The following is a 144,179-nucleotide window of genomic DNA, read 5'->3' as shown; positions in this document are numbered from 1 at the left end:
ATATTTTTGGGAAACCACCTTGTTGGTTCAAATGTTTAGAATCTTTTATTAAATTACAAACCACCAATGGGCTTCCCTGGTGGCGCAGTGGTTGAGAATCTGCCTGCTAATGCAGGGGACACGGGTTCAAGCCCTCGTCTGGGAAGATCCCACATGCCGCGGAGCAACTAGGCCCATGAGCCACAACTACTGAGCCTGCGCGTCTGGAGCCTGTGCTCCGCAACGAGAGGCCGCGATAGTGAGAGGCCCACGCACCGCGATGAAGAGTGGCCCCCGCTTGCCACAACTAGAGAAAGCCCTCGCACAGAAACTAAGACCCAACACAGCAAACATAAATAAATAAATTAATAAATTCCTACCCCCAACAGCTAAAAAGAGAAAACCACCAATAAGTACTAAAAAATGGTAACGAACAAGTTCATGCAACATGTGGATTCCAGAAGACACTTCATGATGATCAGTCATTGTTTTCTTTACTTGGAAACAGTCTTGGGAGCTTATATACAGTCTATATTTAATTATTCCAAGTTTTTAAGGACACTTTCTTTTAAAAATAATCTCCGCAAGTGTTCAATGTCTTTGTCAAAATGTCATCAGCTTGATTATTTTACTGTCAGATTTTTTGCAGGGATGGATTCAGGATTTGGGATATTTCCATAATTTTTGGAGAACATTTTAAGAAAAAGAATGCAAGCATTAGAAATACTATGTATATATAATATTTGTTCAATGTTTTTAGAATTAGAAATCACACAGTTATTTTAAAAAGCTGAAAACCTCAGAAATGTAACAAAATTCTGAAATAAATATATTTAATAAATAACTCACACCTCAACAATCCTTTCTCTTCCAGTTGCATTCAACATGAAAATTCTGAAAATTTTTCATTTCACCCCTTTCAAAATAAATGTGCATTTATGAGAAATTAATGGTAACCTTATTATCCAACTGATGAACAGAATAGGTTTGAGTGGCTTCCAGGTCTATAGGTTTCCTGTAATGTTTCCCTCCACCACCCACATGTTTCTGGTCCCGAGACCATAGGACAGATGTAAACCACAAGGTGACCTTTGGCTTAAGACCTCCAACTCATGACCCAAGGGGGTCAGCAAGGGGGACTTAGGAGGGGGACATCAGACAGGAACTGTGTGCACACGGGGCCGTATCATTTTCCTCTCAGCTCCAAAATCACCGTTCATTGCTGTTCTGTCAAAATTGATCTAAACCTTTTTTTAACTGAAGTATAGTTGCTGTACAATATTACATAAGTTACAGGTGTACAATGTAGTGGTTCACAATTTTTAAAGTTTATGCTCCATTTGTAGTTATTATAAAATATTGGCTATATTCCCTGTGTTGTACAATGTATCCTTGTAGCTTATTTTAGATGTAATATTTTGCATCTAAACCTTTTAAATATGATTTTTGCCAGCTGGCACAATGTTAAGCTATTTAAGTAGAGGGTCCAAGCAAGACATTAAAAAGGGGAAGGTGTTTAATTTCCTGATTTCAGCTGCTATGCTTTTGCCTTTTTCCCCCTTTCTTTCCTGCATGCTTGGGCCTGGTGGCTAATGGTCCACAGCCTTTCCAGCAAGAGCACCACAAGCTCCAGGCCTTTGACACATTCCTGACCCCTGAACACACACCCACCAGCTGACACCTGAAGGGATCCCTTCCTGCCTACCTGGTGCTGCAAACTGACTCTGCATGAGACACCCAGAGAAATTCTCCACATCCTGTGAGCTGCAACCACACTTCCTCCAGAAATATCCAAACTCAACTCGAGGACTCTCCCTCAGCCCTGGGACACTGCTGGGTTTCCATGAATATTTTCATATTGACTCTCCTAGTTTATAACTTAAAATGTCTTTATAATAAATTTCCCCCTTTAAACTGCAGGGTGGAATCTGTCTCCTGACTGCACTCAGACTGAGACAGAGGAATTACTGAAAACCATATAAACATATCCCATTAAGTCCATACTCATTTCTCCTTAGCTTGGACCCAAAAATGTCATAGCATTTGTCCTAGGTGGCCATTGAAACACCAGCCAATGTTATGAGATGGTGATGTCAACTCATAGTTGAAAGAGACACTTTTAATCAGTACATTTAATTCTCTCTTATCTATAAGGGTGGGAGGGAGAGGAGGAAGGGAAGAGACACACACACACACACACATGGCCATAAGAATTAACTTAATGAAAAATTCTCCTCAGCCCTGGGAAGTCTAGTTTCTGTCTGGACAGTCATTTCCCAATGAAAACTCTATCCCAGGATTGGCAAACTACTGCAAGCAGGACAAATCCAGTTTGCATGTGCTTTTGTAAATAAAGTTTTATTAAAACACAATAGGTCTTTATTAAAACACAATTTAAGAATTGCCTATACTATGCTATAATTTCATGCTCTACTAGCGTCATTGAGTAGTTGCAACAGAGATACTATGGCTCACAAAACCTCAAGCATTTGCTACTTGGTCCTTTACAGATAAATCAGCTGATGGCTGCTCCGTACTACTGAGTGACACTGGAAGTTTTAGGAGGCTGCTGGTCATTTAGGTCACATACACACAAGGAGACGTGAGTCCTCTGAAGTCAGCCGTGAGTTTCTTATCTAAGAACCAAGAACAGCTCTATGTGTTTCTACGCCAAGTCAAGAGGTTAATGGCCACTATTTCCTTACCACTCAGAAACCTTTAAATTTTACATTCAGTTCCTCTACTATGCTATGAAATAGTGTTAATGTCAGAAGTGTGAGCACTAGAATATATGTTACCTTTTAAAAGTGCTTTTAAAAGACCAATATATTTAAAGAATTCTGTAGTGGAAGCAAAGAGAAATGGACTTGAGAACCACTGCAGATAAAAAAAGAAAGCTATTATCAAAGCACAAAGGGCAGGATTTGGGGAAGCATATTGGAAAAGTGAGTAGAAATTTAAGATGAGACTGGAAAAGTGGATTAACCAGGCACTTTTAAGACTTCAGTCTACAGTGTCTCTCTTTTTAAATGACTAGCATATATAAATGATAGTATTAAGGAAGGTTTATATAAGAATTGGAACATAATAGAAAGGTCACTTATTTAGTGAGATCTGGTAGAATATCTTCCCTTCGAAGACTATAACATCCAGCTAAGCAATAAGATGGTTCCAAAAATAAATGAGAAGCTTAGTAAAATGGAAATGAAGGCAGGGGCTGGAATCAAATTTAGTCTTACTTTGTTTCAAAAACAATATGGGAGAAATAAATCTGAGATGCCAGATGCTTCCTAAATAGAGAAGAAGAAAAATGTGAAAAAGACACATCTTTCTCAAATAATGAAAATTAGAATAAAAGATGCTAATTATTTGTCATCCTTCTTTCTGTTCCTAAATATGTCTTGGAGAAATATTTAAATACATAATATATATAAATATTTAGGCTCAATCCTTTCTTTATCCATTAATTTGAATATAATCAGATTTAAAAGCAAATTTCCTTACTGCGGCTGCCTAGAGGAAAACAGATGTACTTAATTTAACAGTGAAATGTCTTTAACTGTGGGGTGTGATCACAGAAGCAGCTAGTTTTCATGCTGCATTATTTTATCCACACACTGATTTATACACTGAATCTGTTTGCCATAAAGCATGACTCACTACATCAGGAAAGAAGAGTGGCCTAAGCCGATGAGTGTTTGAAATGTCACAGGAGGATAACAAATGCCTGATACTTAGAATAAAAAAGTTAACTCACTTATAGTGTAGCAGGCATTGCATCTGGTGTGAATAACCTTTCTTCCAAGTTTGTATTTAGATGCAAAACAGATGGTGAAAGTTTGTTTTAAGTCATCTGTCCATTAAAGTACTTAATCCAAGCAGTTCTGTTACTCCTCAATACACAGAAGTTTTGTTCATCACAGATTTATTTCACTACTAATATATAAGTAACCATGATAACATTAGTATCTCAGAATTATCATAGGTCTCACAATAAGACATACTGGGAATCAACTTATTCATATGTGCATTTATCATAACCCCTATTACTATGGTGTCAGTCTACTGCTTTTCTAAAGGAGGAAACAGCTCAAGGAAGAAAGTTAGTGATAGACTCCAAGAGATGCATTTCCTTGGTGAGGTTCTCTAAAGCCAGGATATAACCTGACTCTATAGGTTAAGAAACTTATTTTTGTCAGTTTAGGCCCACCATAATAAGATATAGGAAAAAAAAAAAAAGAGAGAGAACGCTAACTAATTAATGATAAAATGAAACTCTATCATTTGTTGGTGAACAAACTCAAGTCTCTCTTTTACGACCCCTCTTCTTAGTGTCAAGGCACCCAAAAAAACACAGAAGAATCACACGACATTTACTTAGCATGCGAAATGCACAAAGAAAACAATATTCCTTACAGGTTCTCCGTCTCATAAGAGAATATACTCTTTTAGGGACTGGGGTTCTCTTCCTCGCTATCCTTCAGACAGCGCTAAACGCTGACCAATTCTAATATGTTTTCTTTTTCCTTTTTCTCCACGTTCAGCCCACCACTCTCCTGCTGAGACACACTACGTTCACATGGCTTCAAGGAAGAGAACGTTTTTCATCTTTCTTTGGTTCTATTTCATACATAAGTCCTTTCCATTTCAAATAACTACCATGATTTAGCATTGATTTTGGTCATAGCCATTCATCTCATTCACGGGGCTTTAGTTTATGGTCTTTTGCCTCAGAGAAGTTAAATTCAGTGTCTGCTCCAGCAGGAGGAAGAAGAGAATCACGTGGAGGCTTGCAAAAGCATCCCTGTGGAGAAATTGTTCGCAAAACCCAACAACTAAGAGTCCCAAGTCAGCACAGTCAGGGCACAGCCCGAGTTGGAAAGTTAGAGAATGTTTTCTTAGTATAGTGGTATATAGACTTTCTATGAAAATACTTTTCAATAATATCGCCCTTTTGCTTGTTAGTTTATCAGTAAACTTGCAGTGCAGGCCTGCTCTGTGCAAGGATGGTTCCAGGCACTGAGAACACGTAGGTGGACGAGAAAGTAAGGAGGCTACTCTTAGGGAATTTGCCTCATTGTCAGGAAGGGGTCAACTGTAAGTCATTCTTATCCACTTTCCAGCTGAAGAAGAACAACCTTGCAGACTGCTAGGATCTGTGGGTAACTCTTTTTATATTCTCCTTTACCAATAAAGTTAGAAGCATGTGACACCATAGAAAAATGAGTCCCCTGCTTTGGAGGTAGGACCATTAAGAGTCAGTCAATCAGTAGAAACTTCTATTTTGATTACATATTTATGAGAACTTTGTAATTTCTTTAAGGTTGCTAGGAATTAAACAACAACAACAACAAAACCTACCTGAAATTTTCCACCTGTTGAGATCAGTCACACCTTTTCACATTGTTTTGGGAACTGTTAGCATCCTGCCTTCAAGTACAGGTCTCAGCAAGCTTGCTCTGTAAAGGACCAGACAGTAAATATTTTGGGCTTTGGAGGCCCAGAGACAAAACTGAAGATATTATGTAGGTAATCATATCACTGAAGAAAAATAACTACTCAAATTTTAATTGAGGAAATGAAAACTATAATAATGGAGCACATTTTTTGTAATACAGGTCTACTTAGGAGAAGAGAATTTTGGAGGGAGGGTAATATTTCACTTAGTTGGGGTTCCTTCCCTTTCATCAAAATATGTTGCAAATGATCGTTGGTTAATGCTAATTTGTAACGATATTTACATACAACATCTTTGAAAATGACTTCTCACGTAGATCCACCCAAATACCGCCAGTCCACAGGCAAACGCTCTTAATGGAGCGAACCCAGGTTTCAGAAGGTGCTTATACGATTCTGTTAGGCTCTGTTCCCGATATTCTCCTTCAGCCCATCATCACACTGCAGACCACCACTTCCAGCTGAAAACCAGGTGGAACTCCTCAATTACATAATTATATGGACCTTGAAATATGAAAATTTCCTTTGCGCTTCATTGGGCTTTGAAATACACTGCTGGAGGTGTCACCTGAGTTTGGAAAATCTATGAGGTGCAACTTCGTGAGTGAGTAAGGATCCTGCTTCATGTTTTAACTTTTGATACAACACGAAACATATAAAGTAGCTTGACTGGACCTGTGATTCCAATGACGGTCGTTATCACCAAAATGGCTTAACCAGAGTAAATTTAACATCTATACTATTTCGCCTTCTAATTTTAGGCTGAACTCATCAGGAAACATTATGAAATGCAGCAGAAGCTAATTCAATGCTATTTCGTGTCTGACAATAGTGGTTGAAGGCAATTCTTCCCTTCTGGAAAATTTCAGTATCAACTCTGAGTTCAAAATATCCTAACGGCAGTTTACCGATGCTCAGTTACCGAGGTGCTGCGAGGCGGGGCAAATCAGGATATTCAGCCTCTATTTCAGACAAAAATTCATGGAACTGAGCATGCTGGGTCCACAAAAGGGAGTGGGGTTCACAGCTGACACTACTGATTCAGTCAAACGTGAGAGAGTCAAGTATTTTCCTCAAAGTACCTGCTGGTGAATTTATGGAAAATCATAGGCTTTAAACAACTCACACTTTCGTAAGTCCTGCAAATTTGCCCAAATAAGCATTTTCCTGCTCGGCACACACAGAGCCCGCAACAAACTGTGCTGAATTAGGGCTTTCTCCACGTCTTTAAAGACACCCTTACCTCTCCGTCCCAGGCACCTTTTCATAGAAGTTCACTCTTCATCGGTTAGAACTCGACGTCGACACCTCAAATCAACTGAGGGGTGTCAGCAACACCCATCGACTCACCGAGCACAAAGAGAAACAGCTGGGAGGCGTTTGCCTTGCAAATAAGAAGCCAGTTTGTTTCCTGAGGCTGCTTCCAAGGGCCTCGCACTTCACGCAGCCCCTCCTGCTGAAGGAGACCAGCTAAACAAGCTCCTTTCCTGAAAGCGCGCCTCTTCAGCTGCTGCAATCAAGTATGATTGAACGAACCCAGCACTGGTGAAAGGCTTTTCTCGCTGGGCTAATAAATGAGACAACTGGAAATTTATTTCGGTGGGAGCCTCATTTCAATTTTTATTTTTGTGAAGACATTCTGCTGTGATGAGGTACGCTGTTTTAAAGTTTCTAGTGTTTCCGAACATGGCTGGGCTGTGAGCAGGGCCACGCGATGAGTGCTTACTCATGTCAACACATATCCTTCAGCACAGGTCATTGCATGATAAACGACGATTTGCTGTCTAATTTGGGACGCAATAATGCACACTCCACTATGCCTGAAGAATGCAACATCTGAGCCTCGGTAAATTTAAGAAAATTGAAATCATATCAAGCATCTCTTCCGACCGCAACACTATGAGGCTAGAAATCAACTACAAGAAAAATGCTGTAAAAAAACCCACAAACACGTGGAGGCTAAACAATATGCTACTAAACAACCAATGGTTCACTGAAGAAATCAAAACTTACCTAGAGACAAATGACAATGAAAACACGACGACCCAAAACCTATGGGATTCAGCAAAAGCGGTTCTAACAGGGAAGTTTATAGCAATACAATCCTACCTCAGGAAACAAAAAAACTCTCAAATAAACCACCTAGCCTCACACTTAAAGCAACTAGAGAAAGGAGAACAAACAAAACCCATAGTTAGTAGAAGGAAAGAAATCATAAAGGTCAGAGCAGAAATAAATGAAACAGAAACAAAGAAAACAATAGCAAAGATCAATAAAACTAAAAGCTTGTTCTTTCAAAAGATAAACAAAATTGACAGACCTTTAGCCAGACTCCTCAAGAAAAAAAAAGGGAGGGCTCAAATCAATAAAATTAGAAATGAAAAAGGAGAAGTTACAACAGAAATGCAAAGGACCATAAGAGACTACTACATGCAACTCTATGCCAGTAAAATGGACAACCTGGAAGAAATGGACAAATTCTTAGGAAGGTGCAACCTTCCAAGACTGAACCAGGAATAGAAAATATGAACACACCAATCACAGCATTTGATGTCCACTCTGCTTTTTCTGTTTTAACATTATGAGTGTGCCCTGGTATAAAACAGTAAATAAAATGTGTTAAGGTGACACGTGGTATTTGGAACGCTGCCCACTATAGCTGTGTCCCCACAATGTGTAAGTGCCGAGAAGCAGGATGGAAAACAGAGAGTCACAAGGCACATGCTCTCCACACCTACAGGAGGTTCCTGTACTCCTGCTGCAAAGCAGCCGGATGGCCCGAGATGACCGAGTGTGGCTGCCTTCCAACAACACGTATTCGTGGTTTCATATAATTTTCATGTGTCATAAAATGTTATTCTTTTGATATTTTCAACCATTAAAATATGTAAAGCCGGGCTTCCCTGGTGGCGCAGTGGTTGAGAATCTGCCTGCTAATGCAGGGGACACGGGTTCGAGCCCTGGTCTGGGAGGATCCCACATGCCACGGAGCAACTGGGCCCGTGAGCCACAACTACTGAGCCTGCGCATCTGGAGCCTGTGCTCTGCAGCAAGAGAGGCCTCCATAGTGAGAGGCCCGCGCACCATGATGAAGAGTGGCCCCCGCTTGCCACAACTGGAGAAAGCCCTCGCACAGAAACGAAGACACAACACAGCAAAAATAAGTAAATTAATTAATAAACTCCTACCCCCAACATCTTCTTAAAAAAAAAAAAAAAAAAAATGTAAAGCCATCCAAGGCTCACAGGCCACAAGAAATAGGTGATGGGCCATGTGTGGTCCACAGGCTGTAATGGTAATTTGCCAAAGTATTGCTTGCGATTTAGAAAACAAAGTACAGGTGTTTGATGTTTATAAGACAATTAAAACCTAATAGTGAAAGGTGTAAAGTATAAGAGAAGTCAATCACCAATCAATAACCAAAGAAAGCTGGTAGCAGTATGTTGTTAGTTTTCCACTATTTGATGTGTCGTTTTTAGATTATCCTCAATGGGGTTTTTGAAGCTTCTAGAGTCAGTAGTTTGATATCTTTCTTCGGTTTTGGAAAATTCTCAGGCATCGGCTCTTTTTTCTTTCTTTCCTTTTGTGACCACAATAAGAGGTATTGTGTAATATCGTTATGTGTATTATTACTTGATGTCAAATAATCACACCCAGTGTATTTTTATTTATGATATTTCATTTTTCATTTCTAACATTTCCATTTGGTCACTTTTCTCATGTTCATATATGTGTTGAAATTCCCCATGTGTTCATGCATACTTTCATGTTTTATTTAATAGGATATTATAGTTATTTTAAAGTCCTTGTCTGATTATTCCAATATCTGGGAGATATCTGGACTTGCTTCCCTTGTTGAATATGGGTCTCATTGTTTCCTCATGTGTCTTTTAATTTTTGGTTTTATGTTGGACCAGTATAAAGAAAAATAGAGACTGAATAAAATAATATTTAAACCCAGGAAAAAGCATAGTAATTCTATTGCTGCATTACTAGTGTAGGGGATTGAGTCAATCTAATCTGTAATTTAGCTGAGCAGGGATCTGTGGAAGTGTTAGACTCAGTTCATCATGTGTTTCTAGTATTTCGAGGGTAGAGTTAGAATCAACTTTTCATTGAGTCTTCGGCTCTGAGCTCTGGTGAGAAGGAGGTGTGCTCACTGCGTTTAAAGCCAAGTCAGCAGCTTTTTAAATCTTGGGATCTCTGTCTCTGTCTCTGTCTCCCTTTCCTCTCCACCCCATTCCTCCTCCCCCTCCTCGCTCTTTAAAGCACATCTGTCAGTTTTTCAGGTTTCACAGAGCTCTCTTCATCACCTTGTGCCCAGATTTCTGAGCATCTCTGCATTGTTACCCAACTTCTAGCCTTTGCCCCTGATGAAAGCTTGCGGTACCCAGAAAAGATTTCTCTCAGCCCTCTGCCCTCCTTAACTTTTTAATAGCCTGCTATGCACTCCACTCCTAATCTCAGAAGAAGTTCTCTGAATTCTCTTGCCCTGGCCCCAGCCTTTGGAACACTACCGCCGGCCGACACTCAGCGGAAGGCTGCTAGGAGGTGCAGGTGTGTTTTATTGCTGGGACTTCTTTGGATTCTAATCAGTCCTGCCAGCCTACACGTGGCAGTTAAATGTTTGTCAGACATTCAGCTGGTTTGTCCTTACTTCTGTCTACAATAAAGTGATCCTTGTCCTATTGTTCTATTCAACATAAGAGCAACTATGGACCTCTTTTTGGATCTTTGGATCTCCTCTCTTTGGATCTCTTCAGGAAAGGCTTGTTACTTTCTGGAATTTAGTTCATTGTGATTTCCTCCTGATGCCAGCTCTGATGGATTTTTAAGAGGAAACCACAATTTTTTGTTTATCCAGCTTGTCCTCACTGTTAAGGTGTATTACTTGAAATAAGTGAATGTTGCAAAAAGTCTTCCTTCGCCATAGTTCCTACCCTCACTAAGTTCATGCCTTCCTTAATCACTTATGTATCTATGTGTATTTTATAGGCTCTCATAGAATGCCAGTATATTTATTGACTATTTATGCTGCAAACATTGATGTTATCTGTGTATTGTCTCTTTTTCTCATCACAATAACCCCAAGAGCAAAGTACTCTTACTGTTCTCATTTTGTGGATGAGGAAATACAGCTACCGGGATGTCAAGTCATACAAACAAGGTTATTATGTTAAGAGTTGGTGGAGGTCATATTTGAACCACAAACTGTGATTACAGAACCCATTTTATTAAGCACTACACCACACCACTAAACAAATATTTGTAAAGCAAATGGTAAATATAATCCAAATGCATCAGAAGTTTTTAAAAACTCCTCCTTTGGTCTAACACATTGTACTGAATTCTGCAGTTATCCATAATTAATTGTATGACTCCACTGGCATCATTATTGAAAGAATTCCTCACTTTAGCTTGCTCTCTGGAACTGTGAGATGAATTGATGCTGAACTAATACAGTATTGTTTGTACAGCTTCTCACCTTTGTCTTGTTTCTACTTTGCCTTACGAATTCTGTTGGAAAGTTATTCCTGTTCTCATTCATATTTTTAAATTCTTACTATCAAAATCTAGTGATACAAAAAATCTGAAAACTGTTTTGTATTATTCTGTTGACTGCCCATATATAGTCTTTATTTTCTTTCCACTTCATGAATTTTCAGAATAGAAACTTCTGAAATTTTTATTTTACCATAAGATGAAATAGTAGTGAATATTAATGGGATGTGTTTTATGGTGACTCATGTATTAACTATATATGAATGAGGTGATTCTGGAGTCTAGAAATTATAGTGCGTGAGTGAGACATTTATTTATATTTAACCTAACAGTACTCATTAGGAAACAATTATTTTACCACTGTAAAATCATTCCCTATATACCAGGTTGTGAAGCAAATTCTAACTTTTATCCAAATTCATTCCATCTCAGGCATCTGTAGCTAGAATCACAAACTAGAAGCCAGAGAGCTGGTGTTCTAATACTTATACTTCCAGGGAAATTCTTCCAAGTCAACAGAGTGTGAGAAGCCCGGAAGATAAACTTACATAAAAAGATCATGGATCATTTTACCAAGAGACTCCTAGATTAAATACTAACAAAAAAACTCGTAAAAAGTGAGATGTTTTACCTGATTATACAAAGGATATGCTACAGAGTATTAAATATATTTATTAAAGATCTGAAGCTAAAAATGTAAAAACTTCTGCTAGTTTCCTATTTTTATACTAAATTTCTACCTTAAATTGACTCGTGATACAGACAAATTTACATGTATCTGGCATGCAGAGGTGGCTTATATAGTGAATTCTCTAACCATTGTTAAACACAGAAATCTTAGCATCACTAATAATGCAATATTTTATAACATGAATGTTGAAAAGAATCACCTTGAATTTCACATGTACTTTTTTTTCCTAGTTGACGTCAATAAATTTTATGTTAACATCATCGGAGTATAATTGCTTTACAATGGTGTGTTAGTTTCTGCTTTGTAACAAAGTGAATCAGCTATACATATACATATATCCCCATATCTCCTCCCTCTTGCGTCTCCCTCCCACCCTCCCTATCCCACCCCTCTAGGTGGTCACAAAACACCGAGTTGATCTCCCTGGGCTATGCGGCTGCTTCCCACTAGCTATCTCTTTTACGTTTGGTAGTGTATATATGTCCATGCCACTCTCTCACTTCGTCCCAGCTTACCCTTCCCCCTCCCTGTGTCCTTAAGTCCATTCTCTACATCTGCATCTTTAATCCCGTCCTGCCCCTAGGTTCTTCAGAACCTTTTTGTTTTTTTATATTCCTCATATATGTGTTAGCATACGGTATTTGTTTTTCTCTTTCTGACTTACTTCACTCTGTATGACAGTCTCTAGGTCCATCCACCTCACTACAAATAACTCAATTTCGTTTCTTTTTATGGCTGAGTAATATTCCATTGTATACATGTGCCATATCTTTATCCATTCAACTGTCGATGGACACATAGTTTGCTTCCCTGTCCTGGATATTGTAAATAGAGCTTCAGTGAACATTGTGGTACATGACTCTTTTTGGATTATGGTTTTCTCTGGGTATATGCCCAGTAGTGGGATTGCTGACAGCTGAGAACAGTTAAAATATGAAAATTTGACTGTATGCAGTTGTATTTATTTAGTAAAACAGTTAGCATGTATAATTTAAAAACATTAATCTACAGATTGCTATTATCTGAAACACCAAGATCAACTCAAAGGGAGCACCCTTTCAGTTCTGACACCATACGCTGTGGTACAGGTGGACATCAGAACACAGCTTGCTTTGCTCAGCCCAGAGCAGGATACGGTTGTGCGCAGCAATTACTCTTGCTGTCGGTAGGAGCAAAATTTACCACTAGAGGAAAATCTGAAGAGTCAAAGGTACTGTCGTGTAGAAATCAAAGAGCCCCCTGAGTTCTTCCTCAGATTCCTAACAAAGGCTAGCAGCCACCGCCACAGCTTGCAGTTTAATCATCGTGGGAGAAAACAGGCCCAGGTAGCAGGTTTTGTATGGACACAGAGTGTGTTATTCTTTTTTTTTTTGTTTTTTTTTTTTTGTTTTTTTTTTTTGCTGTACGCGGGCCTCTCACTGCTGTGGCCTCTCCCATTGCGGGGCACAGGCTCCGGACACACAGGCTCCACGGCCATGGCTCGCGGGCCCAGCCGCTCCGCGGCATGTGGGATCCTCCGGGATCGGGGCACGAACCCGTGTCCCCTGCATCGGCAGGCGGACTCCCAACCACTGCGCCACCAGGGAAGCCCAAGTGTGTTATTCTTTATCAAAATCTAAGATGAGGGACCTGCAAAGAGTCATCTTCCCCTGAGTTTAAGAATGGTTATCCTGCCAGGGTATCTACCCCCCTTTCACACACATTTTGAGAAGAGACTTGGCATCCTACTTGATTCCTGTATGCTATATCTGTCCATATGAATGTCATGCACACATATATATGCCCTATATAGTGTACCTATCCATATAGATGCCATCCATACACGTATATGTCCTATATTCCATGTCTGTCTATACAGATGCCATCCGTGCATATACTGGGTTGGCCAAAATGTCTGCTCGGGTTTTTGCGTAAAATGTTACAGAAAAACCCAAGTGAACTTTTTGGCCAATCCTATATATGCCATCTGTCTATCTAAAGATGATGCCTTCAATGTTCTGTGGCTGCAGTCTGGGAAGTCCCAAGCCAGGCTCACAGAGGGACCAGTCAAGTGCCTGCTATGATCACAGTCCGCGGGGTTAGAGATGCACAGATGCGCTGAGCTCTCCAGTTTCCGGCAGGAAAACACTCTGCCACCATCAGCGTCCCTGACCAGAGCAGGACATGCACAACAAGTAGCTGAGTCTTGGCGCCTGGAGCACCTGGGCTGCCTTCCTGAACTGATGTACATAGAATATCAAAGAGGCGGGGACAGGACAAACTATAACAATTACACAGCCTCCCGCCCCAAAGGAATCTGTGTTCTGACAACACACACACACACACACACTCTCTCTCTCTCTCTCTCTCTCTCTGAACCTCACCCCTGTATCCTCCCTCTTGAGCTGCTCTCGGGGCCACCGGGCTGGACCATCTCCAGGTTCCCACCTGAGCCAGGCTCTCTGTCCCTGTTCCTTCCTCTGCCTGAACTTCCCCTTCTCCCAACTGTTCCCAGCTAATCCCTGCTGCTCCTCCATTTTTCGATCTTAATTCCTCCAGAATCTTTTCATGACCCCTTTAGTCAAGATAAGATGTGCATCTCCCTCACCTCCAGCCACCACCCAGATGCTCACCTGGGTCCTGCCCCTGCGGTGATGCCTCTGATAATTCCACCTCCACGAGTCCCCCTCTGTACACCTGGTGGCCGCGGGGACCAAGTGAATCTTGCTCAGGATATATCTTAGGACACAGGTTTGTACCCAGCACATAACGGGAATTCAGTCAACAATCTGCCTAAATGGATTACACTGCTGTAAGGAGCTAAAAATGGCTTAAATATAAGATTTTTTCTGATTTGAGTAATGGCATCAGGGGACCATTTTCCAAAGTCTAGAAAAGTCTGAGGAGTCTCCCTGGTTATCACAAGCGAGGGAGGGGCTATGACACCCACAAACGGAATCAGGTGCTTGTGGGTCCCGCCTGGTCTCCTCCCAGGACTCCTGCACCACCAGCCAGTTGTTCCTGCCCATCTGCTCTGATGCCCCAGCTCTTGCACCCACACACCTGACCTCCATTCTGTAGACAGAGCCGTCTTCCTCAGACGGACACCTGGACACACCACTCTATGCCCAAGAGCCTTCCCTGGCCACCCACTCACGTCTATGTCCCATGTCCGTGGGACATTTCCAGCTGCTACACACAGCACGCAGCCTGTGTCACTGTCCCCTGCTCACCTCATGTCACCTATCCTGCCTCAAAATCCACACTCCCGCAAGACCAAACCACCTGTTTCCATCACTGTCACCTTCTTATAAATTAATAAATAAGTAATAAAATAACAGAGGTGATGTTGAGCCACTCACATATCTACTTGACTATAAATTCCACCAGCAAAGCAAAGAGTATCCAAAAATCAGACACTTCCTTCCACATCTTCTCAGTGTTTGGGCATTCGTACATGGACCTCTTTCTCCTTTTTAAGGCTGTTTGATGTTCACTTTACACTGATCTCATCCATGTAGCACCTTTAAAAACATTTCACCTGTGCACAATGATTAGTAAGGAAGGAGATCAGTGTTCAAGTGCTATGGTCTCCAACACACTGGAGTTGCCCTAATTAAAGAGACAACAAACCCACAATATGGTTACACACGACGTGCTGAGTTAGTTGCATGGCCAGAATGTGGCAGGACTTTCTCCTTCTGATGCCCCTGACACTCGCAGCCCCCAGGTGTGATAGAGTCCAGATCCTCTTTCTACCGCGATAACCCTACCTTCAGCTGTGAACACAAGGAAGAGCATCATTGTAGGGCAGTTGCTATGTAATCAAAACTACATTGAAATATAATATGATATTTTTCTGTCTGACTTACTTCACTCAGTAAGATGATCTCTAGGTCCATCCATGTTGCTGCAAATGGCATTATCTCACTCTTTTTAATGGCTGAGTAGTATTCCATCGTGTGTGTATATATATATATATATATATATATATATATATATATATATCTCACATCTTCTTTATCCATTTATCTGTCAATGGACATTTAGGTTGCTTCCATGTCTTGGCAATTGTGAATAGTGCTGCTGTGAACACTGTGGTACATGACTCTTTTTGAATTATACTTTTCTGTGGATATATGCCCGGAGTGAAATTGCTGGATTATATGGTAACTCTACTTTTAGTTTTTTAAGGAACCTCCATACTGTTCTCCATGGTGGCTGTATCAATTTACATTCACAGACCCACAGATCTCGAAAGCAAACTTATGGTTACCAAAGGGGAAATGCAGGGTGGAAGGATAAATTAGGAGCTTGGGACTGACATATACACACTATTATGTATAAAATAGATAATCAACAAGGACCTACTATATAGCACAGGGAACTCTAGTCAATATCTTGTAATAACCTATAAGGGAAAAGAATCTGAAAAAGAATACATACATACATATATATACATATGCATGTTTGTATATATGTATGTGTATCTGAGTCGCTTTGCTGTACACCAGAAACTAACACAACAGTGTAAATCAGCTATACTCCAGTAAAATTTTTAAAAAAGAAAAAGAAAAAAACCTACATTGAACTAAAAACCTACCCAGAATCAGCACCTCTCAATGCACATTTAGGGAATTGCACACATTTTGTGGAATGATGCACCATGGAAGGACTGGCCCATGGAGAGGCACGTGTGAAGCAGAGACCAGCACTATATATAAGCACATAAATCTTAGCCACTGAGCATCACTGGGGTAGCACAGACGAGCCCCAGCTGTACTGCTGGAGGGCTCCATCCCCTTCCACACAAAAGCTATTTATTTAAGGATGTCTTACTTAGGCTGCAGTTATGGTGACAATACCAAATGTATCTTATTAACCGAGACCTTTATATTATTTTAGTTTGAATTTGGCCATCACATTTTAAAGCACTCTAACTTATTAACAATTCTAAGAAAAGTATTCATTTCCCCCTTGGCGTGCTGTCTTCCACTTAACATGCTCAAATATCCCTTTTTAAGAGGGTGCGGAGTATGTTAGAACTTGTCTCAGACCCTTGTCAACAAATGAATATAAAATGCAGATCCCTATGCAAGACGTCACAAAGGGCAATGATTTCCACGAGTTCATATTTCAAGATTGTTTTTCTATCATTTTCATAAGACAAGCTCACATGTCAGCACTTCAGCATACCATGTGCTTTCCATTGAGCTGCTTGCCCTGTGTTCACAAAATCAGTTACTTTTCAGTCAGATTCTTACTTGATCTGATTCTGCAGCTCTGAGTTTCCTTCCTGCTGCTTTTTGCTTTGCTTGCTTAAAAAAACTCTGCCATTTTTGGGTGATGTATCAGCAGGTTTTATCCTCACCACGGGTGAAACAAACATTTATCTGAGAAATGAATAGCAGCCTTGCTTCACACTTTGATTCTAGGGAATATGAGATGTTCTTGCGTAGTTGTTTTCATGCCAAGGATAAGCTTTAGTTTATGACAGATGTGAAACCCAATTACGCAATTTACAGTTTATTTTCATCAAGTACCTGATTCTGGACTTTCTTATAGATTAAGACTTCATAACCTTCAAACTCACCCCTTTTCCCCACTTGACATCCTATTTGTGTACTTATTATATTCACAAAATGCTTACATATAAAAATCATCCTTTCTCCTATTTTCCAAGAAAGTGTATGGAGGTCACTGCTTCCATTCAAAAGTGACTTTTGCCTGTGCTGTTTGCCACTGGTCACAAGCGAATGTGAGAGACAAGAAGACAGAAATAGAAGAACTGAAGGCACATCTACAACAACAACTCACCAGTGCCTGAGTTGCCCCACAGTTATGTCCACGTATCAGCCAGCCATCCCCAGAGAAGCAGAACCAAATTCCTTCTTGAGAGCAGATTTAGTATAGGATTTGGCTCAGGTGATTACGAAGGCTGAGATGTCCCCCAGTCTGCCGTCTGCAAGCTGCATGCCCTGGAAAGTGATGGGGGGCGTGTAAGTCAGTCTGAGTCTGAAATTCTGAGAACCAGGAACCCCAGTGTCTGAGGGCAAGAGAAGATGCGCGTCCCAGCCCAAGCAGCTTTACCCCTCCTCTGCCTTTGCGCTCTTCAGGCCCTGGAATGGCTGATACTCACCTGCCTACACAAAAGCTCATCCCTTCCAGAAACGCCACACAAACATCCTCAGAGGTAATGTTTCCCCAGCTAGCTGGGCGCCCCTTTGCCCAGACAAGTTGACGCCTAAAATTAAGCATCACTGTCTAACTCTTGAGGTCTCTCCTACAGTAGAGGCTATTACTATTTCAGAAAATGCAAAAGAAGATCTTCAAACAAATGAATGCCCGTGAGAGATGAAGAGACGGGAGAGCATCCACTCTAACCCACCTCCTCATCTTCCTGGAACAAGAGCCACGTGTGTTGGGCCACCCTTTGGCCTCAGCAATGCATTCTGTGGTCAAGAAATAAAGAGAGAACTAGGAGTGAAGCTCTCCTTGCTTTTAGATGAAGATCAAGTCTGTAGTGCCCTCTGGGGCAGTCTGTGTTCAAGCCCAGTGTGCTTTCACCTTGTATTGCTCTTTCTGTGAAGTAGTGAACAGGATTTCGGAGCCAGGATATCAGCCTGTTGGCCTAAAACGGCAACCAACATCACGGTTAATCATTCACACTTAGGGTAACCCTTTCAGAAAATTACTTCAACTGATTTTCTTAACAGCCTTGTAAGAGATTACAATACTATTTCACAACTGTGGAAATGGGATCACAAAGGTTAAAAAACCCACAAGTTTATAACAGTCACATGATAAGCTGGTGGCATCATGACAGAAACTCGGGCCACCGGATTCCAACCACACAAGCATCCTCTCTCCACCGCTGTCCCCACTGCAAGTGATGATGCCACTTCCTTTGAGAGGCGGTCCTGCCCTTTCCTTGTCTGGTTCTTCTAAGACACCTTGTACTTGTCATCATATCCATTAGAAATAGCAGTGGATTCTTTTTTTTTTTTTTAGACTTTAACTGGCTTTAATTATTGTAGCAAACCTATCAGGTAATTTTTTTATTTATTTAATTTTTTTTTCTGATCCATGAGTTCTTACATTTCAGAGCCTCAGTGATTACTTATTCCTATGCCTGACACCACCAGGCCACCCAGACGTTCTGAATCCAGAGCTCTCCCTCCAATTTAATAAGGGCGGTGAGGGCTTCCCTGGTGGCGCAGTGGTTGAGAGTCTGCCTGCCGATGCAGGGGACATGGGTTCGTGCCCCGGTCCGGGAAGATCCCACATGCCGCGGAGCGGCTGGGCCCGTGAGCCATGGCCGCTGAGCCTGTGTGTCCGGAGCCTGTGCTCCTCAACGGGAGAGGCCACAACAGTGAGAGGCCCGCGTACAGAGAAAAAAATAAAAAAATAAATAAATAAATAAAAATAAGGGAGGGTGGTGATCGCAGGTGGGACATTGTAAGGATGGGAGGATCCTTATCTTCTTGATAACTTCAAGGGGTTATAGCCCTTGGGGAAATGTTACGTAATTAAGCTCCCTTCCGCTTTAGGAAACATTTTTTGAGATGTCTTTGATAACTGGCTGATTATTTGCCTGTGGGTCCTAGAGTTATATTTATAGAGGTAGGAGCAGGATCCTGTTTTGGAGTTCCGCACACTTTTCGTAGAGGAACAGGGCGGTCCTGCGAGCAGACGCGGGTGATGCTCACAGCCAGTGGGGCTGCTTGACGCCCGAGTCCACAGTCTACGCTAGGACGCACCGTCCTTCCCAGCGTCCGCAGTGGTACAAGGCAGGGCCCCGCGGCTGAGGCTGGAGACGGAGCTGGCAGGGTGGAGCTACGACCCGACGGGGCCCCTGGTTCTCCCCACAATCTCACGCTGGTTTGTGGGCCTCGCACCAAACCTCACCTGGTGACTTCTTTATCTAATATCTTTTGTTATTAAAAATGTCTCTTGCCCTCGTTCAATTCGATGATAAACAGTGTGACACGGGTGGCCCTGGTAAACTGCAGTAATGACTCAATTTAGGAAGCCCTTTCACCGCCCAGTCCTGCTCCCCGACAGGCACACGTTTCCCCACGCTGTGCTTTAGCCCTGGGACCTGTTTCAGCCAAAAGGATGTGAGCAGATGTAACGTGAGCAGAAATTTGAAAAACTCTGGCTCGATCTGGCTTCCATCTCTGGCACCACTGCCATCCCCACAAGAATGTGTTCACTGACCACGGGAGATGAGAGACAGGTAGGGGACCCCTGCATCACCCCCTGAGCCCAAACTAGATCAGCCAGACTCCAGACAACCCTCAGATTGATGACTAAAAGATGATTTTTGTCTGAAGCCACTGAGTTTGGGGTTGGTTTTCTTTTCTTTTTTAAAATAAATTTATATATTTATTTTTTTGGCTGCATCGGGTCTTCGTTGCTGCATGCGGGCTTTCTCTAGTTGTGGCAAGCAGGGGCTACTCTTAGTTGTGGAGCACAGGCTCTAGGTGCATGGGATTCAGTAACTGTGGCTCGTGGACTCTAGAGTGCAGCCTTCAGTAGTTGTGGCACACAGGCTCAGTAGTTGTGGCACACGGGCTCAGTAGTTGTGGCTCACGGGCTCTAGAGCACAGGCTCAGTAGTTGTGGCACATGGGTTTAGTTGCTCCGCGGCATGTGGGATCTTCCTGGACCAGGGCTCGAACCCGGGGGCCCTGCACTGGCAGGCGGATTCCCAAGCACTGTGCCACCAGGGAAGCCCTAGGGCTGGTTTTCTACGAAACATTTTTTTGTGGTGTTGGCTAAATGGCACACAAGGTATTTAATTTCCTACTATTTTGTCACAGTTAAAAAGATGAATTTACCACCATTACCAAGAAAAATGTTGGATACGTTAGTTTTATACTAAGGTATAATATAGCACATTATGTAGCACCCACTCTAGTGCTGAGTGAATTATCTTGATTTTACTGATGAGGAAACTGAGACTCAGGAGGCTGCCACTCTTTCCAAAGCTAGAACGAGGATGAGATGGAACCATGACCAAGGCCTTTGGCAACACGGTATTTGTCTCTGGTACTGAAGGTGATTTGCCAACATTTAGGATTCTTGCCAGCCAAATGGTCCATCATAAAGAACATCATAAAATGTATAATTGTAATAAATCCATTTGAGCATTAGTCACACCCTTCAGGGCTCACACCTGTGATTATGACATAACCAGTCATTAAGTGTGCATGGTTTCCACTGTGATAATGGACATAGGGCTTTAGAAAAGTCACCGGGGTGTCCTGTCAACACTCCACACACACACCCTCCTGGCTGGGCCACCTTCAGGTGAAGCACGTGGGAGAAGAGGATGCTCACTGCTGCTGCTCTCAGCAGGCTACCTGCACCAGGCCCGTCCTCCAGACCAGGGCCTTCGAGTTCATGGATCCAGGGGCCCATGGAGGCTTTACAGTGGGGGGTCTCTGCCTGTGACCCCCTAACCTTGTATGTGGCATTATATTTGGGATAAATTACATATTTAGATGGAGAACGCAGACAGGGAAATGGTACATGCTTTGCTTGATACAAAACAGACAAGAACCCCCCAAATAATTTCCCAGGTAAATATAATATAAAGATTAAAAAATATCTCTTGTACTTTCAAGGAATCTATCCTTATAGACAAAGTTTTACTTCAAACTCCTGTGAACTTAAGAGAGTCAAAAATCTCTCAAATACCACGGTGGATCTTTCAACTACATCTATTCTACCAGCTCCAAACATCAAACAGAAGTATATCTCCACAGGAGGCCTGCAATGGAATCTACAATTAACCTACTTACAAGATCATTAATGTCATGCTAGGGTGAAATATTTGAGCATATTATAGCTATTTTTTTTAAGTTTCTAAAATCTTGCTGTTGATACAGAAAGAGAAGTAATTGAAATTCAGTTAGCTTCTACTTTTAGAAGTCTTTTAATTATCAGGTTGAAAACATGCACTGATTGAATCCTGTTCATTAGGGGCATGAATTTTCAGGACTCTCCTAAATTTAACAGGCACATAAAAAACCTTCAGGAAATACCATTCACAAATGGAAAATAACTGGGCAATATAAGTAGGCAGCGTATAACTGCAGCAGTTTTAACACCGACACTGTGCCCACTCACCCTTCAGTTCTGGGATATCACTTGGTCCCATCACCTACACTGTCACAGGTTCTGGCTCTCAGGATCGGCTGTCTAGTCTGACAGAAGGAATGGGCGACCAGTCACTGCAGGCAACACTGCTTCACACGTGGCCTGAGCCTTCGTGGATACAGACCATGAAGCGAAACATTTTCCATCTGACTCACAGCTTCTTTCTTTCACCAAGTTTCTCTTTCAAACAGAATCTCAAAAAAGACTATTTCCAAAATATCTAAGGAAACCCTAGGAATCAATTTTTAAAAGACAAGCAACCCAGTTTAAGAAGGTGAGCAAAAGATTGGACCAGGTGCTTCACAGATTTTATCAAAATGTGCAGTAAGAAAATATAGAAAAGAAAGTCATCACTAGTCATCAGCAGATGCAGATGCAAACCACAGGTGCACTCCACTGCCCTCTCACCCAAAAAGAAATATCTGGAAAGGATGGGAGCAGCTACACTTCTCATGCGATACAGGTTAACACAACCATGTGAAAACTCTCCTTAATAGCTTCTAATAAAGCTGGGTGTAACGGGTACCCCCTACCACCCAGCCATGGGTGTATATGACCGGATTAGGCCTGATCTCCCTATTTCAAGGTCAGATGATTAGAATGCTAATTAAACCTGCAAAGCCCCCTTTACCCTGGGACATCATCATCTCACGGGGACAACACCAGGGTTCGAAGGTATGGGGGCCGACGGGCTGCCTATTACAGGGTTTTAGAAATAAAGAACTGAACGACTGGACAGTGACACGTGTAGGCTGGAGAGTTTACGAGACTTAAAACTCTAGGTGCTATGCAGTTGTGGCAGTGGTCAGTTATTAGTTAACTTTAAACTCGATTACCTGCAGTATTAAATATATGGAATGAGATTTCAAAGGTAAACAATAAAAGCAGTAAAAAAGAGGGAAAAGAACCAAACAAAAATCAAGTCTACCTTTTAAAAAGTAAAAAGAGAGCAAAAAAATGAGGGCATTTGTAAAGCACAAAATAAGATTTTAGAAATAGGTCACAATCGCAGACTCACCAATTAAAAGAAACTGTCGGGTGAATAAAAAGGACAATGTGGATATATATTATTTTCAAGAGATAAGCCTAAGACCTAAGGATACAGAAAATTTGAAAGTAAAAGACAGAAAAAGAAATTTCAGGCTAAACTAAAATCGTCTTTTGGGATAATGATAAAAGCCTCATTCACCAGGACAAGGCAGCAATTATAAATGTATATATACTAACAACATAATCTCATATTTTACAAAGGAAAAAAAGTGTTAAATCAAGGGAGAAACTGACAGATCTAACAGTAAAAGACTTCAAGACAACTTTCTTAGTAAGTGATAGTTAAAACACATAAAAAGTAATAAATATAAGGCTTGAAGTGAGAAGCAGATCCCTGAACCAAATAATTTTGAAACTAAACACTGTTCTTGAGAGCACATTTATAAAAACTGCACATGTATAGGGTCATAAAGCAAGGTTAAACAAATATCAAAAAGTCAAAGCAAAATATATTTTATGCAATTAAGATATTAAATAATCATTTAAAATATCATTAATCTGCAAATCTGAAAACACACCTTTGAATAAATCAAAAGTTGAATATATGACAGTAGAAATGAATATGAATATCAATCTCAAATATTCTCAGAAACTTCTGCAAATTTCAGAAAATTACAGACTGTGGGGTATCATTTTTATGAAACTCAGACCCAAGAACACGAAATAACATACTGTGTAAAAAGCATAAAGCTGTGAAAGCAGAGGAAAGATAACCACAATGTACAGAAGAGTGTTTTCCTCTGTGGAGGAAGCAGGGTCAGCGGTGCTGGGAGCTCTACAGTCGGCCGTAACCTCCGTAACCTCAAGAAGGTTTTATTAGGATGTTTCTTTCACAACTTAAGCATTCATGTTAAATATTTCTGTATTAAATAATAAGTTAAAATGACCAAAAATAGGGCTTCCCTGGTGGCACTGCGGTGAAGAATCCGCCTGCCAATGCAGGGGACACGGATTCGAGCCCTGGTCCGGAAGATCGCACATGCCATGGAGCAACTAAGCCCGTGCGCCACAACTACTGAGCCTGCATGCCACAGCTACTGAATCCCATGCACCTAGAGCCCGTGCTCCGCAACAAGAGAAGCCACCGCAATGAGAATCCCGCGCACCACAATGAAGAGTAGCCCCCGCTCGCCGCACCTAGAGAAAGCCTGCACGCAGCAGCGAAGACCCAATGCAGTCAGAAATGAATAAATTAAAAAAATAAAACTTTTTAAAAAATGACCAAAAATATAAGAATATTATTACCCAACAGAAATCATGAAGTTAAATAGATATTGCCATATGTGCTTTTAACGGAATTTGAAAAGCAAAAACGCGCCACAGAAACAGATGATGACAGGAGCTGCTTTAGAACACTGTGCTCTGAGGGGTTCCCCTCCTGCAGAAACAGACCCCAGTCCTTCCACGGCCCGTGTGGACAAGTGACAGCGAGTTTTCCATCCCATGACCTTGCTGCTCAGAAGAAAATGGACAGTGCCACACCCCGTGGTTATTCCAGGTCCTGGGGTTCCCATCCATACCTCCCAGTGGGGCGTGGGCTCTGTCAGGGAATCTAATGCATTTCCCCTGGGACTCCTGGTTTTTTCCTGTCCCCTGAAAGCTTCCTGCTTGCACCGCACCTCAGAGCAACGTCAGGGCACACAGGATCTTTCATGTTCAGGTGATTAAGCTCCATTTGTTGTTTGGCTTGTGTTTGCTTTCTGGAATGATGCCAGGTGCTGTTTTCTTCCCGTCTGTGGCTTTCTTGGGAGCGCTATGTGGCTTGTATCAGAGCGGCTGGCCCGACCCCTGGTGTCCTGGGTGTCCTTTCTCTGCCCGCCCCCGGTTCTGGCAGAGTCATCAGCATGGAGGTGGGTGACACTCACAAGTGGTCACCCGAGATCAAAGTCACCCCAGCACGAAGCAGGGTTCCCTCCTATGCTGGGGTCTGTCGGGCCCTTGATTAAAATGCTCTCTTGAAAGGAGGAGAAAGGAAAACCGGTTTGGGTGAAGCACAGACACACATACACGTCGGCTCACAGTCACACGGAAAAGTTTCCTAAAACACACAGGCCTTAGTTTCCTGTTTTTATGTGACAAACCACCACAATTTCAGTGGTTTAAGATGACGTGCATTTATCGCCTCACAGTTTCTGTCCAAGTCCAGGCCAGGGCCTCGCAAGGCTGTGCTTTCATCTGGAGGCCCAGCTGGGGGACCCAGTTCCATGCTCATGTACACAGTCGCCATAATTCACACCCTCACAGCTGACAGGCGAGGGCCTCAGCCTTCAGGTCTTAGAGGTCACCCTCGGGCGCCTGCCTCGCGGCCTCCCTGTGGGCACTCCCCCACACGGCCTTGCAGCTCCAAGGCCAGCAGCAGTCTCTTGGCTGAGATGGAATTTCACGTTATCACAGGAGTGACCCCCCCAGATCTCTGTCCTGTAACGTAACTAATCACCAAGTGACTTCTCATCCCCTTGCTGAACTCCACTGGTAAGAGCCAGTCTCAGGTTCCACTGCACTCAAGGTATGGATTACACACCAGGGGGTGGATTATACACCAGGAGGATGGGTCCTCTGGGGAGACTTGCCCTAGGATCTGTCTGCCACTCCACAGATATTTAGTAAAACACTGCCTAACACCTAGGAGGTATGCTATGTGTTTAAAAAAAAATTTTTTTTAAAGGATGACCTATTCTAAGTCATCTAAGTGCAAATCAGAAGAGTGCTATTCTACTGAAATCACAATATGTGAGATTATTGTGCTTCCTTAAATTGCTGATTTCTCCCTTTATCTCCTTTGGAAGAATGTGACTATGATTTTTGTTATTTTCTTCACCCCACAAAAGGTTAATTACAGCAAATGTTTTATGTATCTTATTTAAAACACAGCCTTCACAAACTCATATCCTTGAAGGTATATACCGAATTTTAAGTATCCCACTTTTATAAAATATTGAAAGAGCATTTCCAATAAATAAAATCTAATGAACAGACAATAATACTCCAGATGCTTTGGCCCTCTTCTGACTCTTTCAACATCCCTGGAGGTGTTCCATCGTGCGTCTGCTAAGATCTCATTTCCAAAAGGGTGACCCCAGGGCTCACCCAGACGTGAATCCACCACGTGCATCCCGGGTCCAGGGGACCTTTACATCTTCCTCATCCTTCTTACGTGGTCCAGGTCTCCATGACAGTCCTGATCCGAGTGTGATTCTATTGTCAAAACAAAGACCACTGGACGATGCTGAATGTACCTCTATTTTCTATATGAGTCTCCGAGGGAGCGTGTTTGCCTCCTGGGCAAGCTGTGGCAATGCCAAGGTCAGGACTGACCCCTGCCCATCAATCAGCATTTCAGAAACGATACGTGTACACGGTAGATGTGAGTTGTGGCTCAGATGCTAATTCCAGGGGTTTTACAGATAAACAGTTTGTTAAAGCAGACTTCCTGCGGAGAAGAGTCGCTCTGTTGAAGCAGCTCATTTCACTGTGAGGCCACTCCTCTTTCTCGTTCCCTCGTTGAAGCCTATTTCTTCACCCTGCTCAGATCCCAGAAAAGAAGGCTGTGAGCTGATATTAGAGTACCAGCGTAGGCAGAGGGGTAACTTTTTTCCAGTTGTTGCTGGTTTTGAGTATGTCACCTGGGAATAATAGTCAGGCTTCTTTGTGGGGTAGCTGCAAGGATTAAAGAAGTGTCACTACATAGAAAGAGGTGAGAATCCTGTTATAAAGTAAGCACTCAATAAATAATATCATTGTAAATCATGAATTTGGGAGTGCAAGTATTTTAAATATCACAACATTCCAATTACAGAATCATAAGGAAAGGAACTCAAGTGAAAATACATTTAAGTTGGTAGACGTGTTCCAGCAACACAAAAGGATTCCATTCTACCCCCATTGCTCGATTTTATTTTACTAGTGTCTCCATGTGGATGACTAGTGGTAAAAACAACCCAGGATCATTTCAAGAAGGAAAATATGCCCCAGGCTGTGCTCACAAATGGTTGCAACAGGGTTTTGGTCAATACACTTGTCAGTGGAAAGTGAGCTTCCCTCAACGCCTGGTGTGCCGTCGGGTGAAAGCTCCCCCATCCCGGACAGATGAAGTTCCTCTGTCTTTCCCGGGGCTGCTCAAGGTGACAAGAAAGTGACTTCCAGCAGGTGCACTCAGATCCCCAGAGAACGAGGGTCAGATTCAAGATCCAAGCAGTAGGGCTTCCCTGGTGGCGCAGTGGTTGAGAGTCCGCCTGCCGATGCAGGGGACACGGGTTCGTGCCCCGGTCTGGGAAGATCCCACATGCCGCAGAGCGGCTGGGCCCGTGAGCCATGGCCACTGAGCCTGTGCTCCGGAGCCTGTGCTCCGCAAGGGGAGAGGCCACAACAGTGAGAGGCCCGCCTACCGCAAAAAAAAAAAAAAAAAAAAAAAAAGATCCAAGCAGTAAAAGAACGCTGTAGGAAAGTGAGGGCGGGCCTGGTACGTGGACACAGCCTCTGAGGGATGGAGGAGAGAATAAAGCCACCCAAGTCCTATTGGACTGCCTGCAGGGGTCTGGATTCTACTGTCCGTGGCAGAGCCCTGGGGTGCTGGCTCTCACATCAAGGTGGTAAATGACTTTGATGCCGGGCCACTGTGGGTCTCCAGCTGCCAACCTATGGAGTTAAACTGCTGGGAGTAAAAGCCTTCACTGCATCGTGTGTGTGTGTGTGTGTGTGTGTGTGTGTGTGTGTGTGTGTGTGTGTGTGTGTGTGTGTGTGTGTGTGTGTGTGTGTGTGTGTGTGTGTGTGTGTGTGTGTGTGTGTGTGTGTGTGTGTGTGTGTGTGTGTGTGTGTGTGTGTGTGCAAACTTTGACTCCTGAGAGGCAGCTTCCAATGAGAAGACAAATGTTTTCACTTCAAAGGGAGTTCATTTCCTGTGTAGATTTTTATTACTATTATTATTTAAGCAGTACAAATTAAACTGAGGAGAAAAACACTCACATTTCTTTTATTGTGGGAATTACTGTGATTTTATGTATATGTGTGTATTTCCAAGCTTATTTGGTCCTTTAGTATCTTTTCTCTTCACCACTAAAGGTCTTTTTTTGGAGGCAGGGGGAATCCAAACTGTGTACAGGCTGCATCATATTCATTTATAAAAGCTGACTTTCTGGAAAATTCCATAAACCATTTCTACAGATGATTATCACGTGGAGATCAATGACAGTGCCCTTCTCATGACATAATGCCTGACACCACACTGTTCCAGAGGAGAAACCGTAGTTCCAGGTTGATGGGAGACTGCACTCCAGCCCAGCTTTACCACACAGATCTGCTTCTACAGTGACTGAAAGTCCCCAATGAGCCGTAGAGTGGAGCAAACTGTACCAGTAAAGGCGAACATCTCGTTAGTCCCTTGTTCAACTGCATCGACCTTGATCATGGATCTACTGTAAACATCTCCCTGTAGTGAAAGCTCAGCTTGCAGCTGCTCTCATGTCTGTTTCAAGGAAGTGCTTCAGGGCAGACACAGCTCATCCTAGAAACAGTGTGCATTGCCATAAATTTTTCCTGACACACTGGCATTTCTTTCATCAATTACAGCTTCCGTGTTCTCAGTTTATATGCTCTCTTTATACAATGAAGTACACAAGAAGAATTTTCCTGCATGTGTTTAAGCACAAATGAAATGATCAAAGGAAATGATGCTTTATGACAGGACAAGTTTAAATAATTAGAAAACACCATAATAAAGCATATTATCACCAAATGCTTGACATATATGCTCTCTGAATTCATTTTTCACACATATATTTTGTTAATTGAAAATAACAATGCAACTTGTACATTGTCCTAAATAGTCTGCTTTTGTTTTACCCTAGACTTTTTATTGCCTGGCTCTGTTCCTACACTTAGAAGCTGAATAGGCTTTAAGACAATATTGATAATAAAACCCACCTCAATGAATTCACTTTCTATGGTGTTTATGAGTCTCCTTTTTTCACTTTAAACACCTTCCTGCCGTTCCTTCCTTCTCCAGTGTCCTATCACAATTCCACTTGTCATGCTTAAGGCTTCATGTAATGTCTTTCATTTGAAACCTGTCATTGACAAAGCATAGCTCGGGTGCCATCTGCCTTATGTGACAAATTTGAACCAAACAGCTTCACTAAGGTATCACCTACCCCTGAACACTTATTATTTTCACCAGGTGACCTTGAAAGTGTCCCAGGTGGCGTCTACACATTTCCACTAGCTATCCAAGTTGTGTGAATGAGTCTCCTCTTATGCTAAACCATCTCACACTAAACACAGGTGATAAATTGAATGAAAACACACTGCACCCCAAATAGCTTCATTCTCCATCGTATTCCCTAACCCTTTTGTGTGGGTAGGGTCTTGGGATGAGTCTGTCCAAAGGTCTGGCAGTAAAGCAGACAGGTGAAGCTTTTGGGCAGAGATATAAAAGCATCTCCCCAGCTATGTTGGCCCCTAAGTGGTTTCACTTTGAGATGGTGAAAGCTCCACCATCCTGGAGCCCTGAGTGTCTGCTTGGAGTCAGGCCCCACCTGCCATATGGGCACGAGTGAGAAATAAATGTCTATTCTTTCAAACAAAATAAAAACAGGTTATTAAGATTAACAAATACACTGTCAGTTAGTAATTCTCTGTTTCTTTGCATATATCTTTGGTAGGCATGTGGAGTGTGTATATATATGTAGGGGTGTGTGTGTGTGTGTGTGTGTGTGTGTGTGTGTGTGTGTGTGTGTGTGTGTGTGATCTGGTAAGTAGGAGCTACTTACTTCTTGTACGGAAGAAGTTTAAGTATTTGAGCTTTATCACTTTATTCCCGAACTGAAGCAAAGGTCCTTTACTGCCATAAACAATATCAATAAAGAAAAAATAATCGAAGATTACTGTATTTAAATTCCAACTTTTTTCATTCAGTAAACGTTTATCAAGTGACCATCAGCAATGCACTGTCTAGAATACAGAGAGATACAGAAAGAACGAGAGAGAGGACAGTCTCCAGCTATAAGAACATATATCAAATACAAAATATATAAGCTACCACGTAGAAATAAACGCCTCTCATAATCACCGGGAAACCGTAACTATAGAAGCAACACTTCTTAACAACTTTCTTCTCTAGACTAATTTAGTAAGAATATTTTCCACTAATTCTGTCTACACATGGAAATGGAGATGGAAACAGCAACAGAAGTAATCATGTTATATTAGAGAATTATTTTCTAGTTCTGACATGAGGCCCCAAATTCATTCCTATTTCTTTTTTTTTTTTTTTTTTGCAGTACACGGGCCTCTCACTGCTGTGGCCTCTCCCGTTGCGGAGCACAGGCTCCAGACGCGCAGGCCCAGTGGCCATGGCTCACGGGCTCAGCCGCTCCGCGGCATGTGGGATCTTCCCGGACCGGGGCACGAACCCGTGTCCCCTGCATCGGCAGGCGGACTCTCAACCACTGCACCACCAGGGAAGCCCCACTCCTATTTCTAACTGTACCGAAAGTTATAATCGTGAAGAACCCCTATTAAATGGCACACAAAAGTGGGATAAAGTTAAAATTTGTTGGAGGAAAAAGCACCACGGCGAAGATAACAATGTGTGTGAAATTTTCCATTTTGACCAACCATCATTTGTAGAGAGGACACACTGAATCATTTCTCCCTTGACTATGAACCCCAAAACATTAATTTTTGGAAGCTGGGTACAGACAGACATAGACATCTACAGTAAATGTTGGGAATATTGCAAACTGGACAGTTTCTTCAACACTCACAGGGATACTCCACAAGGGACTATATTTAGTTGTCTTTTTCAGTAATTATGTAATAATAGTATTTAAAAAATAGTCTCCCAGATGAATGGGATATTAAGCATATGGGTAAATGTAGAGGCTTATCATTTATTCCTCCATATTTAATATTAACTAAAGGTCTATATCTACCTTCCTCTTCCTGTAAAAGTAGTATAATGCCAAGTACTTCACTGGGACTTTTTAAAAGTTCCTTGGAATAAATAAAAAATAATAGTAAATCAAAGTATTTAGAGTTTGATATTTTAGAGGAAATATTTCTCCAAAGGACTGAAGTATTCTTCAGTGGGCATTATGCTTCTAAAAACTATGAAATGGGACTTTCTGATTTATGTAAATATTGGGGAAATACATAATTTGGAATAAATGTCCATTCTGCTAGACAAATCTGGAAAAATCAATATATTTACAATTTATATTTCTACTTTTTAAAGCTAAAATATGAGATTCCCGTTCTACTTTTAAGAAAACTAACTTGACCACATAAACTGGGACGTATGGGAAAAGGAAAGCTATGGGTGGAGGATTAAACTATTCTAGGAAACAGACTCAGTCAGGGTGTGAGAAGAAGACTCGGATGGAGGGAGCACGACAGGCACAAATAAGAGGACTGAGTGTCAAGTGGACCCGGGAATGGATCCAGAAGAGGAAGCAAAGGAAGATGATACAGCCGAGGTTTCTGATAATTGAGGGACTAGAGGAAAACAGAGGTACCGAGTTTTTTAAAAGGAGATACAAAGGAAAAACTCGTTTATGGTGAAGATTAAAAAAATGATTTTTTAAATGAAAAATGACAAGTAAATTCCTCAAGTTCAAACAGTCAGCACGCCTTGAGAAATGTGGGACCAGAAGTTAGGATTCACTGCTAGAGGTGTGATATCCAGAGAACGGAGGGTTAATGACCAGAGATGGTGAGATTTTCCCAAAGATACTGGGGGGGCAGGGGGGAGGGGGGAGGATGGGGGAGGGGACAGGGGAGGGTATGGCAGTGCTCACATTGTGCCCTGCAAATAGTGTGAGAGAAGGGACCCAAAACAGAAAAGGGTCCAGGAAGAATCCTCAGAAGTAGGGAGCAAATATGGGGCCATTTTGATCCTGACAAGGCATTGGAAGACCTATCAATGCAGAAGGGCTGGTGAAGCTGAATGAAGAAGGTAAAAATAAGACTGACAAAAGGATCCAAAAAGTAGGAAAATATTTACAGCTGTTAAAAATGCAGTTTGGGGGACTTCCCTGGTGGCACAGTGGTTGAGAGTCTGCCTGCCCATGCAGGGGACACGGGTTCATGCCCCGGTCCGGGAAGATCCCACGTGCCGCGGAGCGGCTGGGCCCGTGAGCCATGGCCGCTGAGCCTGAGCGTCCGGAGCCTGTGCTCTGCAGCGGGAGAGGCCACAACAGTGAGAGGCCCGCGTACCGCAAAAAAAAAAAAAGTGCAGTTTGGGGAGATGGGCTAAGATTAAAAAAGAAAAGGCAAGGTGTCAGGAGTGAATAAAAGACAAATGATATAGAATATAGAGTATCTTTTTGAGAAATTTCATAATAAAGAGAAGGAAATAATTAGAAAAGTATCTATAAAACTCAGTAGAATTATAGGAAAACTTCATTTTGGAAGAAGTTTTACATATTTTTACAGACAGAAATAAAAGATAAAAATTAAAAGTATCAATAATTGATGGCATAAGATCCAGGGGAACCCCCAAATTAACCTTTCCCTGGAGGACAAAAAATGGACAGGCTAGAATGGTTTACTGTGTATTGCCTGACTCTCCATCGTGAAACACTGGAATAACTGAGAGAGTAATTGGTAGAAAGCAAGGACTAAAGTTTGCGACTTTGCGTTTAGCACTGTCACTGAGAATTTAAATCATACAAACAAGCTGTGACTCCAGATAATTAATACCCTCCATTAAACATTTCTCTTAAAACAAAGAATAAATTATATCAGAATTTCTACTCAACTTTCATATATGACCCTTCTAGGAAAATCAGGGCTGATGAAAATACAATTTCTCTGATGTCGCACATTGTTATTTTTAAAGACAATGGTTGAGAAACTGTGTCCCTCCTGTCACAGCCACCTCCACACTGAAAGAAGCTTTCAAACACGACACTGAAATCCCTAGATTGAGTTTTTACTAAATTGGTAAGAACTGATGATTGTCTGGGGTTAACTGGCAATTACCACGGGCTATAAACTTACTCAGGAAATCATCAAAAGCAAGAAATTGCCTTGAGAATCGATCATTATTGTTTGGACATTGAAAAATCGTTTCTAGGTTAATGATCTTCGATATTTTTTAAAGCCTGAGAGAAAAGGCAGTGAAGGTTAGGGAAAATACTTGGCAGATGGGCAATATCTGCCCCTGACCCAGAAGCAGAGATGCCAACCACACACAATTCCTGCAGCGGATACTGCAGCTCACTGGCCCTGGTTTTACCTCGCAGAGGAAAGCTGAGGGACAGGAAACGAGGGGACCACTGGCTTGAGGGGCTGACCCCACGGGAAATAAGAACAGCAAGAGGAGAAAACGCAGCAGAGACCCAGAGGGACTTCACACTTCGGTTCTGATTTCCTACTGGTGGAAGCATCTACTAGGTCATTTTTTTCCAATGCAGTTAAAGCTCTTATCAATTAATTCTGCATTTGCGCACCAGTAAAGTACATGTGAAAATGACAGACTTTATCCTGGAGCACCCTTGGTACCAGAAAATAGAAACTTATCTTTCCTAGATAGTAAAAAGAGCAAGATAAAGGAGGTTCTGTATCACCTAAGGTGCTGCAAAGCACATTTAAAGTAAGTTTCTCAACAGAACTGTTTTCCCTGAAAGAAATCCATGTCTTGAGCTTCAACTAACCATCGTTGAGTGATGATAACCCAGTACAAAAGTATTTTTTTAATTTTTATTACCGCCTGAGTAATTAGCTGTTACTTTGTAAGGTGACAATAACGTAATATCTTACAGTGTACATTAAGGAGGGGGTTCCAGTGCATTATAAGTTAGGCAAGCAAATTATGTTTACTATTGCACAATCCAAAATATTCTGAAGTATCTCATAAGTACAAATATTTCTTTATCCAAGGCAACTAAATTATCAGATATATTTCTACATGTAACTGAACAGAAGAAACTAATTATAATTTTCTGCTTACATGAAATATGTAAAATAATCAACTAGAAATTTGAGATTAGATGTCCACTTTAGTACTTGAATTATTTAATGTAATAAACTGAATGGAGGACCAAAGAGAAAATCTCTCTCCAGTTCAATTAGACGTTTCAGGTTGCTTTCTATGACCAAAATATCATTATGCACCATGTGAGGTGTATAGAAATAAGTAAACTGCTGTAACCTGCTGAACAAGGGCTCACTTATGTGCTAGAGAGACATGCGTACATCAAGAAAGGCAGTGAAAAATATGGTTAAGAGAACGAGCTCTGAACCATGCTTCCTGGGTTCAAATACGGGCACAAAGCAGGTTCCAACGAATGTTCCTTAAATGAATGAATTACCTGAACTGTTGGAACGGAAAGGAGCATATGTAACAGTTACTGGCTAGTACGTAGACATCAGTAAATATATATAATTTTGACATAAAGTTTGATTCACTGTTTTACCTGAGACATCTTGAGTCTGCCCCCGTTAACCAGTAGGTCCTTTTTTCCAACATCTTATACAAGACCAAAGAGTTCGATTTCCTCTTATTTGCTTCTCACTGACCTTTCTTTTACACTTTTGATCCTTGAGAGATGAGGAAAGATAATGAAAGTGAGACCGATGACCTTGTATTTAAGCATATGCTACAGAGCGGTATGGGGAATAGAAGAAAAAGAAATGAGCTTAACCTTAAAAAGATGAATCATCCCAGAATCCAGGGAGGACACTTTTGTCTGGACCCATCATCCAATCCTGGAAGTAATAAAAGTCTGCAGGCTGTGGGGTCAGAGCGAGACTGGGAAGATTTGAGCAAATAAACTGTTACTCATGAGAGTTATTTGCAGAGGAGATTTCCACTTCGGTCTGTAAACTACATTTTAGAAGTACCGGATGGTGTCCCATTTCATGTTATCAAGTCTTTCTCGTTCCATTAATGCCATTATTTTGTGGATTATTTTTTAGTTACTTCTATGGGATGTTCACCAAAATAGGTACAGAAACTGCTAGAGTGTTGTCTTCTCAATATACACCGATGGCATGCAAACATTTTACTATTAATGTTTATTTTTTACCCAAGATTTACCCTGGCTCCTGGGGATAATTAACAAATACGTTTTACCTCGTCAGGACAAGGATCATTTACCAGCATGAAATGTCAAAAAAATCTATAATGTTCCAGAAAGAGGGAAAAGAGAAGAGAACTCTTCAGCACCAGTAATCAGACCATCACACATCTGGCAGCCAGGTAAACATGCTTCCAGGGGGAGGGGCAGCACTGATGAACCACCTTCACTGAGCAGAGACTTTGTGTCTGTCATTCCACCGAGTAATTTCATGGATTACCCATTTTAAACATGACAACAGCCCTGTGAGGGAATTTGTACCAAATTTCCCATTTAAAGGAGAAAATATTTGCAAGTGACACAACAGACAAGGGAGTAATCTCCAAAATATACAAACAGCTCATACAACTCAACAACAACAAAAATAAACAAACAACCCAGCTGAAAAATGGGCAGAAGGCCTGAATAGACATTTCTCCAAAGAAGACATACAGATGGCCAGCAGGCACATGAAAAGATGCTCAACATCGGTAATTATCAGAGAAATGCAAGTCAAAACCTCAATGAGGTGTCACCTCACACCAGTCAAAATGGCCATCACCAAAAAAATCCACAAACAATAAGTGCTAGAGAGGGTGTGGAGAAAAGGGAACCCTCCTACACTGTTGGTGGGAATGTAAGTTGGTGCAGCCACTATGTAAAACAGTATGGAGGTTCCTTAAAAGCTAAAAACAGAATTACCAGATGATCCAGCAATCCCACTCCTGGGCATATACCCGGAAAAAACTATAATTCAAAAAGATACATGCACCCCAATGTTCACTGCAGCACTATTTACAATAGCCAAAACATGGAAACAACCTAAGTGTCCATCAACAGAGGAATGGATAAAGAAGATGTGGTACATATATACAATGGAATACTACTCAGCCATAAAATAGAATGAAATAATGCCATTTGCAGCAACAAGGATGCAGCTAGAGATTATCATACTAAGTGAAGTCAGAAAGAGAAAGACAAATACCATATGATATCACTTATATGTGGAATCTAAAATATGGCACAAATGAACCTATCTACAAGACAGAAGCAGACTCACAGACATAGAGATCAGACTTGTGGTTCCAAGGGCGGGAGGGGGCGGGGGCGGAGAGAGGGATGGAGTGGGAGTTCGGGGTTGGTAGATGCAAACTATTACATTTAGAATGGATATAAACAACAAGGTCCTACTGCAGAGCACAGGGAACCTATTCATTACCCTGGGATAAACCATAATGGAAAAGAATATTAAAAAGAATGTACATATATGTATAACTGAGTCACTTTGTTGTACAGCAGAAATTAACACATTGTAAATCAACTATACCCCAATAAAGAAAAATTTCCCACTTTACATCTGAAGAATCAGAGGTTCTGACATGGTAACTGATTTGCTAAAGGTCTCACATTCTGCAAGTAACAAAGACTAATATCTGTTATTAAAAATAAAAGCAATAACAATGGCAATGCTGTTAGTAGTTGCAGGAATGTCCCCAATGTAGAGTTTTCTATGAGACCAGGATGTGCCACGTCTTCACACACATTGTCTATTTAATCCTAAAATGACAGTGGGAAACAGTGATTTAAATATATAAACAAAGCATTAGATACATAAGCAGGGACTTACTGTGATCCCTGGAGCTGACAACTAATGGCAAATACTTCCATATATCGGCCAACTGGATTGATCTTCCCTTCAAAAATGGTTCTCAAATGAATACTGGGAGAAATTGGTCCACATCATCCAGTATAGTTAGAAAAACATGGTCAGTAAAGCCAGGCAGAGTGGTCTAAAATCCCAGATACACCAATTACCAATTTTTAAATTCTGAGGAAATAAGTTAAATTTTCAGCACCAATTTCACACCTTTTTGAAACAGAGATATTATCTCTTAAATTCTCAGTTATTTATTTAGGTTAAATAACTAAATTTGTAATATATCCTGATATAGCACCTGTGATACACAACAGTAAATGGTAGCCTTTAGTGTCACCAAGCTGCCTGAAACAGCAAAGGCATTCATCCCTCTGGGTTCCCATTTGGAGGGGAGGGGAAAGAGTGAGTACAAAACACTAAATACACTTCACTGGGAAGCAGGGTCAGAAGGGTTCACTGAAGCCAAATGTATATGGGTATATAGATTATGCCCAGTTAAAAACATTAAGTAAATGCAGGGTATTAAAAGCTTTTAATTATATTTAATTATGTAAAACCTCACACACCTCACACCAGTCAGAATGGCCATCATCAAAAAATCTACAAACAATAAATCCTGGAGAGGGTGTGGAGAAAAGGGAACCCTCCTACAGTGTTGGTGGGAATGTAAACTGGTGCAGCCACTATGCAGAACAATATGAAGCTGCCTTAAAAAACTAACAATAGGGCTTCCCTTGTGGCGCAGTGGTTGCGAGTCCGCCTGCCGATGCAGGGGACAGGGGTTCGTGCCCCGGTCCGGGAGGATCCCACGTGCCGCGGAGCGGCTAGGCCCGTGAGCCATGGCTGCTGAGCCTGCGCGTCCGGAGCCTGTGTTCCGCAACGGGAGAGACCACAGCAGTGAGAGGCCTGCGTACCGCGCAAAGAAAAAAAAAAAAAAAAAAAACGGAATAAGCTATCGACCCCCACCCCTCCAAAACAGGGGCTACTCTTCATTGCAGTGCAGGGGCTTCTCATTGCGGTGGCTTCTCTTGTAGCGGAGCACGGGCTCTAGGCGCACGGGCTCAGTAGTTGTGACTCGTGGGCTCTAGAGCGCAGGCTCAGTAGCTGTGGCGCACGGGCTTAGTTGCTCTGTGGCACGTGGGATCTTCCCGGACCAGGGCTCGAACCCATGTCCCCTGCATTGGCAGGCAGATTCTTAACCACTGCGCCACCAGGGAAGTCCCTACAATATAAATGGTATTTTAAATCTCCGTGAAAGGACCTGGGAGGGCCCCGGTGCCATGGTCCCCTCTGAGAGATCAAAGGCGCATCAGTATATTAAACACTGGAAAGACCTGAAGGGAAGAAACATGTTTGAGTCCCATGTTCCCTGGCTTTTTATCATTGAATTCCACTTTCTACCAATTATATCTATCAACAAGCTGCACGGCACATTTTAGGAGAGGCTGGACTGGACGTCTTAAGGTCCCCTTAAACTGCCTTCCAAAGAGCGTCTCCCCTGTGTGCATCTAAACCCACTCAAGCAAAGGAAAATTATCACCCGGGCTCTCCACTCCCCAGACTACGCTCACGACGGAACCCGCAGCTGTCTTCCTCACCACCCTCCTTTGAAAGAAGGACTGGAATCAGCACTGACCCTCCTATGCTGAATGAGAAAGCCACCTTCTAGCTTCAGTGACCGGTTTCTCCTCCCGTGCTCTAGCCCTTTGTTTGCCCTGATTTTCCTCCCAGCTCCGGGGCAGCTCTTTCTCCGCATCCTTTACCAACCCTCCTGTACTCAGCCTTTGACTGTTGAAAATACTCAGAGCTTTGTGATAAGCTCCCTTACCCTCACCATCTCACTGTATCCTTCCACGTAAGTCATCTTGCACACGTTCATAGCTTTTCTTACAATAGCTCTGCCCGCAGCATCCAAATACCCCCTCCAGGCCCCTCAAACCCAATACGTGCAAAGAAATTCTAATGAACTTCACCTCTACACGTGGTTCTTCTCCAGGGACGACTCCTTCAGCAAATGCTCCCACCGTTTCTCGAGTTGCATAAGTGAAACCCAGAACACTGGGGGTCGTGCTCCATACCTCCCCCCGTGGCCCTGTCCAGGGCTCTGTGCTTCTTGCTCACCCTCCCACCCACTGCTCCTGTGAAGCCCCTCCCCTGTCACCCTAACCCCAGGGAACGCCCCCATTTTTCTCTGGCTTTTACGCCGTAGTAGCTTCCTAACAGGTCTTTAGGAATTCTAACCCCAACCTTCACACTTCACAAACTAGTCTTTTAAAAACATACACTTGAACAAATAAACTCTCTCTTTAAAACATGCATCCTGTACTTTTTCTCAGACTTGCTAATGACTCATTTATGATTATCTGATTAATGTTTCTTTTCACCATTACATTAGAATCCATCCAAAAAGGGTACATATAGCATTTGATGTGTTTACCTTGCTTAAAGCAGAGTTGCCCGGCTCCCAGTATGTTTGCAGTTAATATCCAATGAATTAATTAATAAAAATATACTCTTTAAATTCAGTACATATGTGTGTACCTATCAACTTGAGAAATAAGACTGGTTTCAAAAGGGCCCACCAATGTGTAGGCAAAGAGCCGAAGCTAAACTAGTAACTATCCTCTCGATAAAGCTGGAAAGAGCAGGCCAACCACACAAGCATTAGAAAAAAACGAAGAATCTAGGTAGGAAAATCACAGGTATTTAAGTGCTAGACGGTAAAACAGGCCTTCTTCCTTTTTTGCAAATATCTCTGGTAGCATAAGATATTTATAATAGCTGATAACGATTGGAGACTACAGCATCACTACAGGGGTGGTAATAATAGCACCGAACACGGAAGGCTGTTGCAAAGATTAAATCATCACAAGTAAAGCACTTAGAACACTGCCTGTCAAACAAAAAGCCTGCGCTACAGAGGAGTGGCATTAGAAGGGTCCGCTCATAGCAGGGAGGCCACTACACTGCTTTCACTGCAACCTCAGGAAGCTACCTTTACTTACAAAACAAAAGGACGGAGACGTTTGCAGGAAGAAACATATTTGGCATGAATAACGAAGTGCGTTTTAGATGTTTTCCTTTAACCAACCCATAATCCTGCGAGGTAGCCTAGCCATCCCCATTTTTCAGGTGAGGAAACTGAGAGTGAATCCAAAGATGAATTATTTTCCCCCAATTCAGGAAAGCAGTGAGCAGAAGGGCTCCACAAAAGAGAAAATCTATGTTTCTGCTCCAGAGCCCAGGTTTCCACCTTGGGAACGAGCCCTCCGGCCTGAGGGGCCCCCTTCCCACTGGTGGGTCTCTTTGGCCACGTGACTGCCACCCACAGAGCGAACACTGGGAGGATTTGCAGATCTGAGACCAGTTTATTTCCTCCAGGATTTCTGTTTCCTGATGAAGAAAATGGATGTTATGTTATCAGGACTTAAGCCGAAGGCATTCTCTCCGCATTATTAATGCGGCAACGAACTAAATGGTCTTGGAGAGAGAAGAGGCCAGAATCTCTCTTAGCATTTAACATAAAGCCACGTTTTGCTCCTAGATTAAAAACCAAGACTCTAGGACGGGTCTACCTGCACTCACGTCCCAGTTGTCATACCAGGCTGTGCGATACTGGATGTTTAAGATATAAATAGCAAGGTCTCATAAGTATTAGCAGGTATCAATGTTATATTTAGCACATGTCACGTTTTCCTGACAGCACGACCTTCTTAAAAGGGACAGAATCTGGATGCTGAGGCAAAGCCGGTGGCTACCATCCAGGTTGCTTTGTAAAAGGTAAAAATAACTGGTTAAAAGGGGAAATCCATGTAAAAGGGCATTTTCCTTTGGCAGATGTAACCCTTTTCATTCTCCCAGTCCCGTCACATATTCCCCCCAAAGGGACACATACTCCCCCCCAAAATGACACTTTATTGCTTAGCGCACATGCATCAGCTTATCTTTTTAAAATGCTTTGACCAAGTGAGTATCCATGCTTCCCTAAGATGTAATTCAATTTACATTTGGGAAAAAGTGAGAATTGTGGGACTGAATTCTGAAAACGATGCTCACCCTTCTGCTGATCAACTCATGTAATATTTAATTATATGCTAGCTAATATATCAATGAACTGAAAAATACTTCCTCCTCTGAAATCTGAAAATACAATAAAAATTAGATATACTCTAATAAAAAATGTTGTGTTAAACAGTTAAAAACCTCGATATTTATTATTAATTTTCTGCTTTACCCAACAAGTATTATCCTAATGAAATAAATTGGTACAAGACTGTCACGTGTTCTTCAATGATTTTTTGATTAATGATAATTAATGCATCATTAAAACCTGTAATATCAATTTGAGATAAATTGTCAGATATTATTAATTAATCTAGTATTCATTACACTTGCATTAGTCATGTTATTTTGGATGTAAAATGTTCTTTTGGAGATAATCATTGGTAAATCTGCATTACTTGAAATACTTTAAAATCTCCATTCTAGGGGCTTCCCTGGTGGCGCAGTGGTTAAGAGTCCGCCTGCCGATGCAGGGGACTCGGGTTCGTGCCCCGGTCCGGGAAGATCCCACATGCCGTGAGCAGCGAGGCCCGTGAGCCATGGCCGCTGAGCCTGCGTGTCCGGAGCCTGTGCTCCGCAACGGGAGAGGCCGCAACAGTGAGAGGCCCGCATACCGCAAAAAAAAAAAAAAAAAAAAAAAAATTAACAACAAAAAAAAAATCTCCATTCTATAAAGGTTCATAATTAACAGTTTTTCTTCTTTTGGATACATATGCACATCAATGAATGAGCATGTATCTTTTATTACACTGTATCTCTCTAAGTAGTCTTAGAACAGTAGAGCTAATGTCATTAACAAGCAGTCATTCTTTGTAACGTCCTGCTGAGAAGGAAACTTTCCTTCATACATTTTAGATGGAATTTGCTATTCTTTCTTTGGAAGATGCAAGTGCTCCCTAAGTGTGTTTTCAGCACTTCATCGTGATTGGCAATAAGCATAAAGCCATGCTTAAAATGTGTTACATGTGGCTTCACTATCCTTCTATGTATGCGTTTTTGTACTTCGTGATGTTTTTAATCATTATAATAGGAGATGATTTTGATTTATTTTTTACATCAGAAACTCAGCATCAACTTACATTGTATAATTATTATTGAAAGAAACTATGTGAATGTATTTGTATTATAAATTATTAATTTAAACTAAAAAAATTAAAAAGCAGTTCACCCGTTTCTCCCACCCTCATTCCCTGCTTTTGGCAATCACCAAACTGTTCTCTGTGTCTATGAGCTTGGGTTTTTGTTTATTTGCTTCTCGGTTTTTTTTTTTTTTTTTTTTTTTTTTTTTGTGTGGTATGCGGGCCTCTCACTGTTGTGGCCTCTCCCATTGCGGAGCACAGGCTCCGGATGCGCAGGCTCAGCAGCTATGGCTCATGGGCCTAGACGCTCCGCGGCATGTGGGATCTTCCCGGACCGGGGCACGAACCCGTGTCCCCTGCATCGGCAGGCGGACTCTCAACCACTGCGCCACCAGGGAAGCCCATGCTTCTCGGTTTTTTTGATACACATATAAGAGATACCGTACGGTACTTGTTTTTCTCGGCTGACTTATTTTATTTAGCTTAATACCCTCTAGGTCCATCCATGGTGTCGCAAATGACAATATTTCATTTTTTATGACTAATATTTCATTATATATATACCACATGGACACTTAGGTGGCTTCCACATCTTGGCTACTGTAAGTAATGCTGCTATGAACATTGGGGGTGTATGTATCTCTTCTAGTTAGTGCTTTCATTTGCCTTGGATAAACACCCAAAGTAAGATTGCTGGATCATATGGTAGTCCTATTTTTAATTTCTTGAGGAACCTCCATACTGTTCTCCAAGGTGGTTCCTCCAATTTACATTCCCACCAGCACTGTAGAAGGGTTCCCTTTTCTCCACATCCTGGCCAACACTTGTTATTTCTTATCTTTTTGATAATAGCCATTCTAACATGGCTGTGCATTTGTAAATGGGATTCTTTTCTTAAATTCTCTTCCTGATAGCTCTTTAGTAGTATGTAGAAATGCAACAGAGTTTTGTTTGACTTTGTATCCTGCAACTTCACTGAATTCATTTATTAGTTCTAATGGTTTTTTGATGAAGCATTTAAAGTTTTCTATATATACTACCATGTTATCTGCAAGTAGTGACAGCTTTACTTCTTTTCCAATCTGGATGCCTTTTATTTATTTTTCTTGACTAATTTCTCTGGCTAGAACTTCAAATACTATGTTCAATAAAGGTGGGGAGAGTGGACGTCCTTGCCTCCTTCCTGATCTTAGCTCTTCACCATTGAGTAAGATGTTAGCTGTGGGCTTGTCATTATTTGTTTTATTATGTTGAGGTACGTTCCCTCTATTCCAGCTTTGTTGAGAGTTTTTATCATAAAGAAATGTTGAATTTTGTCAAATGCTTTTTCTGCATCAATTGAGATGATCATATTAAGGTCAAGAGTTCGTAATTTTGATAAAGCTTCCATCATCATTTTCCCACTTTTTGTTTATGGTTTTAGTGTCCGATCTTCGAACTCGGGTTTTAAAGAGTTTCTTACATTTTTCCTAAAATTTAATAATTTTACCTCTTACCTTTAGGCCAAGAATCCACTGTGAGTTACTTTCAGGTGAGTGTGTATTTTATGGAATTAGGTCTAAATTCAACTTTGTGCATGTGGATATCTAATTGTCCCAGCACTATTTGTGGAAAGCACTATCTTTTGTATTGAATTCCCTTGGTTCCTTAGTTGGCAATCAATCAGCCATAAAGATAAAAATTTTTCTATACAATTCTATTCCATAGATCTAAATGTTTATGTTGACGGTAGTACCACACTGTTTCCGTTACTGTAGCTTTATAATAAATTTTGAAACCACAATTTTGTTGTGGCTATCTGAATATTTTTCATTTACACATACATTTTAGGATTAGCACATCAATTTCTGCAAAATGCCTGTTGGGATTTTTATGGAGATAGACATTCTTAACAATATTGAATCTTCCAATTCATGAACATGGAATATGTCTCAATTTACTCAGATCTCCAATTTCTCTTAACAATGTTTTATAGTTTTCAGTGTACAAGTCTTGCACATTTTTCTGAAATTTATTCCTATGCAACTTACTCTTTTTGATGCTAATGTGAATGGAATTCTTGGTGTTATTTCAGTATTGTTCATTGATATCATGGAAACATAACTGATTTTTGTACATACTGGGACCTTGCAGAATTTGTTTATTAGCTCTACAAGTGGTTTTCTGGATTCCTTAGGACTTTCTACATATAGAGTCATGTCATCTGCAAGTAAAGGCAATTTTAATATTTCCTTCCCACTCTAGATGCCTTTGGTCTCTTTTTCTCCCATTCTTGTTCAAGGAGAACCTCAATTTCAATGCTGAATAGGAGTGATAAGAGTATCTCTCCCTTGTTCCCAATCTTAAGGGGAAACATTCACTCTTTCACCACTGAATATGATTTTAATTGTAGTTTTTCCATAGATGCCTATTATCAGGTTGAGAAGGGTCCTCTGTATCCCCAGTTTGTTAACAGTTCTTTATCACAAATAGATGTTGAATATTGTCAAATTATTTTCCATTTCTACTGATATGATCCTGTAGTTTTGTACTTTATTCTACTAATATGATATATTACATTAAGTGATGTTCTGATGATAAACCAATCTTGAATTTCCAAAATGAATCCTGCTTGGTCGTGGTATATAATCTTTTTTATATGTTGCTGAATTTGGTTTGCTAATACTTTGTTAAGAAATTTTTCATCTATATTCATGAATGATGTTGGTCCATAGTTCTCTTATGATACCTCTGTCTGGCTTTGGAATTACTGGCCTCATAAAATAAGTTGAGAGTGGTTTCTCCCTGTTTTGTGCTTCTTTTTTAATTCTTCTCAAATACTGCTGTTCCCCAGGGATCTGCTCCAGTTCTGTTCTCCTACTGTTTTATATGCCCTCCTTCAATAATCTAACCCACACCCATACTATCAGCTTGCAATTTGTAGGCTGAGGACTTCCAAATCTGTTTCTCCAATTCAAATTTTGCTCTCAGGTTCTCTATCTCTCTTTCCAACTGCCTACAGGTTATTTGCATCTAAATGTTCACTGGCAATTCAAATACCCAACTGCCCTTTGTTAATGGAATAAAAGCCACCTATTTGTATACAGAGCCATAGGCCTACTCGCCACCACATAGTCAGTGAGCACACCACTTAGACACACTACTTCCAAAATATCTCTTGAACTTTTCTTTTATTTCTCTCCTCTGGCACAGTCATTATTTCTCATTTGGATTAAACTATTCCCTCAAATGCTTTCTTTGCTCCTGTTTTTGGACCACTTTCAATACGTGTTTTAGCCAGGAGGCATCATTTGGAATATTAGAGGATGTAACTAGAATTTCCCTTAATTTCTAGATGAAATCTTGAATCAACAGAAAGGCACTGTCCTCCAAAGCAACCTGGCTTTTACAGCCCCCAATGTCATACTCATAAAGAGTAACAGCAGGTATCCTATTGGTATTTACCCCTTTTCACCTCATCCCTTTATAATGTAAAAGCTCTGCCTAAGGTTAATACTGACCTTTTTTCCATTAAGAACGTATCCTCTCCTTAGTTACTTCCTGCAACGGTGGCACAAAATTTAAGGCTTTTCATCCAAACCCTTAGATCCACAGTAAAGGTATCAGGTATATATTAATCTCAGATTCATAACTGTAAATAACCTTATTACAAGATAAGTTTCTTTAATTTGTTCATTTGAATGTGTGCTCATACCATTTTCCTAAAATCTAATATAATCTGTAGAAACAAATAATTTTAAAAGAAAAATTGAAGAGCCAAATACATATATATATATTATATATATATATAATATAAATATATATGTAGGGAAAAGAGAAACATGGCAAATAAGGAAATTATTTTCACACCCATAACCCTCAGAAAGCCAAGTGTAATACATTTGCTTGATAAATGGATATTGTAGTTAAAATCATAAAAGGCAATTATGGTGACATTTTCAGCCATCTGCATGTACAATGCCAATAGCACTGAGCTATATATTTAAACTAACTGCTGTTAATAAAAGTGCCTGTTAAAAAAAAATCAGCTCACTTTACAAATGAAAACAACAGTTAATACCAATTACCAGTTGTCAAGGTAACAGCTGAATACTAAATGGAGGGTATTTTGCTCCTCTGGCTTCTACAATCTGCTTCCTGGATTGGGGCACAGGGTACAAAGTCAAACGTCTATGAGGTTACAAGGCTGAGGTCAGTTATGCTTCCTTTGGCATTTACACACCACCACTACAGTTATAGTGCAACACTATTAATTATGCTGGATTGTCTCCTTGTCTAGTTTTTAAAGCAAATAATTACACAGCATTTATATCTTGAAACATTCTTATACTGCTAGTTAGAAAAGTATGCTTTCCAATATCACAAGACTTCTCCTCCTTTCAAAAGTCACTTTGTTTAAAAATTTGAAAAGTTTTCTACATCCATTTCACTTCCCTATAAATCACATATAAAACTTTAAAAATCAACACTAATGTTATATATAAGACCTAAAAAGAACCACTTTATGGTGCTTTTTCTGATTTATGATTTTCTAAACTTTAAAAATACATTTACAAAAGAATTTTTGTGTAACCTACTTTTCTTTGGTGTTATTTCATCTGTAGAATCTTAAATTTTATTTTTATTTATTTTCTTTTTTTTAAAGGGAAGGAGAAAATATTTACTGTGTACCTACTGTGCACCAGACACTAGGCTTTGTACTTCACAGGTACTATCCTGATCCTCATAACAAAACTACAAGGCTTGAGTTATTATCTCCATTTTTCAATTGGAAAAACTGAGACTCAGATAAAGTAATATGACCCCAGTCGTGCAGTTGGGAAGATGTGGAACTAAAATTTAAATGTGAGCCTAATCAACTCCAATTCTGCATACTAGAGCTGACAGCTTCTTTCTCAACTGACATTCTAGATTCCTGTCTGTCCAGCCTTAGCTCTCACTATCACTAACTGGTAATTATTAGATGTCCACCTGTACATAGTGCTTCCTGAAACATACAGGTAAAGAGTTACACTGATGAAGATGGAGCCATTTTGTGTAAACTTAAAGTCTGGAATGCACTGACATTCTCATGCTATGAAAAAAGTACTTCTGGTTTGTTGGTTTTTTTTTTTTGACTTGAATAATTTTTTTTTTTTTTTTTAGACAGCAGGTTCTTATTAGTCATCCATTTTATACACATCACTGTATACATGTCAATCCCAATCGCCTAATTCATCACACCAACACTACCACCTCTGCTGCTTGATGTCCACACGTTTGTTCTCTACATCTGTGTCTCTATTTCTGCCCTGCAAACCAGTTATCTGTACCGTTAGAATCTTACATTTTAATTGTGTAAATACGGCACACTTTGTAGCACTTGTTTACCAACGAGTAACATTTAGGCTCAGATTTTCTTATAGTAACTATACAAGTTGAATCCATTATATAAATAGGCTTTTAAAATCTTGATGTTTGAAAATCTTTAGTAGGTAGAAAATATATTTATTCGTAACAATGTTGGCTATGTCTCTATGATGTGCTCATGATCAAAGAATCAGGGCAATATACACATTTGTAGAGCATGGATATTAGAAATTATGTAGGGTGGTTCTCTAAGAGTGGTCCCTGGGCAAGTAGCATCACCAGGTAACAGGTCAGAAATGCAAACTGCAGGCCCCCATCCAGAACTCTGGCATCAGACCTTCTGTTGGTGGGACCCAGCAATCCCCTTGAACTAGTCCTCTGGTCATGCTGAGGTGTGTTTAAGTGTAAGAACTAGTAAACTAGACTAGTGCTTCCAGACACCTGTCCACCGAGTAACACTGACTCGTGGACAAATCATACCAGCTAGCATCACAGAAAAGGATTACAGCCAGGAGCAACTCCTTAGAAAATATTAAACTTTAAGATAATATCTGAGTGGAATTTTCTGGTTATAAGAATGCATTCTCTTGATTAAAACAATGGTGACAGCAAGTCTCTTTTTAAGGTCGCTTTGTAGCAAAATTAAAAACCAGGAACTCTGCATTCATTCGTAACATCTCTTTCCTGTTGGAGGAGGGGCCGCTACTGGGTCTGTGGTGAGTAAAGCACAGTCACTGTCAAGTGTTTTTATTCACAGATGCAGAACCAGCGTGACGAAGGAGCTGCGCTACGTCACACACCAAGTCCATGCAGAGCTGGACAGAACCCCCGACCTCTGCACCCTGAACCCAGCGCCACCGTATCACTGGGCTCTCTAGGACCACAGAGGGCAGGACCAAATTTCCAGGCATATCATCTGACAGGTTCTAGAAACACAAACAAGTAGAAGTGATGAATAATGTATACAGTGAGAAACAGAAGGAAGGGTGACGGGTTAGCAAGTCCTCACGGACCAGGCAGGGCCGTGCCGGCAAATGAGGCTGGTGGACTGGAGGGGGATGCAGTACCACCGCGCGGACACCCCGCATACCCCGGCTCCCGCCTTCCCTTCACACCGCAGCGTGCCCTCCTCACACGCGGCCCCCCTCCTCACACTGTGGAATAAAGACCATACAGTTCACAGGAAGTGCCTTTTTTTTCACCCTTAGCAGCGAGCATACAAAGCTTCACCTGAGCTGCAGGAAATCAAGCTGGCTCTACGTACAAAGGCTGAGTGTCTCTCAGCACATTCACTGCTGCGCCCCTGGTTCATGTCGTGACCAGGTTCTAATTTTAGCCTCCCAAGCGCTCCACGTGCTCGCTCCCCCTCCCCTCTGGTCCTTCATGAACCCAACAGTCAGCGTCATGAGTCAGAACGTAGGTCAGATCGTGTCACTGCTCTGGACAAAACCTGCATTGTCTTCCCATTCCTCCGAGAACAAGAGCCAAAGGCCCCCTCCTGCCTGTGAGTCCCCGGTGGGGGAGTCTGCCCCCTGCCTCCCTACCTCCACCCTACACCTCCCTGCATCACACATGCCAGCCCTCATGTTGTCAAACACACCTGCAACACTTTACATTCAGAGCCTTCGGCCTTAGCCTGCCCTGCGCCTGGAACACATTTCCCCCGAATACCTTCAAATCATGCTCCCTCATCTCCTGTAAGGCTTTGCCCAGAAGTCAGTTTCTGCCACTTTCTCAAAATCCCACCCTATCTATCTATCTATCTATCTATCTTAACATCTTCATTGGAGTATACTTGCTTTACCATGATGTGCTGGTCTCTGCTGTATGGAAACTTCCTCAACCATGGCACTCCCTATTCCTCTTTCTTGCTGTGTTTCTCTCTATGGCACGTACACCATCTAACACTCTTTACATTTTAAATTTTAACTTTTGTCAGTCTTCCTCTTCTAGAATTTAACCTTGTGACAGTGGTGATTTCTGTCTGCTTTGTTCGTTCACACCTGTAAGTTTAGCACCCAAAACAGTGCGTGGCACCTAGGAAGTAGAAAACACTCGAATTGACTATTGAATAAATTATCAAGATGTTTTTGTAAAAGAAAATTCTGCAACGATTTGCCTTGGAAAGAGCGAGGAAGGGGACATCTTTGTGCAGCTGGACTGAAAGGCTTAGAGTCCCCTGTACTTCCTACTGTGCCAGCAATAGGGATATTTTTAGTAACATTATCAGAATTCCTCGTCCTGTGCAAAATTCATTTCAAATCCTTTCACGGCATTAACTTCTTATACATGAACATCATTCTAGTTTGTTTCCAATAAGGGTTGGTCAATGACAATGTGTCTACTGCTTGCTTTGAATATGCTACATACAATATACACTCACCATTTTTCCTGCCTGTCTCTCTTCCTCCCTCCTTTTCTCTCTCACCTCCTTCCTTCCCTCCCTCCTTCCTTCCCTCCCTCCTTCCTTCCCTCCCTCCTTCCTTCCTTCCTTCCTTCCTCAGGAGCTTCTGTAACGTTGCACTAAGTCTAGACACACAGAAAAATGTATCTTTTCAATGATCCTTCCCACATGCACCAGGGCATCCCTCATCCCTAACTGCTTTTAATCATGACTATGTTGCGGTGATTCTTGCTATGGGGCTTCCTATTTTATTCTACTGTAAAGAGGCTGATCTCTGAGACAGAAGTACACTCCCATGTGTAATCCTCCACAAAGTCCCAAAGGGCATCAGCTGGTCAGGGATCTGTGAGTGAGAACCCTTGAAGTCTCACCCGCATGGACCACCACTGCTTTAATCTATGAGGAGTGCCAGGTATACAGGATGAACATTTCCAGCAGATGTCAGGATTTAGAGCTTTAAGATGTACCCATTTTTCAACTGATTCTTCATGGACTGGTCTTGGAAGCATAATGAAGAGATCCTTGCGGAGTCTGCAGAAGGATCCTGGTATTAGTTTGCTCAGGCCGCCATAACCAAAGCCCTCGGACTGGGTAACTTAAACAGGAGGAATGAATTTTCTCAGTCTGGAAGCCAGGAGCTCAAGACCGAGGCGCGGGCGGGTGTCACTCCTGATGAAGCCTCAGGCAGCCACCTCCTCACTGTGTCCTCACCGGGTCTTCCCCTGCGCATAGGCCCGCGGTGTCTCTGGGGGTCCTAACCTCCTCTCCCCCTAAGGGCACCATGCTGTCAGGTTGGGGCCCACCTACCGGCCTCATTTTAATTCAACCATCTGTGTAAAGACCCTGTCTCCCAATACAGTCACATTCTGAGGTACTGGGGGTCAGGACTTCCACAGGGGAACCTGAGGAAGACACAATTCAGCCCATCACAATCCTGAGGACGATTTGCCTGTAACTTTCACACGTTTTTCCTTAAAACAACAGACATGCATTCACAGCAGCCAGAGAGAGACCCTTAGCCTTCGTGAAGAAAGTGCACGAATTATATGAGAAGCAGCCTGAATCCTCTCTTGTTTGCAGGTCATTATAAAGATGCTGGTTAGGACCCCTTACACATTCCACTACCTTCCTCAGAATGGACACTCAGCAATAAGCCAGAATTTACTCATGCAAATAAGGATTTTTAAATGGCCTTCAGACTCCGTGCCCTTGGCCTAAACTCATCTCTCAGCCCCGCTCCCTCGGCTCCATCCGGGACTTTCTCTCTCATCCATCATGAGAAATGAGCTTTGCTCCAAATGAGCATCATGTCGATTCTCGAACACGCACATACGTAACTTGAATTCACTACTTAGACTTCGATTTATCGTTCTTGCTCTTTTACCCTAAAATAGTAACACATGTGCTGAGATAAGAGCTCACACGCTGAAAATTAAATTAACATACATCATGTTAAAATATTCACTCATTTGAAAATATGTACTCATTCATATAAAAATATCCATGGAACGCCAACTTTGTTTAGCAGTGTGCTAGGAAGGATAAAACAGGTGAAAACGTAGTAAAAGTAAAACTTATAACAAAGACATAAACTCACCGAAAGATGGGTCTGGACTTTGCACAGCTACTGGTAGGGACTCTGCCCTCGGAGGGTCCTGCCTGGTGTGGGTGTCCTTGTTCACCTGCAGCAGCCATGGGACGGTCTGCCAGGATGATCTGTGGCTGGAGCTTCACATCCCATGGTACCTGCTCGACCACTGGACGGGCTGAGACCACAGATCAGTGATGCAGTCAACAGACTCTAGCGAAGCCTCCAGACAGCAAGGCGCAGGTGAGTGTCTCTGCTGGCGACGCCCCGTGTATGCTGTCACAGCCAACAGGAGAGGAGTCAGGCCGTCCTGACGCCACGGACACCCGACAGGTGGACGCTCCAGGTGTGGCCCTCCCTGCACTCCGCCCTGTGCAGCTTTTCCCTCGGCTGGTTTCAATTTGTGCCTTTAGCTCTAATCAGCCTTAACTGGGAGTGGAACAGCTTTCCAGGAACTCCGGTCCCGGCTGATTATCCAGGCAGAGTGGTCTCCTGGCCGATGTTCTCTCTGATTTCACTATGATGTAAAAGAAATAAAGTAATTTAAGTGGCATTTACAAAAGAGGAAGAATACAACAGGTAGGCGCAGGGTGAGGATGTGCTAGTTACCTAAGAGAGTTAGCGTTTCCCAGAAGAGAGCGGGGCTAATGGGGACGCTGTATGGGGAACAATGGAAGGAGGGTCCTTTCTAGCATACGGGGTGGGATGCACACAGGCGGTGGCAAAAAGGGGACAGCCTGCGTGTGCTTTGAGATCGGACAGCAGTGTGTCACATGTGGTAGGAACCTGCCCAATTTAGATGGATGTAATGTAACTACCAGGGGAGTGACCTCAGTCCAGTGGTACTGATTTTTTTCTTTCTTTCTTTTTCTCCTTCCTTTCTTTTCTTCTTTTCTTTCTTCTTTCTTTCTCTTTCTCTTCCTTCCTTCCTCCCTACCTCCTTTCCTTCCTTCCTTTCTTTCCATATAGTTCCATTTACAAAGTTGTGTTAGTTTCAGGTATACAGCAAAGTGATTCAGTTATACATACACATATATATATATATACACATATATATATATTCTTATCCAGATTTCTTTCCCATACAAGTTGTTACAAAATACTGAGTATAGTCACCTGTGCTGATTTTAGACTTCTGGCATCCAGAACTGTGAGAGAATACATTTCTATTGTTTACAGCCATTAAGTGTGCAGTGATTTGTTACAGCCAAAGGAAACTAAACAGAGTCCAAGAAATGTACCTAGGATCCTCCTAAAGTCCTTGTCTGAAGACTGATCTGCACAAGCACAGGATGAAAATGCCCAAGGGTGGGCAAAGGATAACTGCCAGCAAGTTGTAAGCTGAGAAATTCCTAGAGGTCAGAGAGGGATGGCAGGGGATGGATGTCCAACCTGCCAAAGTAGAGAGATCTGGTTGAATACCTGGGCCATTTGGTAGAGACTCCAAAATGACAACTACTAGGATTGACAAATCAGGCAAATAAAAATACAGGATAGTCTACTTGAATTTTAGATAAATTTTAGATAAATAACATTTTTTATAAGTATGTCTCAAATATTGCAATTGAAGTTTCACTTTAATGTCCCATTTTCTATTTTTAGTATTGCACAGGACATACTTTTCCTGAAATAAATGTTTTGTTGTTTGTCTGAATTACAAATGTAATTGGACTTTCTAAATTTTAATATGCCACCTCTTCAAACCCATCCTACAAAAGCTTAAGAACAAGCCAGAAACAGGCAATTTAACTACCTGCCAAATCAAAGCCCAAAACTCTATAGAGAAAGACAAGAAAATACAGATATTCAACAATATAATAAATGCAATACCAGCATCTGATGAAAAATAGCCCTGTAAACGCCCATCCAAAAAAAAAATACAAACAAAATCTGATCTATAAACTGGATAAAAATTAGTTAATAAAAACAGACAAAAAATGGTAGAAATCTTGAAAGGAGCAGACAAGTTCCTTAAAACAGGTATTGCAAAAATACTCAGGAAATTGAAAGCAATAATGAAAATAAAGAGGAAAAAGATAGGAAATAAAGAGGAAAAATATACAGACATATATACATTAGTAGGCAGACAAATGAACTTGAGAAGTATAATATGAAATGAAAAAATGTGCTGGTTGAGGTTAAAAGCAAATTAAACTGTATAGAAAGAAAGACCAGTGCACTTGAGGACAAAATAATATCAACTATACAAACTGAAACACAGGAAGAAAAAACGGCAGCTAACAAATAGAGTCTGAGTCATTTATGGGATTATATCACCCTGTTTAACAGACATATAGTTGAGTCCCAGAAAAGAGAAGAGAGAAGCCAAGAACTAGAAAACATATTTGAAGAAAAGTGGTCAAATTTTTCCAAATAAACAAAAACTATAGACCCACAGATTTGAAAAGCTCAACAAACTCCAAGCAAAATAAATACTAAGAAAATATTAAGGCATCATAATCAAATTGTTGTGTCAGTGATATGTGTATTATATAAAAACATACTGCAATGTAAAATATTTACTACATATATTTAAATATTTCAGACCTACAGTAGTTTAGAAAAAAAGTGAAAAAAATCTAGCAGTCTATATATCTATAAGAAAAAATTAAGTACAAATTAGGTATGAAGAAAATTTCTCCCTTCATTATTTGTCCCTTTTCTATTTATTTTAGAATAGTCAGTGATCAACAGAACAGCAAGAATCTCACTTTCAGCTTGCCAAGTATAGAAATTGCATATCATTAACTTGTCATCACAAATTTTTTTCTTTTTTTTTTTTTTTTGCAGTACGTGGGTCTCTCACTGTTGTGGCCTCTTCCGTTGCGGAGCACAGGCTCCGGACGCACAGGCTCAGCGGCCATGGCTCATGGGCCCAGCTGCTCCATGGCACGTGGGATCCTACCGGACCGGGACACGAACCCGCGTCCCCTGCGTCGGCAGGCGGACTCCCAACCACTGCGCCACCAGGGAAGCCCACAAATATTTTATTGTCACTAAAGAATAAGAGTTACAACCACAAACGTAAGGTTGGGAAATATGCCGGAGTCTGTATAAGATACTAAAGCTCATTAGTACACTTGTAATAATTTGATAGTCATATAGAACAATTTAATATTTTATCAATATTATTTTTAATAACTTTGTTCCATGCATTATAATAAATAATAATTCCATTAGAGAAGGTCAGTGTAGTGGTTTAGTGAACAGACTGAAATAAACTGCCCAGACGTATTCCAGGACCATCATTAATAAACCTCTTGACTTTGATCAATTCCTTGGTGCCTTAGTTTCCTCCTCTGTGAAATGGAAGAAATAATCATACCCAGCTCATTGGGTTGCATGAAGATGAGCAGAATATTTAAATCTCTGTCTCTCTGTATGGAGCTGAAAACACCCATGCTGGTCATGATTCTCACATATGGGTATTAGCCAATTGTGTACACCATGGTCGCTGTGACTGACTCGGTGGGAGCCAGGAACTCCTCCCCTCCCCTCCCCCTCCCCCATTCCCTCCCCTTCTCTTCCCTCACCTTCCCTCCTCTCCCCACAGCCTGGTTAGGAAAACTGGTCTTTAACCTCCTCCAGTCAGTGTCATCATATTTTAATCATGATTTAATACACCTTGTCATGATCTCAAATCCATGTGTGGATCAATGGAAAATACCACCAAGGTGTTGCATTTGTTGTCATAAATGGAAAAGAGAGGCTTTCCTTGCCATCTAATAGGGTTAAATAAGATGATTACAAATATTCTAAACGGGACCCTCTCCTGCCCGCAATCCCAAGCCCACCTCTGCAGAACGGAAGGACAAGAAAGACCTCAAACGCACGCTGGGTGACCTAATGGCAAAAATGAGCATCTTATTCACTAGCAACTCTCTTACAACAGATTTATTCGGTGCAGTGGCATAAATTACACTATTGGTGTGTATTACATAAAGAACCCCTTCAGATTTGCAAGAAATATGTGAAGAAAAATGGGCTAAGCATCTGAACTATTCATACAAGGGTAAAAATCAATTAATGTGAAAGTGGAAAATTGACATGCACAATATAATTTCAAAATGCAAATTAGAAGTGTAATGAGATACAGTTCAATGCATATTTAATTAGAAAGAAACTAACCCCTACTAGCAAGAGTGTCTTGAAAGAATATAGATTCAGTTTATTAGTCATAAGATGGCAAAAACTTCAAAAATAATATAAAAATGTTTTATCTTATACAAATAAAAAGTGTACTCTTTGACTTAATATCATACTTCTAAGAATTTAACCCAAGGAACTAATATAAAAGGAAATAATGTTTATTAAAAGTAATATAAAAGGAAATAAGTTTAGTTTATTAAAATAATATTTGTAATAGAAAGCAAATTGGGAAAAAGACAATAGTCTAGACGTTAAATTAAGGTACAGTCATTTGATAGAATATTATTCAGCCATTAAAATAATAAATACAAAACTTCCTTTGGAGCATGTAAAGTGTGTGTCATATGTTAAATAAAAATATAAAATATAAACTTTTCACTAATTACAACTATACATACAGAATAATATATATTTAACAAGAACAAAACAGGGGCCAAATATATTATGATTTGATTAGGAAGAAAGATAAAGAATAAATGTGATTTTATTCCTTTAAAATCCACAAGTAAACAAAAATAAACAAATATTTGTTCATGAGGACCTTCCATGACCGTTTAATTCTCTGAGGTCTGCCTGTACTGTGGCCAGACCGCCCATGCTCAGGCTGCCTGTGTAAAATAGTTATTTTAGGCTTACCCCCTCTATGCTTATCTCGGGGTCACCTGCAAGTCTGGAACTGACTCTTGATCAAGGTAAGGGGAGGCAGTGTTATAACTAATACTTTGTAATGTGCTATTTAAAGCTGAAAACTTCCCTGGTGGCGACAAACTGTTCAAGTTCTTTCTGGCTTACACCTGGTATTTCCTGTTACACAGCCTTGTTGATTATGTGATCAGGGGTGTAAAGCATCCCCCTGGAGACTTCAGGGACGTCTTCCCAAACTAAAGTTCATCACACAATTGTGAGGGTTCAACCTGCTGATGAAGTGTGTCCTGGGCAAACGAGAAAGTTTTGCGAGGCTGCACCTGGACCAGGACCTCACACCTTCCCGTACGCTCTCCACTGCGCTGCTCGTGCCTTGAATAGACCCTTTTCTTTCTGTTTCATAGATGGTTTCACAAACAGAAACAGACTCACAGACGTAGAGAACAGACTGGTGGTTGCCAAGAGGGGCGGGGGGGAGGGATGGACTGGGAGCTCAGGGTCAGCAGATGTAAGCTTTTATATATGGAATGGGTAAACAACAAGGTCCTACTGTAGAGCACAGGGAGCTATATTCAAAATCCTCTGATAAACTATAATGGAAAAGAATATATCAAAAAGAGTCATGTACCAAAATGTTCATTGCAGCTCTATTTACAATAGCCAGGAGATGGAAACAACCTAAGTGTCCATCATCGGATGAATGGATAAAGAAGATGCGGCACATATATACAATGGAGTATTACTCAGCCATAAAAAGAAATGGAGTTTTTGTAGTGAGGTGGATGGACCTAGAGTCCGTCATACAGAGTGAAGTAAGTCAGAAAGAGAAAGACAAATACCGTATGCTGACACATATATATGGAATTTAAGAAAAAAAAATGTCATGAAGAACCTAGGGGTAAGACGGGAATAAAGACACAGACCTACTAGAGAATGGACTTGAGGATATGGGGAGGGGGAAGGGTAAGCTGGGACAAAGTGAGAGAGTGGCATGGACATATATACACTACCAAACGTAAGGTAGATAGATAGTGGGAAGCAGCCGCAGAGCACAGGGAGATCAGCTCGGTGCTTTGTGACTACCTAGAGGGGTGCGATAGGGAGGGTGGGAGGGAGATGCAAGAGGGAGGGGATATGGGGACATATGTATATGTATAACTGATTCACTTTGTTATACAGCAGAAACTAACACACCAATGTGAAGCAATTATACTCCAATAAAGATGTAAATAAATAAATAAATAAATAAATAATGTTTTAAAAAAGAAAAAGAATATTAAAAAAGGAATACATTGTATCTATACGTATAACTGAATCGCTTTGCTGTACAGCAGTAATTAACACAGCATTGTGAATCGGCTATACTTCAATTAAAAAATAAAATAAATAAATAAAATTTAAAAAACCTTTTGGGTGTGTGTTCCATGCACTCTTGTGAGTCCTTTCAATTACATAGCTTGTTGCAATCTGTGCAGGCGGCAGACTGTATAATTTAAGTAATGGCGACGCCTCTGTTTGGGAGAATAAGCAATGAAGAAGGATTGGGGGGTTCAGGAACCCGACGCCTCCCCCCATCCCTGGCAGGAACTTGCACAAATGCTGCGCCCACTGTGGGAGGGTGCGTGCCTATCAGTGATGTGGGAGAGGAAGATCCCAACCCCGGGGCAAACAGCTAAAGGAACTTGCGTGTCCACCCAGCTCTGCACCTTGGCTGCCTCTGTCTCTTGGGGAGAAAATGACGGTGAAGAGAAGCAGCGGGTGGGTTCCAAGGCCATAGATCGTGGCACGTGGCTCAGCCTGTAACGCCCAAGGGGACTGGGGAGGTAACTGTTTTGTCAAAATATGTCCCCTGTATGAACAAAAGTCACTAACTGTTTACAAGGCGGGAGGGGATCAAGAGACTACAGAAACAGTAGGATGTTCAGCTGCACAGGTTAAGCCACACTGGAGATAGTCACAAACTCATTTCTGAACCTCTACTGAGATCAAATGTTTTGTGTGGAAATCAAAGAGCCGCTTCCCCTGCGTGGGGTACTGTCAAACGGACAAGCATGTTAGTTTGTACTCAGGACCCTCACTTCCGGCAGCTTTGGCCATAATGTAGATGCAGGGACCAATCCCCAATCTGTTAACGTCTGCAAGGGGAAAGGTAAATAACACAAACCAGAAAGGAGAATTGTCCAAACCCACCCTCAGATATTCAGTGGAATACTTCTTCCTGAGGCCACTGAAGTGTGCTGAATACAAGTCACTTTTGATTAGTTTGATTAGTTTCATTTTGATTAGTTTTAATAGTCCTAAACCTTCTCCTAACTCCATACTTTTGATCAAGATATGGGCAGTGTTGCGCTGTAAGAGGACCCTGCTGCTCCGGCTCCGTGCAAGGCTTCACTGCTGCAGGGACGAGCTCGGGTCTGGGAAACTGGGAGGCTCTTTGCCCAGTTACTGCAAGGGGGGTGGGGGGCTAATGATGAGAGAAGATTGGGGTGATTCTAAAGAAAGGAAGTAAGGATAAAAGGGGTAAAAAGCACCTCAGAACATTTAAACTGAATCTTAAGTATTCAGTAGGTTGGTCCCAGGCACAGAAAACAAATTTATGGTTAGGGGCTAGGTGGGGAGGGATAAACTAGGAGTTTGGGATTCGCAGGTACCAACCACATATGTAAAACGGACAACCAACAAGGACCTACTGTACAGCACAGGGAACTCTGCTCAGTATCCTTTAATAACCTATACGGGTAAAGAATCTAAAAAAGAAAAAATATATATACATAAATAAATATATGTCTATACATATATATATATAAAACTGAATCACTTTGCTGTATACCGGAAACTAACACAACATTATAAATCAACTATAGTTTAACTAAAAATGAATTTTAATTAATTTCAAAAATTTTAAATAGCATCAAAAGGACACAATACATGGTGTAAGTACTAAATTTTTAATGACTCACTATACATCTCATTTTAATGATGAGATGATCTTACTGCATCACCAACTCTTCCAGCTCTGAAAAGACTGGGGCAGATTTGCTCACGTTACCCTAGCCTTAATGAATTTTCTAAAATCTGATTGTAATACAAAAAGGAATTTGTAATTCCTGGAGTAAAGGCCAATTAGAATTGTGTGGAAAAAAGGTGAAAAGAAAGAATCTGAATGACGGAAGGGCCAAGGTCGCTAGGCTCAGCCACCAGTGAGGGGCCCGAGGCTGTGGACAGCGATGTGGGTAGAGCAGCCTGAGGACACAAAGAGGCTTTGGTTAGATGGCCAGACACCGGTGCCCGACACGATGCCACACTAGAAACTGATGAAAAGTTCGCAGGCACTATAATTAAATCAGGAAAGATGGTGAGCCAGGGTAAAGAATTTGAGGCTGAAAACTCGGCCTCTGTGCACCAGAGCCAAATCAAATCTCAGAGACCGAGTTCTGGGTGAAGTAGAAAAGAAGAGCTTTATTGCTTTGCGAGGCAAAGGGGGCCACAGCGGGCTCCTGCCCTGAAAACTGTGTGCCCCAACCTGGGGGGATTTGGGGAGGAGTTTTCTAGCAATGTCAAGGGCAGGGTTCCCAGTAAGGATCAGGGTGTGGGCAGGGCATGCGTTCTTTTAATCTGGCCTCAGGTGGTCTCCTGATGAACTTCTCAAGGTTATCAAACCGTGACCCTCTCTGGAATGAAGAATTCTAACATCTTCCATTTGGTGGGGGCTTTAGTTCTGCAGAAGAGCTCAAAGATATGGTTCTGTGTATCCCTTGAGGGGAACCAGGACCCTGCCCCAAGGCTGCACTGTTGCTTCTTGGCTGCTCCTCCCTTGTCTCTGCATCCCCTCCCTCCCCTGATTAGCAGCTGTTTCGATCTGCCCTTTGGAACTCGGGGAAGGTCATGGAGGCTGGGGTCTGTTCCCTTCAAACAAGAAACAAGGGACAGAAAGGCTTCCATGCCCAGGAGCCCCACAGGGTCCTGCTCGGTTTCAGATACAGGTAAAAGTGTGGCTTAAAATGTAGGGACTTATGAACAAAAGGTGTGTGTGGTCTGTGTGCTGTCTCACCCCACCAGACCGTATTACTGGGATGGACTTGATGTTCGAATGGAAGGTCTTATCTCACCCCAATCATTGGGGAAGAGGCTGTCCTGCAAGTATGTTCTTTGTTCTCTTTTAATGGAGCATGGTAATGAGAACTTTGACAATTATCTAAGCCCACTCAAGTGGCTAATTTAAAACAATTAGGAGAGACCAGGGTTGGACACTTGAGGTGCAAAAAGAAATTTTGATTAAAGTTCTTTTAGAGGCAGGGACATCAATACCCACAAATTCCTTGTTTAATGGTCTGTAAGAAAAGCTGAAGGATCCTGGAGACTCGCTGGAGATGAGGAACATCTTAAAAAACAATGGCCTCCAGGATACAAGTAATGCACAGTGTGGCATTAAATATTCAGACAGGGGGACAAGCTAAGGGAGACCACAGGTCTGGGATCAATTTGGCTAATGCTTTCCCTCCATTTCTACTTGAGAAGAAATTCAAAGCCAATTTGCATTCATGTGAGATGGATGGAAAAATACACTTTTACTGTGTTTTCATGAAGATATTTAAATTTTCCTGCTTTTGCCAGAAATAATTCACCTTACAGCTGGAAGTCTGAAGTCTGTATCTTTGACCAACATCTCCCGCTTTCCCCACCCGCAGCCCTGGTAATCCCCATCCTACTCTCTGTTTCAATAAGCTCAGCTTTTTTAGATTCCATACATGAGATCATGCAGTACTTGACTTTCTCTGTCATATTTCACTTAGCATAATGCCCTCAAGGTCCATCCACGTTGCCAACAATGACAGGGTTTCCTTCTTTCTTGTGGCTGAATAATAATATTCCATATCACATCTTCTTTATCCATTCATCCACTGACAGACACTCAGGTTGTTTCCACACTCTGACTATTGTGAATAATGCTACAGTGAACACGGGGGAGAAGATACCTCTTCAATATCCCATTTTTATTTCCTTTCTATACACACCCAGGAGAGGAATTGCTGGATCATATGGCAACTCTTAGTTTTTTAAGGAGCCTCCATTCTGTTCTCCATGGTGGCTGCACCAGTTTACTTTCCCACCAACAGTGTAGGAGGGTTCCCTTTTCTCCACACCCTCTGCAGCATTTATTGTTTATAGACTTTTTGATGATGGCCATTCTGACAGGTGTGAGGTGATACCTCACTGTGGTTTTGATTTGCATTTCCCTGATGATTAGTGATGTTGAGCACTTTTTCATGTACCTCTTGGCCATCTGTATAATTAAGTCTTTGGGGAAATGTCTATTCAGTTCCTCTTTCCATTTTTTAATCATCTTGTTTGCTTTTTTTTTTCTACTGAGTTGTATGAGTTCTTTACATATTTTTGCCATCAGAGATAAAGATTCGGTTGGAAAGCACAGTTATTTATTACATTATTGATATGTGTGTTTCTCAATCTGGTCCCTAAGCTAAAAAAATGTTAGCCACATGACACCAGAAGACACAGATTAAACCAACTAAAGTTCAGGGCTCAGCAAAAAACGTGAAATGCCCTGACATCTCTTGGACAGGGGTGACTAGGGCATCCTTCTGACAACCAAAACTGAGTTACTGGTCCTGCCATTTCCAAAATCAGAGCAAGGAGCACTAAAATTGATTAGGTTGGTTGGTTTCTAGAGAAACCACATGTAACATCTAAGAAATTTATTAGCCCCTATTCATAAAATTACCAAGGAAAAAAATTCTAAATTTGAGTAGGGCTTTGAGAAACAGCAGTTTTGTCCTTTTTCAGGCCCTCAAAAAACCATAGCACAGGGACTTCCCTGGTGGCGCAGGCGACACAGGTTCAAGCCCTGGTCCGGGAAGATCCCACATGCCGCAGAGCGGCTAAGCCCATGAGCCAGAACGACTGAGCCTGCGCTCTAGAGCCCGCGAGCCACAACTACTGAAGCCCGAGCACCTAGAGCCCATGCTCCACAGCAAGAGAAGCCACCGCAATGAGAAGCCCGCGCACCGCAACGAAGAGTAGCCCCCGCTCGCCGCAACTAGAGAAAGCCCGCGCGCAGCAATGCAGACCTGACACAGCCAAAAATAAATAAATAAACAAACAAACAAATAAATAAATAAGAAAGAAAGACCCATAGCACAGTCAAGCCTTTGTACCTCCTCCCATTGTCCCTTAAAAGCTGGCTGGAGCATTTGGCAAAAGCCTGTTGCTGCCACCCAGTGGCACCCGCTGGTATTCAGACTGGAAAGTAACCTGACGCAAGTTCCCGGACACCATGTGAAAACGACTGGGCTTGTTATTGCTACTCCGGGCTTAATTGAAATTGTTCCCATTATAAAGGACATACATTGGAGACTTGAGATCCCTATCATTGTGGGTTATGTCGTATCATCAAACTACACGGAGGGAAATGGAGGGAAGAATTTAATGAAATTCATTATCTTTAAAAGAAATAGTGCATTCAAGAACATCCAATGGGGGGGACCACTAGGGTCCTCAGCACGTGTATGAACAGGAGGCTGGCATCCCTTTGGGTCCTCCATCTCCCTGTGAACTTATGGAAGGATGTGACAGAGTGATCCCCTCCCTGAAACACATTATCAAAGGGTCCAAGCAGCACGGATTGTAGATGCTCATCAACGATCTAGATGACCAGCCGACATTCCACCTAGAGAACAGGGGCTCTGTTGACACACGCATGATGTTACACTAACTCAAGAGGTAAAAGAAAACCTTCCCAGTGGGCAGAATTAAGTGGTGGTCCTCACAACATCAGGGGACACAGACAACAGCAAAAGTGACTTTTGCCAGTTCTTGGGTACTAGCCAACGAGGTTACAATAAAGTCCAGAAAACAGGCTTGACATACCTGGAAGGTAAAGAACCCCAATGCAAAGCGCTGTATTATGAAATTCCTTTCAGAATCGTGGGTGGGTATCAAAATGCAGCATTTCCAAAATAACCCTCAAATAACTCCCACAATAACCCCAGAACTGCTGGTACTGGTTAGTCAGCCTGGCTTGGCTACATAACCAGAGAGACATACGGATCTCACCAGGAACTTTTAGCAAAATCTCCCAAAGCAAGATACACTGCACAAACGACGGTTCCACCTGGAGATGCCACATCCTCGCAAAGGAGGCCCTTGATGAGCAGGCCTGTGGCTTCCCTGAACCCTCTTCCCTGCCACTCTGGGCCCTTGTCTTCACTAAAAGCCTCACACGAGGATGCTCTGTGCACCCTTGTGAGTCGATTATCTGAATCTAGTTTTCAGTCTATTCAACCCCAACTATATTATGGACTAATAATAATGCCTACTTCATAGCATTGCTTTTAGGAGTAAATTAAACTATTTGAAGAGTTTAGAAAAGAGCTGGCACATTAGGTGCTCAAAAGTATTCTCTTTTATCACTGAAACAATGGCATCACTGCCACCGTATACGTATAATCACCCAAGGTCAAGGACCATACACACTTGGATATATACAGTCTAGCATGTCTATTTTTTAAATACTTCATAGTCACACATCAAAACGAAATCTCTTATTTTACCAAAAATATATTTCTTACTTCAATGGATAAGATTACCATATGTACGTTAAAAACAGAGTATTTTCATCCGACGGTATGAGCTTTATTTACTGATTTCAAGAAAAGTTAAATCAAGTTTATGGCTCTACTTTGGCCACATTTGCTCCACGAGAGCTCACGCTCCTCCGTATGACCAGGTTACACATGTCATACAGGAATAAGACGCATCATGTGTTTTCATTTCAAAACAAATGAAGAGGTATTGATAAACTAAAAGGTAAATATGATCCAGAAACATGTGATACCACTTTTTAATATGCCTTGCTTTTAGTATTAATTTCAGATGAGGCCAATTTAGCATCATAAATATTTCTTCTTCTTTAATGATAATGATTCTCTGACCCCTAAGCTCTGTGAAATATATAAAAATTATTATACCAGAAATGTGAACTTTGTTTCAAATTAATATACATAACTAATGTGCTAGAAACTAATTTTCAAAGTGATGAAAATAATTTTATAGTATGTTACTTTTTTCTTTGACTTTTAATTAAATTTCTTCCTATAAGGATTTGGAGATCTGATTTGAAAAATAATTTAAAATGGGTTACTGTTATTCGTGAATTCTACTGCTACGAAATGGAAAGGGTCAGTGCAAATTTCCAATTAGAGTGAGCCTTAAATGGGCTTTCAAATATCAGCCTATGTCCAAAGTGCAGAGATAAAGATAATTTTTACAATCACGTTTTTGTTCATTTATACATGACATGGATACCTATTGCATATTCTATGTGAATTTACAGGAAAAATTGCTTTAGATTTCAACAGCAATTCTCTTCGTCAATCTATGAAATTGACAATGGCATTTTGAGCAGGACGAGTGTGGTATATGCAATAAAAATTTATTGTTGTAATTGATAAGCCACACAATTCAGGAAAGGTTACCTTTCCTATATTGCTTCGGAAAGAATCTTGAGATTTACAAAGAGAGAGGTTACGCAGATTGCTAGCTAGGATGACCAATAATAACATTTCTAAGGTCCTGGAAAAGAGTATTTGTGAAAAGTAGATGAATTCGGATGACGTATAACGTTGGTCTTTAAATCAGCAGATCATCTGTATGTATGTTTCAGGGTGAGCGCACTGCCACGGCCCCACCAACATGACTGACAGCCTTGCTCTCAGCTCCAAATTCTTAGAAAATCAAATGCATTCGTTCAAAAATTATTTTGGATGCTGTATATATTTTATACACTATGTTACGTTCTGTGAGTATGGTGTGAACAAGACCAAGAAATGTTCTAGCCTCACAGAGTTTATTTTAGTGGTACAGACACATTTTAAAAAATAAAGGAAAAACGATCATTCCCACTACAGAAGATGTGAAGAAGAAAACAGAATAAAGGTAGACATAGTGATGCAAGAGGAAAGGTCTATTAAAAACAGGTTGGCCTAAAGGGGAGAGGCTGGGGGAGGGATGGAGTGGGAGTCTGGGGTCAGCAGATGCAAACTATTATATATAGAATGGATAAACAAGAAGGTCCTACTGTAGAGCACAGGGAACTGTATCCAATATCCTGTGATAAACCATAATGGAAAAGAATATTTTAAAAAAGAATGTGTGTATATATATATATATATATATATATATATATATATATACATACATGTACACCTGAATAACTTTGCTGTACAGCAGTATTTAACACAACACTGTAAATCAACTATAGTTCAATAAAAAAAAATTTTTTTTTAAAGACAGGTTGGCCAGGTAAGATATTTCTAAGGAAGCAATATTTAAGCAGAGTTCTAGATAAGAAGAAAGACCACCCTGGTCCAAACATGCAGACAGGGAAGGGTCTGCATAAATGAAGAGCAAGTTGAAATGTCCTGTGTTAAGGTTTTGAGTAAGTGGTGAGCCTGGTGTCTGCAAGACCTCAGGGAGATGGCCGTTAGTCTGGGAAGAATGAACTGTGGGAGAAGAGGTGGACAAGAGGGCAGAAAGGCAGTCAGGGCCAGGCCACGTACAGCCTTGCACGACTGGGGAAGAAGTCCAGGTTCTATTTGAAATGTCAGAATTCAGAGAAGGATTTTGAAGGGATGAGCGATGGATCTGACTCACTCTGGGTCCTGTGTGGAGGATGGACCCTGTACAGTAAAGCACGTCATCAAAGCAGCTCTGGGAGGTGGTGTGTGCAGAAGTCTAGCTGGGATTAGGTGGCCATGGTGGATGAGGATACAGTGATCCTACTAAGGATGCATCGTAAAGGCTGAGCCAACAGGACCTGCGGGTGACTCGAGGTAGACAAAGGCTTTGAAGGGTGAGACAGAGATTCTCGGCTTGAGCAGCTTGGTGGGTTGTGGGTGGATCGTGGTGGCCCTGACTCGCGTGGAAGGGCAGGTCTGCAGTGATGTGAAGAAAAGGTACGGTCCTACTTGGTACATTTTCGACGGTCAAATGAGGGTGCTGAATAAACATTTTGGAGCTCAGGGACAAGATGTAAAATTGGGATTCCTAAGTGGAGGAGGATGGCTTTCAAGCTCAGGGATTTAATGTGATCATTTAGAACAAGTGTTTACCTAGAAACAGACAAGGAGCAAAGACTAATCCCGGGGACATTTCTAAATACAGAAGTTGGGAAGAGGAGGAATTTCCAGAACAGGAGACTGAGAAAGTGCAATCAGTGCAGAGTCAGAGTAAAACCAGGAGACGGTGGCCCTCCAAGAGCAAGAGAAGAATGGGCGTCCGAAAGGGGGTAAGGCAACCATTCCGAACAGATGAGAACAGAGACCAGGCCACTAGGTTTGCAAAGAGGACCACTGTTCACGACAAGAGCAGCTTCAGTGTTGGGGGGAGGGGCTGACTGAGATGAGAGGAGAGAGTAAAGAGGGGGATGGAGGACCCTGTGAAGGAGCTTCCCAACCTTGGGGGAAGGAAAACGGAGGTGTGGCTGGAGGGGAACGGGGAGTCAAGGGAAGCTGTTTTCTGTTTGGTTGGTCGCTTGCTTTCTAAAATGAGAGCTGCTGTAACGTGTTTTGGAGTTGATGGAAATATTAAGAGAATAAAATGATGATGTTGAGCAGAAATGGGATAATTTCCAGATTAAAGACATCGTGTAAGTGAGAAAGAAGGTACAAGCCAAGTGCTTGGATACAGGCGTGGAAAGGTCCTAGGTTAGGAGCGGTGAGCATCACTAAGGGGGTGAGGAAGACACAGGGTAGGGTAGCACATGGCGAATGGGTGAAAACGTTCTTATCTATTTGCATTAATGGGTGTTTCCTCAATGAAACACCAAGAGCAGTTTCAGCTAAAACTGGAAGAAGGTTGGAGAGTGTGGGGCAGGGGCTGGACGGAATGAAGATATGAAATAGGCCTTAAAAAGAGTGGCTTTTCAGAGCTGGTCCCCACACTCCTGAGGTTCCCTGTCACATGTCTGTGTTGTACCCCATCAATACAGTGCTTCTGTTCTGTGTCTGTCTCCTTATTCATTGTGACTCTTCACATACAAGTTTCAACCACATACTTATTAGGTTTAGTTCAACATAACAGAAACATGGGAATTTTATAGGAAACAAATTCACTTAGCAATAATTATTACCATGACTTGTAAGCCCTGAACCTTTTAATGACCCAATAGTTACTTACATCCTTATTATCAATGTCCGCAAAATACAGAGACCGTCATTTTAAGGATATCAACTGATGTACAGATAGAGGGCAAAATATCCCTCATGGCAGTCTGGGACTAATGCCTAGGAATTTGGAAAACCAGCTTCATCAGATTAAGATTAATTACTTTCTTGCAGATGTTCACTGCTGTTCTAATTCTGTGAAAGTCTAAATTATAAATTTAATTATTTTCAAACATGATATTTAGTGACTAATACATCTAATATTAGCTTCTACAGTGTCTGACTTCTGTCAATTTGTCTAGTCTTTTCAAGGGACTTAAAGATAACCAAGAAAATTGAACATTGGTATAAATATATAGGTCTTTGATACCAGGTGACAGAAACAATTTGACTAAAAATTTTCCTGTTTATAGAGTTGCCTTTCCCCAGTTATGTTTAATTTTAACTCTGACAACAAGATATATCTACGAAAGTACTAAGAGCAAAATTAATAGTCATTAGAGAGGTCTTGCTTTTTGGTGTATTTACTAGAAATTGAGATGAATGATTATAATGATTGAAGAGCAAATCCTTCTGAACCAAATTTGTCAATTAATAAACTGATAAATATTTTGGTGATACATCACAATGCTCACGTTAATCAGAGCTTCACAGAATTCAATTATATTCTTGTAAGGAAAACTTCTCCCATTCCTACCAAAATATTATCTGAATATGCTCTGCAAAGCTTACACCCATTTTTAAAAAACCAGAATGTATGCTATTACTCTCTCATTCCAGCCACCAGTAACATTCACCCATGGGGACTTGAGAAGATAATTTATCTCATTACATTACAATATACCTGAAAATATTTATGTTTTTGACAAATTGTGCACTATTACTCTAAGGAAATCTCCTTAGAGAAGAAGCAATTTTAATTAGAGGATTACATTCATAGGATTTTTAATAATTAAATTTCAATGCATAAAGAGAGAACTAGGAATGGTGCCCCAGTAAAAGGGTTGTGTAGACTCAAACACGTTAGATAAAAATTATAATAGATAACAATTATAGAACCAGATGAAATAAAAATTCAACTATGTAAAGGCAGTAGAAATTATCCAAAATCAGACAGAGGCTGCAGGAAATTTTGCTCTGAAAAAAACACCTCTTAAAATAGTAAGAAATGTGTGAGTTTGAGGCTTTCAGTCATGAATTTGTGGCTTTTGGATTACAGATCTTCTCAAACCCCCTTCAATGATGCAAATCAGCAGAAGAAAATTATATGATATCACTTATATGTGGAATCTAAAATATGATACAAATGAACTTATTTACAAAACAGAAACAGACTCCCAGACATAGAAAACAAATTTATGGTTACCAAAGGGGAAAGGGAGTGGGGGAGGGGTACATTAAGAGTTTGAGATTAACAGATACACCCAACTGCATATAAAACAGATTAACAACAAGGACCTACTGTATAGCACAAGGAACTATATTCAGTATCCTGCAATAAACCATAATGGAAAAGAATATGAAAAAGAATACACACACACACACACACACAACCAAATCACTGTACTGCATACGTAAAACTAACACAACATTGTAAATCAACTATAGTTCAAAAAAAACACAAACAAACAAAATATAGTTTTACATGGGCAAAGTACCAGAAATGAGAATTTAGGATTGTAATAGCAGCTGGAAATTTTTTAAAAGTTTTTAGCCATTCCAAGAAAGAGCAAAGTATGACACAAGTCCAGGAAGAGAGTCAATAGAAACTGACTCTAAGTGGACCCACACATGAATTTAGGGGAAAAGACTCTAAATCCCCTATTATAAACATTTGAACATAAGAAGAAATTGAAATTTGAATAGCTATTAACATTATATCTATAAAAAAATAAACTTTACTAAGAATTCCAGACAAGTTGGGCTTCACAGATGAAATCAATCAAATATTAAAGAAATAATGTTAATATTACACAAATGGTATTAAAATTCTGTTGAAAATAGATGAAAAAGAAATCCTTCCCATCACATTTTATGAGGCCACTATTACTCTAATAACAAAGTTAGACAAAGCATTATAAAAAAGAAGATACAAATATCATACCCTTTATGAATATTAGATATAATTTTTAAAGAAAATATTAGCAAATTAAATTCAACAGTATATTAAAAAATATAATGTATAATGGCCAAATGGAGGTTTTTCCAGGAATACATGTTAATTTAGCATTCAAAATAAATTAATATAACTCACCAAACTAATAAGATAAAAGAAACAATCCATAAAACTCCTAGAAGAGAGGGTAGGCAACACATTCTCTGACATAAATCTTACCAATATTTTCTTAGGTCAGTCTGCCAAGGCAATAGAAATAAAAACAAAAATAAACAAATGGGACCTAATCAAACTTACAAGCTTTTGTACAGCAAAGGAAACCATAAAACAAACAAATAAACAAAAAAACCTAAAAGACAACCTACGGAACAGGAGAAAGTACTTGGAAATGATGTGACTGAAAAGGGCTTATCTCCAAAATATACAAACAGCTCATATAACTCAACAACAAAAAAACAAACAACCCAACTGAAAACTGGGCAGAAGACCTAAATAGACATTTCTCCAAAGAAGACATACACATGGCCAGTAGGCACATGAAAAGATGCTCAACATCACTAACTATTAGAGAAATGCAAATCAAAACTACAATGAGGTACCACCCACCAGTCAGAATGGCCATCATCAAAACATCTACAAACAATAAATGCTGGAAAGGGTGTGGAGAAAAGGGAACACTCTTGCACTGTTGGTGGGAATGTAAATTGATACAGCCACTATGGAGAACAGTATGGAGGTTCCTTAAAAAACTAAAAATAAAATTACCATATGACCCAGCAATCCCACTACTGGGCATATACCCAGAGAAAACCATAATTCAAAAAGACACATGCACCCCAATGTTCACTGCAGCACTATTTACAATAGCCAGGTCATGGAAGCAAACTAAATGTCCATCGACATACGAATGGATAAAGAAGTTGTGGTACATATATACAATGGAATATTAGCCATAAAAAGGAATGAAACTGAGTAATTTGTTGAGACGTGGATGGATCCAGAGACTGTCATACAGAGTGAAGGAAGTCAGAAAGAGAAAAACAAATATCGTATATTAACACATGTATGTGGAACCTAGAAAAATGGTACAGATGAACCGGTCTGCAGGGCAGAAGTTGATACACAGATGTAGAGAACAAACATATGGATTCCAAGGCGGAAAGCCGCAGGGGGCTGGGGATGGTGGTGTGCTGAATTGGGAGATTGGGATTGACATGTATACACTGATGTGTATAAAATTGATGACTAATAAGAACCTGCTGTATAAAAAAGTAAATAAAATAAAATTCAAAAATTAAATAAATAAATAAAAATAAACTAAAAACAAAAAGAGAATTTTGTAAAGACCAAAATAAATGAAAATCTGAAGGTGCAATGTCTGGTGAATACTGCAGATGAATCAGAACTTCTCAGACAAGCTGTAACAGCTTTTGCCTGGTCATCAAAGAACCATGGGGTCTTGCGTTAATCTGATGGAAGATTATGCATTTTCTCTTGACTGATTCTGGATGCTTTCCATCTAGTGCTGCTTTCAGTTGGTCTAATTGGGAGCAGTACTTTTTGGAATTAATCGTTTGGTTTTCCAGAAGGAGCTCATAATAGAGGACTCCCTTCCAATCCCACCATATACACAACATCACCTTCTTTGGATGAAGACCAGCCTTTGGTGTGGTTGGTGGTGATTCATTTCGCTTGCCCGACAATCTCTTCCATTCCACATCGTTGTACAGTATCCACTTTTCATTGCCCATCACAATTTTTTTTACATCATAATGTTTTCATTACATTTAAGTAGAGAATATCATGCGGAAATACTGTCAAGAAGGTTTTTTTCACTGAACTTATGTGGAACCCAAACATCAAAGCGATTCACATAACCAAGCAGGTGCAAATGATTTTCAACGGTTGATTTGGATGTTTTGAGTATGTCGGCTCTCTCCCGCATGCTATAACATTGATTGTTCTCAATTAATGTCTTGATTTGATCTCTATCAACTTCAACTGGTCTACCCAACCGTGGAGCATTGTCCAGCGAGAAATCTCCAGCACAAAACTTCACAAACCACTTCTGACATGTTCGATCCATCACAGCACCTTCTCCATACACTGCATAAATCTTTTGTGTGTGTGTTTCAGTTGAGTTTTCACCTTTCTTGAAATAATCAAGCACAATATGCCGGAAATGTTACTTTTTTTCTTCCATCTTCAATATTAAAATGGCTACACAAAAATTCACCAATTTTGATAAGTCTTTTTTTAAATGCACGCTGATGTGACAGCTGTCACATACAATCTAATGAAATTATTTCAAATAAAGTTAAAGACAACTAACTGCTACTAGAGCCATTCTACTGGAAAAAACCTTTTGGCCCGCCCAATATAAGTTCAATGCAATCTCAATCAAGCTTCCAGCAGGCTTTTTTGAAGAAACTGACAAGCTGTTTTAAAACTCATAAAATAATGGCAATAACTTACAGAAGCCAAAGCAATTAAAGGAGGACGAAGAGGACGAGGAGGAGAAGGAAGGGGTGGCGGAGGGGGACACCAGTAAAGTTGGAGAACTCACATTACTTCATTTCCACACTTATTATAGAGTACAGTTATTCATTAAGACGGTGTGGTACTGGTGAAAGATCACAGATTTAGAGCAATGGAGCATAATATAGAGTCAGTACTAGACCCACACATATATGGTAAAATAATGTTTGACCAAAGTGCCAGGATAAATCCATGGAGGAAAAGAAAATCTTTTAAACAAATGGTGCTGTAACAACTGAGTTTCCCTATGGGGAGAAAGATGAGACATGACTTCTACTTTATACCATACAAATGTGAGTACTGATCATGTATATCATAGGAGATATAACTATAAACTTCTAAAAGAAACATTGTGACAATGGAGTAGGCAAAAATCTTTTAGAGTAAAAAAAATATGAGTTAAAAATTATTAATTGGACTTTTTCCAATGATTAAAAATAAACAAAAAAGTCTTTCCTATCGTAAGACACCATGTCACAAATGAAAAGACAAGGCATACACTGAGAGCAAGAATTTGTAAATCACAGCTGATAAGGAATGTGTATTTACAATGTACAAAGATCTCTTGAAACTCAACACTAAAACCATCAACTCAGTTGGAAAATGGATACAAGATCTGAACAATTTATATAAGAAGATGTAAAAATGGCCATTTAGCATATGAAAAGATATGCTATATTCTTAGTCAAAAAGAATTTGTACATTAGAATCACAACGTGATACAGCTACACAATTAGATGACTAAAATTTTAAAAGATGATAATATCAAGTGTTGGCATGAAGGCATTTTTATTTATAACAGCAGATAATTATCAGGTAAGTGGGTAGATAATAGGTAGTATATCCATACAATGGAATATTACTCAGCAATAAATAAATAGAAAGGAGCTCTTGATATATACACAGTATAAATGAATCTCAAAAATATTATGCTGAAAAAATGAGTACATATCATATGATTCTATTTATATGAAATTCTAGGTAAAACAAACTAATCTATAGCGGCAGAAGACAGACCAGTGGTTTCCTGGGGCAAGAGGTTTCCTGGATTGGGGGAGAAACTACAGGAGGGCAGTGGGAAAACATCATGGCTGGTGGAAATGACCTGAACCTTGATTGTGGATTTAGCTTCACAGATGCGTACACCTTCAAAACCCACCAAATTATACACTTTAAACGGATATAGTTACTTGCAGATAATTTATATTACAGTTACTTATGAAAATTAGCAAAGATTCATGGAAAAGAGCCAGTGGCTTCCAGATGTAAATAAAAATAGAAATCATTACAGGCAAGATTAGAGAAAAAAATGTATATACATAATTTGTAAATAAATGATAAGGTGACCTCAAAAGATATTCAAACATAAATCACCTCGTGATAAACATAAGGGAAACAAAATGGAAATAGGGGTTCAGAGAGAGAGAGGGAAGATGCTAAATATTCAACTGTTAAACACGGTCTTGTCGCACATTTTTATGTGAATGATTGTGGGTGTTGAATTGCTCTGGGTTTTGGATCTCACTGAATGCTTTTGGAAGACTAAAAACCAAACTGCAACTATCTCATCTTGAATTAAAGTGTTTATATGCCACATTTTTAAAAGGATAAAGAGGTACATAGTTTTTCAAACTTCACTGATGCCAAATGGTTTGAAGACCACTGCCTAACGGGAAGGAAATTTGTGCTATTTAGAGCTGCCTTCTTACGATGTTGCAGGCAGTGAGTACTGCTCAAGGGGGAGTACCATTATACATGAGTATGCATAAGCCTGCATCAAACAACATACATTAATTACACTTTTTTGAATCACATATAAAATAAAAATTCCAAATTATTCATTAATAAATAAAAGCACCACAAGGCAGGGATCTTTGTCTTGTTCAATGAAGTACCCCAAGCACCCAGTGCATCTCCAGGCACATGTTAGCTGCCTAATAAATATTTGCTAATAAATTGAATGAATAATATGAAACTAGACACTCAGGAGGATTAAATGCTTGTTTGGTATGGCGCACTACACAGGCATTCAAATTTTAGCTAGAAGATCGTTGCTGAATAGTTATCAGAAGATAAAAATCGTAAAGTTAATGTTGAGACTAGGACGACTATTGCCAAAACTGAGACTGCGTTCGTTAGCTAAGGCAGATCTAAGAGGCTGCTCCCCTGGCCTCTCATTTAAGCTTCTTCTATTCTGGCACGCACTGTTTTTGCAGAGAGGGACAGAAAGTTACAATGTGTCTAAACGTTTGTGCTCAGGTGTGCTATCAAATTGCCTGCTCATATTCCACTGGCTGAAGCAGGGCACATGACCAAACCCCAAATCGAAGGGGCATAGAAGTAATACACACCATATAGCAGAAGTGAAGAGAGTGAGTCATCGTGAACAATAGTACAACCTACCACAAGCATAAGTGCATGTGCACTTAGCAAAAGACCCCACATGCCTGGTACTTGGGCCGATGTGCCATCTAAGTATGTAATTATTACATGGGTGCCACCAATCCTTGCCCCACTTGTCTATGCTTTACTAACTGACCCACCTGCCTTTGAATTCATCCACATTATTTTTTTTTTTTTCACGGCTGCAGTAGTCGTGGCACGTGGGCTCTAGAGCGCAGGCTCAGTAGTTGTGGCACATGGGCCCAGTTGCTCCACGGCATGTGGGATCTTCCTGGACCAGGGCTCGAACCCCTGTCCCCTGCATTGGCAGGCGCATTCTTAACCACTGAGCCACCAGGGAAGGCCCACATTATTTTTTTAAACAAATTATTAACTTTGATTGGTTAGGATCATGTCTTCTTGGCCTACAAGTCATTCTGTATTTTTAGACTGATTTGGCTAAAAAGATGTGATCCTCTCTGATCCAGGACGTATTGATTTATGACCAGGGGACATATTCATTCCAAGATATTGGATGCTGCTAATACTTCTCCTTTGAGTCTATCACATTGAATTTTAACTCCAAAAAATGAAGCAGAAAAAAATGCATTTTATTGTTGGCCATATATAACTAACTATTCAGGGTCAGATTTAGAACTGATACAATCACAGTACACATTGCATGACCTCCACCTCCCTACCCTATCCATGTGAGCGCTAGTTTCCGGGTTTCCCTACCTGGAAGGCTTTTCTTCCATCTCTAAGCTACATTTCAAACGCCACTTCATCTGGGAAGGCTTCTGGATTTACCTGCAGCCTAAAAGAACTTGCCTCTCATGGAATTGTCCATAACGTCTTTTGTAACTTGCTCACGGCACCTACTGCTTCTCATCTTGTATTCTATTAATTTTATCCACCTATCAAAATATAAATCCTTTGAATCAAGAAATGTGCTTTTTAAATTTTTTAACAGTTGTCTTGCTTTATTCACAGAGTACCTACACAGCACAGAGACTGAGGTTCACAGAGCACCTGAACAGCATAAAGACTGAGGTTAGAAGTCCTGACACTGGACTGTCAAGGCTGAAATGTCTACTCCTTTTTAGAGTGTGATCTTCGGCACCTTTTCTGACTACACAGTACCTCAGTGTTCTCCCCTCTAAAATATGGGCGATAATAGTACCTAGCCCGTAGTGTTGTTGTGAGGATTAAATTTATTTATACAGGTAAATTCAAGTGAAACAGTGTCTCATAGAGAGTGAAAGCTCAAGTATAGTTAGCATTTATTACTTTTCATACAGCAGACACTCAAAGCATAGTTAAATATGAGTAAAGTTAAATGCAAAATGTTTAAAATTTTACTATGAAAATGTTCAAATGCATAAAAAACAGAATTATCTAATGGACTTCTATCTTCTGAACAGTTTTCAAGATTTTTCCATACTTGATTAATATCTCCCAAACCTTTATTTACAAAACTATTATAAAACAAATCCCAGACATTATAGTTTAAACTGGGTACATTTTTTTTAAAAAAAAAGCTAAATCATAAAATAATGATGAATAAAAATAAACAGTAAGTAATAATTGTTTGGCAGGAAATTAGGGAATATTATCAAATCTCTTTTCTCTCAATTATCTGATATTTAAAGAACATATGTTTGCTTCAAATTTTTTGACAATTTTTATTTCACATTGTCACACTGAGTCTATAATTAAAGCCATAAATCACATAACCCTTGAAAATAATCATAAAAAGAAAATAATCATAAATTTGTTTTAAAATTCTGAATCCTATACATATAACTATTATTTAGTAATTACCATATGCTCTCTAAATCTACACAGAAAAAACACAAGAATCAAATCCAGACACAAATACAGATGTGCATACACACACATACATGTACATAGTATGACTTACTAGATTTTAACTTCCTTGAAAGCAGACATGCTTCTTTACATCTTTCACAGTACTAAGTATATTATTAAGTTAATCATATTCTATTATAAATTGAACTCTGCAGAAATCAGACATTTTTCTGTTCATAATATATATATTAAATTAAAACATCCTGCTTAATGATTTTTTCATATTTTAACATCAGATTTATTTGGGGGAAAGTGGTCCTAGAGTTATGGATGACCAGTTAATACTTAACATTCTCTGTTCTTTCAACCAAGAATTATTTATGCCTAATTTGTCTTCAAAATCTTTTAAAAATTTTATAGACTAAATGAACACTGTATTGTTCCCTAACTGGCAAGTGGCAGTAAAATGATATAATACACATTTATTGTGTGATTTTTGGAATAATGTATGAAACTTATGATTATAGATATTTCCTAACAATATATTGGGTGTTGAAGGTATTTTTAAATTTTGTTTCCTTAAAAAGTAATAAAGTTAAATATTAAAATAATATATATATGAAAGTGTGAAAATGATGGTGCATATATGACTTCTCCAAAGACTTTTCCTGCTGGGTAATCAATTCTGTCCTAAATCAATTATTTTTTAACATATGACGGGATACATAATAGTTCAAAATATTTAGAGAATGGTATAGATGCACATAAAATCTACCAACTTCACGCAGCAGAAAATAAATCATTAACTTCGTGGTTAATCAACCTACTTTCCGTAAGTCACCAGCTTTCTCAAAAGATTACACTTCTTTCATTGGTTAGCTCATTTATGTTTCTTATATCAACATGGGGCCAGGGGCTAGGCTACTGGTTCTATTTGTTTTGTGCCTACTCACCTGTGACTGGTAGCTAAGTATAAATGTTTTGTGCCTACTCATAAATTCTGCCTACTCACCTGTGACTGGTAGCTAAGTATAAATGCTGTGTCTCGAGACCTGCTGTGTCCAGAACTGACCCTTCATTTTCTTGCCTGAGAAACTGAGGTGGACAGTGGACATATTTAAATTGGATTGAACAGTGAAATTCACTTTGTTCTAGCGACACAGTGAAACAAGTCTATTCATCTGACCACACACCAAAGACCTTCTGAACTGCTCTGAACTTAACCACTATCAGCAAAATGTTCTGTGGAGACTATGTAAGTATAATGGCTATTTCTGTAGAACTTTCCAGTCCTTTGAGATCTGAACCTTGTTTATAAAATTTCATTTGCAGGACTTGACATTTCCAACAGGAAATATTGGTGTTCTAATTTATCTTCATTAAAGTTTTAATTAGTAGATGCTCAGTGTAACCCTTAAACAAAGTTAATACTCTTAAATGTCAAATTCGTGCTAATTTTGAAGTAATGTATTGTTCTCTAGAGGCAATTTAGTGACGCCTACTTTCTTAAGTAACCTGACTCAGAATTCTAACTGAAGTTATAACAAGATGTTTTTGTCTCCATATTTATTTTCTATAAGGAACTAAAAATAAACCTGATTGTTAATTTTTATTTTAAATCTATGATATCTTCATAAAGTACAGTTCATTTTTGACTAATTATCTGTTGAATTTAAGCAAATGCAAAACTCAGTTTAGTCATTTTATTTTTCTTCCTTGTACGAATCATTTTGACCCAATTGCTCTAATAGTCCAGGAACTTTGGAAGAGCCTACATAGACACTGAGTTATCTAAATATACATTGTTTGAAAAGATATCCATTTCACATGGTCTTGGAAATTACACATAAATGTGCTGTGTTGATGATGATGGTCTGGAAATCTGTATTATGAAATATGCTTTCAGGAAGCCTTTAATTTTTAATGCAAAATCTTTATGCAAAAAATACAGCATAACTATTTGGTTAAACTTTGGCACAAAATAATGTTATTTACTCATTTACGAAGTATTAATTCCTAGAAAATTTTATTTACTTATATTGTTTTTCAAATATTGAATGAGGACCTAAAATGCAGCTACTTTCCATCACTGTTGGCTCAAGAATCTTAATTTTATCTTGAGATTTCAGGATCTCATTTGCAGTTGAAACTTACTTTTTTGTCTTATTAATTGTGAGGCAGTTACATTTCACCACAGAAATAAAAGTCATTAGGTAATTTAGGCCAGTACAGTAAATGATTTAGTTTGTAAAAATCAGGTTGCTTTCTCCCAATTATTACTTCCAAATAATTGTACTTGAATGAATAGAAATTTTCTCCCTTTTTATTCATTCTAGTGCAATTATTTGGAAGTAATTAATACTATATTCTGTGTGCCATGTATGGTTTTTATATTAACATTTATATGCCAATGTATCAAAATAAACATTTATAGAATATTTAAATTATATTTCAGGGATTATTCAAAGTTACCAATGATAACAAGCTTTTAAAGAAATGCAATGATTTGCCATGATTCTGGAACAGATAAAGAATACCAGAGATTTAAAAAGAAAAAAAGTCAGAGATTAAAAAGCTGGATTGGAGCAAACCTGAAAATTCACTTTAAGTATTTTTTGTGTGTGTGGTACGCGGGCCTCTCACTGTTGTGGCCTCTCTGTTGCGGAGCACAGGCTCCGGATGCGCAGGTCCAGCGGCCATGGCTCACGGGCCTAGCCGTTCTGCGGCATGTGGGATCCTCCCGGACCGGGGCACGAGCCCGTGTCCCCTGCATCGGCAGGCGGACTCTCAACCACTGCGCCACCAGGGAAGCCCTCACTTTAAGTATTTTGATCAGCTATTTCAGGGACAGATGTTAGGTTTTATGTATTATCTCAGCAAGTTTTGATGATAAAATGGTTTTACATAATCAATATTATTATATTTTAGAGCAATCATTTATATTCTTAAGATATATGGTCCAATTTGTAAAAATTTGGTATTAAAGAGACCAATATTTGAGGTTAAGTTCATCTGTTTAATCTCCATTCTGGGTCTGGCGTCCTTAAGCAAAAGATAAGCTCTTCCATGGGCAGGAAAGCAAAAGTCCTCATATCACAGTGCAGATAATTATTGACTGGGTGGCTTCTTAAAAACAGACTCCCAGCCCCTCTGCTCAGCAGTTCTAATTCAATATACATGACATCTGAATTTACCCCCTTCGTATAAATGCATGACTATTTTTGAGAACACCAAAGTAATGTGTTATGTCAGTTACAAAATATAGAAAATTTAAATATAAATCAAGCAAGAGGCAAGAATTATAGAAAGGTAGTTATATTTCTATAAGAAATAAGCATATGCACTCCTTTAAAATTACTTTCTAGAATTATGGAGTTAGATGATCCTCAATGATTAAGGTAATTTAAGTGAGTTAGTTACACTGGGATGGTAAATTTACCCTTGACGCACGCAAGTATTTTACTATGTGCTTAGCTGTAAAACTGTCTATTGAAAGCAAGACTTAATTAAAGGATTTTGGCAAGCTTGGAATTTTTTGTTGTTGTTGTTGTTGTTTAAGAAGATGTTGGGGGTAGGAGTTTATTAATTAATTTATTTATTTTTGCTGTGTTGGGTCTCCGTTTCTGTGCGAGGGCTTTCTCTAGTTGTGGCGAGTGGGGGCCACTCTTCATCGCAGTGTGCGGGCCTCTCACTATCGCGGCCTCTCACTATCGCGGCCTCTCTTGTTGCGGAGCACAGGCTCCAGACACGCAGGCTCAGTAGTTGTGGCTCACGGGCCTAGTTGCTCCGCGGCATGTGGGATCCTCCCAGAACAGGGCTCGAACCCGTGTCCCCTCCATTAGCAGGCAGATTCTCAACCACTGCGCTACCAGGGAAGCCCTGGAATTGTTTTGATTTATTTATTAGCCAGATATGAAGCCCCCTTCAGGAAGACGTTATTATAATTTACTTCTTGGAGCGGAGGAAATTTCACTGCAGTGTTAAAAAAAAACTTGCCGAAGCCAGCATCTAAACCAGGTATCTCTCGGTCATTGTAACTCAAGCTCTTATCCACTAAAATATACTGCCTCTTCCAAATATATTGCCCTGATTCTTCTAGTGAAATTGTTGGCTACTGTTGTCCTGTTTTGTCATCAACTGATCCCCCCTTTTTTTGTACAGAAGCATTATATTTACTATAGATTTCTTTATTGGGTTACACCCTTCCTTTTTGCCTCTAAGGAAACTTTAGTCCTATTCCTTTTCCTTTCCTTTTGACAGCTTTCCTATTTCTACCATATTTATTGACTAACAGAAAAAAGTTAAGCAGAGGCGTATCACAAGCAATATAACATATGGAATGCATATTCAGAACGTGAATTAACATTGTCTATTACATAGAGAGAAACTATTACTATTAAAATTTCCTGAGTCTCTACTAAACTTCAGGAGCTTTGTGTGCCTTGTCTAATTTAAGAGTCACAGAAAATCTTTTTACAAAAATACCATTGAACATGCAAGGGTTTTGCCATTCTTCTTGGAGGCTCCAGATACTCTGCTCAGTGGTTTTACACGTATTATTTTTAGGTTTCACAATCTTCAAGGAAAGTATTATCATCCCCATTTTCCATATGAATAAACTGAGGCTTAGAGAAGTTAAATAATTTTCCCAGCAGAAAGAGGGCAAACACGCCGAAGTGTGATTATCCCACATAATACAGAGTTTATGTTATGAAGGAAAGAGCAGATCCTTTGTGAGCCCAATTAAGAGAGGATGAGCACCAGTATCTTCACAAAGATGCTCTTTCTCATAAATGTGCTCCCAGGATGACTCAAGGACAGTCCAACATCAGCAACTGAGGCAACACCTAGCATGGGCAGCAAGACATCCTGCATTTTAGCCCAACTAATATGAAGTAACTGCGCTGCTGCTTAGGTGTGAATGGCAGGTGATGAAGGCAGACACTCAGTAAATCAGAAGCAAATTCCGGGCTTTCAATCCAGGAGGGACTGCAGGCTGAGCAGGCCTCCCGTGGGGGCAGAAGCTGTTGAGCGGAAAGAACTTTACTTTTTAAATTTTTATTGGAGTATAGCTGATTTAAAAGCAAGATCATTTTTAAAGCAGGTTTTTCCTATTGAAAGGGATTCCTGGGAGAAACATTCCAACCAAGAAATCTGATTTTGATTGCTTATCTGCAATACGACTCACTGAACAAATATTAATAAAAGGTTATTCATACTGTAGATTGCTTTTTACTATCACAAGACTGCACTGTCTGAACTTTACACACTAGGATTCAACAAAAGTTATGAATCATACTGGTTAGGGCCTCCACTTTAACTGAAGCTTCTGTTGAACTAATACGTTATTTGATTGGAAAATTAATTGCAGTCACTTTTTCCTAGTTGTGATATGTAAGCATGTTTGTTAAAATTTTAAAACTCCCTTTTAACAGCTATAGATTGCTTTTGTGGTAAGGGCTGGGCAAACATGACTGTAGAATAATAATTTAACAAGCACTCAGGCCAGCTTTACCCTGAGGATCCATGACTGAGGACAATGTACTTAATCTTTCTGCATCTCAACTTTCCTACCTGTAAAACGGGTGTTATCATAGCACCTGTATTAGAAGAGTCTCTTGAGAATTAAGTGGCAGGTAAAACACCAAGAAGACCAGGAGCATAAATAGCACCTGGAAAGGTGAACTATTATTAACAGCTTTATTAAGTGGTTGTGCCAAAGCTTGAACCCAACTAATGCAAAAGCCCTGGCTTTCAACAGCCTGATACACTGCTTCTGGAAGAGGTTGAGTTTGCACCCATTACACATATTCATAGATACATATATATGTATATTCATATATGTGTGTGATTGTTCCTACACATATTCATAGAGACATATATATATGTATGTTCATATATGTGTGTGATTATTCATAACATTTATGCATAAATTTGAATAACATCAAAAGTTTCATGGGTGGAAATATATTCTCTTAAACTCAGCGTAACATTTACCTATAAATAGTTTCTACCATGCTAAAACATTTCACAATCCTACTTCCTGCATCAGTTATGGCCAAATTCTATTTTTTATGGCAAAAGGCCTCATTGTAGGAATTGTATCCAATTCCTTTGTATCCAGTTCCTTTCCTCCAAATCTCTGGCTCCATCCTAACTGGGCTTTCACCCAAAGCCCCTCGCCTGAAGGGTCCGACAGAGGTAAGCAGCGACCTCCACGTTCCTGACCCCATACCCGACTCTCATGCCTTTTCTTGCTAGATATGAGTGTGGCCTGACACAGTCTCCTTTTGCCAGGAAAGCCCTGGGGCTAAATTCCGGAAACTTTTCTCTTTCCAACTTATAGCCACTCCTTTGGTCATTGCACCCAATCTGACGGTTTTAATGACAACGTACACACAGAGTCTTCTTTGAATATGTACCTCAACCCAGCATCTATGCCCAAACCCCAGATTCGTAACCAGGTGTCTACACAGGAAGCGAAAACTCTATCCCCCTTTTAGGTCAAAGGGGGGGAAAAAAGTAAAAACTTGGGCTAATCGGAGTTAGCCCTGATTCCTCTGTCTCCCTCATACCTTACAAATAATCCATCAGCAAAACCTTCTGGCACTACACATTCACAGTATTCATTATATGACCACCTCTCATCACTCCCTCTCCAACTGCCAGAACCTGCTGCAAATGTAAACAGCACTAGGGGCTGTAACACCCAAGGAACAGAAAAAATATGGTTGATGACAGTTTAATTTTTTCAAATTAATCAACCCACTTAAACAGTACAAGAAGAATGTCATTGGATTATGATAAATCACTCTAAAAAACTGTACTTCTTTTGTTAAGTCACGAGGTTAAAGACTGAAGAAATGATGTTGGAGCAATTAGGCTCAGAGTGATTTAAATGAGTCACATCCTCCTGGGATGAGGGGAAATGGGGAAAGCAGCCAGAGAGACGGCATTAGGAGGGCGTTACTTGCTGATTTTCCACTGCTGGAGCACCACCTCTAGACCAACACCCAGCCCTCTATCGACCACAGATTTCTGCTATCAGCACAAATTCCTTTTAATCATTCACCAAAAAAGAAAGGATTATGGGAATATTTTTAAGTCTTTCAGAGTTCACGCTGTCAATCTCCCTGCCTCAGCCTCTTTCGAATTGCCTCCAGGAATTCCTAAAACTCTGCTTAGAGTTTGCGGACATGCCTTTCTCATCCAGGGAGTAGAAAAGACTGCTTCTTAAGACCCATCTTCTTCTCCAGCATCCCATCTGATCACAACACGGAGTTGTGACTATATTCTTTCTCAGTTATACTTTGATGTATAACCTTCAGACATTCTGGTAATTATGCTCAAAGGAACCAGGAAAATAAAATGTTAACAGACCGTGACATGTATCATGTACAAAACACAAAAGTAATTCTAAGCTATTTGTGCATAAGATACCGTGTTTTACATTGTCCTGTTATGGAGAAAGTGGGAATCAATTTCACTCACAGGCTACTTTGGACTATCTTTTCATCTTTATTTTGTGGCAGTCTGTAATAAAGCAACTGAATATCAATGTATTTTATCATCCTATCTCTCAATTGCAATGTTTGTACTATTTTATTTTTAAATGAGTGAGAATTGATAGCATGGCAGAAATATTTTTTCAAGTTACTAACAAAAAGCACTTTAACCCCAGCAGACACATTGTTCTTAGAAATGTGTATTAGTAATGGTTTAAAAAATATACGAATCCTATTGTATTTTATAGTTGGGTGACTCTTGTGTTCTTGTCATCACTACAATATTAATCTGCTTGAATTACTGTTCAATTCTTTAGAGATACTGAATATATGTACACATTCTGCTAAGCTTTCATTTAGTTGCCAGTCTCAAAATGTTGTTTTAAAGGGTAAATGAAAAAATAGACAAGGGTGCTGAAAGATAGAGACACTGGTACCTGGGGCCACACACCTTCTGTGTACCTTTCTTCACCTGTTTACCGACTACTGTGTGTTTAATCAAGCATTTAACTCATAAAAAAAAAAGCAAATATTCATAGTGAATACAGTAGTCCTTTCAAAGCAAAAAAGAGTCGGATTTGTGAACCCTCAATAACATGTCAATTACTGGTTTTGAAATGGGAACTTTTGGTGCAACCGTGGTCACAACTGAACATACAGCAACTTAACTGCCAGCAGAAGCTCCTGGAGATCTCAGGCCCCTGCAGCCCTTATTCTGTGTTACTCCAGACACTGCCTGATAGGGTGACCATGTACAGACATGCCAAGTCTTCCTTCAAGGAGCTGGCTTCTTGATTTAGTGGACTTGGTCTTTTTCTTATGTATAATAATACTGATTTGGAGTAATCTGAATGCTTCAAAGATGGAAATGGTTTTGGAAAATGTTACTTTAGTTATTTAGCAGAGTGAAATAAGTACAAATAGTAACCCTGTCAGGGAGGAAGAAATTTTCCTCTATCCATCTAGGTTCTTCTGGCTGGTCTAAGAATTAAACGGACATGAGTGAGACAGATGAACAGGAGAAAATCATACAAAAGTTGAAAAGCATGTATACATGGGAGAGACCCAGGAAAACTGAGTCACTTGCCAAAATGGCTGAAACCCTCAGCTTAAACAACATCTTCAAAGATAAAAGAGAATGTTGGGGGGTAGGGGTTGGGACCTCAAAGGGGAGGAAGGCAATTCACATGGAGAAAGAAAAGCACACGTTTGATAAACACGTGTCTGCTGGGCCAGCAGAGACAAGGGGCACAGAAGGGATTTTAACAGACTTTGCAGGTCCCTCCCTGTCTACACACCTGGTTCATATTAAAGTGACCTATGCTGATGGTTCTCTCTCTCACCCTCTCTCTCTAGCTACCTATCATCTACCTTCATATTGATACATCCAATCTTAATTCAGCCCCACATTTTAACCTTCACCATTATTTACAAATTCTTTCTCACACAATAAAAACGGTAACTATCAATATCTAAAATACATGTGCCCATGTGTTTAACTCCATCATACACGTACATGTAGTTTAGAGTGTGCTAAGCCATAGCCCCGTGAGAAAGGAGAGGACGTTGTTTGGGTTCTTTCCATCCTTAGCTCTACAGTCTCCCAACACTATTTTATGAAGTTACTTAGGGCACGTCCCTTCTCCCAGCCCACTTAACTGTGGCTACCAGGTTCGTGTGTAATTTAGACAGATTTGTTGGCTACAATCTGCATTCCCTGTCGGGTCCCCTTACTTCGTAGCTGATTTTGTTAAGTTTAAATTTATGTGTGGTAAAATGTGTTCTTTGTGGTATATACACTCGTAAGCGTTTTGAGTCACGTATCCAATCCATTTCCTTATAGAGACTTCCATCACCCCAAACATCCTCCAACCTCCCGGTTTGCAGTCAACCAACACCCCAGCCCTCAAACCTGGCAAACACTGATCTGTTTACTTTTTCTCTACTTCGACCTTTTCCAGATTGTCATAGAAATGGAATCACAGACTATAAACCCATCTGGAAATGGCTTCTTTCACTTGGTGGGGTGCATTTAACAGTTATCCAAGTTGCTGCATGGATCACTAGCTGTCTTTTTATGGCTGAGAAGCAGTCTTAAATGAGTATACCGCTGTCTGTTTATCCATTCAGCTTGAAGGACAAACGGCTTGTTTCCAACTTTTGATAATGACAAGCAAAGCTTCTAGGAACACTCAAGTTAAGGTTTTCGAGTAAAGTTCCCATTGCTTTAGATAAATATCTAGGGGTCGGATTGCCAGGTTATATGCTAAGACTGTGTTTAAACTTTATAAGAAATTGCCCAATTGTTATTCCAAAGTGGCCCACAATTTTGCATTCCGACCAGCAGTGTATGTAGCAGTATCTCACTGTAGTTTTATTTTGCATTTTTTAATGTAAATGATATCCGTAGTTTTTCATATGCTTATTTATTATACCTTCATTGGAAATGTGTCTGTTTATAATGCTTACCTATTTTCTAAGTTGGTTTTTTTGTTTGTTTATTTTTTATTGGCTTTTATGTATTTTAGATAAAAGGGCTTCATAAAAAATGCGATTTACAAGTATTTTCTCCCATTCTGTGACTTGTCATTTCATTTTGTAACAACATTTTTCACAGAGCCAAAGTTTTCAATTGTGAAGTTCAATTTATCTTTTTTTCTTTAGAGATTGTATTTTTGTTGTCATGTCTAAAAAATTTTGACTAACCCAAAGTCATGAGATTTTCTCCTATATTTTCTTCCAGATATTTCACAGAGTTAACATTTCTATTTAGGTCTATGATCAATTTGGGGTTAATTTTTGTATAAGGTGTGAGGTATAGGTCAAGCTTAATTTTTTTTTTCATATGGATGTTCAGTTTTTATAGCACCATTTCTTGGAAAAACTATTCTTTCTCCATTGAATTGCTTTTACAACTTTGTCAAAAATTATGTATTTATATGGATTTATTGCTAGATTCTCTATTCTGTCCCACTGATCTTATTTTCTATAACATTAGCCAATACCACAATCTCATTATTACTGTGACTTCATAATAATTCTTAAAATCAATTAGCATTATTCCTTTAATTTTGTTTTTCTTTTTCAAATCTGTTTCAGCTGTTCTGATTCCTTTGACTTTCAGTATGATGAAATAAATAGATTGATTTTTGAATGTCAAATCAGCCTTGCATTCTTGGAATAAACCTCACTTGGTCATGCTACGTATTCTTTTTATATGTTGCTGCATTGGAATTTCTTATATTAGATTGGGCTTTTTTTTTTCTCTCTCTCACCGCTGTGGCCTCTCCCGCTGCGGAGCACAGGCTCCGGACGCGCAGGCTCAGCGGCCATGGCTCACGGGCCCAGCCGCTCCACGGCACGCGGGATCCTCCCGGACCGGGGCACGAACCCATGTCCCCTGCATCAGCAGGCGGACTCTCAACCACTGTGCCACTAGGGAAGCCCTAGATTGGGCATTTTTGCATCTATGTTAATAAGTGTTACCGTTCTGTAATTTTCTTTTCTCGTAACAGTTTTGCTTTGGTATTAGTGCAATTTTGGCTCCATGAAATGAGTTAGAAAGTGTTCTCTTCTATTTCTTATGAGACTTTTTAAAATTGGTTATTATTTACTCCTTGAATGGTTGGTAAAAATCTCCAGTGAAACTAAGTACCTGAAGTACTTCTTGTTGATGTGATGCTAACTATGAATTCGATTTCCTCAAGAGATATGAGGCTGTTCGGGTTGTTTTTCTTGAGTGAATCTTGATAGTTTCCGTCTGCCAAGGAATTTAAATTGTCATATTTATGGACACAGAATTGTTCTTAGCATTCCTTTTGGTAGTGATGTGTCAGCTATTTTCATATTTACAGTTTGTATCTTCTCTGTTTTTCTTTGTCAGTCTGGCTGGAGTTTTATCAGTTTTGTTGTTGTTCAAAAAGCAAGCTTATGATTGCCCTGATTTTATTTTTCTCTTTTTAATTTTATTGATTTCTACTCTTGTCTTTATCACCTCCTACCTTCTGCTTGCTTTGAGTGTAATTTTCCATTATTTTTCTAATTTCTTATGGTGAAAGGTTAAATTTTTAATTTGAGAACTTTTTCTCTAATATATGCATTTGATGTTATAATTGTTCCTTTAAGCACTGAAAGAAATTGAGTATCATAAATGCCAGACTTTCATAATGAATGTAGATGGTTGACTGCTTCTCCTACCTGGTTTTGATAAGAAAAAGTCCGTGAAATCTTGAAAACTGTTATACTCTGTGATCAACTTGTTAATGTTGCACGGTAGAAACAATTATAGATCAACAATTTTTAAAGCATTTATTATGAATTTCTAATATATATGAGAAACATAAAATAAATACAACTGTGAAAATTTAAAAGACTAAAAATTTTAATTTTACAACTCAATGAAATTAGCATTTCTAATTTTATAGAAAGTTGATTCTTGAAAATGGTAGCGTCCCCTGAAACTCTCAGAAGAAGAATCAAGACCTAAGTGGGGTTACAGGTTGAAGTTAATGGTGATAATGAGGAAGAAGAGGAATAGGATTAATAACTACTACTGATTGACATGATACCTCACCATTCTTCATAAATAACTCAAGTAAACAAAGTACCTTTGTAACTCCACAATGCGTGAATCAGGAGTGCTTAAGTAACTTGCTACATTGTACAGCAAGGAACAAAGATGACTTGAGACCCAGCCAGCCTGACTCTAGCAAGATAGAAAAGTTCACCAACAAGGGAGGTGAGAGAAGTTGCTAACTTTTACTGGCTACTCTTTATCCTTCACAATGTCCAGAGAAGGTCACTATCAGATGTTTCCTGGGTACAGCCTACATGATATTTGTTACAGTTTTTCACCGACGTGACAGACGTTTCCTTTCATGCCCCTCTTTTAATCAGGAACATGGTAAACCATGGAGAATAAAGATGCTTCACATAGAGAGATGGAGGGGTTTTAGTCAGCGGCACAGAACACGGACAATTTCATGGAGTTTCTAGGAAGAGTTAGCCCACGTTAGGTGGGGGGGCCTCTTAACTCTTCCCTGAGAGGTCCTCAGAAAAACAAAGTTTACCATGAAATCATCGCCATATGAGTATCCCTTTCACATGGACCCCACTGGCGATGGTCTAAGCAGATCAATCAAAGGGAAAAAGTATGGATTTACTTGATTACAAATCAAAGATTGAATAATTGAGTTTAATGTAAAATAAAGACAAACCTTTATAATTTGTAGTCAAAATGGCTCGTAGTTGGTTGCAGTTTCCATGGTTAGATAGTTCTTTGGGAATGAAATAATTACGGACTGAGAAAATCGACAAAGCGGGTAACAGAGCAAAGCAGAATGAAGACTTTCAGTGAAAGATGGGAAGCAAGTCCTAAGAGGTTTTTTAAGTGAATCTCTGACACACTGTTAATTTAACTTTTCTGATTAGATAAATGAATGTACTGTTATTTATACTTTATTTAACAGGTACTTTTGGAAAAAAACAATTTTTTTCAGGTAGTTAAATTAAACTTGGACTACTTATCAGAGAGAAAACAATATATACCTTTACTTGATTCCTACTTTGTCCGTTTAAACTCTACAGGGCTAGTTTCCCCTGGGTCCTGTCTTAGTCAGCTCTGGCTGCTGTAAGAAAATTTCATAGGCTGAGGTAGCTAAACCAACATTTGTTTCTCAGAGTTCGAAGGCCTACAATGCCACGATCAAGGTGCCAGCAGATCCTGGCCCTGCTGAGGACCGTCTTCCCGGCTCACAGGCCTCCTTCCCACCATGCCCTCACGCGACAGAGACACTCAGCTCTGGCCTCCTCTTCTTATCAGGATATGAATCCCATCGTGGGGCCCCCGCCCTCAGGACCTCATCCAAATCTAGTCACCTCCCAAAGGCTCCTTCAAACGCCTTCACACTGGGGATTAGGGCTTCATCGTATGAATTTGGGGGACACAAACATTCTGCACATAAGAGATCTCATGACTTGGCTTTTGCTCTTTGGTACTTAAATATTCATAAATCACTTCCACTCACAAAAATGTATAGAATTTTTAAATATCTAGATCTGTGCAAGGTAAAAATTTTGAAGATGTTTTTTAATTTTATTTACTTTTTTTTTTTTTTTGCGGTACACGGGCCTCTCACTGTTGTGGCCTCTCCCGCTGCGGAGCACAGGCTCCGGACGTGCAGGCTCAGTGGCCATGGCTCATGGGCCCAGCCGCTCCGCAGCATGTGGGATCTTCCCGGACCGGGGCACGAACCCGCGTCCCCTGCATCGGCAGGTGGACTCCCAACCACTGCGCCACCAGGGAAGCCCTATTTACTTTTTTATTGAAGTATAGTTGATTTACAATGTTGTGTTAATTACTGCTATACAACAAAGTGATTCAGTTATACATATATATATATATATACAAATTCTTTGTTTTATATTCTTTTCCATTATGGTTTATCACAGGATATTGAATATAGTTCCCTGTGCTCCACAGTAGGACCTTGTTGATCCATTCTATATATAAAAGCAACATTTCTTCTTAATTAAAGCATCTCTCCCTCACCTACTCCTGCCAGCTTCAGGTCAAAACCCTGCATTAGTAAAGAGGATGAGACTGAGTTTTTTATCCTTCTGGGGGTGGCCCCCTCCACCTGTGAGTCCCCTGACTGAGGCACCCAACACCCCCCAGATTGGGGAAGAGTGTTCACGTGGGGGAAAAGTTCAGGAACGCCTTGGGTCTTACTTAACAGGTATTTTAGTCACTGATGCTCTGTGGCCGTAGAAGATGTCTCTCTGGGACCACTGTGGTTTACAGGACACCTCTCGCTGGCAGGAATCTTCTGAAGTTTATTTATCCGCCTGTTCTCGGAGTTCCTATTACTCCCCCTGAAGAAAGATGTGGAGCCAGATCCCTTCAAAATGACTTGTGACGAACGTGTCCTACTTTGGGGCTCCCACTGGGTCCCCAGTACACACGCGCACGCCCTTCATCCCCACCAGCTCTGGGATGGAATAAACACTTGGAGCTGAGGCATCCCCAGTAAAGCCGCCCTCCTCACACTGGGCAGCTGCTTAGCCAGAGTCTCGGCTTTAGCCTCATTTGCAGTGTGTGTCACTGGGTGCCCAGAACTCTGTGGACATATTCAAGTTCTCCAGGCAGCCGCCTTGTTGAAGACACCCCTGCCCTGCACCCTTCACCCCGGTTCCCATGGCAGCACAGGAAGGTCTCAGAACACCCTCACCTCGACCCAAATACTCCCACCTATAATTTCAGAGCCGCTTCATCTCCTCCAGGTTGCTGAGTGGCTAAGATTTACAAAACTGGTTTCTAGAACCTTCTTTGAAACCTCCGTCCAGGTGGTCCACCCTTCACTTTGGAGTGTGGATGCTGCTGGCAGCCACTGTTTTGCCAGAAAATTAGAGCCTCAGGGAAATGGAACTATGAAGGGACCAAAGTTAAAATCCTACAACAGTGTTATATAAACATCTTGACTGTTTGCCACTTTTTCCCTATTGTTTGTCTATCAAATGAATCTCTCTACCAATCTTCACTTTCCAGAAAGAAGATTAATATATGTCTCATGTGGTACAACCCATAACTGATTCGCATCTAACACACCCATATTTTATTTGGTAGAAATTTTCCCTTTAATATAAGACACCATATGAATGTTGATAGATTTTGGTCTCCTCAGCACGTGTTCTCAGGTTTTGTAAAGTATCTGAATACTAGTACTGCTTTACCTCTTACGCTTACATTTCTGTAGCTATTACATTTTTTAAATGAAGAAAAGTAACATAAAAGCATATCAAATGCAATTTAGAGCAGATTATGGCACTGTACTTAAGTGCATACTAGGAAAATTACAGGTGCGTTACCAATGCTTCAAAGTGTAAAAGTAACCAAGTGAGTATTACTTTAAAAAATAAAAGGATTGGATTCCCCCCTTGAGTAGGTGGTTATCATTTCCTGAGTGTATCCTGGTATCATTGTGGGGTTTGACAAATAGCTGACAGATTACTTTGAAGATTAAAAAAAGGGGGACACCTTTACCATATAATCAGATGGCCATCAATATTTTCTGAATTTTTCCCTTCCTAAACATTAGATGACTTCTGAGATCTATTCTTCACAATGAGGTCACCTCTTAATTGCTATTTATCAGAACCTTCATCAACTTTTACAAGTAAAAGCATAACAAAATGTAAATCCAAGAACCCAGGTACTCTTGAGAAATTTAAAATTACCTTTAAATACTTTAAACAATTTAAAAGCATTTTATCTATTAGTAAAGTTAATTAATGTCTCCCTGATCTTGGATTCCTTACTATGATGACATCAATGTATTTCATTAAGGAAGTAGAAAGCTGTGAACCAACTGATGTAAAACCAGTCAAGGTACAATGTGGTCCTCTGCCTCCTTCATCCCCAGAGCACATGATGGCCTGAGGCACAACTAATGTCTATAAAGAAATCTTCTAGTAACGAATGTGATTCCATATTTCTACCTTTATTATGATTCCATATTTTTTCCATGTTTATTGTGATGCCATATTTTTTCTTCAGTATAATTCTTTGTTTTTGTTTTTTGTGTGTGTTTTTGGGTTTTGGTGTTTGGTTTTGCTTTGTTTTAGATTTATACATCTTCACTCACTGAATGAAATAGAAATGCTTTGCAGGATACTTATTTAAAACAGTTCAGAGCAAAAATTGCCCTACACAAACTGGCCATTAGTCTAACTCTGTAAAATATATTAGTCATATGTCTATCAAAATTAATTGCAAAATTCTAAAACTTTTGTTTGGGTTAAATTTCCCTCAATAGAGAAATATAAATTTTCTTCATTTTATAGCTAAACAACTTAATTTACGGATTATCCAGCCAAAATTTTATTTAGCTGAGAATTGTTTTTTTAAAAAAACCATATTCTCTGTGCTATAAGGCTGCTTTCCACTAGCTATCTATTTTACATTTGGTAGTATTTATAAGTCCATGCCTAGCACAGGGAGATCAGCTCGGTGCCTTGTGACCACCTAAAGGGGTGGGATAGGGAGGGTAGGAGGGAGATGCAAGAGGGAAGAGATATGGGGACATATGTATATGTATAGCTGATTCACTTTGTTATAAAGCAGAAACTAACACAACATTGTAAAGCAATTATACTCCAATAAAGACATTAAAAAAAATAAAAATAAAAACATAGGCCCTTCCTGAGACTATACAGATAATTCCAGAACAAAATTTACGATATCTAGAAAACAGGTCACACTGCTTAACACGGATGCTTAATTTGTATTTTCAACATATATTTATAGGTAAAGCTTTACTGTGAACAGTATGTTCATCAGATCAAATGCATGGATGTAATTAAATTTCTGCTTGTTCATACTTGTTTTATAGCTCTTATTAAAAGTAAATGTAGGAGCTTCCCTGGTGGCGCAGTGGTTGAGAGTCCGCCTGCCGATGCAGGGGACGTGGGTTCGTGCCCCGGTCCGGGAAGATCCCACATGCCGCGGAGCGGCTGGGCCCGTGAGCCATGGCCGCTGGGCCTGCGCGGCCGGAGCCTGTGCTCCGCAACGGGAGAGGCCACAACAGTGAGAGGCGGCCCGCGTACCGCAAAAAAAAAAAAAAAAAAAAAAAAAAAGGAAATGTAAATAAAGCTTGTTTGGAGATTAAAAAAAAGAAAAACATATTCTCTTGCTTTAGTTTATATTAACTCAGAGAAAAGAAAAAATCTCATACCAACTAGAACCAAGCATTATTATAAAGGTAAAATCTGTTGGGGAAAGAACATCATGATTTTTTCACAGTAGCCTTTCAGCGTTTTAAAAGGAAGTAAATGGTAGGCCAAAGAAGCCATTCTTTTTCTCATTAACATCTCAAGAACATGCAGTTCACTAGATAACATTATCACTGATTTCTGTTAACGAAAGCTAAAGAATTCTTATCACCAGGAGGCTGTTTCTATTTGTGAAACAGATTATTGGGCTTTGAGAGTGCTGGTTACTAACCTCTAAAAATATCAAATTAGAGGAGAGTGGCTGAAATCACCAATCATCTAAGAGCTGCAACCTCATTTCGTAGAAATTGTTCTAATAAACCCATGAGATGCAATTCTTCACACATTAAATGTCAACATAATCTCTATCTTAAAAGTGAAATTCAGGACTGCATGTGTTCTTTGAGTTTGAGCTATAGATCCTATGTTGAATTTGCTTCCTAGTTAACCTTTAAAAAGTTGAAGTTATGATATGCTTTATTCCTCTAGATTATGTTATGGGCATTAAGATATTTTAACTTTTTATAAGGGACATAAACAAATATGAAAGTAGCATTAGGTTTTTGAAATATAAGACTAATAATCAACAAAGAGTAAAAAAGAAGCAGCATGAGAGGTAGGATGTACAGGGAAAGCACTGGGTCTAAAGTCAAAACACTATTATTCTGGTCCGCCAATCATTAAGCCAATGGTGTTATATAAATATTGAGTCATCAGTTTTTATATGTAATGTAGAAATAAGAACACTTGCCTTGCCTGATACAGCTTTGTTGATAACTTCAAATCAAACAAAGAACGTAAAGGCGCTGTTTAAACTGCAAAGTAGCTATACAGCAAGCAAGAAGTATAGAGCCTCCCTCACCTCAGAAAACCATGTTTGCAAAATACCCTTACACATTGTCTTATTGGGGATGTGGATATGTTTATTAGATTTAAATGTGATTTCAGGTCTTTTTAAATAATATATTATGGATGAAAATTAACAGAATGTTAGGACACATTATTAATTAGACTATTCATACGTAAGGTTGAGCAGTATTTTTGTATCTGCTGCACGATATTTTTATCTTCAAAGATAAGAGCAGAAGAGACTCTAAGATATCTCCTATAGAGTGGTACACGAGGAAAAGACAGACTACCAAATATGTAACACATGATTCCATTTGGAAAAATACAATTATATGTAAAGATAGGAAAAGCACAAGAAGAGGATGTGGCAGATATTTCCTTTTGTTATAGACATTAAATATAATCTTTAGACAATGAGATCATAAATGATGTTTTAACTTTTTGTCAGAGATGTTCTTATTTGCTAACTCGATTATATTGAGTGTAGGTTTATTATTTAATGATAAAAAATTCCCACTTGAATTCCTTCAATGTTCAGAAGGGAGTCTAGCAGTTAGGAACATAGGGGTTGGTTTTTGAAGTCTGTGAGTCTGTTTTGTAAATAAGTTCATTTGTAACTTTTTTTTTTTTTTTTAGATTCAGCATGTAAGTGATGTCATGTGATATTTGTCTCTGTCTGGCTTACTTCACTTCGTATGATAATCTCTAGGACCGTCCATGTTGCTGCAAATGGCATTATTTCATTCTTTTTTTGGCTGAGTAATATTCCACTGTATATGTGTACCACATCTTCAAAAACAAACTTATGGTTACCAAAAGGGAAACATTGGGGGGAGGGATAAATTAGGAGTTTGGGATTAACATATACACCCTACTATATATAAAATAGATAATCAGGGCTTCCCTGGTGGCGCAGTGGTTGAGAGTCTGCCTGCCGATGCAGGGGACACGGGTTCGTGGCCCGGTCCAGGAAGATCCCACATGCCGCGGAGTGGCTGGGCCCATGAGCCATGGCCACTGAGCCTGTGCGTCTGGAGCCTGTGCTCCGTGGCAGGAGAGGCCACAACAGTGAGAGGCCCGCGTACCGCAAAAAAAAAAAAAAAAAAAGATAATCAACAAGGATGTATTGTATAGCACAGGGAACTATACTCAATATTCTGTAATAATCTATATGGGGAAAGAATCTAAAAAAGAATGGATACATGTATATGTATAACTTACTCACTTTGCTGTACACCTGAAAGTAACACAACATTGTATATCAAATATACTCCAATATAAACTAAAAAATTAAATTAAAAATAAAGAAAAGAACACAGGGGCTGGAATCAGACCGAGCTGGGTCTGAATCCGGGCACCATCGCTCACTAAGTATGTGATCTACGAACAGAAATTGACCTCTCTAAACCTCGTAGCAATAGTACCAACCTGGCTTGTGTGTATTTTTGATTGTTTGTTTAATTCCTTGGAGTTCAGTAGTGTAAATTAACACGATTTGGGGGACATACTGGAAACTCAATGGGTGCTGACTATTGGATTGAGGTACTAATAGTATTGAACTACTTCTGTTCTTCACTTGACTTCCTTGCACTGATTCAGCTTCATTGGGCTGAATCATTCTTATCGTGACCTGAAAAGGGTACCTAGGTGGTATATTTTTCTTTTGCCCTTTCTTTTAAATTAGTTTGCTGGGTTTAAAACTTTTGAATCCTAAATTGTTTCCTCTGAATTCTGGAAAGACTGATCAAATGCCTTCTAACATTTAATTTTGTGGAAGAGAATTCTGATCCCAGTTTGATTATTTCCCTTGTAAGCAAACTTGAATATGTTGTCTCTTAAGTGTTGATTTTTTCATTAATATTCCCCCATACGGATGGTCCCTTTTCATCACAAGAATGTGATTCTTTCATTGCCTGAATTTTTTCTACTTTTTCTTTTATTATTGTTTTTCTTCCATTGTTCTGCTCTCTCCCAGCGGTATACACATTAAGTATAATGTCCTAAATTATGTCTCCATATTTTATTGTTTCTTCCATAGTTTATAATCTCATCGCCATTCCTTTTTTCCGTTTATTCTGAAAGACGCTGGACAGAATTATCAAGTAGCGATAATCTCCTTACAACCCTCTTTAGGTGGCATCAGTCACATGAAATTCTTCTATGATCTTTTACACTATGAAACATATTCTTTCTGGTAACTTCAGTGACTTTCTTGATTTACTTATAGAACAGTAATAACCCATTGCCTTTTATTTATCCAGACCGAATGTTACTTCAAATTTCCTCGTTATATCTTATCAAATGCTAACTTCCCCTAAACAGCACCCAAAACACTGCGAGGATGAAGCACATCTAAGGGAAGGTCTACCTTGATGATCTTAATAGCACCTCAGAGAGGAGGGGGAACAGCAGGATATTTATGAGGCTTGGGGGGTTTGGTTTTAGTGTATCTTTTGATGAGGGGGTGTGGGCCTGACTGGGAATGAGCAAGTTTGTGATGTAAGAGTTTAGGATGGGAGGACACGTGGAAACAAGGATCCCATGGTGACTGTTAATTTTCTGTTGCTGCTATAACAAATTACCACAAGGTAGTGGCTTAAAACAAATGTATTTTCTTACAGTTCTGGAGGTCAGGAATCTGAAAACAGTTTTACCAGGCAAAAGTGGGGCTGTCAGCAGGGCTGGCTCCCCCCGGAGGCTCTGGGAAGGATGGCCTCTTCGGCTTTTCAAGCTGCCAGAAGTCACCCGCATCCCTGGACCATGTGTCCCTCCTTCATCTTCACAGCCAGTATTGTGGCGTCTTGCTTTCGGCTTCCCGTCACCTTCTTCTCCTGTAGTCAAATCTCCCTCTGGCCCCCTCTCATAAGGGCAGGTGGGATTATATTTACAGCCTCCCAGGTTAATCCAGGATAATCTCTCCATCTCCAAATCCTTCACTTAATCACACCTGCAAAGTCCCCTTTGGCAGGTGAGGTAACATTCGCAGATTCCAGGGTTTAGGAATCGAATATCTTGAGACTTCAAGAGGAAGCAGTCATTTGACGCCATCGGTTTTACTCCAATGAGGTTGAGTTTTGTAGTCTTCTACTACATATTACTAAGATAAAGCTTATAGTACCTGTTATTAGGATAAAGTTATCATCAATTTCGTCTTCCTACACAACTGTTTCCTCAAAACATACGGTCACGTGAGGGAAGACACTCTTGGATGGTAATCATAAGAGGCCGTGTGGGTGAATCCAGGCTCCTCCATGCTTTTCTTCAACTCCTTGACATCCACCTACTGAACTGTAAAGATTTTACAGCAACTAATTTAGTAATTGGTTCGTAGTCATAAACGCTTCTGCATCAATCTGAAAATATAACTCAGCCTATCTTAATATCAGTAGCTGTGGTAGACATCAGATCATTAAGGTTTATTTTGATTATATGATAGATACATATTTCCTTTGCAAGTGTAACCCAGATGTAAGCTGCAGTCCTCCTGTCCTTTACGACTCAAATTAAGTTCCCACAAATTCTTCTCCCGGTTACTCCTTCTCCCTAAAGATTCTTATCTGAGGCCAGAGGAACACAGGGAACAAAGCTCAGTGGTTCTCTCCCTCACTGTAAGCGATGCTTCCATTCCTTTCTGTTCATGTGGGAGACATCCAGCCAGCCCATGTGTGCTGTCCCGTCTCAGTGGCTGGTGGCCCATCATGGGACAACCCTAACTCCTTCCCTCCTGCAAAACACCATCAATAGAAAGCCATCCCCACCAACACTGTGCCTGGCCCCCGCCACGTCCCATGCCAGCCCCACTCCCCGTGGCCGGCAGCAGACTGGCAGAACCCCGGGGGCTGCCACTCTGTGTACCCAAAAGTCCCACCACGAGGGAGGGGTGGGGACGTGCAGGCAGCAGCTCAGACACTCAGAGGGACTGGCCCACACATACGAGCTGGATAGCTGGCCTCCTGCCCGCTCGAGGACATGGTCTGGGTGTCCTGGATCTGGGGCTGGAGCTGGACGTGCCAACTGCCCTGCCAGGTGCCGGGCCAGGGTGTCTGCTCTGCCTGGCACCATTCTTGTCCATAGCGGTCACCAAAAGAGACAGAAAACAACGGCGGATCATGATAACAGGGGGGGTCTACACCGGGGTTCTACTGAAGTTCAATATTAGACATTCTGTTCTTAAATGCACTTTGGTGACCCAGCTAATGGGAATCTATTTTTGGCTGTCTTTCTCTAATTTCCTCAATCCCTCCTTCACTCACTCACACACACACACACACACACACACACACACACACACACACACGCGCGCGCCCCTTTCTTGTTCTCTTAGAATTGGTATAAGAAGAAGAACTTATGCTTTTAGGGTTTTGGTTTTACCCACAAGGTCCTTTGCAAATAGAGATATTTCTCAGTTGCAAAGATGAATAAAGGGCCTCAATCGTACATGTTATTTTACATCAGTTTCAGCTCTAAGGGAAAAGGCTCCAGCCAGGGAGTCAGATCTGGATTTGAGTGTCAGCTTCACGACACATGACCCACATGGCTTCAGACAACTTAGCCTCAGAATCTCCTCATCTGTGAAATAAGCTTAGTATCACCAGCTTCACAAGACCGCTGAGGTGATTACCCAGGAAATGCAGGTGAAAATGCCCAGAGCACAGCCTGCTTGTATGAATAATGAATTTTTAAGCTGCTGGATGAGAGCAGATGTCTGTGGTCCATGTATTTTTCTGTTTAGTATTTTATAAACATTCCTAGAGCCCACTGTCTGCCTAAGGCGCTGCCCTAAACGCTCTGAAAAGCAAGAGAAGCAGTGTCCCTGCCCTTCAGAAACTGAAAATTTAGGGGAAAAGGCAAATGCAAACAATGCAAGGCCGTGGTCAACAGAGGTGCAAAGTAAACCACAGGTAATACTCGATAAAACCTGGAAAGACCCCACATAACAGGTGGAATTTGAGTTGAGTCCAGAGTTTGGCTGGAATGAGAGTAATTCTGCATCACTATCCATTTGTGTGACTTGTCATACCATACCTCTCCCAAACTGTTTCCTGGAAATCCAAACATTCTTCCTTTATTCACGAGAACAGTCCAATCTCTAAATTTGCACAACCACTCACGTTCAGGTCCGTTTTCCACAAAACAAAGGACGCCCAGTTAATGAGACTTACTACTCTTGGAAACCTGGTACAACTAGGAATGGATATTTTCTGCTGTGCTCCTGGCACTCGAGCAGGATGTCCTGCAGCTCTGGCACCAGGAAGAGGGTAGACAATTCCTGGGGCGGCAGGTGGGGGGGGGGCGGTGTCAGGAAGGACTCCCTGCACAGAGGGCCCTGGAGCCATCAGTTAAATCCTGAACAGATGTTCACAGTGGAGTCAGAGGATGCGAGCGTGTGTGGAGATGGGCACGGGTGGAGAACAATCCAAACAGAAGGGACGGAAGGGACAAGGCCACAGAGTCACCCAGGGCTGGGGTGTGGGCTGCGTGTCGTGTATAGGAGCCGAGAGGCTCAGGGCGAGAAAGTAAGACACGAACCCACGCAGACGGTCAGGGACCAGTCCTGAAGGGCACTGTGCACACTGTTAAAATATCCGATTGAGTCTCACAGTCATCTATTCTCAGTCATGGGAACGAGGTGCCGCGAACACTGAAAATACTCCCATCAAGACCAACGAGCCAAAGCTCGAACGTCTTTTTCTATTCTATACACTCATGTTTTGCCCAATATATGATATTCTCATCCCGACCTATGATCATATACTCTACTCTGTTGACTGGACGCCACTGCAGTGTCCTCGAGGCTAGCACACTGGGATGTGTTTGTAAACCTAGGTGCTCCCGGGGATGTTTCTTTCATGTGAAAATCAACCACCCCGTGGGCCAGAGCAGAAAACAGAGAAGCACTGCTCTGGGCAGGATGGACTTAGGCAGAGAAGGACACAAGACGTGTCTGATCTTGGGAAGGACCATTCTGGCTGAGGGAACAGCTCGTTGGGTGCGACCCAGGGGAAGGGGTAAAGGGGGCAGTAGCAGAGGTTAAGACAAGGGGGCCCTGGGGAAGGTACTGTGGGGAGAGGACGGACGGGACTGGACTGCAGGACACACTCGTGGAAGATGAGAGACGGGCGGTTAACACACTGGTTACTCAACCCCTAGGGCTGGTCACGCTGAAGCCACTGAAACCGTTCAGGAAGCTCTTGTCAGACAGAAGTCAAAGGAGAGTGGGGTTCAGGGTGTTTGGAGATCCAGGGATCAGTGCCCCAAAGGTGAGAATGTGCCCTACGGAAACGGAGGCCCAGGACTTCTGTAGGGTTTCCTCACATGGCTCCAAAAACCCTCAGTTCACTAGAAATCTAAGAATCTCCATTACACCGAAACAAAGCTGAATTATTCGTTGAAACCCACATGCTGGCAGGTGCCCAGTCAGTCCAGCTGATATTTCAAAGTCCAAAGTGTTTAGGTTCTCAGGTTGTCGGGATGAGGGTGACTTAAAAGCCAGATGAGAGAAAGGACTACAATGTGGGTGTTGAATAAGAAGCAACATAGGTTTATGGACCCCGGGCCCCTGGGGCACTATGAATAAATGAAATATGCATTATCCATGTACCTATTGATATGAGATGAGGAACTTGTTTTTATCAACTTCATGAGCCATCTATACGTGACTTTTCCAGTCTGTATTCAGTTCCAGACAATAATTTTGAAATTCTTCTGTCAGTTAAAGAAATCCGTTCATTATTTACTCAAGGGGTAGATTCTGGAACCAATTCTAAATCTACAAATCACTCATGATCTCCTGCAAAGTGAGTTCATGACACAGTTTATTCTGTCATTTAAAAAGGGAGTGTTTTTTATTCCTCTGTCAAAACCTAAATTCACAAATGACTAGAAGCAAAGATTATATTTTGATTACCTTGTGGTGAGAATTCAAATGGAAATGACAGACACTGGAACTTATTTTGCCTGCGACAAGTGATACTATTTCTAAATCTGACCATTTTCAAGGTAAAAAAATAATTTTATCATATACATATTATTTTCATGTCACATTGGAAAGTGTCCACTTTTTCAAAATTTCCATTCTGCTCTAAGACGTGAACAAATTAGGAACACGTACATTAAAAAGGACTTTGCTTTAAAAGGTATACACACTGAGAAATAACTGACACGACAGTCTCTTACTCTTTCAAAAGGTTAAACTAACGTGACTGGGTTAACTTAAAATACACCTCAGAAATTAATAAGTTAAATTACACTCGGTCAACAAGCAAACTGCATTCATCAAGAACACACAGTTTGCTTCAGTTCAGGTGTGCATTATACCTGCTAGAGGTTCTGAATTAGCCATGCCTACAACCTCTATCACTTCTTTTGGTTTCTTTCTTTATGTGGCTGTAGAGTGGAACTCCAATCAGATTATTTCACTCTCTTGCTTAAAAAAAACACTCGATGTCCCTTGGTAATCATGTGACAGCTCACCTCTGTCTTTCCTTCTCGCCCGAGTCACTGTCAAGCCAGACGTGCCCCATTAACTAGGCCCATCTCGCACCCCACACCCTCTTCTCCAGGACAATTCTCATTTGTCTGATTTGTTTGTCTCTCTTCAGTTTTCCTAATACAAACAATAAATATGATCAGTATAATGATTTCAAGAATCTGCTTAATTCATGTACATTCTGTATTTGTAAAACAAAAACAAAAAGAAAGTTTATCGTATTAATTATATATAAAGCCAGGTCATTTGACCAAAAGCTCTCATTAATGAATTTTTTTAAAGCAATCATTTAACTTAAGTGACATCACCAGTGAATGAGAACATTTTTAAAAGATGTCTCACTGCATAGAAAATCACACATTGTTTTGATGTACCCTCTGCAGACAAGGGACATAAAATATAACTAGAAGGATAAGGAATGAAGCCACAGAACAACTACTTGTACGGCAGCAGATTATAAAACAATACTGTACTTGACATAGGCAAAGCCCCAACTTTAAGAACTGTATCAACAAATGAACTTATCTACGAAATAAAACCCGACTCATAGACATAGAGAACAGACTTGTTGCCAAGGGGGAGGTGAGGTGGGGTAGGGATGGACCCGAGGTTTGGGATTAGCAGACGCAAACTAGTACATACAGGATGGATAAACAACAAGGTCCTACTGTAGAGCACAGGGAACTCTATTCAATATCCTGAGATGAACCATAATGGAAAAGAATATAAAAAAGAATGTATATATATGTATAACTGAGTCACTCTGCTGTACAGAAATCAACACAACATTGTAAATCAATGGTACTTCAATAATTAAAAAAAAAAAAAAAAGAGGGGCTTCCCTGGTGGCACAGTGGTTGGGGGTCCGCCTGCCAATGCAGGGGACGCGGGTTCATGCCCCGGTCTGGGAGGATCCCACATGCCGCGGAGCGGCTGGGCCCGTGAGCCATGGCCGCTGGGCCTGCGTGTCCAGAGCCTGTGCTCCGCAACAGGAGAGGCCACAACAGTGAGAGGCCCGTGTACCTCAAAAAAAAAAAAAAAAAAGAACTGTATCAAATAGAAAAATGTAAGATACTGATGAAAAATAAAAGGGCAGCGAGTGGTAGGGAAGTTTAAGAAGCTCTCAGTGTAGACTGACGTCATCAGGGAGCCTGGTGTTGGGTGTGAGAATACACAGAATGCGGCCAAGCACAAAATTGGAAAACAGTCCAAAGAAAATAGAGGAATACATACCTACAGGTACATTGTAATCACTTGAAAAAAGTTTTATGACCCAAAGCAATTAATCAATCAATTAATTTTTTCAAATAATTGTTTAATTCAGGGGACAAAGTTAAAACTGGTAACTGAACTGTTTCCATAGCTTAACTGGTCAGTTCAGTCAAAATGGTCCCTGACGGACTGTGATTGTCAGGGACGATGTTGGTCAGAGGTACAAACTCCCGGTTTTGAGGTGACCAAATCCTGGGATGTCAAGTACAGCACGGTGGCTCCAGTTTTCTTTTTTTTTTTTTGAATTTTATTTATTTTTTTATATAGCATGTTCTTATTAGGTATCCATTTTATACATATTAGTGTATATATGTCAACCCCAATCTCCCAATTCATCACATGCAGTTTTCAACACTGTCTTATATACAGGAAAGCTGCTAGGAGTATAGGTCTCAAATGTCCTCATCAGGAAAAAGGGACATGCAAGGTGAGGGGTATGTTACCTCACCTTACTGTGGGGATCACTTCACAGTGTACACGTGGATCAAGTCACATTGTGCACCTTAAACTTGCACAATGTTACATGTCAATTATATCCCAATGAAACTGGAAAAATATGACCATTAAAAGACAAAGTCAGCATCCCAATGAGAAAATAAGTAAAAGGAACACTAAATACGTGTCTTACATGGAATAATGTTGCTCACTTGAGCTTAACTGAAGTATAATTGACATAAAATGAATATAATGATTTAATACGCTATATAAATGGGCATGAATGACAAATACTATAAAACTATTTCCTGAATTACTAAACATTCACAATGTTTTTTTAAAAAAACATTTTTAGTGTATTCGTTTAAGGCCAATTGATAAGGAGATCATTTTAAGTGGCAAAGGATATTGGAACTGTAATAAATAAATAAATAAATAATTTTTGCATTATACTGTAAAAATACATTGTACTAGTAGTCTATATAAGGATTAAAAAAACTGTGAAGGGGCTTCTCTGGTGGCCCAGTGGTTGAGAGTCCGCCTGCCAATGCAGGGGACGCGGGTTCGTGCCCCGGTCTGGGAGGGTCCCACGTGCCGCGGAGCGGCTGGGCCTGTGAGCCGTGGCCGCTGAGCCTGCGCGTCCGGAGCCTGTGCTCCGCAATGGGAGAGGCCACAACAGTGAGAGACCCGCGTACCACAAAAAAACAAACAAACAAAAAAACTGTGAAGAAAAAAACTGGGGACTCTTATTTCACATACAAATTGTGTCTGATAAATCACTATAGACAGTTCTAACTTTATGTATAACTTTCAGAGCTTCTTTTTTTTTTTTTCTATCTTTCATTTGTTTTTTTGTGCAAAAGATAAACAGTTTCATTTTGTAGCACATACTCCAGTAGAAAATTGGGGGATCCTAGCCCAGCCAGGAATTAAATGTTCTGTTTTGTGATGGACATTTCCACACTCGGTGCTGAAACTGCCTAGATAACTTACACATATTTAACAATATGTCCCATTGTTTTCAAATACATTTTCTCTTTTATACTTTAAAACAGTCCTTTGGTTGAGAGCACACAGCAAGACTAAGGTCACCAGGCATTGAATGTACTGCCCCTCCAGACTTGTCCAAACAAGCCTTCTAACTCCTGAAACAGGGAACTAAAGTATCTCTTTCCCATGCCTCAAAAAACCTTTAATATTTCCAATGAAAAAAAAAAACAGAAAAAGCTACACAGACAAAAAGGATTTAGTAAGAGGCAGTGATGAATAGCAGAAAAGAAATTTTACATTTAAAGGCATGGCTCTTCTTTCAAAAGTTTAAATCTTAAATTTCTCTAGGGTTATAAGATTCAAAACAAAATGACTGAGGTGAGGAGAACTCAATCAGGAAATTTATTTTAGAATCTGATCTCTGAACTTAATTTAGTAAATATAAGAAGAATCATAGTCTATTTTCCTAATAGAATCTCAGCCAATGGGACTGGCTAGTGAATAAGGGAGATAAAATTCATGATGTCTCCTAATAAATACCTTCTAGAATCAAGGGTTGACTCAAGAGAACTTAGTCTCTGGATCATTGCCAATAAGCTTGAAATATTGGAAGCAAATTGGACATTGGTTTGTGAACACAGGCACGGGCATCATAAGATGCAAACTGTGTTCGTATTTTAATTACATATGTCTGTCCGTCTAGGATTTAAGAAGAATGTTTCACTAACTTGGTTGTACTTCTACGTACGAAAGTATGTCCATATTACAACTACTCTACGGTTTCCAGTCTACTTCAAACAGGCAGCTTCCTGCTTATTAACATCAGTCAAGTGGAATACGAATGGAATTCAATTCTTAGTTTTAACTCAAGTGAACAGTTTTCTTAATCCCCCAAAAATCTTTTCATAGATATTTTGGCACTGGTATATGCATATTTCTTGGACTAGAAGTTAGGTCCAGTCTTTTGCTCATCAATTAATTAATTTTCTGCTGTTAGACGATGGGCCCTGGAAAACTTAACCTTCTGGAGAAGAGCTCGGTGAACCTGCCTGCTGAAGGCCTGGAGACCCGTTTTCTACAGGAAGACATTTTTCCCAATGTGTCTGGGCAAACTCACGACACACAGGGGAGAGCCCCCCTTCTTAATACACGTTGGTGGTCTGAGTGCCATCCTACAGAGCCCAGTCCCACTAGCTCTCTCTCAAATAAGAGACTCGAAGCCTCACCTATGTCTTCTGCCATTTTATTACTAGCACGAGGGAGAACTTAAACAGAGAATCATCAGGAGTTCACGTCTTCCTCTGTAGCTGCGGGCTTTGCCAAAAATCTCTGCCCCATCTGCATCATGAATCCCTAATCCAAATTCAAATGTGTCAATTGCCTCTAATATGATTTCAGGGCCCCTGAATTGTTAAAAAAAAAAAAAAAAAAAAAAGCTGTGGTGGTTAACTGCCACTTATAACTCATTTAAATGGGATGAATCCACACAATTCATCTCTTTTCCGTTTCTATAAAATTGTCTCCAATTCCTAAGAAAATGCTGACTGTTAACTAAGAAGACATGTATTTATTTGATTCTTACACTTTTCTACTATTAGTTCTAGTTTCTCAGTTTCCTAGATGAACAATAGATGCCAATGCAGGAGAAGCCAATAGACTATAAGGAACACAATTAAATCTCTGCAATTGACATACAATTAACACATCTGTTTAATAGACCTGTGTGTATGTCTTACAGTAATTCAAACATATAGAATGTACTTTTGTTTTTATTTATCTAAAAAAATGTTGAAACCTTTGGTGTGCATTAGTGTAATCCCTTTCTCTCTGACTCTCCCCACCAGGTGCAGGGAACCATCTTCCCAGCTCCCAGTTTCAACCCCATGATGGACGCCCAAATGCTAGGGGGAGCACTCCAGGGATTTGGTAAGCCTGGTGATTTCTAGCACCTTTCTTGGTCACTTTCTCGCAATTGCAGATCTGATCTTGACATGTTTTTGCCTTAGATTCTTAAATGCCTAACAACTAAATGAAATTCCAAACCAAAAAACTTAATCTGGAATAAACATCCTTTTTTCGCCCTTGTTTGTTTTCTAGCCTGTTTCCTTTGAGACTTCCACGTCCAGCCAAATCAGACTTCCTGCTGCTTCCCCAGGGGATCTGCTTTTCCACACCCCTGCAAACTGGCCCAGTAATCCCCCTGCCTGGAAGGCTATATTCTTCTCCCATCTACTTGGAATTCAAATTCTCTTCCTTCAGGAATCCCTTCAATTGAGCCTTCCTCTTTGAACCCTTCTTTGCCCTCCAAACTCATCAGTCATCCCAAGCCCAGCACCTGCTTCTGCACTGTCCTGCCTCTGACCCCACCTCCACCAGGCCTGTCCCCGCCCACACCCCCGTCACCTGCTGACTGGCCTCTGAGTTCCCAGGGCGGGAGGCTGGGTCAGGTGGTTGTAAGTGCATGTCCAGTGAATGAACTAGAGTTTAGGAAAGAAATGTAGAGAGAAGTGGGAAATTGTTGAGTTCTTTTAAAAAAGATTTAATCTTTAAGATATGATATGGAGCTGTTAAACATCCAACCTGTCCTAAGAAGACTTCTGGTGAGCATGGAGATGAACACTGACAACAGAAAGGAAACGTTTGCATGAAACATAAAAAGCCTTTCATGAGAAAGCAAGCTCTCAGCTTTGAAGACAAGGTCATCTTTACACGAGCTACACTGTGTGTGTGTGTGTGTGTGTGTGTGTGTGTGTGTGTGTGTGTGTGTGTGTGTGTGTGTGTGTGTGTGTGTGTGTGTCACTAGCAGGACCCTGGAGGAAAACAAAAAAGGACTTTGAATATGCTCTAAAGTCAACATTAAGAGTCCGCAATGCTTATGCCTTTTAAAATATTAATCATGGCAAGAAAAATCTGGAGACAGAGTAACGAACAGTTATAGATTAACTTTTTCTTCAGGAGAATAATTTTTGCTTTAAAACTATAAATCAAAGCAATCTATTCACTCAAAAATTTTCTTTGTGCCAGTTTCAATTTTCCTGTCATTGCAATTTTAGGGTCAGAATTCGGATTCATTTTGCCCCTTGTAGGTTTTTGCTTGTCAGTGTTTTAGCTGAAGAATTTCAGGGGGTTTTGGGTTTGATGGCACACCTCCGCTCTAGTATGACAGAGCAAGAACACAGCTCAAGATGCTGTGAAAGTCTATCCATCCTGATGCCCCTGGCAAAGAGCAATCAAAAACAACAATTGCAAATGTTTTCCTTGGCTACTGTGGGTTTTTTCCAGCTTTGCTGAGACACAAATGACCTATAACATTGTGTAAGTTTAAAGTGTACCATGATGATTTCATAGACGTATATTTTGCTAATGGTCAACACAATAAGGTTAGTTTACACATCCTTCTTCTCACAGAATTACCATTTTTGTCATTATCGTTATGGTGAGAACATCTACTCTCTACTCTCTTAGCCACTTGCAAGTATGCAATACAGTATTGTTAACTGTAGTCACCATGACGGATGTTAGATCCCCAGAACTTATTCCTCTTATAACTGGAGGTCTGTACACTTTGACCGTCATCTCCCCCTTTCCTCCATCCCCCAGCCCCTGGTTGTTTCTATGAATTCAGCTATTTTGGATTCCATGTATGTGAGATCATACAGTATCTGCATTTCTCTGTCTTATTTCACTCAGTGTAATGCCTTCAAGATCCATCCATATTGTCACAAATGGCAGGATTTCCTTCTTTTTGTGGCTGAGTAATATTCCACTGTGTGTGTATCATATTTTCTTTATTCATTCCTTTGTTGATGGACACCTAAGTGGTTTCCATGTCTCAGCGATTGTGAATAATGCTGTAATGAGCATGGGGGTGGAGATAACTCTCCAAGATAGCAATTTCATTTCCTGTGGATAAATACCCAGGAGTGGAACTACTGGATCATATGGTAGCTCTATTTTTAATTTTTTGAGGAACCTCCGTAACGTTTTCCATAGTGGCTACACCAGTTTACATTCCCACCAACAGTGCAGGAGGGCTCCCTTTTCTCCACACCCTTGCCAACACTTTTTATCTCTTGTCTTTCAGATGATGGCCATTCTGACAGGTGTGAGGTGGCACCTTATTGTGGTTTTGATTTGTATTTCCCTGATGATTAGTGATGTTGAGCATCTTTTCATGTACTTCTTGGCCATTTGTACATCTTCTTGGGAAAAATGTCTATTCAGGTCCTTTGCCCATTTTTTTCAATCAGATTATTATTATTTTTTACTATTGAGTTGTATGAGTTCCTGATACATTGCAGCTATCCACTCCTCATCAGGTATATGATTTGCAAATATTTTCTCCCATTCTATAGGTTGCCTTTTCACTTTGTTGATTGTTTCTCTTGCTCTGCAGAAGCTTTTGAGTTTAATGTAGTCTCACTTGTTGGTTTTTGACTTGGCTACTGTGTTTTACATAGAAAGATCAGAAAGCAAAAATATTCTCTGACGCAAATGGAAATGAGTAGTTTTAACAAAAATTGTCTTCAGTTGTGTAACAATTCACCAAGGAAAAGCAGTACCTCCCAGGTAACAATCTCTAACAGTGCAGTCCACTTGCCAAGTCCTAACTGCAACAAGCCACTTCCCTACCCACACACTCTTAGAACAACTGTGTGTATTTTATCTCAGTTAACATATATAATTTCCAGATCATGCCTGTGAGATCCTGGCAAGGGGAACGATTTTTAACCCATATGCCTAACGCATGGTAACGCTGCATACAAGGCAAAAGGAATCTTTGTGAGACACTGGGTGCTATTTAGACTAGGCCTCCTCACCTGCCCCAGGCCTCACTCACCACCAATATGATGTGAGCTCTAGGGTGTGTGTAGACCTGCTTTACAGAAGTGGAGGGAGTTTCCCTCTATTCCTAGCGGCGGAGTTTTCCTATATTTCCCCTAGAAGCAGTCGTTCAGCATTTACTAATTCATGCTCATGGTGACTTTGTAGAAACCTTTCACTAATAACAAGAATCCATTGTACATCATAAAAACCTATAAGACTGCTATGGTTCATCATGTCAGATTTTTCTGTTAAACCATAGGATAGGAATTATCTAGAAATTCCTGCCCCTAATAGGACAAGAAAGAGAAATAGATATGATGATTCTAAAAAACAAATCAAAATTCTCTGAATTTGCAGAGGACATTATTAATATATCTCAAAATCCAAGGTAATCAAGCAAAAGCATTATTTAAAATTATGAGAGTTCAATAATTTTTCTGGATACAACATCAACATAAAATTCAACATCATTTACTTCATTAAGCAATGATGTGTTAAGAAACAAAGCAAAAATAATTAGCTTGAAATATCAATAGAAATGCAAATATGAATAATTTCAACAAAATCAAGTTTCTTGTTATTTGCAAAAACCCTACAAATCTTTACTAAGTCTTTTAGAAAAGAAAAACACATAATTAATTCAACAGATACATCATGTTAGTGACAGAAAGACAATTTCTCTAAATTGATTCCTAAGTTTACAGTTATTTTAATTGAAATTTTAATAATATTTTTGAGATCCATATGATATTACTCTGAAATATCTCTAGAAGGATAAATGAGCCAGAATTGCTATGAACTTTGAAAAATGGAGAGTAATTCAGAGAGGTAGGTTGTGGATAATCCCAACAGAACAACAACGAAAACCAGAAGGCCACAAAAGTTACAAAAGTGTGACGATAGCAAAATCAACAATGGATCCAATTGAAAAACCTTCTATTTATTATTAAAAATACGTTCATCTGGACCGCCCATCACGCAGTCAGCAGATCCCTTCAGAACCACCTAATGTCCCTTGGCTCCGGCGCTTAACCTGGGCCCCCGTGAACCTGATGCTCTGTGCCTTTCTCTACAGACTGCCTTTGCTCCCAAACCCGAAATCCCAGGCTCTGGAGCTGATCCTCTGCCTCCCTCCCTCCATTCTGCAGCTGCCGGACCATTTCTCTCACCTGCATAAACACCTCGCTCCCGCTCTGGGTTCTTCCAGGCACGGCCATCCGTGTACATCCAGTCCCTTGCCCTCATTCACTGGGTGTTTTCACGTGCAGCTCATCACCCTCCCAGGATCCGAACACATCCAGGATGGCTTTAACTTCCAGAAAGATGATCTGCTTAACATCCTAGCACTTCAACTGGTTTTTCTCCTCATCTCCATAATTTGTCAAAGAAAAAGTACACCACACAGAATTCAACAGGCAGGGAAGCCTTTATGAAAGAGGAGAGAGACTGAACTCAGCTCCTCTGAAACAAAAGGCAGGCGAGGTCTGAGCCCTGGGATGTTCTAGAGGTCACAGGGGTGGGGGCCTTGATCAACACAATGAGGACTTCTGAGACTGCTCATTGGTACTTAGGGTCCTGCCTGCCACAGAGGCTGGGAGACAGTGGCTCTATCTTTCCTGGCGATTATATTTCAAAGGGATGCATCCCAAGTCCTTGAGAAAGGCAGTTCTGGACATTAAAACTGGCAGGTGGTTGGGAGAAGATTTATGTCTTGAGGGGAAAAGAAAGAATTTACAACTCCAAGTTTTCTCAAGTAAATGCTCTCAGAAAAAAAGAAAGAAAGCAGGAAGGAAGGAAGGAGGGAAGAAAAGAAGAAAGAAAGAAAGAAAGAAAGAAAGAAAGAAAGAAAGAAAGAAAGAAAGAAAGAAAGAAAGAAAGAAGGAAGGAAGGAAGGAAGGAAGGAAGGAAGGAAAGAGGTCAAGGGCTTCTAATCAGGAGAAGTTTGTCTGAATTTTGGTCAAGCTGAGAGGATGCTAACACCTTCTTGGTTACTCTACCACCACTAACACTGCAGCTAAATTTCCCTGAAGCAGCTGTGCATTCAGGCGTTTTTTCAGGTTCATGGGTTGGTGCAGGAGGAAGCGGGGGCCTCAGAGCCCAGTAGCAGAGCCTCTGTTACGGGGAGGGGCCACCCACCCCTGGGCAGGGGCATGCCCCCCCCTCACAGCCCCTTCCCCAGGACTCTTCCTTCTGTTGGGGTCTGGACTGAGGTATGAGGCAGACGCACCCCTGGGCTGAGCAGCTGGGGTCTGTCAAGTGGACTAAACTGGAGCTCTGCTTTCCCCTGACACTCCAAGGACAAAGTTAGTGGCAGGAGCTGAGCTCTGCTGAAGAGGTGAGGTGACCACATCTATCACATCTCCTGAGGTCAGGGAAACCTCTCCAAGCGCACATGCACAGAGAGGCTCCTCAGGGGGTCAAAAAAGGGAGGGGGCGCTACCCCATAATATGTGTTGTCAGCTCTCCTGTTAGCCTCAGCGCTGGAATCCATCTTGGCAAAAAGACGTGCACACATACCAGGAGGGCCCTGAGACAGGTCAGATGTGGGAAAAGAAGGGAGATGATTGGCCAGAGGAGAACAGAGACCTGGGAGACCTGTCCCATGTAAGTGATTTAAATCAACTCTCCTCATTCAGGACTCCTGCACTCTTCTCTGGATGTGTATTTGTGCTTTGCTTCTGCTCTAAATAAATTGCTTCTTTTTTCTCTTTGCACATACTGTGCTTCCAATAAACTCTGTGCCTGGTTTACAATGTCTCTTTGTGGAATGCTTTCTCCAAAGAAGACAAGGACCAGGACCCTCTCACCTGCTGACATCAGGACCAGAGCAGTTACTTTTGTCTTAATGTACATTTGTTGTAAGTCATATCAAACCGTACAGTAAGGAAGACACATGGCCAATTCAAACAGGAATCAGCTTGGCGTTCAGGAAAGCCTTTGGTTGGTGGGGTAGGAGGGGTGGTGGAAGAAAGACCACATTCTTCACTCTGTATTTTTATTGAGTCCTTTTGAAGAAAAATCTGTAGTTGTAGCATCAAGAGGAGAGACAGGAGGTACCTCGCCATGTCAGGGGCTTCCCTGTGACTTCCATTTGAGTTGGAATTGTTCCCTGCCTGCTGGAAGCATCACGGGGACAAGCTTGCATGCTGGCTTTGATCCCTGGACACTGAGTTCTTCCTACCTACAGGGTAGCAGTCTCACGACTCTCCAAATACGCCTCTTTTCCAGGCTGTGACAAGGACCTGCTGATCGACATCCTGACCCAGCGCTGCAACGCCCAGAGGCTGGTGATTGCGGAGGCCTACCTGAGCACCTTCGGCCGGGTGAGTCCCTCCTTCCCCACCCCTTTCCAAGGAAGTTCCTGAGAAGGCTCAGAACTGGTACCGTTACCCTTTTCAGCCTCCGATTACAAAGGCTTCTGACTTCACCAAACATCAGAAACAGTTCTTCTGCCCCAAATGTGGTGCACAGAATGTCGGAAAGAGACACATCAAATGTGCCTGTGATCCCACCAGCCCTTTCTCAAAATTGTTCAGCTTCATGAAGTAAAAGTTCTGACAGCCCGACACCACCAGTTGGTCCAGTTAGGCTAAAAACACCCCTGCGTCAAGCTCTAGGGAAGGTGCACAAGGGGCTGATAATCCAAGGCCCCAAATAAGAGCTTTTCCTGCATTTCTCCAGAGGTCCTCACCCACCTCTCAACCCAAGCAAATTCCCCACTAGCTTTTCTTCCCACAGCTGCAGTTAGAGCCCATTAGAAAAGAATGGCACTTAAAAATAGTTTCAGGCAATAAAACTACCCACAGTGCTTTAAAGTAATCACACCCAATTTCAAAGGGAGTGCCATTAAAGCTTTCTTTTGTTACTCATTTAAAGCACAGACTCAGAACAAAAACTCTTCAGGCCAAAAGGACCTGGAATAGCAATTTCTTTGTCAACTGAGTTTTATCGATGAAACACCATCATAAATCTTTTTCTGTAACGTTAGTCCTTAAAAACTTAATCTCCAAACCTCAGTCTCAACAACTACAGTACGCAAAACAAAGGTATACCTCTGCTTTAGAATGAATGACGAGTCCAAAAAGCCACCACTACTCATGAAATTGGCTGAATTAAGCCGTAGCTGGAAACCAGTTTTGCTTTTTTTCCGGGTAAAACTGTTACTTTTCTTATGTTCCTATGACACCAGTGCTAGTTTTCTTTTGAAAGAGAATGTAAAAGCTATACAAGTTGCAGCATTAGTAATCCAATATTGTTTTAATATGCATACTGCCATAAGAGAGGTCATTTTTCAGTAAATTTTTAACCCAAAACTTTGCATACATCTGTGCTTTCCATAGATCAGGTTAACTTAGGTAACAGCATTACTTTATCACTCTCTACAAAATTACTCTAAAACAGATTAAAATAATTAAGAAATGAGGTGCTTACAACACATCAAACAACAGATCCTCCAGGGTAGAGCACGCACCACACGCCCAAGGTCTCAGAGTGGTCAGATCCCCTGTGCTGAGGTCCCTGGGCACCGAGGAACTTAGGGACCCTTAGACGAGCTGATAGGGGCCTCTCTGCTCTGAAATGCCCCATCAGACATCAGTTACCGGGTCTCATAGTCACTTTTCTTGTCGCGTGTCCCTGGCTCACACTGTCCTGATTTGGGCCTTCACCATGTGGTACCCAGATGGATGTAGAAATGACCCTCACCCCCAGAGCTGCTGCCCCCCAGCCCTTCCCCTGGGTACCCCCCCAAACTGAAGCCAGAAAGAGTCCAAATCTAAAACTCCACTTTCCTGCTTTAATCCCTGAGCGTTAATCTCAATTCCCCTCACAAGTACCCATCTGGGCACCGAATTCAACCCACCTGCCCACAGGCTCACCGAGTCCCCCAGCCCCTCTCTGCTCCACACCTCAAGCCAGCTCACCACCTCCTGCTTCATCCACCGCATCAAAGGCAGGCCCTGCGGTCTGCAAACTGACAGCGGGCTGCCCGGCCCGCCTGGTGCTCCGTGTACTCCAGGGCCCGGACCTGCACAGGCAGGCCACCCTAGACATGCATCCATGACACCTGACACCGTTGCACCACATTCTCTCCAGCTGCTGCCCCATCCTCTCCTGCAGGCGCCCAGGTCAGGTAGTCATGCTGTCCTCCTCCCCACCAGGTGTTCAGTTTTACTTACCTCCTGACGCCTCGACTATCACCTCCTGGAAATCAGGGACCGGGTTACTGGCCGCCATCCTTCCCTCCAGAGTCCTGCCTGGGTCTGACACAGAACTGGCACTGCATTTATAGAACTCCACTCTGCCTCTAAAAAAAAAGGAGAAAAAGAAAAACATCACTTTAGAATCCAATAGTTAAAAAGAACATTCATAAATTGCCTAAATTTCCCTTTTCCCTCATTCCCTGCTCTGGCTTCCCCGGGTCACCCTGCCTGACCTTGGTGAGGGCTCCTTGACCTCCCCCATTGCTCACGTTCAGAATGATTTCTTCCACCTGGACAAGGTGTGTCTTCTGCTAGCCTTCCCTTTCTGTGGGAGAGTTTATAGATTTCTTGTATGTTAATCATTGATATTCTTATATTTTTATTAATGTGAATAATCAAGATTAGAGGGAATTATTTTCTTAGCTACTGAGTAAGGTACAATTCTAGGCATGTTCCATAAATACCTATTATTATATAATTGACTCCTGTCTAACAGCTCCCAAGTTCAAAAAGGGGGGTAATAGAAATGCTAAAGGAATTAAGAAAAATTTCGATAGAAATGCAGATCACTGTAACAAGCAACTAGAAACTAAAGAGAAGCCAATCAAAATTAGCTCAATTGCTGAGACAAAAACTGAGCTAAAAGCAATGAATAGCAGACTAAATAATGCAGAAGAACAAATAAGTGATCTGGAAGATAGAATAATGGAAATCATCCAAGCAGAACAGCAGACAAAAGGACAAATAAAGAAAAAGCAACATACGAGGTCTATGGGATAAAGTGTGCCAACCTATGCTAAATAGGGATCCCAGAAGGAGAAAAAAGAAGAAAGGGGATTGAAAATGTATTTGAAGAAATTATGGCTAAAAACTTCCCAAATCTAAAGAAGGAGATAGATATCCAGTAACAGGAAGCACAGAGGGTCCCAAACAGGATGAATGCAAAAAGACTCACACCAAGGAATATCATAATTGAAATGGCAAAAGTGAAAGACAAAAAGAGGATTCTAAAGGCAGCAAAAGAAAAACAAAGAGTCGTATACAAGGGAACTCCCATAAGGCTATCAGCTGATACCTCTGCAGAAAATTTGCATGCCAGAGGGAGTGGCAATATATATTCAAAGTCCTGAAAGGGAAAAATCTGCAAACTTGGATACTCTACCCAGCATGATTATCATTTAGAATAGAAGGAAAGATAAAGAATTTCTCAGACAAGAAAAAGCTAAAAGAATATAGCAATGTTAAATCCATCCTAAAAGAAATATTGCAAGGTTTTCTCAAAATAGAAAAGAAACAACAAGCTATAAGAAAGGGAAAAACATAACAGGAAAGGCAAATATATAAAAGGACTGAAAATCACTTAAATAGGCCAATACATAGATTAAAAACAATCAAAAATTTTTGTAAAAGTGATTGTAACTACAATTAACAGCAAAAGAATAAACATGAAGATAAAAATAGGATGTCAAAATTACAAAATGTGGGAAGGCGAGTAAGAAAATGTAGATCTTTTAGAACGTGTTTGAGCTTATATGACTATCGGTCTAAAGCAAGTAGATATGGTTAAGGGTTAACATACTTGAAAATCAGGGTAATTACAAATCAAAAACATACAAGAGATTCACAAAAACCAAAAAGAAAGGAGCTCAAGCATAATACAAAAGAAAATAATCAAATCTCAAAAGAAAAAACAAAAAAAAGAAAGAAACAAAAAAGAAATACAAAATCAACTGGAAAACAAGGTTTGAAATGGCAATAAATACATACTTATCAAAAATTACTTTAAATGTCTATAGACTAAATGCTCTGTTAAACAGACACAGAGTAGCAGATTGGATAAAAACAAGAACCTACAATATGCTGCCTACAAGGACTCACTTTAGGGCACAAGTCACACAGATTACAAGTGAGGGGACGGAAAAGATATTTCATGCAAATGGAAATGACAAGAAAGCAGCGGTAGTTATACTCATGTCAGACAAAACAGACTTTAAAACAAAGGCCATAAAGAAAGACAAAGAAGGACACTATACAACAATAAGAGGATCAATACAAAAGGATATTCCACTCATTAACATATATGCACCCAATATAGGAACACCTAAATACATAAAACAAATGCTAACAGATATGAAGGGAGAAACTGACAAAAATACAATACAGTAGGAGACTTTAACACCTCACTGACATCAATGGACAGATCTTCCAGACAGAAAATCAATAAAGCAACAGAGACCCTAAATGACACAATGGAACAGTTTAACTTAATTGACATCTACAGGACACTACATCCAAAAAAATACCAGAATACACATTCGCTAGTATACATCACATACTAGGAACAAAACAAGCCTCAAAAAATTTAAGAGGAGAGAAATTATTTCAAGCCTCTTTTCTGACCACAACAGCATAAAACTAGAAATCAACCACAGAAAGATGGGGAAAATATCACATGGAGACTAAACAACATGCTACTGAAAAACCAATGGGTCAATGATGAAATCAAAGAGGAAATCAGAAAATACCTTGAGACAAATGGTATGAAAACACAGCCTTACAAAATCTATGGGATGCAGCAAAGGCAGTTACAAGAGAGAAGTTCACAGTGATACAGGCCTTCCTCAAGAAACAAGAAAAATCTTAAATTAACAACTTAACCTACCACCTAAAAGAACTAGAAAAAGAAGAAAAAACAAAACCCAAAGTTAGCAAAAGGAATGAAATATTAAAGATCAGAGAGGAAATAAATAGAGATAATCAATAGAAAAAAAATCAGTAAAACCAAGACCTGGTTTTTTGAAAGGATAAAAAAAATCAACAAACCTCTAGTCAGGCTCACCAAGAAGAAAAGAGAGAGAACCCAAATAAACAAAATAAGAAATGAAAGAGGAGAGGGCTTCCCTGGTGGCACAGTGTTTGAGAGTCCGCCTGCCAATGCAGGGGACACGGGTTCGTGCCCCAGTCCGGGAAGATCCCACATGCCGCAGAGCGGCTAGGCCCGTGAGCCATGGCCACTGAGCCTGCGCGTCCGGAACCTGTGCTCCGCAGCGGGAGAGGCCACAACAGTGAGAGGCCCGCATACCGCAAAAAAAAAAAAAAAAAAAAAAAAAAACAAAAAAAAACTCCCTGCAAACAAAAGTCCAGGACTGGATGGCTTCTCTGGGGAATTCTACCAAACATACAAAAAACTTATACCTATCCTTCTCAAACTCTTCCAAAAGACTGAAGAGGAGGGAACACTCCCAAAGTCATTCTATGAGGCCACCATCACCCTGATACCAAAACCAGACAAAGTCACTACAAAAAAATAGAATTACAGGCCAATATCTTTGATGAATATAGATGAAAAATTCCTCAAAAAATATTAGCAAACCGGATCCAACAGCATATAAAAAGTAGGACTTTATTCCAAGGTCACAACAATGGTTCAACATATACAAATCTATCAATGTGATGCACTATATTAAGAAAAGAAAGGACAAAGTCTCAATAGACACAGAAAAAGCATTTGATAAAATTAAACATCCATTTGTGATAAAAACTCTCACCAAAGTGGGTACAGAGGGAACATGTCTCAAGATGATAAAAGCCATTTATGACAAACCCACAGCCAACATAACAAACAGTGGTGAAAAGCTGAAAACCTTCCCACTAAATTCTGAAGCAAGACAAAGATGCCCACTCTCACCACTTCTATTCAACATAATATTGGAAGTCCTAGCCACAGCAATCAGATAAGAAAAAGAAATTAAAAGTATCCAAATTCAAAGGGAAGAGGTAAAATTGTCATTATATGCACATGACATGATACTATATAGAGAAAACTGCAAAGACCCCACACAAAAACTATTCAGCAAAGTAGCAGGATACAAAATTAATGTACAGAAATCTGCTGCATTTCTTTACACTAACAATGAAATACCAGAAAGAGAAAATTAAAAAATCAATCCCATTTAAAATTGCTTCAAAATAAAGAAGATACCTAGGCATAAACCTAACCAAGGAGGTGAAAGACCTATATGTTGAGAACTATAAAATGATAAAGAAAACTGATGATGATTCAAAGAAATGGAAAGATAACCCATGCTCTTGGAAGAATTTATATTGTTAAAATGGCCATACTCCCCAAAGCAATCCCTATTTAATGTGATCCTTATCAAATTACCCATGACATTTTTCACAGAACTAGAACAAATAATCTTAAAATTTATATGGAACCACGAAAGACCCAGAATTGCCAAAGCAATCCTGAGAAAAAAGAACAAAACTGGAGGCATAACCCTCCCAGACTTTGGACAATACTACAAAGCTACAGTAATCAAAACAGTGTGATATTGGGACATAAACAGATATATGAATCAATGGAACAGAAGAGAGAGCCCAAAAATAAATCCACACACCTACGGTCAATTAATCTTCAACAAAGGAGGCAAGAATACACAGTGGAGAAAAGACAGTCTCTTTAACAAGTGGCGTTGGGAAAGCTGGACAGCTACATGTAAATCAATGAAGTTAGAACACTCCCTCACACCATACATAAAAATAAACTCCAAATGGCGTAAACTTTATATATAAGACATGGTACCATAAAACTCCTAGAAGAGAACATAGGCAAAATATTCTCTGACATAAATCCTAGCAATATTTTCTTAGATCAGTCTCCCAAGGCAAAGAAATAAAAGCAAAAATAAACAAATGGGACCTAATCAAACTTAAAAGCTTTTGTGCAGCAAAGGAAATCACAAACGAAACAAAAAGTCAACCTATGGACTGGGAGAAAATATTTGTAAATGATGCAACAGACAAGGGCTTAATTTCCAAAATATACAAACAGCTCATAGAGCTCAATATCAAAAAAAAAGAAACCCAACCAAAAAATAGGCAGAATACCTAAATAAACATTTCTCAAAAGAAGACATACACATGGACAATATGTATATGAAAAGATGCTCAACATCACTAATTATTAGAGAAATGCAAATAAAAACCACAATGAGGTATCACCACACACCAGTCAGAATAGCCATCAATAAAAATTTACAAATAACAAATGCTGGAGAGAGTGTGGAGAAAAGGGAACGTAAATTGTTGCAGCCACTATGGAAAACAGTATGGAGGTTCCTCAAAATACTAAACATAGAGTTACCATACAATCCTGCAATCCCATTCCTGGGCATATATCTGGAAAACATGAAAACTTTAATTTGAAAAGATACATGCACCCCAATGTTCACTGCAGCACTGTTTACAATAGCTAGGACATGGAAATAACCTAAATGTCCAATAACAGATGAATGGATAAAGAAGATGTGGTACATATATACAATGGAATATTACTCAGCCATAAAAAAAGAATGAAATAATGTCATTTGCAGCAACATGGATGGACCTAGAGATGATCATACTAAGTGAAGTAAGTCAGACAGAGAAAGACAAATGTCATATGATATCACTTACATGTGGAATCTAAAAAATAATACAAATGAACCTATATAGAAAATAGAAACAGACTCACAGAATAGAAAACAAACTTATGGTTACCAAAGGGGAAAGGGAGTGGGGGAAAGGGATAAATTAGGAGTTTGGGATTAACAAATACACACTGAATATATAAGATAAACAACAAGGGTTTACTGTATAGCACAGGGAACTATATTCAACATCCTGTAGTAACCTATAACTGAATCACTTTGCTGTATACTTGAAACTAACACAATGTCATAAATCAACTATACTTCAATATAAATAAATAAAATTTTTAAAAATTTAGTTACCACTGCACAGTGACAAAGCAGCTTGCACAAGTGTTTTTATAATAGATTATAAAATTGCCCAAGTATTTCCACAATGAATATCAGTGAGGGTAAAATGAAGACAACCTCTAAGTTACACTTTGTACAGGCCTACATCACACAGTGTTTCAACAGCAAGTATTTTTTTATGATAATAGAAAAGGCATAGAAGCTAAAAGCATGTAACACTATTCCCCTGAGCATATTCAGACAGACTGCTAGTCACCCTTCTGTGTCTTGCCCCTGAGTGCACACAATTAGATAAAGGCAAAAAGAAGAAAGGAAAAGGAACCGCCATGCTACTTTCAGTTTAAATGGAGCTGTCGGAATTGCTGCGGCGTGGCCCACCTGCAGCCCCCAGGAGCTCAGAGCAGCTTGGTTTGAACAGCATGTACTCCTTAGCCTAATGCAGGGCCAAGCTGTGAGGTCCATAGCGTCCCTTTAGGGCAAACAAGAAAGCAGAGGCAGTCCAGCTGGGGAAAGGCACACTCCAAAGGGTGCATTGGCAAAGCTATGTCTATCCCTCCCAGAGAGAATTTAAGACTCTATCTAGAGAATGTGTTTGAAGGCTCCTCTTTGAACTTTCAAAGTTTAGCTACTTAAACATATTATTCAATATGTATCTTCGCAAATGAAAGTGATAATGTTCTTCTGATGTCCTGAAAAACCACTGTAGCACTCTTTGCCCATTTGCAGTGCAAGGGCACTGTAATTCCTGAGTTCCAGCCCCTCCGTGAAATCAAAGTGCGTGCAGATGGGGACTGTTGCTTGTTTTTCCTTGAGCAGCCAATGCCTCAAACAACTGAGGAAATACGAGTGGACTTATTCGTTCATTATTTTATACCAATGCTGTGTAGCCGGTACCGTGCTATGGCTGGGGAAACTGCCATGAATAAAACAGACCAAAAGCCCTGCCAGGGTCTTTACCTGGTGAGACAGAGAAAAATTAGTAGAACATGTCCTGTTAGAAGGGACTACTGCTCTGGAGAAACGATGAAGCCCGGTGAGAAGGACAGGGAGTGTTGGCGGACCAAGTGCACAGTAAGTCCCCCACATGCGAACGAGTTCCGTTCCCAGAGCGCGTTCGCAAATCCAACTTGTTTGTAAGTCTAGCAAAGTTAGCCTAGGAATCCCACTGACACAGTCGGCTATATAGTATGTACTGTCGTAGGTTTATAATACTCTTCACACAAAGAATACATACAAAACAAAGAAACACAAAAAATAGAGAAACGCTTTTTAATCTTACAGTACAGTCCCTTGAAAAGTACACTAGTCCAGTACAACAGCTGGCACACAGGGGCTGGCACACAGGGGCTGGCATCGAGGGAACAGGCAGGAAGAGTTACTGACTGGAGGGGGGAGAGGAGGTGGGAGATGGTAGAGCTGAAGGGTCCTCAGCAACGGGAGACGGAGGGCGAGCTGCAGTTTCACTCCCGCCTGACGCTGAAGGCACAGGTTCTGGGTCCTTGCTGGATTCACTTCTATCTACTCTCTTGAAAGAACGACCCAGTGATGTCTGGGTAGTAGCTCTTTTTCTCTCGTCATAGATGACACGGTAGCACTGGATTGCATTCTGAACGGCTGCTGCAACCTTCACGTACCGCTCTGCGTTCAGGTTCTGTGCTTCCTCCTCAAACAGAGAAAACCCCCTTGCCGTTTCCTGCGGCGTGAACCTCTTCGGTTCTTCAGTTACTTCTTCTCTTTTTCCTTTCTCTGGGCACAGTCGCATCTCTGAAAGTTCACAACGTGAACGTTCGTATGTAGAAGACTTACTGTAACTGTAAATGGCCTGACGATGGCAGGCGAGCCACGTGCTGGGCTAGAGAAGGAACATTCAAGCTACAGGGAGGAGAAAGCAATGGCCCTGAGGGGGCAGGTCTGCTGTGCCAGGAGCCACCGGAAGCCCAGGGAGTGGAGGGGGGTCGGGAGCAGGGAGAAGAGGGGCAGGAGGTGAGGGCACAGATTGGCCAAGGGGACATCGTGTGCCTTGGTGACCATCGCATAAAACACCTGCCTGTTTGCTTATCCCGAGCTCAGCTGCACAAAAGTAGCTGTAACTCATCCTGGAGTTTGGAGTGGGAAAGGGTGTTTCCGCAGGGGAGTGACTAACTGACGGGCATTTTTCCAGGAGGTGTTTTCCAGTCAGGTGTGTGTGGGGAGGACAGGTCTAAGGGCAGAAGGGGACTAAATCGGAGGCTGCTGCACTGACGTAAGGAGCCATGACGGTGCCGAAGCCAGGGTTACGGCGGTAAAAGTGGGACAAAATCGTCAGTTTCTGGATGTAAGTTAGAGACCATAGAATTTACTGACAATGGATATTGGTAACGTGTGAGAAATGCAGTGTAAAAGGCAAACTTCTGGGGTGCAGAGAGAGAAGGAGACAGAAAGAGGGGAGAGAGGAAACAGCTAGTATCAGCCATGTTTAATCCGCAGCAAATTACCTAAGATTTGTGGGGGGGGAGACATTTTGAGTGCCTCATACCTCCCACCTCCCAGAAAATATTTTAAGAATTCCACCTGAGGGCTTCCCTGGTGGCGCAGTGGTTGAGAGTCCGCCTGCCGATGCAGGGAACACGGGTTCGTGCCCCGGTCCGGGAGGGTCCCACGTGCCGCGGAGCGGCTGGGCCCGTGAGCTATGGCCGCTGGGCCTGCGCGTCCGGAGCCTGTGCTCCGCGGCGGGAGAGGCCACGACGGTGAGAGGCCCGCGTACCGCAAAAAAAAAAAAAAGAATTCCACCTGAGTTAAATATAATCTGTTAAGGCCAATGCTATGACGTGGGTGCTGTTAGAATTCTCACTGTACAGACGGGAAGCAGACACAGAAGTAAGGGCACCTACCTGTCACCTCACAGCTGATGCTCGGCCAGGACCGGAACCACACGCCACCCCCAGGCCTGGGCACGACCGGTTGGTATGACGCCTGGCACTGCCTGTTCCACCAAACTTCCCTGACTTCCTCGAGGTACCTTATGAAATCAGTCTGCTAGAGCCATGTACGTACGCACGCGCGCACGCACGCACGCGCACGCACAGACGCACGCACGCCCACGGGCGCTTCAAAGCAAAGCTCCCCCGCGCCATCTAGCGGCCGCGCTGATCCCTATCAGCAGTGGAAACCGCACAGGTGTTCAGGGTCAGCGCCCAAAGCGATCACAGGTGAAGTAAGGGAAGATGCTGTTATGAATGTTTGGGAGGGATACGGACCCAAAAAGTGACTGAAGATCAAATGGAAGACTTTGCAGTGCCCAAGCCATTGCCTTTATCTTTTACGTTTAATCAGTAAATTCAGGGCTTTCTCCTCCCACATTTATTCCTTTATTCTCGCACTTGTTCACACGTTCATTTATACATTATATACCACGTACTCTGCACATTTGAGTACTCAGCACTGTGCCAGAGTGAGATGATGGATTTGGGGACATTTGTGAGAAAGTCCATGTCTGATAGACGTTGGGGGCACATAAATGCATATAATATGGTCATTAAATCTAGTGTAATAAGTGCGAGGGTGGAGCAGCCGTGGCAAAGAAATAATCAGCTTCCCCGAGGGTCAGAGGAAGGCTCGCAAAAGTGATGATAATTCTAACGTTTCTATCTTTCCATCAGCTGCCAGGACCCTTTACTCTGTACATAAAAGTCTATTCCATTGGTCTGTTTGCATTTAAACCTTCAAGGCACTGCGCTGGATTTAATTTTTTGGGTATTTTTTTTTGGTGTTAGGACAGCACTAGTCACATAAAATAGAGACGTCTTCTTTCATCTGCTGCTTTCTACAAGATTTTGTGTAGAGTTGATTTTACTTCCACCTTAAACGTTTCATAGTTTTTTTTCAAATGATTTCACCTGGGTCTAGAGATTAAGAGTGTGGGTTAATTGTGAATCCAGTTTTTCAAAATAAATATAAGGAAATTTCGACTGAGTTTGAAATTCTCCTTGAGTTTATTCTGGTAATTTGTGTCTGTCAAGGAACTGATCCATTTTAACTAAATTTTAAAATATAGTGGTGTATCTTTGAATTATGGTTTTCTGCAGATATATGCTGAGGAATGGGTTTGCTGGGGAGAAGGTAGCCGCTCAGTTCCAAAGGCCATCTGCTGGTAGAATTCTTGAGGGAAAATCAATCTTTTCTTACAAAGTCTTCCACTGACTGAATGAGACCCACCCACATTGTGGAGAGTAATCTGCTTTACTCGAAGCCCACTGATGTAAATGCTAATCATCTAAAAAATACCTTCACAGGATGTGGTCCATATATACAATGGAATACTGCTCAGCCATAAAAAAGAATGAAATCATGCTATTTGCAGCAACATGATATGATAGAGATTGTCATACTAAGTGAAGTGAGTCAGAAAGAGAAAGACAAACACCATATGATATCATTTATATGTAGAATCTAAAATACAACACAAATGGCATTATCTATTAAACAGAAACAGACTCACAGACATAGAGAACAGACTTGTGGTTGCCAAGTGGGAGGGGGGTGGAGGAGGGACGGATTGGCAGTTTGGGATTACAGGTGCAAACTATTACATATGATGGATAAACAACAAGTCCTACTGTAGAGCACAGGGAACTATATTCAATATCCTGGGATAAACCATAATGGAAAAAACAGGAAAAAAGAATGCATATACATGTATAACTGAGTCACTTTGCTGTACAGCAGTAACTAACACAACATTGTAAATCAGCTATACTTCAATTAAAAAAAATTTTTTTAATACCTTCACAGAAACATCCAGAAGAATGTTTGACCAAATATCCGGGTGCTGTGGCCCATCCAAGCTGACATAAAATTAACCATCACAAATGGCATCTGAACTCTTATCTCCATGCCACTTGTCCTTCCTTGTGTAACTGTGTCTTGTGTCCTCTGATCCTGTAAGGCCATTCTGATATCTTATCTAAATTCTTAGAACTCTCTTGAACTACTGCTTTAGGATCTTATAAAGTGAAAAATGAAGATCAGAGCCTTTGAAAGCATTAGCTCACATTTTTACTTACGCTACGTCTGGGTTTATGGGATGTTGGTCCTCTTGAAAACAGAAACCCTGTGTTATTTTTCTCCAGCTCCTACCACCATGTCTGGGAAAGAGTAGAAATAAACACCCATTGAATACACTGCCATCTTTCCTTCAAAAAAGATGTATTGAGCTCGTGTGAGCATGAGAACAAAGCCTTCACAAGCTCAGATGTTCATGTCAGATTTATCCATTGCTATCACCTGTCTCCTAATAGCACCGTCAGGACTATTTGGTAAAGGGATTAGAAACAGTCGATGGTGAACAATGAGGGAATTAACTAGACTACCAGCTCCATGAGGAAGCGACCTTATAAGTCTTATATCTACTCCAAGCACCTGCCACAACTCCAGACACCTATTAACTGCTCATTAAACAAATTGCACTGACCTGGGCGAAAATTCAATAGAGTCTCTGTTACCAATTACCACCTTGTGGATGATGCTTTTATTTGTTAAAAAAGAAAACCCACAGTATAGGAAACGTGCTGCCGATTATACTAAATAAAATGAAAATTATGACTATTTCGTTTTTATTGTAACAAAGCTTATTTATTATGCCTTATTGAATTATATTATTGAACCAAGTCAGAACTAAAATGTTGTGTATTTCAACATAAAACTGAATATACACTATACATTTTAGCAAGAAATGGTAAATTTTAAATATCTTTCAGATATCTTTGTAACCCTACAAAAAATAAATTGAGCATATATGTTTTTAAACATCCACTCTACATGAGTAAAAGGAAAGTCACATTAAAACGATCAATTTCATGCTCTTGTACCTGTATTTCAAGGCCAAAAATCCAGCACCTTATTTTTCCTTCTAAGCATTTAATTTTCAATATTTTCAGTAAGTATATTCATGTGACTATCTGAAGAAAGTTCTAAGACTACTTAATTCATTTATACAAGCTTTTTGGCAATAGTATAACCAGAAACTCTTTGCTAAAAGACATTGCTATAATGATAAAATAAAATGCATATTTTCTTTAAGGACTTTCTTTCATTAATTCCACACAAGAAAACTAAGCACTCCCAACTAAAATGCTTTCAGGTTTCAAATTTTATTTATTTTCATAATGAGATGAGAAGAGGGGTCGGCTTGGGTTTACGTGACTAGAATATCCATACAGATGATGTCTCATGCAGAGATGTCATCACATCAGTCATTTTCAAACCCTCAAGTCCACGATCTCATGTAATCCATGTACACACATGTGAACTAAAACCAGACTAGTTATTATGTGAAGTGACGTGGAAAAGGAAATCATACTAGAAGACTTTCTGCAATTATCCCATTTCTCTCATAAAACTGGTAAGCGATATAATGAAGGTATTTGTTTTTCCTCCACAGGACCTGGTTAGTGAGCTGAAGGAGAAGCTTTCCGATCACTTCAAGGAAGTCATGGTGGGCCTCATGTACCCACCACCCTCCTACGATGCCCATGAGCTCTGGCATGCCATGAAGGTAGAGGTCGGATGAGAAAATATTTCCATAGTGCGGGACCTGCCCTATGATGCTGCTATGTGTGATCAGGGAGGGGAGGGAACTTCTGCTCAAAGAAGAAATGAAAGAAATGCTGGGGGGGTGTCAGGAAAGGGGGGACCTCCAGAGCCCAGCAGCGGGATCAGTCGATTCTCCTGTTGTGCAAACTCAGACCCACCAACCCCGCTCTGTGCCAGTCTGCCAAAAGGAAAGCTTCCGGGGCTGTTTGGATTTGTCTCTCCCCAGTATATCTTCACACATTAAGAGGAAATATTATAATTCATGTGAATCTCTTTACACTGTGGTATAAATTGGGCTCATAAAGTAATGAGTCAGCAGTAATACTGAGTCAGAGACAAAATATAGATGACATCTATACTTTTGTGACCCTAAATTAATCCTTTACAAAAACTATTGCTCAAATGTAGCAAAATGTTACTTCTGAAGAATTAGAACAATTCTTTCTTACAGTAAAGAAATTACAGATTTGTTAGAGGTTTGTTGGCTAGGGATGGGAGACAAACGGCTTTTCACATCTTTCCAAACGCTGACATGAAACACCTGCAGAGCTGCTACAATCATTCCAATACAATGCCTGCCAATGACCTGATTAGCCTGGTCTGGGAACAATGTGTGACTCGAAAAGGAAGAGGGAAAAAAATTACAGAATCTGGATCTTGGCCATCATATTTGTAGATCAGAATAAGCCTTATGTAAAATATTAATTTCAACTAATATTTTTTACAATTCCATATGTGGAATTTACTCAATTAAAATTCAGTGAGTAGATATGAATCCCAAAAGTACTGATTTTTTTAATATTTAAAAAATTTTTATTGGAGTATAGTTGATTTACACTGTTGTGTTAGTTTCAGGTGTACAGCAAAGTGAATCAGTTATCCAGGTGCATACATCCACTCCACTCTTATCTGTTTTTTTAGACTCGTTTCCCATATAGCCCATTACAGAGTATTGAGTGTTGCATAATGTCAATCCCTACCTCTTGCAAAATGATGTGAAGTAAGTCCTATGTTACTGTTTAGATGAAACTGTTACATTGTATCAATGTCTCACAGAAGGGAAAGGATTTCTGAAGCTTTCTGAAACAGATGCGTTGTCTTTAAAATCACCATCAGAGAAGAGTTTATGCCTATGGCTGAAAGAGACTACAGAAAGTACCCAGTCCAAATGTTTAGGCAAACGGTGCAGAAGTCCACATCCGGGGAGAGGCAGGGAGACGTCTCTGAAACACCTTTTGCAAAATTAGAGACCCAGGATCAAATTCGAGCTTGCCCAAGAATTGATATTCTAGCAGGAAAAAAATCAGTGTCATGAGCATTGTTTAAACATCGTTTCCCACATTATTTAGAAATGCCCATGCTGTTTCACACTATGAAGGAACAGAGTTTTAGATAATATTATCTTTTGGGGACCAAACAGCTAGTAAGTAGCAGAGGCAGACTGAACTGGGCCTGTCTTTACCCCAAGCATACTTCCTTGCCCCCTGCCACCTCTCAGAACACCAGGGAGGCTAGATCCCTTTACTGCACAGAGTGCACTGTTATTTCCAGCACAGATGCCTTTATATTTCTCTTGCTCTGTCCTTCCAGGGAGCAGGCACTGATGAGAATTGCCTCATTGATATATTAGCTTCAAGAACAAACGGAGAAATTTTCCAGATGCGAGAAGCCTACTATTTGCGTAAGGAAATACACATTTGTACATATGTTTTACACTCATATAAACTTTATATGTTTCAAATAATGTGTAAAATATTCCAGTTTATGTATTTTAAAGAATTTTCTAAGACACTCATATGTGAAATATCACTCACTCAAGACTAATTAATTCACTAAGTAGAATCGATGATTAGGGTACTAAAAATGAAACAATTCCCTAGACAATCAAGTGAAGCGGACTTTCCAGGAAAATAATTACTAGTTTCTATGAGGTGGGTGTTTACATTAGGACAGCAAGTACCTGGCACAGTGGCTCAGGGAGCATCGTATCTCTTACCTAGGAGGGACCAGGTATAAAGACAGAACAAAGCAAAGCACGATGATCACTCAGCGAATTCTACAAATATGGGCAACTACTTCAATTTACGTAAACCTCATAATCACTGCGATCCACCTCAGAATCAGGTTTTTACGCATCTTAAAAGTGGAAAGGTTAACTCTTTACATTTTTTAAAAGGCTTAATGCCTTAAGTTCCATTGCGTCATGTATTATGTGACATTGAACTGTCAAGAAAATGTCCCAGACAATCAGCTCTATTGCATTCAAACAAAAACAAGACTTTCCCAAGGGGAGTGAAGTAAGACCCTTCACTGAAAATATCAAGACAGGACAAAGACTTGGGGAGAGCCGGGCTGGGCAGTGCGCTAAGGAAAGAGAAGGCAGAATTCTGAATTTTAAAGATTGCAGAATGCGAAATGATTCTCAATGTTGTTTTTCAGTTTTGGAATAGACATAGTATTTTTTTTAAGAAAACCGACCTGGGCCTATGTTACCACTGCTGTCAAATTACTTGGGTGGACTGTTTATTGGCTTCATGTGAGTAGAATGTGGTAAAAGACAAAGAAATGTCAGCAGATTAGATGTCTCCTCACTTTCCACTCATATGGGGGAAGTAGCGCTGACCTAGGCAAGCACAGGGATACGTGGTTCTATCATAAACCAACCCTCCAACGTGGGCGTTCTTGTACCCAGAATACAGCCGCGACCTGCAGGAGGACATTTACTCAGAGACCTCAGGACACTTCAGAGATACGCTGGTGAACTTGGTCCAGGTATGAAACTCCAAAATTCACACCATTTTGCACTATTAAAAAAAACAGGTATGTTTCGTTTTCAAAAAATAGGACAGAAAACTCCAGTTTACCCCAGTTTAACAGTGAATTCTGTACAATAACAAGTACTGAATGCCAGCTAAATTCAAGGCACTATGATAGAAACTTGGGTTGGATATAGAAACAAACAAATATGAATAAGACACCATCTCTGTTCTCAAAACAATCTACTATAAGTAAAATGGTTATAATTATCAATAAATGCATAAATAATTATAAATTACAAGGGTGTTAACAGGTTTAAAATACTACAGTTACAATTAGTAGAATGAGAACATGGCCTAAGGCCCCAGGGACCCAGGACCACACCAACAGGTAGTCAGAACCACCAGATGAGAGTACAATATACATGGGGATCCAGGAGCCTCACTCATGACTTTAAGTTAGGAGAATCTGGATTACTGAAAATAAAAACTAGTTTTCCCTTCTTACCATCTCTTTATTTCTGTAATTCCATCTTCTCCTTGAGTTTGTGTTGACCAAATCAATCAGACACACCCTCAGTACTTGATAAAGTGATGCAGGAAACGGGAGAGGATTCAGCAGGAAACAAGGGGCTTGAATTTAGGCAAGAAAAGCTATTTCGGTTTCTCTGTGTTATCACTCAGATTGTTGACTAGCCATCTTCTAGCAGGGAGAGCAGTGGATGGAACTCTTGATGTTCCAGCCCAGGTTATAGAACTTATAGAATGAAAGAAAACAAGGGAACATCAGGTCAGGAAAAAAACACAGAAAATCTCCCAATCACTCCAGAAAACAGACCCAGAGCCATATGCTAATTTTTCTTTCTGAAATTGCAGGTTCAAACTTTTACCTAGAGAGAGTTCTTTTTTTTTTAATTCTACAAAGTTTTTTTTTTACAAAAACAACTTTATTTCTCAAGTTAAAGTATTGTATACTTTACACAAGAAAGATAAAAATTAAGAATTCTTTCTACCCTGTCTAGAACTAGTCTATATATAGAAAATAATTAAAATGAGAAAATGACTATTGATAATGATTTTTTTTCCTTTAAAATATCAATGGCAGTGTGCAAATTTAAGTGACTACTTCATTTTCCTTCTTTTCTGATTGGGCAATTTTGCTATCTTCCTCATTCGGGGTGGATTAACACATCCAATCAAACACAGGTGTGGTTTCTTTAATGTGTGTTTATTGTGATTAAAAACTTTATACTGTACTTCATAATAGTCTCTATAGTTTAAGAATGAATAAATATATCAGCCAGATTAGAACACAAACTAACAATTCTATGCATTGCCAGGCAACAAGAATTTTACATTTTTTTACTCTTTTTTTTGTGCCCAAGTTATTGTCAGTTTTGAATTAGGAATAAAGAAATCCAAAAGGAAAGATTCCAGAGGAAGCAAGTATTAGCTGCCCCAGACGGAGGAGAGCTTGGTGCCTAGGGCTGGTTGGATTTCTTCAAATTGTTCAACTGAAAACAATGGCCGAGTGCTGAGCAAATCTATTGACCTTTCAATTAAAGTAAAAATTCCATTTGTAAAAACAAAATCAAGAATTTTCTTTCTTGTTTAATTTGGTTTGCTGTGGTTTAATTTGGACGTGTATGGCATGGCTGCATAGTTCATAAAACTGCCTGTATCAATTCATCAAGTCCTATTCTGAAGAGTCTAATCTCTGGGATGAGAACATCAATAGAGAATAGATATCGTCCAACTTGAGACTTCTGTGTAAGGTGTTGTAGAAATAAGCTTATTTAAATTTGTGACAGAGGTTGAGTCATTATAGGAAAAAAGTTTTTAATAATCATTATTAATATTAAAAATAATCTTACTTGGCAACATGTCAATTGAATATTTTCTAACTTTTCAACGTTGTAAGAAAAACTAAAACATTCTCTCAATTTAGAAGGGTCTTCATCTTTTGGTTTTCTAGGACTGATGCTCCATAATGTAAATTAAAACAACAGTTTCCAGTCAAAAATTCGTGTTGGCATTAGTACTGCCCCTAATAAAACCAAAAGTCCTATTATAAATCCATGAGTTGCATCTTAATAGCAAACACCTTTTTATTTTCTTAGTATCCAAAAAGAAATTTATTTCAATTTATTAAAGAAATATATAAGCTCTCTAGTAAGACAAAAAATATTTCATTAGGACTATTTTGCATTCCACTAGGCCTATATCACAGTCCAGCCTCTCCTTCCAAATTTGGCTTCTTTTCTCTCCCATCCATGGTTGATCCCCAGCACATCCCATAATAACAAGAATCTGTTTTGTAAATAAGTTCATTTGTATCATGTTTTAGATTCTACATATAAGCGCTATATGGTATTTCTCTTTCTCTGTCTGACTTACTTCACTTAGTATGATCATCTCTAGGTCCATCCATGTTGCTGCAAATGGCATTATTTCATTCTTTTTTATGGCTGAGGAGTATTCCATTGTATATATGTACCACATCTTTATCCATTCATCTGCTGATGGACATTTAGGTTGCTTCCATGTCCTGGCTATTGTAAACAGTGCTGCTATGAACATAGGGGTGCAGGTATCTTTTCAACATGTGTATGTGTATAACTGAATCACTTTGCTATACACCTGAAACTAACCCAACATTGTAAATCAACTACACTTCAATAATTTTTTTTTAAAAAGGCAAAAAAATATAACAAGATACCTGCAGGTCTCCATCTCAGAGTCAGCTCCCCAGGGAGCTGACTGGCTGCACCCCGTCCCTGGGAGCTCAGATGGGCTCCGTGGCTGGCCTGACGTCTCACGTCTGCTGAGTGAGAGACTAACCTGAAAACAGCCTCAAGACACCATACCTCCTCCTCCACTGTTAAATGTGATGGCTCCCACCTCCAACCCCATCTGATTGAACTCCAGTTCTACTTCTATCTGGTAAAATTCCAATGATCAAGTACTCAAATAACCTCTCAGAATCTCTGCACCTCGTCAAAGGTTATGCTACAAACCCCCTAAAAGTAACTGACAGCCAAGAATCAGGATCGCAGTGTGTTTTTATAAAGCAAAGCTCTTATATTTCAGGAAAAAACACACAGTTCTGAAAACTAAACTTGAGAAAAAATAAATCACAAGGGGAAAAAATCAGTGAATGATATTTTCCCTTGATGTAATAGGGCTATCTATCTTATGCACAACTGCAGTTCCTTTTCCCTGAAATTAAACAATGCTTTATTTTTGATAGAGTATAAATTGAGAATGTGTATTTGTATACATAATATTATTTGTATAGACACATATTTTAAAATAATACACAATTTATTTTATCACTGGGTTTCACCTAATTTGGATTATGACTTTACAGGATAAAGTATTACTTCTTAAGTTCAATTTCTAGACTTGGAACTTAAGTGTGTGTGTGTGTGTGTTTAACCTTGAAATAGCTCCTCAGAGCAGTAAAATTGTCCTTTCAACATAGAATATAAAAATTGATGGTGAAGGAAGACCTAGATTTTATAAGAAGCCAAGGAAAATTAATGAGGTTTACTTAAATATTATGTATTTATAAGGTTTCATAGTATATTCCCCTTAAAATGTAAAACACAATTTATGAGTATAAGATAATACATATTTCAAAGAAAGCACTTAACTCATAATTGAAAATGGAAGTGAAAAACTTATATTTCAAGATCAGGAGTCCCATGTAATGCTTAGTAAAATGTATAATTTCTCATAGATGTTTAAATATTTTGAAGTCTGACCAGTGACTTCTGACTTCTACATTAATGGCTCTGCATTTTGGACCTCCTGGTTTAGGCTTTGGATCAGTAAATTTCCAAGAGTGAAAATGATGTAACGTTAACTAGAGAATTGAAGAAGTCCAACACTTCTGACCACTATCTGTGGGGTACACCATTTCAGAGACTCTGTCTAGACATCTTACAAAAAGAGGTGATGAGTTCCAGCCAAATAACTGAGGGGCACTGTCACGTGACCAAGTTCCTTCTACCCTCCAGTTGGGATCTTTATTCTCTCTGCCCCCGTCTCTCTCTATAGATAGATGTTTGATAGATGGTAGATGGTAGATACATACATACATATATACATAGAGAGATCATAGATACATAGATACATAGATAGATGATAAATACATAGATAGATACATAGATAGATAGACAGAGATATAGATAGGCTGACTGGTAGATAGATGACGGACAGATAATAGATAGACAGGCAGATAGATAGATACTCTGTGTAAAACAACCAGGTATATATCTGTGTATCTTTTGCTCTTGGCTCTAAGTCAGCTGTGTGTCCTTGGGTTTATCATTTTGCTTTCTTGGGATTCCAGATATCTACCCTGTAAATCAAAGGAAGTGAACCCATTCTGCTCCATTCCCTCCCAGTACCCATATTCTAAAGTTCTTCAGCAATTACAATCACATCCTCCTCCCTCCCTCTGCAGCGTCACTTCCAGAATCAGGCGAAACACCACCCACGGCTTTCATCTTTTTGACATCATGAACATTCAGATACACCTCTTTTTTGTCAATTAATAGAGATTGAGGGAATTGGAAGCTTTAAGGTATGCATGAAACGTGAAGTGTTTAAATTACTGTCACATTTTCTGGGAAAAAAAGAGCTTTTAATCTATAAAGAATTTTCCAACAGGGCTGTTTCTAATAAGAAAACCACTCAACCAGAACACGTTCTTCTTGAAAACTAATGCCAATCACTGAACTGACTCACAGCACTTCCTGTGCTTTTATTAAACCAGATTTACAGGAGATCTAAGTATCTGTCAAATAATGAAAAGTTAGTCGCTTAGAGATCAATTAATCCATATGTGCAAATCACCCTGCAGATGATAAATGTTTCCACAGACAGAAAAAATGGAAACTGTCCTCATCTTGGCTGTCAGCAGTCTCCAAGTGATGCTTCCTCAGACTCATGCCCTGAGGCCTCTGGGGATCATCTGTAGCCACTTTGCTCCAAATACTTCCAGCCAGATTTTAATTCCTTTAATTTCTTCCTTTCACATTTTTATTTTGTCCCTAACCCCAACTGTCATTTATGCCGTTTCTCTGGCATTTACATCACCTACCAGTCTACTGTCTTAGGCTTTTTATATGACAAAATCCACTTGCTGGGAAAAGCTAAATCACACATTAAACTGATTCACATTTTTTTAATCTACCAGTCTGCTTAAAGTGCTTTTGGCAATTAACTGCACAAAGAAGTAAACAGATGGGCACCATTTCAAGTTAAATGTCCAAAAATCAAATCTCTCACAAAAATTTCAGAACTGCAGAAAATTCTTGAATATTTCTCACAGACTTTGCATGCGTAGGTGTTTAGTTAGCTACATCGTTTGATTGGAAATCACAAAAAACACTTCAACGATCCAGAAAATCTTCCCGTTTCTACTAACTGGTGTTTAAATTCTGCCATCTAAAAGGTATTTCTTTAACTTCCCTTCCTTCGTTCAGTACTGACTCAGTGAATATTTCTCAAAAGCCCCCAATGTGCCAAGGACAATTGGGAATTATCAAAAGAGACAAAGACCCCAGTCTTCAGAAGCTTGCATTCTATCGGAGGATGCAGACAGCTAAGGAGAAATCTAACAAATTGGTGCATTTCACAGCACGTTAGGTGATGAAGGATACGGCAGGGCAGGGGAGGGGATGGCGGGTAGGTTACGATGTTGCACAGCTTGGTCAGGGCAAATCCCATTGAGAAGACGAGACTTGACCAGTTAAGCTGGTTAACTTATATCCCTTTTTCTGTCTCAGCTGGATCGGAACCAAGTAACCTTTCATGATGGTTTGGCCTCACCCTTGCTCTCTCTGGAGCCTAAGACTCCCACTAGTGGCCGGCTGTGTTCCCCACAGGGTTCCAGCCAGCGCGGTCTGTCCCACAGCCCTGGCCTGCTGGAAGGGTCTGCCCTGCTGCGGCCATCAACCACTGCACCTGTCCGGCTCCGGCAAGTTCCTCCATCAGGAGCAGAAGAGAGATCTGGGGCCCATTCGTGCTGCTTCGGGACTGAGATGAATTCAGGAAGGGGTCTCTGGGGCTTCGGCTGCCCCATCTTGCTCTGTCACTGAGTTCATTTCCAGAGTCCGAAAAGACGACAGGAGCAGAAGACAGTGTACTCTGTGTTCTTTCAGCAAAGTCAAAAAAGAAAGAAAAAGCATTTCCTCCAGATCTGGACCCAAAGGAGAGGAAAGGTTAACTAAACTGTCTCATCACGTGTCTCTCCTGCCTCTTTCTGCCCTCATAACCCCCAGGGACCAGAGGGTCCTGCATTAGGGGGCTCTCCTTCCCTCCTGTTTGAAAGCACTTCTCTTAGGGCAGCTTGGCCACGTCTGTTCTTTCTTCATATGATAAAGAGGCAGGAGTGAAACAAATTTACAAAATCCTCTCACTGCACACGTTCTGGATTTCATGGTTATTTTCCTGTTGCCTATATGAGATGTTACAAGTCAGAGACTGAGCATTAACTCACGCTTTCTCTCTGCCTTTTCCTTCTGACGATGTTAAAATCCCGTCTCTACCAGCCGGCCAGGCAGTGGGCGCTGTTTGAAGGGGTGGGCGGCGGAGGTACCGCCCAGGGAACCGGAAAAGCGAAAAACTTGTCAACTCCCTTGAAAGATTACCTCGGCTACAAAGAAAAAATGAAAAGTGCCCACATGTTTAAAAAGACCTGCATTGCATAACCCAAGAAATGTAGACTAACTCCGACTAACGACAGAACTTTCTTAGGCGTCTCCAGTGTGTTTCGTGGCTCAAAGATTTGTGTCCCGGTTTCCCTACTAAGCTGTCAATTCAGAGCACTTACAGAGGGAAACCTGTGCTTACTTCACAGGGAACCAGGGAAGAAGGGTACACGGACCCTGCCACGGCTGCCCAGGACGCCATGGTAACGGGCCAGCCCTGGGGCGACCGCGGGACCTTGGGCACGCCAGCCTGGGGCCGCGGTGCTACCTGACGGCCTGTGATGTTTCAGGTGCTGTGGGAGGCCTGCCAGCAGAGGACAGGGGAGCACAAAACGCTTTTGCAAATGATCCTGTGTAACAAGAGCTACCAGCAGCTGTGGCTGGGTAACTGCCCTCTGTTCTCTACAGCTACCCCCTGATTAGAGAATAAAAAGCAAGTAGGTAATGGGGAAAGGGAGGTGTTATAGATAAAGAGAGGAAAGCCAGTTATCTCAAAGGTACCTCTTTGGGGTTAGGTTTATACAGACGTGCCTCATCGAACAACATTGCTAAGGCTGAAGCTCCCCTAGAATTTTATTTTGCCAATAATTGAATCACATAACCTTTCAATACTAAACTTTTTAAAACCACCTCTGTTTCTGATGGAGAACTTACTCACCTATATTACCTATCTCCTGTTAGGTGCATCATATGTTGTCTTAAAAAGAATATGGGTGGGCTTCCCTGGTGGTGCAGTGGTTGAGAGTCCGCCTGCCGATGCAGGGGACACGGGTTTGTGCCCCGGTCTGGGAAGATCCCACATGCCACGGAGCGGCTGGGCCCCTGAGCCATGGCCGCTGAGCCTGCGCGTCCGGAGTCTGTGCTCCTCAACGGGAGAGGCCGCAGCAGTGAGAGGCCTGCATACCGCAAAAAAAAAAAAAAAGAAAGAAAAAAAAAAGAATATGGTGAACACAGTCCGTAATGAACCAAGGTCATTATTACTGAAGTCGTGATTTGTGTGAAGCTGCCTTACTGGTCCTACAGGTGCTTTGTTCGACTTTTCCCAAACTGCTGTAACTTTCTGTCTCCCTTATTTTTTTAAATACTTTTTTGGTTTTTTTCTACTATATATAACACACAAAAGTCCATTAAAAAATTTTAAAAGATGGCCTACTGCAACCCAACACCCACCCCTATACTTTATTTACCTTCACTGTGTATAAGCAATCAAATCCATGTTTGCATTTTAAAATTATAATATTCATAAAATCTCCTTTGAATTATATCGATTTGTTGAAGTTTTCCAGGAATTTCAAACTATTTCTGGGCAAGACATAGTAGATGCCATTAATGAATGTTATGATGGATCCTTTCAAGAGCTGCTAGTTGCAATTGGTGAGTAACAATGTGTTTGGCACAGTGAATGCTGATTAGCTCTGACTGAATTAAAGATGCACGAGCAAGCTCTTGATTGAGTCACTTTCCCCTGAATTTAATTATTTAGACAGAATGTTAACTCTGTAGAGGAAACATGCATCGGCTACTGATACAAAGCACTAAACTGGCAAGCTAATAACTTTCATGAACCCATACCCTTCCTAACAGCTGTCAACTTGCACACTAGGAAACCTTGAATTCTCAGGTAATTGGGATCTCACACCTTTAAATTCATCTTGTACATACTAACTTCCTTTCCCTTGTAAAGAAGGTTATGGTTTTACCACTATTCTAAATGTTGACATTTTAATACAATGTACAATGAGGGATCCCACAGAGAACTCACAAAATATCAGTCTTCCAGGATTGTAACTGGAAAAAAAAAAAAGCATTCTCATTGTTTCCCAAATTTTGAAGGAAATATGTACTGTCACTCCCAAACTTTCTTCTTTTCTCTCTGATTTTTCCTAGTTCTCTGTGTTCGAGACAAACCAGCCTATTTTGCTTACAGATTATACAGTGCAATCCATGTAAGTATGAGCCACGTATTTTTAAAATTTCTCCAGAAATCATGTCTACTTTCTCAAAGGACTAGTTTTACCTCAATTATTTAAATATTGATTCCCATATTTGAATTTGTATGCAAATATATTAATTTCAAAGAAAATATGCTCCAGTGAAGAAATATACACCAAAATGAGACCCATCAAATAAAGATAATGCTCTGCTTTCTGTATCAAACAGAGGTACCTAAGAAGTATTCCTTGGGGCCTCTCCCCCCAGGGAGATGTGCTTTAGCCTTTCTTAGCATCTGGAGAAACTGGTAGGTCCAAATGCTTTTACCACATATGAAGACCACCCCCTCATACTCAGGCAATTACACAACATATGGCATCAAGCAGAAAATGTCAAAACATTACAAACTCTCAGAAGGAAATGGCTGCATTCCTGAACTTTAAAAACACAAAACGTGAGTGGTTATTTTTAAACATAAAGTATTATTTTAAAAAACACTTAAAATGAGACAGCTAGACAACAATAAACTCTAACGCTATTTTTGTAATTAAGTGAGAATGTTTTTTAGTTTTGGGTGATAATCAACTGCACATCTTTGGTGCATTCATTTTCAAAGAAACAAACACTTATGTGCATGAGACAATGAATATCTCATCCACAATGTGCACAAAAATATTTAGAAAATGAAAAGGTCTCATGCAAATCACTATACATGTCATAGCCCCGAAAACTCAAAGAAAATCATTAAAAAAAATTCAGTGGTACAATCATTTTAAGGGAGTGTTTTATCCTCAAAGTAATTGTTATACACCAACTTCTTAGAGGTAGCAAGCAAGCTTGGATAATATGCTAATCATCAAGAACATTTTATTTAGTTATTTTTATTGACGTACAAGTATTTTTTATGAGGTACAAGAACCCATGTATCCTCAGAACACAGGACGAAGATCAGTGCTCACAGTCCTCTGCTTGTTTTTGATTCTATTTCCAAGAATAAAGGTGGATTTGATTAACTATATTTAAAAGTGTATTGGGCAAGGATATTGTATGACATCAACCGTTTCCTTCTCCAACAAAGAGTAAAGCTTCACTTGTGAATGACCTTGGGAAAATAATCACATTATTCTGATTCCAATGACGCCCAAAGTGAGGGCCAATTATCCTAATAATAAATAAAAACTCTACCTTTGCTGTGTGTGTCAATGCAAAAAGAAAGGTATGTGTACTCACGAACAGTTTGCAGGTACAGCAGAGGAGTGTATATTCCAGTAATCAGAGTGTTCATATACAAGGGCCTCCTGCCAATGTCAAGTATTGTTCAAAAGCTGTCTTCACCAGCTCTCGCCAAAGAAAATCTCTGTTTTTCTCCAGTTTATTCTAAGCGAATGATACACAATTTAAATATGGGAAGTTGGCTGGATCATTCATTTTCATCACTTCAAATTATGGAAAAGTTTGTTAGTAGGTCTACACCGAAAACATTCAGACATCAAAAATTAGCTGCTGCTTCCTGGCCACTGGATGTCACCAGTACTCCATTTGAACAGACAAGTTGAAATTGCTTTGTGAAGCGGTATTCGTTCCGGACCTAGTACACAGAAAGGGATGGCTGTGTATTTTTCAGTATTGAAATCAGTATTAAATCAGCAAATATTTTGAGTACCTGGAATTCTTACATTTACAGTTTTCCACAATAAGCAGACGATAAAATAAAAATATAATTGCCGTCTTAGAAACGCTGACGTTCATCTAACAGAGTTGGGACCCACATCCCAACCCAGGAAGAATTTTTACCTAGAAAGAGCACATGATCAGATCTGCATCTTAAAATGCAGTGTTCAGGGGCCTCCCTGGTGGCGCAGTGGTTGAGAGTCCGCCTGCCGATGCAGGGGATACGGGTTCGTGCCCCGGTCTGGGAGGATCCCATATGCCGCGGAGCGGCTGGGCCCGTGAGCCATGGCTGCTGAGCCTGCGCATCCGGAGCCTGTGCTCCGCAACGGGAGAGGCCACAACAGTGAGAGGCCCGCATACCACAAAAAAAAAAAAAAAAAAAAAAAAAAAAAAAAAAAAAAAAAAATGCAGTGTTCAGGAGACAGTGGGGGGGTTGACCAGGTTTTAAAGGGAGAATTATAGAGTCTCAGACATAGAAAACAAACTTATGGTTGCCAAGGGGTAAGGGGAGAGGGATAAATTAGGAGATTGGGACTGACATATACACACTACTACGTATAAAATGGATAACTAATAAGGTCCTACTATATAGCTCAGGGGACTCTACTCAACACTCTGTAATGGGCTATATGGGAAAAGAATCTAAAAAAGAGTGGAGATATATATATATATGTACATGTATAACTGAATCACTTTGCTGTACAGCAGAAGCTAACACAACATTGTAAATCAACTACACTCCAAAAAAAAATGTTTTTTTAAATAAAAGGGAGGATTATTGCAGAATCAGGTGAAGTGATGAGGGCCAGCATCAAGGCTATGACTCTGGAAATAGAGATTAGAGGGCACTTAAGAAGCAGAGTAGATGGACCACTTGACTGTGTGTGTACCGTGTGGGGGCCCGGGGGGGGCGGGTCACAGAGGGGAGGTGGAGTCTGAGTCGATGCCCGTGGGTGGGGATGCCAGGGCTTGAGGGATACAGGACCAGGAGCACACGGCCACAGAAAAGAGGATGAGTCGATTTTAGAGAGACTGACTTTAAGGTGCTGTTTCCTTATTATTTGTCTCCCCTTGGCTGTGTCTTTTAGGACTTTGGTTTCCATAATAAAACCGTGATCAGGATTCTAATTGCCAGAAGTGAAATAGACCTGATGACCATAAGGAAACGATACAAAGAGAGATACGGGAAGTCCCTCTTCCATGATATCAAAGTAAGTCTCCTACACGTGATTTCTTTGCACCCATATTTGATCCTTTTCGAAACTGAAACAAGAGCTGTAATTTAAGTAACTTCACAGTGGAATCTAAAAAGTTAAATATTCTGGCTGGGATCATCTACATTAGTAGGTCGGGCAGCCTTAGCGCAACAGGTGAGAAAAATCCCTTCACCTCGGTGACAAAACTTATTCCTCTTTGATGCGTTTTAAGCAAAAGTCATTGGTTTGTCATGTAAACTATTCATCCCACGATCATGTGATGAGGATCTGCAAGCTAAACGCCCAAGAATGATCAGCACCAGGAAGAAAACGTTTTGCAAGAAGGGCCCATAAATTGTGAAGAGCTTTCTGAGATCAGCTCTCCTGTGTTGTCATAGGAGACGGCAGCCAGTCAGATCCCATCACGTGGGTGCAAAATTCTGCACATTGCCATCCCATGAGCCCTTGAAGCTCATGCCAAGAAGCAACGACTCAGAAGTCAACAGGCCGGTAGTTTCTTCATTCTGATACACCTAAGCTTTAGCCTGGATTTTGATAAAACCTAGCAAAGAATTATCAGAATATGTAGGACCATCTATGTAATTTGGGGCACCCCATGGAAAATGAAAACGTTTGACCCCTCGTTCAAAAAAGTATAAAGAACTTCAAGATGGCACCCTCAGAGCATTACCCCAAGCACAGGGTCCTAGAATGTATCTTAATGTATATTTTGCACATAGCTAAATCCTGTTACCTTGTCCACATTGTTTCCATTGAAATTTTCAATTGCATAAAATAGCTTTTTAGTTTATTGAAAGATACGGAAGAAACTTGACAACCCAAGGAGCAAGAGATCACACAACCCAGAAGACCTTGTAGGCCCTCAGGGAGCTGAAGTGCTTTCCAAGAGGAAGGGTTAATGGAGCATTTAAGAGACATCTTCCTCCTTCATCTTTGATAAAACTCTCCTTACAGCCACCTTCAAAACCTTAAACTTTTAGTGGTGCTAAACATTTCTCATTGAGAAATGCGTGTCATAACTCATTTTCTAAATGAATAAACTACTTCTAATACCTATACAGCAATTAACGACAGCCACCTCAAAATCTACTAATATTCACATATGATTAATGCAACTTTACTATGTGCATTTAAGGCAGTGAATTATAATTACACAACTTTGTGTATGAGAACATGCATGTGAGAGTTGACTTTTAACAAAGATAAGTTTTATAATTCCTTTTATTTATTACTATCATTTTTTTTGAAAAACTTAGAAACTATGGAAGCATGGTAAAAGGATTAAAATGGCCCTAATTCTCCACCACAGATAACCAATAACAATATTTTTTTGTACACGTTTTCTTTTAAAAAATGTTTTACTACTTAAAGAAATATTTTTATTAAATCATGGATCCCACTGTAGAAGTTCTAAAGTACATAAACTGCCCCACATTATTATTTATTGCTTTTTACTTTTTCACTATTATACATAATATTATGGTGTATATTTTGGAGCCTAAATCTTGGCCTCATCAATAATTGATCATTATTTCCTTAGGACAGATTTCTTGAAGCAGACTTTCTGCATTAATGACTATAAACATTTTTAAGCCATCTGAGGCATATTGCCCAATCTGCCCTCCAGACTCTACAATGATTTACAACAATAAATGAGGACACCTCTTTCAAGTTGAGGAGAAGATGTGATTCTACTGGAAGTTATTCTTCTTATAAAAACACATTAGGGGGCTTCCCTTGTGGCGCAGTGGTTGAGAGTCCGCCTGCCGATGCAGGGGACATGGGTTCGTGCCCCGGTCCAGGAAGATCCCACATGCTGCGGAGCAGCTGGGCCCGTGAGCCATGGCCGCTGAGCCTGCGCATCTGGAGCCTGTGCTCCGCAACGGAAGAGGCCACAACAGTGAGAGGCCCGAGCACCGCAAAAAAAAAAAAAAAAAAAAAAAACACATTAGGGTTCCATCAACTTTATATAAACTTCGTTCTATTGATTATAACCATGGTATTATTTTTCAGTAACTTCCAGGGAATAGTTCTCAGGGCATATTAAATATTTAGATGAAAAAAATAAATAATTTTTGTGATGCTAACGGCCCATGGTCTTTCATTCTATAGTTCAGAGGAATTATGCTTCTTTTTAGAAATACTATGACATTGTATTTCAAATACATTATATTTTCTTCTTTTCAGCATTTCGCTTCAGGGCATTACGAGAAGGCTCTGCTTGCCATCTGTGCCGGGGATGTTGACGATTACTAAATAAAAAGAAGGATTTGGAGGATGCACTCATCTTCAGAGACACGTCAAAATACAGATTATGTGATTAATATGCATTGTTAGTAGCATTATTACAAAACTATAGAATCCTATTTCTCTCTTTTCTCTTTTCTCTCTTTAAAATTATTCCAAGAATAATTATTATCAATAGGTTATTCAAAAAAACCTATTGACAAAAGTGTATGAGATTGGATTTGCACATATCTAAATCAGGAATTTGTTAGATTGCGTGTAACAGAATAATAAAAGACATTATTGCATTGACATATGTTATTTAATGTGAACCGTCAATTCCCTACAAGGAGTGGGTCTGCTTACAGCTGTCCCAGCATGCTGTGGGAGATGATGGAAACGGGGTGCATGGCCATCCCCTTCCCTACTCGAGACTCTGGACAAACGCAGTAAAGCCAAAGTGAACATCTCAGTCCCCTTTAAATGAAAATAAAGGTATAAAACAGCAGAATAGGGCTTCCCTGGTGGCGCAGTGATTGAGAGTCCGCCTGCCGATGCAGGGGACATGGGTTCGTGCCCCGGTCCGGGAAGATCCCACATGCTGCGGAGCAGCTGGGCCCGTGAGCCATGGCCACTGAGCCTGCTCGTCCAGAGCCTGTGCTCCGCAACGGGAGAGGCCACTACAGTGAGAGACCCGTGTACCGCAAAAAAAAAAAAAAAAAAAACAGCAGAATACAGCCAGATATATACTTGTCAAGCTTAGCTGTGTAAGAGACTTAGATGGAAAAATAGGCATGTGTGTGCGCACGCGTGTACGTGAGTGCTGTGTATTTGACAACCCCTCTGGTAAAGGCAACATCTCTGGCTATTGCTGTTCTTGGCGTTAGTGCCTAGCCAGCCACTCGCCCCGGCAACGGCAGCAGAGTCCCTGCTGCTTGTTTGTCTTCACTCCTCAACATCAGCATCAAAGCCTATCTGGGAAGTAACTACAATCTGTGCCATTGGTCAAGGCCGTTCCCTTCTGTGTCTGTAGATCTGGTAAATTACGAGCAGCAAAGAAAAAGTACTCACTGAGTCAGATTTGGGGGGAGAATCGAGTTTGACGCCACTGTCTAGCCAAGAGCAAAAGCAGGGACAGAGATGGGT

General features: G+C 40.3%; 1 protein-coding gene across 1 annotated transcript; it reads left to right on the top strand.

Annotated features, from left to right (window-relative positions):
* Positions 1-77,078: 77,078 nt before the first annotated feature.
* ANXA10 (annexin A10) lies at positions 77,079-143,063 on the top strand (the record flags this gene model as incomplete). Its single annotated transcript, XM_079706650.1, has 12 exons — positions 77,079-77,096; positions 105,994-106,075; positions 112,205-112,299; positions 126,358-126,471; positions 128,100-128,190; positions 129,202-129,281; positions 136,137-136,190; positions 136,278-136,371; positions 137,266-137,361; positions 137,875-137,933; positions 140,679-140,801; positions 142,995-143,063. 12 exons carry the CDS (start codon positions 77,079-77,081, stop codon positions 143,061-143,063), a joined length of 975 nt encoding a protein of 324 aa, XP_079562776.1.
* Positions 143,064-144,179: the final 1,116 nt, after the last annotated feature.

This window comes from Hyperoodon ampullatus, assembly GCF_949752795.1.
Source record: "Hyperoodon ampullatus genome assembly, chromosome: 6".
Taxonomy (NCBI): Eukaryota; Metazoa; Chordata; class Mammalia; order Artiodactyla; family Ziphiidae; genus Hyperoodon; species Hyperoodon ampullatus.
This window is presented reverse-complemented; position numbering and strand designations above follow the sequence as displayed.